A 133,881-nucleotide genomic window follows, 5' to 3' on the forward strand; every position below is an offset into this window, starting at 1 on the left:
ACAGATGCCATTTTGAAGAGTGCGCCTCTCCGCCCCGACCAGTGCGAACTCACTCACATGATGCATGCGAGGTCACACCAGTGGCGATGGAGTGGCATCCCCCGTCCTTGATCCCGGACAAAAGCAGTTTTGATTTTGTCTCAGTATCGGACAGGGGACAAACCACCTGAAAAGAGGACTGTCCGGCTTAAAACTGGACCAAGGGCCTGCCTACTCTAGTCATACCCAAACCAAAGAGATTTCACCTAGCTTGGCACACTGTCCTTTTATCATCTCAGGTGGCAGTAGTGGGATGCAGGAATCACTGGTGAAATCCTCTGGCCTGTGCCAGGCAGGAAGTCAGACTAGATGACCATGAAGCCTGAAGATTTGTTAATGTAAACAGCTACATTCTTGTTTAACTCAAAAAAGGAAGGCAGTTTTTGTTCAAACATCATGGAAAGTTTCAGACTCAGAAGAGAATTTTGAAGGACTTGAAAGTGAAAACAGGGTTACTTTTAAAACTGAATTGCAACCATAACTGGAGCTCTCATGACCCTATAGCTTGTTGAAAAGGGTTTTTTGAGGAAAAATTACCTTATTATTATTATTTGCATTAGACTAGTGCCTAGGAATTCTAATCATAGCCCAGGCTGTCTTGTGCCAGGCACTGTATAAACCCAGAATAAAAGGATGATAAAAAAATATAGAAAGGAGGGGCATGGGTGGGGGCAAAAATAAAAAACTGGACAAAGAAATGGAACTTTTCATTATGTTTTGCATTTTTCCATCAAAAAATAAAAAATCTCTGTAAAAAATTTCAAAATGAAATGAAAACTGTTCATTTTGTTTTTAAAATGTAGCAGAAATTAATTAGGATTTTTCTACTAGCCCTTATAGAAACTATCATATGTAGCTGGAGGGGGCGTTAAACATCTGGATTTCGAACTGCAATACGTAGTCCCTGGTTTACCTGGCTTGGTTCCCTCTATCCACCCTTCTTCACTGGTCTGGTATGTGGATTGTAAAGCTCTTTGGGGCAGGGGCCATCCCATCGCTTTGTATGTTCAAACAGCATCTAGCACTGCAGAGTCCTTGTCCATGCCTGGGTCTCATAAATGCTACCATAACAATAAAACAATCTCACTAGAGATCTCATGAGACTAATATCAGCAAGGATTTGTCTTGCCCCAAATTACTCCTCCCCACACCCTGGGCATTACACAGTATGTTGTCCTCCTGGCTGCCAGGATCCACCCCAGAGGAGGCTGCATTTCAGTGGGGGTGTGATTTGTTCTTGGTCAGGATGAAAGAAGGCTATGTCACGCCAGAGGAAAACCTGGAACCTGCACAAAGTTCCTGGTAAAAACCTGTCATACAGAATGACCAACTGTTTCTCTTGCTCTTACAAGGGCCTGTTATTCCTGCAGCAGCAATGTCATGCATTGTACCCAAATGACCCTGCCCCTCTGCCTAATCAGAGCCCAGCTCTTAGCTAAGTGCTGGGGAGCACAGAGGCCCTAACAGCACTGCCAGGAAAAACAAGGTTCCTTCAGCCAGCCCTAACACGGGCCGCGAAGTTCCAAAAGCTGCCGGAGCTGTGTGAGAGCGGCCAGGCTAGCCAGTGGGGACCAAGCAAACTGCACCACACCCAGGCCAACTGCCAGAGCATGGAGTCCCTCACCATGCCATAATGGTGATGGGCATATTAAGGATACAGACAGGGAGACGTACATAAGAATGGCCATATTGGGTCAGACCAAAGGCCCATCTAGCCCAGTATCCTGTCAGTGGTCAATGTATTAATACAGCTGGTGGAAATCCTTCATGCAGAACATTTTCCCGCCAAAACAATGTGGTTTCCTCAAAACCTGTTTTCACTGGAAAATGTCAATTCTAACAAAAATTGTGCAGTTTCCTGCGGGAAACGTCGAAGGGGAAATTCTCGTTCTGAATCAACCTTTCGAAAGGCAGAAAGAACGTTCCTTTAGTGTCGGCAGCATGCTATTTTCTTTCGGTTTTAGCCTACCTCCTGCCGAAATAAAACGACATTTTATGTCAAAGCGTTAATTGGAAGCAACAAAATGTGTTTCGACTTAAACTATTGTCCCATTTAGGTATTTTTGTAAACTAAAACAAAATGCTATTTTAAGTCAAAGCAAAATGAATGTTTTTGTTTCCTTTCAAAAGGTCAATCCAAATATTTTTTCCCAGCGTTACCAATGGGGGATAAAATATCAGTTTTCTGACCCGTTCTAGATGAGGCAGAAGACTTTCAATAGAGCAAAAGGATTGTCCTAACCGAGGCCTTGAGAGACCAGGGCTTGAATCTCTGCCCTGCCACAGATTTCCTGTGTGACCTTGGACCTCAGGCCCAGACCCTCAAAGGTATTTAGGTGCAAACCCCACATTGAGACCGTTAAGGATCTGGGTCAAGCCTAGGTGATCAGGCTGTTGGACCACACAGAGAGTATGTCAGACAAGGCACCTCCCATCTCAGTGCCTTGTGTGTGGCCACTGCCCCTCAGGATGTGTCCTGTCACCGGACAACCCCACCAGTGGTTGTGGTCCTGGGCACTGCACACGTTTGTGTGGCAGATAAGCTTATTGGGCTCATCCCTCTAATTGTGTGACTGTTATAAGCTCTTAAGGGCAAGAACCATCTTTTGGTTCTGTGTTTGGACGATGCCTAGCACGACAGGGTCTTGATCCATGACTGGGCTCCTAAAGGCTACCGTAATACACTTAAGAAATAGCAATAATAAGGTACAACAGAGCCCTCGTCTATGCCTGGGACCCCTAGAACCTACCATAATACATCTAATAAATTACAATAACAACGTACAGTGTCTCACACAGTTGTGGCCTGGTCCGTGGCTGATATTTCTAGGCGCTACCATAAAACACCTAATAAATAGCAGTAATGCACAGCATCTGGTCCATGACTGGAACTCCTCGACTACTGTAATGCTATTACTGCTAATGATAATAATAAATTGTGACCATTTTGGAATGCTCCTTCATTCACCCTGGTCCAAATCCTGAGTTCCTTACTCAGCTGTAATTCAGTCTTTACTCATTCAGAATTCCCATGGACTTCAATGAGCAAGGGCTTAGTAAACTCTGAATAGGGTTGCCAATTTGGGTTGGACACATACCTGGAGGTTTTATCATGACATAGTCTTTAATTAAAGATTAATCTTTAATTCCTGGAGACTCCGGGACAATCCTGGAGGGCTGGCAACCCTAGTAGGGACGGAGTAAGTGCAAAGTAAAGGCCTCAGGATTTGGCCCAGTAGTTATAACTAGCCTCAGGACTTGGCCCATGGTGAACCATTGTATCTCTGCCAATCCCCTTGCTAGATGAGCTCAGATTCTCAGCAGCCAAAAGCAACGAGTGAATGGAAACGTGAATGTTTCACCACTAAGACAGTACATACTGTTCACAACCTGCTAATCCCCCAAGTCACCTTCCTAACTGCATCCTCAGGGCTTGGCACTTCGGCTCATCTTACCGGCACATTAGCAGAAACGCTTGTCCATGGAGGAACTGCAGAGGCCCGTCAAAGCTTGCTAGTGATGTGTGACACTTATCGATTTGTATAGCCCTACCCATCGTTTTGGAAAAGGAAGTGAGTGAGGTTGGGAAAATCTTAACCATGGCAGACGGAGGCTTTGCCGTGTGATGGAAACAAAGACAGGCCCAACATTAACCAGCAATGCAGGTGGAAAGGGGTGTCCGCCATAATTTCAGGACGCAGGTTGGCTGGTGCATGTGCCTCTCTTTCCTAAAAGAGATCTGCCATTGCTCACACAGCACGTCAACCAGGCTGGGCCTATTCAGCAGCCAGCTGAAGTTAGGCTCCAAACAGAGTTACATCTCAAAGAAGCAAAATCATTCCCAGATCTCCCACCACACACCTTTACAGAATGCAGCACGCTCCTTTGCATCCACCCCACTCAGCAGCCCTCACTTCTCGCCATTTCCTTTGGTGAGAGAGCAGTCCCCATGCTCAGGAGACCATGAAAGCACGACCTTACAGTGTTCCCTCTCATACCACTTCAGCTGTGAGGACTAGCATGGTGGCCAGCCAGTGGGCACTGGCTCCACCCATTGGCTCTGATGGGAAGTAGGCTTTAAGTGCAGTTCCACTCCCAGTCAGTACCCAGCCTGGCCCAGGGAAGCTAATGATCCAACCGGCGGACCAAATTCGGTGATGAATCCTGGTCACGTGCCACCTGAGGCATGTGGCACATATGCTAAGAAGCAGCAGCACCCACCTGCACCTGGGTGCCTGGACCTTGGATTCTTCCTGAAGCTGTCTAGCGTAGAAGGAACACCTAATAGTTAAGGCACCGGACTGGGACTCAGGAGATCCGGGTTCAATGCCAAATTTGGCTGCAGGCTGCTTGCGTGACCGAGTCACTTCACCTCTTCTGTGCTTCAGTTTCCATCTGTAAAACAGGTTGTGATGGGGTGTCCAGCCCCCACATGAAGGTTAAACAAGTGGCGGTGCAGTACTAGGCCAAGGTCATGTTCCTCAGCAGCTGCCTATGGAGGACCACGGAGCTCTGTAGGGACAGCAAGATGGCAGAGAGGCTGCAGCCACAGAGGCAGAGCGCGATCTATGGGGCAAGGATCAGGACTGTAAGGCCTGGCCCAGAGGCCAGGGCCTGACCAGGAGGAACAACTAGACTCAGAGTGGGATAGGAAGCACCCCCCTCAGGTTTAGAAATGGCTGAGACTGAAAGAAAACTGAAGGGAAAACAGGGAAGGGGATCAGCCTTCCCTGGGCTGCTTCCATGAGTAGCAGCCAGAAGGGACTCAGCCTCCGTGGCCTCTCCTCACCTTGGGCCAGGCCCAGACCTGGTGGAGAGGGTGGGTCCGGGTACCCCTATCCTTCCTTCCTCCCACAGCCTACTGAGACACCCTGGAGGGCTTGGGCGGAAGGGGGAAAAGAAACTAACTTGGCCATTGGGCCCCCGAGGCTATCCAGAAAAGCCCATCCCGAGACCCGGAGACTGTTTGGCTGCAGCCTGACCACTATGCCTGCTGGCCCCTGAGCAATGCCCACTTTACAGGGATGATACTTCCTTAAACAGTAGGGTGGTGCGAGGCTCAAACCCAGTAACGAGGTACTCAGATGCTACGGCAAAGGCACATAAGTAGATCAATTTGGTGCATTCACACTGTAGCCCTGAATAAATAAATAAAGCTGAACCAGTTGAGTTATTCTGACTTTTATTTCATTGCTGCTTAGTCCACACAGTCGGTATAAAATCAGAAAAGCAAAGCAAAAAAACCAATAAAAAACAAACAGAATGTCTGGAGTCTTAGCATCAGAAGGCACCGTATATGAATCTACAGTAAAATGCCCATACAATTCATTGCCAGACACACCTCTGAAGCACAGAAAGAGGATTACAGAAGCCGGACTCCAGAGGATGAAGACCTACGGGTTCCATCCAGAGATTTGTTTCTGCTACTCCTGACCATGAGGGAAAAAAAACTGGTTATAAATGCTTTTATTAAACAATAATACTAAGAGCAACTTGTCTAAGTACAAAAGCAGTTATAGACCACTTATATTACATAGAATTATTTATCATTTCTATCTTCTTTGTTTATCTCATAAAATTGTTAACTGAATTTCCAGTGAGTAAGGTTAAATGGCTAGTGATATAAGGAATGGCAAATAGATAGCACCATTTCACATATTTGGTATTTTATTTCATAGATATATATTGTTTTTGATTCTTTCCCATCTGTATCTACACGGCAAGGAAAAAATACATTTCAAGGTCATAGGCTACAGTTCTTGGGTGGTTTGGGTGTGTGGGGATGGGTATGTGAGAGTTTGTTATACACAAGGCCTAACACAGGAAAGTATTGGTGTTCTAAGGGGAAACTTCCAAAAGAAAAAGGGGTTAAGGTACACTTGTTTCAGTAAAATTTCAATGGACCTGGTAGGTAAAAATTTTAAACGTGCCTACGTGACTTAGAAGCCCAAGTTCCCAACTGGGTGTGGTTGGCAAGTTAATGGGACTTGGGCTCCTACATCACTTAGGTGGTTTGAAAATTTGGCTCTGTGCTCCTAAATTCCTGAGGCATGGTATTTATACATGCACTTCAGGTAATAGGATCGTGGCACTTTTAGGAGGAGGCAGATCCTCAGCTGATGTAAATGGACATCGCTCCATTCAAGCCACTGGAGCGACCCTGATTTACGCCATCTGGGGATCTGGTCTGACTTGGGGTTTCTTTGGTGGGTTGCCTCGCGGTGGGAGCTTTCAAAGAGGATTCCATTCGCATTCAGGGTAAAACAAAAACAAGGACCCAAAAAATACTGCACTCTTGTTACACTGTTAGGAGTAATAGTTCTTTAGGCACTTCTTTAGGCTTTAACACATAGCAGATGATCAACAAAAGCAAACAATACTATGTACATATATGTAAAAAGTGTTATAAATAGGTTTTTTAAACCATAGATACTATATACATCTTCAATTAACACAGTAACCCTTGGTGTGTTTCCTTTTGGGGTTTTTTTGGTTGGGTTTTTATTTGGGGGGTGGGGGTTTGGTTAACTTCCCCCCCCCCAAGTTTTGTCGTCTTTTCTTCCCCTGCCTCAATCCCCTCCATGGACATCATGAGTGCCCTTGTCTTGCCCCCCCCAGCCTCATGCTTCATTATTCGCGCTTCCTCAAGATGACGTAGATCACCCCGCTGACGACGGCCAGTGGGAAGGCAACCCAAGCCAGGATGTACGCAAAGCCGAAGGAGGTATCACTTGTGTCAGGCTGCCAGTCCGTGTGTCTCACAGTGAAGATGGCTGCACCACTCATCACGCACAGGCCTAGGGAGAAGAAGTAAATATGGAACAAGCTGCACTGAGGATGCTCTGTGTAATGCAAGAGCTGCCCTTGCTTTCCTGGCCGGTGATGCTGGCAGGGACAATGCTGAACAACACTGATTAAACCCACCCATCCCACCTATAACCATGTGCCACAAACAGAGAAGCCTGATCAAAAATCTGGGTGTATGGGGATGCAGCTGAAAAAAAAGAACCGAAAACCTGCTGTGGTTTAAGAATGTAGGAGTTGATCAGAGCTCTGCATTCATTTAGGATTTTTGGACTGACATAATCAAGCTCGGCAATCACACTCGTGAGACCTGCTCATGGAATCTGATCTATTAAAAGGCAATATCGTTTGTGTAACCTATACTCTTGGGGGTGAACTTTCACTCCCAGGGGTACTCCCACTGAAGTTCACGGGACGAAGTGCTTACCAGGGTGAGTAAGGGCTGCATAATCTAGCTAATGACCCCACCACAGCGTACTGTGCGTGTTCCTCATAGACAGCTCTGCCAATGCGCCTCAATCCCGGTCTGCACCACTTGCCTATTTTACAATTCCTGAGCCTCTCTAGAGGAGAGATCACCCATCATGCCCACTTTTGGGATTTCCTCCAGCCAACTCCTGTTTCATGTGATCCAAGCCATGATTCAAACCCAGGGTCTGCAGGGTGCATGAACCAATGTTCCAGCTACAGAACCAGGCCAGGAGGACACATTTTGTGTCTTGAGGAATTAAAGCTCATAGGAGGGTTAGATACCTCAAATGATTTCAATGGGCCTCAGATTTGATACATGGGGCATTCAATGTTCAGGTCTTTTCTCTGAGCAATATGGCAGGAGCCCAGATTCATTTCCAAATTCTTGTGCCTTGTGTTAGGAGGGAGAGGCACAGAATTTCCCAAGGTCACTCCACACCTGCTGATGCAGTGATGCAGAGAGCCGTTCTGCATTTGAAATCTAAGCGTTCTTTAAAATGGGCCCCTATCCAAGCTTATTTGGTAGAGGTGTGCTCTCAGTCCCCCCTTCTAGTCTCCTCCCCATGCTCTGTGATCAGCTCACAGGTGGGGGCAGGAGAGAGGAACACAGTGTCCAAAGTACATCACTGCCACCCTGGGAAGAGTTTCTAACTGTCATGGGATGAGTACACTGTCTCTATTTCCCAGCTTCCCCAAGCTCAGGGCTGCCAAGGATCAAGCCTGTGAGTCCTGTGTTTATGGTGGGCCAGGCATGACCCCTCAATCACAGCATCGACCAATACTCCAGCGGGGTCGCAAAAAATATCCACATTGGGGGCTGCAAAGTGCTCACACAAAGCCACCACTATCCCCCGCCAAATACAAGGGCTTTTAGTTGATCCCCGCAATTCCATTATCCATTCACGGTGCTATCGAAGCCAACTCTGTTCCAAATCTCTCCACCGGGCATCAGGACCACCTACAGCTAACCGCAGTGCTATTTGAGCTGTTATTTCACTTCACACTGCTCCTTTGTTCACAGAAAGTGCAGAAGTGGGAATATGTTTAATTAATAAGCTGCTGAATGCTGTTTCCATTTTCCAGGCACAGAAGAGAACTCCTACTGCACTGGCCCATGCAAAGAAAGCAAAATGATTGTCTGTTGACTCTGGTGGGATAGAAAACCAGCAAGCGACCATTCCAGAGCCACCTACGGATGGTTAGAAATACTGCAGTCAATTGTCCATTGAAGGAATCTGGTAGAAGTGAAGAGATGACAATGACTGCGTTTCTCTTGGAGATACAGAATTAGTGATTCTGACCCTGGGAATATACTCCGGTGAGTAAATTTCAGGGTAGGGTATCAAGAGAGCTGGGGTATCTTTCCCGTTCTGATGCGTACCTTGTGCAACTCCTTTGGGGTTTGATTTTCAGCCACCTGATGGTGCCGTTCAGTGCACAAAGGCATGTGCATTTGTGTGAATACCGATCTTCCAAGGGGCACTGTGATGTCTTAATTACCTGATGTCTGAAAAGCACTTTGAGATCCTAAGACAGAAGGGCACGTAGAAGTGCAAAGTACTGTAAGGTTATCCTGACCATACCTTGCCCTTGATACCCTATCTTCTGTAGCTCATGGTAGCCTGATGTGGCAACTACTAGGCTAGAACAGCCATGAACTAGGAAGAACTTTAAGTCTAGCCTCCCATTTGGGATAGAGCAGCGTGGGGAAAACTTGAATGCTGGGCTCTAGCCAACGTTCTCTTTTGGGAGCTTCAACACCAACATTCCCCTTGTATGGTCAGAGGAACTGTCCTTCAGAAGAAAGTTTAGCTCGAGTTCCTTGTCTGTTCTCACCGGTCTTAGGGTACCAGGGTTATCTTGCTACTCAGTCTACCATCCCCCTGTTGCACACAAGGTGTTCCAGCATGCAAAGCGGCGTGCAAGCTGTTGCTGGGTGCAATAGCTGCGGTGTTTGCGTGCGCAGCCACCTTTGCCTCTCAGGGCTTTGCAAAATGCCTTGAGATGCATGGAATGCAAAAGTCAGTCAGTAAAACCAGTCTGTATCTGACAGAGCCTAAGCCACAAATTAGCCAAGTGTGCTGACTGCAGTCCTGGGCACTAGGGAACAAAAAAAAGACAAATGAAGTCCGAAGAAGAACAAAAATTATAAAGGGGCTGGAAAGATGGACTTGCAAGTGTTCTTTCAGTCTGCCGACAGCCTGATTCTTCTTACACTTACACTGCATGTGGAATCCATCTAGAAATATTTGCAGCGTGTAGACACCCATGATAGATAGGGAGGAGTTTTTAAGGGTGGCGGAAGGGGGTCCAAATTAGGAATAACAGGGCTGAACTCACATTTAAGAATCTTTAGGCAGACAGTCAGGAAAAGCTTCCTAACAGTGAGATCTAGATGCTGGAATAATCTCCTAAAGGGAGGCTCACTGCATGGGTCCTAGGGAACATGCTCTAGGTGTACCCAGCACTGGCCCAGGCGGAAGGACTAGATATGAACTCATAAGTCTTGTCTATCCCCAATGCCTACAATTCTGTATGTTCCACGAGGCAGAGATACACGAAGGGACTATGAGCTGGGTCACCTCACCAGAAAGCAGCAGCAATGGTGAGAGACGAGCGTCTCCCCGGAGCTGAAAGGCCCTGCATGGATTGGAACCAGCACAGCCGTTTGGGAACATCAGAGCTCCTGCACTTGACAGCCCATTGGCTTCAGCCTCAGCACGGCTGATGAGTCAGGCTCCACAGAGGAGTTTACACTGTGGATCCTGGCCCTGCCAGGGTGACTCACCCAGTCAGTGGGTTGCCCTGGAAGCAGGATCATCTGAACAGACAGTGCCAGGGCTGAACGATGTGTCTGGGAAGAGACATCTCCTCACCTCCCACAGAGGCACTTTGCAGCAGCTCCACCCAGCCGCAATGGAATTTCCATTGCTCAAACTAGCCTTGACAGAGACCTCTAGCAGGAAAGACACAGGCAGGCGATGGCCCGTTCCTGAAGGGATCCTGAATCACGGCTCCTCAGGAGTCAAGCCAGGCCTTTCCAAGGCTATAGAGAGGGAGAAGACTAATATCCACAAAGACTGGATGCCACAGGAATTTGCTCTTTTGGCTTTAAACCCCAGCCCACCTTTTTTGGTGCATGAGAAAATCTGAGAGGAGGGCAAGGGGAGACCAGCCGGCTCCTCTGAGCACGACTGCTCAGCTCTGGACCAGACCGCTCTGAAGGAGCGGAGGACATGGATTCTAGCTGCTGTTTACAAACAGCTATCCTGAAATTCAGGATAATGAGGCCTAACAACTGCCCTGAGCTTCTCCATACAGAAGTAGGGGCACGCACTCAAGCTCTTATTGTATCCATTTCTTTTCAGCCTGTTGCTTCAACAGAGGCAGAGATGCTGACGGAGTTGATTTAGGATGCTGCTGCCAGCATTTAGTTCCAGCCTAGCCAACAGCAAGGGTATGAGGACAGCGGTACCTGTAGTGCTGGGGAAGGACATCCTGTGTTTATCCACAAAACAGGTAAGTGCAGGCAACAGGGGTACAAACACCCCCACCCCACTGCCCGCCCACAAGCTGCCTCAACCCTGGCTTGGGCGAGAGGGGAGTTCAGTCGCTGTGGCCCATTCACTCTTTGTCTTCTTCTGGGACCTCAACAAGGAGCCCATCTGGCTGGATGTGGACTTGTGTCCACTTGGCAGTGGGCTCGGCCAGTTAACCGACACACACACAACCAACCATCCCTTGAAGTCAAGGCTCCCATTCTCTTCAAAGGGCATCAGACCAGGCCCTTCGCCTCCTCCCTAGCTGCTGGTATGTTTGCATGCTGTGAAGAAGGGACTGGAAAAGTTTTTGATCTGGGCTGAGGCCAGGCCTGTGACTCAGAGAGGACATGGATAATTTGGATTACAGGCTCCAGGGTTAGGGTCAGATCCTTGCCTGCACTTACCGCTGCATGCAGGGCTTACTTACAGAGAAGGGGGCTAGCACAGCAGGAAGCCCTCTGGCTGGGGGCGTGAAGGTGAGCTGTGTAGTCTGGCTGGACCCCAGGATCTGGTTCTAACCTCCAGTGGAAAGATACCCTTTTCCTTCTGCATCTTGAACAGTGCTGAGCACATCATCTGCTCACCACCATCATTAACAACAGGCCATATCCCTGTGTGTGTCCCTGGAATCATCAAACCCTTTTTCACCCATGTGCAGAATTTGAAAGTCAGATACCAACAAGAGAACCACATCCAGAAAAACCCTGCCTGCAGAAGTTACAAGCAGGAGAAAACAACTTTTTGGAGCAAACATAGCGCAGGGCATACCACTCAATAAGGAGAGGGATGCCCACTGCGGTCAGAACTATTAGATCGATTCTCAATTGGAGAACTTCATTACTAATGTAGAGTGCGTGGTTAACTATCAATATCCATTTTCTTTACTTGAATCCAGAGCTGTAATGAGTTATTAGACACAGCCTCTTCCAGAGATCATTGCCCAATATAAGCTCACCACCTGCGTGAAGTCTTTCTACACAGGATGTGTAATAGGTTTCATACCATTCTTGCTACGTAGCTTTGTGCTAAACTTTTCCAAGTCCCTTCTTCGCAGCCTGCTCACTTGCCAGCCACTAAGGAGAGAATTCTAAAACTGATTGGGAGCCTTTCCATTAACCTCAGTGACCTCTGGATCACCTCCCAAGGTGCTTTTGGATCAGTGTGTCAAATAAAGCTCTGGCCAGCAAGGTGGCTTCTGCCCTTGAGTCTCATGCTCAGATTGTTCTCCTTTGGGAATATAAATTTCACAAGAGCCTATTTGCATAATTTGGTTCTTTTTGATTTAACTCTTAGAAATCATCTGCATAATTCTATACTAGGCAACCTAACAGACCCCTCTGTGTTTATGGCATCTACGTCTAAACAAGAGCTGTACCTAACTACATTTAAAAGAAACAGGTTTTCAAAGCTGAACTATAGCTAAGACTTAGATGATGCAGCTGGATATGAAAAGCGGCGGTCTAATTTCGTGAGCTGTAGTGGCCCTGGCTGAGACGGAAAGCACTGTGCCCCCCCTTACAGCACACCTATAAAGAACGTCTTCTGGGGAAGAAGTCACATGTCTCACGCTGTCAGTTTAGGAAGCCTGACTCTGTTCAGTATGAAATCTAGGAGATGCAAAGTCCCTGGGGCAGCCTAACTCACTGCAGGCTGTCAGCATCCAGTCTCTCAGCTAAACAAAAGGAAGATGTAGCTACTGGGCCAAACTCATCCCTGCTGTAACAGCACAGAAGTCTATGGAGTTACCCCAGTGTCTCTGCAGACCCTAAAAGGTGAAGAAGAGGGCATTAATTATGTGCCCAGCCTGAAAGGCACAGGGGCTGATTTTCAGAGGGGCTGAGCACGTGTAATTCCCAGCGAATTAATTGGGAGTTAGCACCTATGAGGGCTGGTGCACTTGGGTAGAACCAGGAACCTCTGGGGCTAAAAGCAGAAGCTGCTGCAGCTTGAGCTAAAGCCCTCTAGCAGGGACTATACCAGACTTCTAACCTCCGTGGATCTGGCACAGAGCGGGGACCACGTAACACACACATATCAGTGGACTACAGACCTATACGTCTGAAGGCAGAATTGTGCCCTCCCATTCATGCTCTGTTCTCTTCAGTCACGTAGTGTAGGTGCCAACTCAGAGGCCTTCACATTGCAGCTTCTAGAAAAGCCAATTCCCACTGCCCCAATCCTAATCCCTTGTCAACTAAAACTAACTAATAGCCAAACAGAGCCCTCTTTGTTATTCAAGAGCTTGCTTCTCGTCTGTCATTAGCCCTCATGCCTCCGCCCGAGAGCGTTTTCCCCTTTACGTCCTCCGAGCCATCGCCCATTTATCACTCCCCACTTACCGGCAAGGATCTGGAAGATTCCAGTAATGTAAAACCGTCCACCCTTGGTGAGCGTAAACAGCTGGCAAAAGAATAGGAACAAGGACAACACGCTGAAGATAATGGAGAGGATCATCATAGCTTGGACAGACTGCAGCCACTCTGGGGAAAACGGAGAAACACAGTCAGGGCAACATTAGTTACAGCTGTGATTTCTCTGCATGGATCAGCTGCTGCTCCTACTAAAAAGGCTGATTCTGACGCCATTAAAGTCCACGAACACCTTCCCATGGACTTCATTGTGCTCTGGATCTGGCTCATAGGCTCTTGCTGAGCACATGTAACCTCTTGAAGATCCATGGGAATGACACTACTTGCCTCCGTTCTTGCATAGCAGGGAACAGCCCTTCTCTGCGGCCTTGCAGGATTGGACTGGCGAGATCTTTTTTCATCTCCACCATTTGCCATTCATGGGAGAACATATGTCCTTCCCTTATCAGACCCCAGGTCATCACAAGAAATCCCTGCAGAAGCCAACCCCAGTTACACAAGGAAGAATGGCTCCAGGATTTCTAAGGGCAAGCCGGCTTGGACAAATCATGGTGTGGTCCCAGTGTAGTCACACAAAGCACAGTATGATCTCAGTACTGCTCCTGGGTACCTACCCAAGGGCTGGCATGGGGGGTACAATCTGGTCTCAGGGCTAGCCCTGGGTACAGTCCTACTTAAGTGCTGACATGCAAGGCAACCAGGAGCTCACTCTTTAGCAATTCCTCTTGTCCATATTTGCTCAGCTTTAAGAATGAGATTTTTCAAAGCTGCCTAAAATATCTGGATACCCAATTCCTATTTCCCTAAAGTGAACAGGAATTGGGCATCAGTCCATTAGGCAGCCCTGGAAGTCCCACTTTAAATGGATTATTTTCTTGGTTGCAACCACTTATCTCATTTCATTCTGTTTGGAGCATCTTGTGCTACACACTCAGCAACACCCAGTGGTCCTTCCCATTTGAGGATAAAACAAGGTGTAATGGGTAACACTGGGATCCTGGAACATGCCACCAAATCAGTGGGCAAGGCTGTTCATTTGTAACTTGAGGAACATTCATATTAGTGGGTCCACAGGGACTCAGAGCCTGATCCAAAGCCCACAAGAGTCAACTGAAATATTTTCATTGACTTCAGTAAGCTTTGGACCAGGCCCTGAAGAGAAACACGAAAGCCATTCTGAAACAAGACAGACAATAAGCTGGCCAGCTCCTAGGTGATATAAATAGACAGCTGGTATAAACACTCCCACTTACACCCTTATGGAACTAAGCCCTTAGGAAAGACACTTTATCGTAGCTAAGTTTGAAGACTGGTAAAGAGGAGATTAGTCAGACCAGCCCCTCCATGAGTCACTGCCCAGCTATTTCCATTGTTCGTGGGTGTGTAACTCCCCTTGGAAAGCAAAACAAATGCTACAGCAATGACCCAAAATACTGCAACTAGGGACCATTACAATATCATTGTAATAAACACTGCAGTAGTGGCTTTTTAAATAAAACTTGACATCAAAATTCTTTATTATCCTGAGATCTCAAAGCATTTCAAGTTAATCAATCACGTACAGGAAGCAAGGATCATCATCCTCATTTTATTGAGGCGGAAATTGAAGCACAGAGCAGGGACGTGAGTTGCCCAAAGCCATGTACAGAAAATACGTGGCAGACCCAGGAACATAACCTACGGAGCCAGCTGGTGTGAACAGATGTAGCACCACTGACTTTAATTCACACCAGCTGAAGATCTGGCCAAAGTCTCAAATCCCAAACTTGTGCTCTTCCCTTGCACTATATAATATTGCTCCCACCCTAGGTTTAAAGCCGTGTCCCTGCTTCAGTAAGACAGCCAGCCAGCCATTATTAAATCTGCACCCTGCCTGCTTATTTGTTTAGCCACATGACAACCAATGACTCATCTTCTGTGTCCAGCTGCCTCCACGCTGCTCTAGTAAAGCATTATGCAATGGAAAGAAGCTATTTTAGAACACAAAGGTCAACTGCTGCACTCAGTGACATGGATGTTACTCCCACTGAAGTCCATGGGAGCTGCACCTGTGGAACTGAGAGCAGAACTTCCCCCAAAAATTTAAACACAGACTTCAACCAGAACTCGAATTGTAATACAGGCCTGCATCATGCTATTGGAGACAGCTGTGGAAGAGTCCTACAGAATTTAACAGAAATGATCACTTCACTCTAGACTTTTTTGAAACATCCTATGGAATAAAAGAAAATACTAAAGGACAATGCATACTAATCTGACTTGGTTTAATTCCATACATTTGAGGAATTTTCATGGAGCTGTATTGCATTTCTGTAGTCCTGGTAGTTTCACTCCTTTTGGATTTTTGCCCCACAGGGCTCTTTTAAAGCTTACATATGTCATAAGAGCAGTTGGGTTAGCCCCACGGTCCACACCCAATTCCAATTTCCTTTAAAATTATCCTGCCCCCATAAAGTTCCATACAGTGGGCCAAATTCAGGTCTTGATCACACAAGTGAAATGAAGTCAACGAGAGCTGCTCCTGTGCATGTCAAAGCACAGTTTGCCTCATTATTCTATTGTGCTTCCTATCCCAAAGCGCTGTGCAGAGTTGCTCTGAGCTATTAAAAATAAATAAATACATAAATAAATAAATAAAAAGCTGCTGTATTTTATTCCAGAGGTGGCTGCATCTCAGTGGTGAGCAGGCATCCCATTATATACCCGTTTCTAACAATATTTGCCATCACTTAGGATGCAAGGGTTATCACCACTGTAAGCAAGTAGAGTACCAATGATCACTTTATGTTTTAAATGCCATGCACATGAAACGCTCTCAACATCTAGTCAATCTCAAGTCCTGCCTTAGGTCAACAAAACCACAAACTCTGCACTTTCCTTCAGATCTTTTGCCACTCAACAGCTCCTTGAACATAGCCTTGTTATCAGTGAGATAAGAGCTGTTGAAGTACCGCTAATGTAATCAAATAATAAATCAGGCTATGTCTACGCTTAAAACACTACAGTGGCACGGCTGCAGGGTAGACACTCGCTACAGCGACAGGAGGCATTTTCCCCTCACTGTAGTTAATCCACATCGCCAGAGAGGCGGTGCTAGGTCAACAGAAGAATTTTTCCTTTGATCTAGTGCTGTCTATGCCAGGGGTTAGGACATCTTAACTGCCTTGCTCCGGGAGGGGATTTTTCACACCCCTGAGGGAGACAGCCATGGTGACAGAAGTTTTCAGCACAGATCGGCTCAAATCATTGAACTCAGCCACAGACGACTGGCTATCGGGAGGAGCAATATAGCGACTGCATCTTCAGCGCATCAGCTAACAGCCAGTGCTGTTAGGAAAAATCAGTATGGTTTGTCTGTTCTCAGGGGAACGTCAATGGAGAAGGGGCGGGGAAATCACAGTGATAAGAACAGTAACAATCTTTCTTGTTGTTTTCTCGCTGCCATGTGAGCCTTAAACTATCAAATAAGGAGAGATGGTTCAATACACCAGCTGGCTGATTAAAAGCCTGCTGCATTTCGCTCTTAATATAGGATCTGAGTCAAAGTCCAATGATGATGATGCCAACTGGAGCCTTTCCTGATTTCAGTGGGCTCTGGATCAGGCCCCTAAATCTTTTTCCTTTGGCGGCGATTAGTTTACAAGAGGGCCTTCCAGAGAGCAAAAAGTTCTGCTGAGTTAGAGGGTGAGGACCCCTTGAACTGCATCCCTCTTCTTGGTTCTGCCACCTGAAGGCTTTATACCAAATGTGCACATTCCCATGCTAATAGCAATCCACGTCATAGGGATACACAGGCAGCCACTGAAAGCAGCAAGAATAGCCACTGGTAAGTAACAGCCATGGGGTCTAGCAGACAGTGCTCTTGACTGAGACTCAGGAAGCCTGGGTTCTAGTCTGCGTCTGTACTCAGAACCTGCCGTTTGATGCGGCTCTTGGCCTCCTCTATAAAATGGGCACAAGGACACTTGCCCAAGTTAGTGAACTGCTTTGAAATCAACAGATGAAGGCTAGTATTGTTAATGGAGGCAGGTGCCCAAGTCTCAATGAGTTTCAACTGCCTTAATCTCTTTTGAATATCCCAACCTCCAAGTGCAGAATGCTATTGTCCAATCACTGCCCCCGAATTACATTAACTCTCCTGGTTTAGTATTATAACCTACAGATGGGTCTATTTTTCACTTTATAAATAAAAAATAACTTCCAGTGGAAAGATTTGGGGCTAATGGAATCTACTATCGGCTCCTCAGAATCACGTCATCTCAAACGGTTGTTTGTGGCTTCCACGGTGGATTGAGGGGCTTAATCTGAATTTAGGTAAGCATCTATCCAGCCAAGTGTTTGCATCCTTATTTCCAGGAGCAGATGGAAGGAAATACACTGGAGGTGGGAGGGGAGGGGCAGCAGAGGAGAAGACAGCGCACCTTGTGCCAGGGGTTTTTTAGAGCCCCCTTTCTAACACTAATTAAGCAAATGGCTTTTGGGAAAGGCTGGAATTATTTGAAGGGCTGCCACTGAAATTCTACTTAGGATCTGCAAGCCCATCCACATTCATCCTGCTTCTCACACCCTCACCAGCAATGAAGAGTCTGCATTCAGAAATGTGCAGTTTTGCTGACGACTCGTGCTGTAGTGTAGACTCCAGTTCAGTCTGTCAGAGAAAGGAAGGGTTGTCCTGTGGTTAGGACACTAGTCTTGGACTTGGGAGAGCTGGGTTTGATTCCCTGCTCTGCCACCTGTGAGACCTTAGGTAAGCCATGTTCTGTGCCTCAGTTTCCCCACATATAACATGAGGGTAATAACTCTTCCCTACATGAAACACTGTAGAAGTGTCAGATAGTTCAGTGATGGTCACCACAGAGAGCTATGAGCCCTGCTGGGGTAACAGCAATGAAAGCTTAAAATGAGCAGGTATAATGAGAACACAGCTCTGTGCCATTCACTTAATCATCATTTACAGTTTGGCAGAATGAGCACAGAACAAGTGGGAAAGGCGACCACTCAGGTTTGTGAATGACAACGCAAGGTGCAGGACAAGGGAGAAGCCACCACCCAGGAAGCGGATATGCTGTGAAAAATGGTCATCGTAGTGCCATTTTCCTGACCTTAAATTTAATTCCACAGTAAATTACAAGTGAAAAGAATCTCGAGGTAGATTCGAGCAACCTGCCTGCTTAATCTGCGAAGTATTAAGTTCAGCACATCATGTGAAATGGTGACAGGCACAGAACATACCCATGTGCTGTAGTCTGCAGCTTATAATGATACCGTATTTTGTATGCATGGGGCATCCTTCCTCCTAAAAGATCTCAAAACCCAACCTGTATACAAGTGGCACCCCCAAAATGCAGCCACCTATTGGGAAGAAGGCATCAGCCAAGCACACAGCCATAGCACACAACATGCATACACAAAGCTAAGGGGAAGGGAAATTCCTGACCAAGAATGTTAGGGCAAAACTCTACGGTTTCAGGGCCATGGTCTGGAAAAGGTCAGCAGGGTTCATTAAAAACAAGCCTCTACTTTTTGAGCGAACGGGCTAAGCCGGTTAGTGGGAGAGACACCCCCCACCCCACATACTCTACAAGTGGGTTGCAGAGGCAGGATCTTACTTTTCAAGCAGTGTCTGCTTAAAGAGGATGAAAACCACAACACTGTCAACCTTACAGCAGCTGTAGCCGCTGTAAGGTCCGTAGCATAGACATAGCCTTAGTAATAGCTAGAAAATACACATGAGGGTGGCCATCTGAATGAAAGAATCTTCTTGCAGTTGTTGTAATCTAGGACTCCTACACACGTCCCCTAGCTCAATCCAGATACAGTTCATTCATGCATGGCTGGTTTGTTCGATACCAAACACCCTCTAGCCAAGTGTAGCAGGCAACATCTACACCAGTCACGGGGTGTGACTGCAGTCTGTCGATGTACCCAAGCTAACTTTAATCTTGCTAGCTTCGAGCAATGAAGTCGCAGTATGGGCTTCAGTATGTCTTAGCTGCCTGAGTGATTACCTAGGGTTCCAGGAAGACCGCCACAACCCCTGCAGAAGCCCACATTGGTGCGGCTTCACGGCTATTGGTACCCGTGCTAACGCGATTAAACCCAGCCAGGGACTGTCTACATAAACTGCAATCACACCCCACGATTGCAGTGCAGACGTACCCTAAACCTGTAAAGCAGTCAGAGATTTAGTGGGGTTGCTAATCCGCCTGCATATTTTCCTATGTAAAGGCTGGCACCATAAATATGGTAACTTTCCCTCTGCTTTGTTCCCAACCCCCCACAATCCCTGCAGCAATCAGAGAGGTTTGTGTTAGCCTCCCACTGATGCCTCTCTGAGCAGCCTGTGTAAGGAATCTCAGAGGGATGTTTCAGTGCTGATCCTCAGAATGGCAAGTACCACACTGTTTTGGTTCGTGCCATTCCAATGAGGCGGTCAGGTATAGCATGGTACAAGTGTTCCCGACAGATCTCTGACTCACACTGTGGCTGGACAGACTCCCAGCAATAACAAGTAAAGAGGACACTGGAGAGCAACAGGAGTCTGGAATTAAACAATTCTAAAACTCCACTTCGCAGGCAGGACAGGACTCCTTCTGGAGAGAGGAGAAGAGGGAATTGTTCTCTTTAAATGAAAGAATGAAGAAAATGCAGCCAGGCCCCCTTTCATGTCTGCCTCCTCTCCTTTATGGACTGGTAAATATAAAGGAGCCCAGAGGCACTTTGCAAGATTCCTGACCGATAAGGGTGCTAAGCATTACATGGAGGAGCTTTCCAGTGAGGCTATATCAGCCCATGCAGATGCCTTACTGCCTTTGTGTATTAGGGAGGCAAACATCCCAGGGAGTGCCATTTGAGATCACGGACATTCCTGAACACTACTCACCCATTTCCCTGTGCAGAAGAGCAACACTAACCACGCCCCATGGCCATCCAAGAACACTCGCTTTGTAGCACCTCGTACCAGGAGAGGTGGGGTGGTCCTGCAAGGAGCATGCTGCCCTAGAAGTCGAGGTGGGGTGGTCCTGCAAGGAGCATGCTGCCCTAGAAGTCAGGAGACCTGGATTCTGTTCCCAGCTCTGCAACAACCCACCCCTTTCTGGGCTAAGGTTTCCACTCCCCAGTCTTTGTCTGCCTTGTTTAGAGAGGAAGTTGCACCAGAGTGACCCTCTTATTCCAGCATAGGGGTGGCTTAAACCAAAGTACAGAACTGCAGATCAGAGTTAAATTCCTTCTCTGTGACTCAGTTTCCCCCACTGTAAATGAAAATAATAATTCTGAGATCTGATGCTAAGAGCCAAGTATTACTATTATGCCCCTTCCCAAGCAACATAAGCTAAACTGAAAAGAGTCTCTCTTATACTAGAATCGGAGTGTCCACAGGGTGTGTGCGTGGGGGGCGGTATACTGGTATAACTATCAGTTTATAGGTGTGTGTACAGCACCTAGCACAATGGGGGCACGGCTCTTGGATGAAGTTCTAGGTGTTACTCTACTGCAGATACCACCACCACCACCACTCTGCTGGGGAGACTGGTATGCATACCTAGCAGTGTTCTCCCCAGGACATTTGATCTCTTAAACCCACTATCCACAATGCTGTTTAACAATGATCCCTGCTCTCAGTTTTGTCACGTTTCTTGCAAGAAATGTTTTTGCCTATTGTTGCATTTACTGTTCCATCAGACTAGCCTAGGCTTCTGTTCAATAGGCATTAGCTTAGCTTATGGAAAACGGAACAGAAACCTAAGGAAATCAATCTCATGGACTCAAGTATGTTCCCATGACAATATCTTGTACTTTGCCATCCAAGGATGCAGAAGATGAATGAACTGAGCTTCACAACCCCTCTGTAAGGCAAGATTTCATCGCCATTTTCCATCTGGGGAAACCGAGGCAGCTAAGGCTAATGGTCAGGATTTTCAGAGCAAGTGAGAGATTATTTATGTTGCACCCCACCCCACTCCACCCCAGTCACAGACCAGGCTCTCACTGTCCTAGGTGCTGTAGAAACACAGCAAAACGTAGTCTCACAACTTCCATCAAAACTAATAAGAGTCATGTATCTAAATGCCAAATTGGCTTGGAAAATTCCAGCCAGTATTTTGGGCACCAAAAGATAGTCACCCACAGCCAGATATTTAAAGGCATTTAGGTGCCTAAAGATGCAGATAAGCACCTAGTGGGAATTGGGTACCTAACTATGGACCTCTTAGTTCCCTCCCAGGGCTTCCTCTTTTGCTCCATTTCCTTCCTTCTAGCTGTGGATCATTCTCCCACCTTGTCCTCTTTTCTTTGCCTCATTCTTCCCTCCTCCTTGCCTTTCCCTCCAGTCCACACCGAAAAAGGCCCTTGTCCAGAAGGCTAAAGCTCTAGAAAGCTCCGTAGACTCATATACAAGTGCACTGCATAAACAGGGCTGTGAAAGACACAGCGTGCCTTCCCACTCTGCAAGAAGATGCCATTCTGGGCTTCCAAAAGCAGCAGATCATTGCTACCATGGCTAGCTAGATTGCACCTCCCCCCACCCCCCCGGGGGGGAAAAAACAGCATTTCCCTGCTACTCTTGAGGAATCCTCCCAATTCACGATACACAGTGGCCAGACCTCTGTGGTTTGGATCCACACTAACTCAATCCATTTGGACCCTGAAGGTTGACATCTAGATTTTAAAGTGCCCTGCTGGCACTGGAAAACTGGAGGCATCAAGGAAAAAGCTAAGCATCTTCTCACTGCCAGCTTCATGATGTCTCAACTAGCTTCTCGGCAAATCCCTGGGGTTCAGGCTCGTGAATCTGTGGCTGGGTTTTGGCACATGTGGTATCTCCTGAGAGCAGCCAGGATGGAAATGCAGTGCGCCTTGGGGAGCCCCTGCCAGGCAGAACAACTGAATCCTTAGTGCACAGTGTCAAGGTATGAGGGAGATATTTGTATAATTTCCTCTCTATCACTCACATCATCTCAGCAACAGTAGTCAGGGGAAATCCTGCTGCTGTACAGAGTTGGGAAAAATCTGGTGTAGGGTCTTATGGGAGGCCAGGTTGTCTGCGCCCTCTGTGCACAATGATGGGACGGGGGAAAGCCTTGCAGAAGGATGATCTATAGTTAAGACACTTGACTGAGAATCAGGAGATCTGGGACCTGATTCTGCTCTCAGTTACTCTGGTGATTTGCAGAGAAGCTAGCTGATATGTCCCTTTGACTTCAGTGGAGTTATTTGTGCTTTACTCCAGTGTAAGAGTGGAGAGAAACAAGTCCTTGGGTTCTATTCCCAGCTCTGCCTAGGACCTGCTGGATGACCATGAGCAAGTCACTTAATCTCTCTGTGCATTGTTTTTTGTCATCTGTAACATGGGTATAATGATGCTTCCCTCAACCACTGGAATGGAGCAAGGATAAATTCATTGCTATTTGCAAGGTGCCTGAACACTACAGTGATGAACACCGCAGAAATGCTTACAAATAGAAGTTAAGGTCTTTCATTGCCCTTCGCTCTGCTAAGCATGTCTATTCATGGTCAGACAGGATTCGGCCCTCAAAAGAGATTATGAGAGATATGCTAGCACCACCAGATACTTCTTCCTAACTTGAAGCCAGTATCAAATACAGTCACTGAGCCAGATTCACTACAATGCTCCAATACAAAGCAGCCAAAATCCACTTCAACAAAGTGGTGCAAAGCCACTTCAGGCTACTGGTGAATCTGTCCCAGACATCCCTCACCTGCAGGAAAGTAGTATTACAACAGGACAATGAATTACATTTGTTCTGCAGCACAAAGAAGGACACACAGAAGGTGACATTAGTCACTTCAATCCCAGAAGTCACTGGAACTTGTCTGAAAAGATTATACATGAACTGCAGCACACTGCAATCTGCATTAACGACTAACGGAAGGAATCTTCCGCCACAGAAAACATTCACCCCTGACTTCACCCCAGGAAACTCCCACTGATGTCAAAGACAGGGATGACTAAGACACCCTTGACACTACAAATTTATGTTTTATTTTTAGCATGTCACCAGTATCGTAAGGAACATCATCCAGCTGAAATCTATTGCCCGGATCCGGCAAAGATTTAGGCATGGGATTAGCTTCATGCCTAACCAATTCAAAAAAAAAATTATATATATAAAAAGGAGTTTCTAGCACTACACCCTTCCCCTGAGATTATGTCTACACTGCAGTTGTGGGGCATGACTGCCGCTCATCTAGACATACGGGAGCTAGCTTGAATATAGCTAGCACAGGTTTGGGGGCAACATGGCTGCAGCAGCCCAGGCTTCCATGAACCCGCCTAGAACCCTGGGTAATTACTCAGGCAGCTAGCCTGCTCTGCTCTGGCCTCACTGCTCCAGTACCCAACCTTGCCAGACTAGAGCTAGGTCAGGTATAGCTACACAAGTCACAGATGCACCCAGTGATTGCAGTGTAGACAAACCCACAGTCCCCCCCCAACAATGTTCGTGGTTTTACAATCACATTTTTTCCCCAGATACTTTTTTTTTTTCTTTCCCCTGTTGCTGGGTAAAAGAAACTCCAACAGGGGAAACTAACTAACTCGCGATACAGGGGAATGCTGAAAGACTAATTATTCAGTTAAATTGAAAGAAGAGGGAGAAAGATACCATGGACTTCTAATCTCATACAGTTACAGGAACGGCAGGTGTTCGTAACAAAAGTAGGTAGAAAAACGTCAGACAAGTGTAGCTTTTAAGCTGACAACATTCTTTTGATATTTTCAGTATAGAACATTGTAAAAATTGGACAGAAAAGTAAGATGTTCCTATAGACCACGTAACAAGAGTAAGATTTAATAGCTCAAGCTTTCATGAGCTACAGCTCACTTCATCGATGAAGTGAGCTGTAGCTCACGAAAGCTTATGCTCAAATAAATTGGTTAGTCTCTAAGGCGCCACAAGTACTCCTTTTCTTTTTGCAAATACAGACTAACACGGCTGTTACTCTGAAACCATTTAATAGCTCTACATTCTTGACTTTGCCCGGTGGGAAGCAATTCCAGAGCTATGGTTGCCTAGATGCTAGTAGACACTGGGTGGATTCTAACCTCCGTTAGGCTGGTATTATCCTGGAGGCACTCCATTGACTTCAGTGGGATTACTCCACGATTACAATGGTGTTACCGCCATCAGAATCTGTCTCTTTTTCATAGTGAAAATTCTGATGAGCTTGAATTACTGTAAACTGAGACATTTAAACGTAGCCTGCAAACTGCATGGGACCAGCCTTTGCATGTGATCATTAGTACATCTAGTCTAAAGACAATACGATTCCTGGATTCTATTGTAAGAGTGCTAGGCGTTGCATTGGCAAAACTGACTACAGCCTTGTTAATGTCATTCTGCTGCTGTCTGGCAAAGCTATGAGCAGTGGCGGGGTTGGCTGTCTTCCTGCAGGCTCAGAAAGGTGACACTGCATTAAGTCACATTTGGAAGGCTATCTTTGCAACCTGAAACACTACAAACCTTTCAAATGTCTTAAATAGACACATTTTGCAGAAATTAATGGCGTAGGCCCCACCCTGCCATGGAAAGCATCCACCTCTCCAATGAAACAGATATTTTAAGACTTGGTCCAGCTTTTCCAATCCAGATTTGCACCAGGGTAGCCGAGTAGAATTTTCCTGTATCCCCGTTTCCATGATGCAGCTCTTTTTGCCCATATGTTTGATTTATACTTGCTGCCAATAACAGAATGAGACACTGTGTGACACTTCTCTTTGGGGCAAACCGGTTTAATGCAGTTTTCAGTCATGGGTCAAGAGCAACACCAAAGACAAGTCTGCAAGGAAGATCCCCACACAGAGCAAATAGGACTTTTTAAAGACAATCTGTGGTACTCTCCTGAAATGTCGGTTCACAGACTACATTACACAATACCTCACTGGGAAACTTAGTCAAGGGTCTGCTCTGGTTAAGCTACTACACTCTGGGTCAAATTCTGCTCTCCATTGCATCCATATAACCGGCCTCAGCTCAGATCACTTGCACCCATTAGCAAGAGCATCAGGAGAACCTGGAGAACTCTAGCAGATTAATCTTGAACTGAATTTTCAGCTGGCATTAGAAGGCAGCACTTACATGGATTTCCAGGGACGTGGGCCAATTTACACCAGCTGAGGATCTGCTCCCTCGTGCAAATTAATGAACTAACAGGATAGGAGACTCAATGCCAGCTCTCTGCCTCCATTCATATCCTACACTGGATTTACTCCTAATTTAGAGTAGTGTGAACAAATCAAAATAAGGAGCTTAGGCATTTGCAGCTAGGTGGACAATTCTCCTTCTGGGTATTTACCTTTCCCTGCTACTTGGTCTCTTTTGCTCTGTCACCCTTAAGTAGCTAATTGAAAAGAAAACCTGTATTAATCTGCACTAGGACTATATTTCACAAGATGACATTGAGAATACCTGTTACCTTTTAAACACACTTAGATAAAAACGAAACGAAAAAGATAAAAAGTAGTTCTGAATCACAGAAATGGCAAATCCATTCAATGAGAAGGCTATGAAGCAGTGTGTATTTCTGCATCATGTGTTTCAAAGTAGATATGAATAGTGGAACTCTTATTAAGAATAGCAGATAGGTCAAATTGCAGGGCTCACGGTATTAGAGAACCATAACACAAATGCTATGTTTCTTTCCTGCTTCTCCCGATCCAAAGAAAATCCATCTGAAGCCTCAGTCTTAGGCAAGGGCAAAATTTTCTTTGCCAGTCTAGCGTGGCTTGCTGTCAAGTATTGTGCACCTATTCCACATGCACGGCTTCCACTGCCCTCCCTGCTTTTCATGTGGGGTTTGTGTCACAGCAGTGTGATTAATCACTGCAAATTCATGGAGAGAATTTTCCTCCAAAAGACGACCTCTCCAGCAACTCAGAAGCACTGTCTAGTGGTCAGGGCAGGGGACCTAGGAACTCCAGATTTCTAATCCTGGCTCTGCTGCATGGCTCTGTCTCTCTCAAGGCTTGGCTGCACTGGGGTTTTTAGCCACCAATGTAGGTACATTGCTGTAGCTGCACCATCACGAGCCATCTCCCTGAGTAAATGGTGACTTGCGTTGGCCTGGCTCCCATCTATGCAGATTATAGACTGGACACTCATCAGTGGATGTGGAACACTCACCACAGCAGCAGGAGGGGGCCTAAGAGTTTCTCTGCTTTCCTGGGAATTTAGGGTACTCTGAGCTAGGCCAGTCCCAGCAGCTAGGGACTGCTGGGGCCCAGGGGAGCACTGGACATACCACCTTTCCCCTTCCTCACGCCAGCAGCAGCAGGGAGCCACTATTATAGCTCTAGTCTATGCCACTCAAGGATCGCTCTACAAGGAGGAAGCCTTCCAAGGCTCAATGCAAGGTTGAGGGCCTGGTGTGCCAGTGGACCAATGCAGAGCAGTCAGTCCAGGATCAGAGTCTGTATTGCTGTGAGGTATCCAAGTGTCATGAGAGCCGTCTTCAGAACGGTCAGTGGAACCCATGGGTGGGCGTGTCACAGGTCCTGCTCTGTGCCCAATCCATAGAAGGGTAGGAGTTTCTTACGGGCCTGCAGCAAGTGAGCCTTGGCTCTTTTAGTTCAAGCTTAGCAGCTTATGCTTTTAGCTGTGCAGGTCCCTCTTCCAGTCCCTGATGTATGGACCAATATGGTGGTCATCATATCAGCAAACTGGAAAGTCCCTTTCCTCCCGTGGTGCTTAGTAACCATCTGCTTTGCAGTCTGCAAAGTTCCCATAGGATTATTTTCACAAACCAATCCCTTCAATTACCAAAGGATACCCACAAACCCAAGCAGTGACCAAGCCAGCCAACAAAGTCACAAAGTGGCAATTTGAGGAACAGAAAGAGGAAACAGGAAAAACATGTTATCAAACAATCCTGAAGCCAGTGGGGATGGGAGGGGCAGGGTTGTCCATTTAAAGATTCCATCAAAAAATGTTTGAAAAACATAAAAATTGGAAGGTGGAAAAAATCTGCACATTCTTGTGAAAAATTCTGTTTTTTGCAGGGGGGGGGGGGAGTTTGAAAAGTTTGAAAAATTCTGTCCAGCTCTACTTAAGAGCTTTAAAACTCATAGGGTCAAAAACCTCTGCTGGCATAACTCTAGACTTTACTAGATTTACACGAGTACATAGGTACTGGAACTAGGGGTTCTGCCTGCCTGGCTTGAAGTGTTTTCCATTATATCCAGGGTTTACAGTTTTGTTCAATGGCTCTCAGCCCCCACACTTTACAAATTGTTCCAGCACCCCTGCTAGTTGAGAATCTGACCCATAACCTGTTAAATATACAATTCTGGGATTCAGTGCTGAATTCCTCAGATAAATCTGCTCCAGGAATGCCAAGCAGCTTAAATTAAGCAGCGATTGCAACATTTTTGGCATAATTCTCAGCCTCTTGACAAATGACATTATCTAGCAAGCAAATGCTGCAAACAAAGCAATGAGCCCACAGACATGAAAGCCAAAGGAACGGGGCATCCCACACTGACTGTGATGCTTACTCGTCTCCGAACGTCCTTCCATAGTATTGCAACATGCCTGCCAGACTCGTGTGCTCCGGAAAAAATTCCTGAAGTCATTATTCAGCTTCAACCGGGAGCCAACCCACCAGCTGCTGAAAGTTTACAAGTTCCAAATGAGGGAACTGTGGGCTAGTGGCTTGCACCTAAACACTAGGAATCAGGAGAACTAGGTTCTGTTCCCAGATATTTAACTTCGGGGCTGGTTGTGCCACCCACTGATTTCAAAGGCATGACCTGCATGGCACAGGAGGATGGGCTGAAATGTCAAAGGCTCAGCACCCGCCACTGGGACCGGATCTTCCGGTGAGCTCAGCTCCCATGAAAGCACCTAAACAAAGACTATGTTCTCCAAAGCACCCACCATCTCCTGCTGGGAGACACATAGCTTGGCTTTCAGCGCCCAACATTCTAAGCTCTTCTGAAAATTCCAGCCTCAACCACCACTCGGTGGAAGTTGGACGAATTCAGCTTGTTTGATTTTGAGCAAGTTCCTTAGCCTCTCTTTGCCTCCATTTTCCCCAACTCTAAAATTTATGAAGCTCTGGGATCTATGAACAAACAATTATTATGATGTATTTGTAGCACCTGGACCAGGACCCACTGTGCTAGGTGAGGTACAAACACAGACTCCGCTCTGCAGAGTTTCCAGTCTAAGTATGAGCACTATGCAATTGATGTGGAGCCCAATGAAGTCAATGGCAAAACTCCCATTGGACTTCCAAAGTGCAAGATCAGGCCCTATTTTATTGCTAACAATTATGATAATGTTGCAGGAGGTGGTACATGAGTTTAGCGAAAGAGAGGGGGGAAATCTGGCAAGTGATTACTCTACAATACAGACTTAACTCTTATGGCGGGTTGGGAGAAATCATCTCTACTAAAGGACTAAGTTCTGCCAAATTCTTCAGTAGGAATTTCATATCCACCCCCAAGGGCGGAATTTAGTGCCACATTATTAAATGTTGAGCAGTGTCTTTGACAGAGGCACAGAAAAAAGTTTTCCTAAAGCTTTTTAGGATACTGTGCAACAGGCATGGTGTATGTATTGAAAACATATTTCCATGAGTCTCCCCTGGACTCTTGTGGAACATACTTTGTATTGGCGGTGGGGGAGGGGGGAAATAAGTATACTTTTAGCTAATAGCATAGAAGATGGAAACAATATGCTGAAAAAATTGAAAATATATTGGGGGGAGGGGTTAATGTGATTTATCCCCCCAAGAGAAAGAGCATTTAAAGTCTCTGATTCTCTTGGGGTGGGGGAAGGGGGGAGTTGTCCAGCACCTAGGTTCCTGACCTGAGACCCAGGCTCACTTCCATGCTCCACCACAGACTTCTTGTATGACCCTGGGCAAATCGCTTAGTGTCTCTGTGCTTAGCTTCCCATCTGTACGGTGGAAATAATACCACTGCCCTACCTCAAAAGCGGGATTGGGAGGATGAACACAGTAAAGCTGGTGAGGTGCTCAAAGACAATGGGAATGGGGGCAAGATTAGCTTACCTTATCTAGAAAATAAAAATATCACACAATATTTTCTCTATTGAAAAAACACAACAAAACAGATCAGCCTCAAGCAAAATGGAAAACAACTGCAAGAGAGAGACTGTGAGCTCTCTGGGGCAGGGACTGTCTTTTTGTTCTGTGTTTGCCCAGAAAATGGCACCATGGGCCCCTGGCCCATGACAGGGGATCCTTGGGGCTACCATTCTAAATAGTAATTTAGCTAATGCATAAAGCCCTTATCCTGCAAAGAGATGGATGTTGTCAGACCCCCTTTGCCCTTGCAAAACCCCGCTGGCGTCCCAAGGGTTTTGCATGGCTCCAGCAGCCTGTAGTTCATGGCAGGACCAGAGTCTTCATGTAGGCAAACGGCAGGAGAGGAGCATTCAAATAAGGATGGAAGGTTGAATTTATGTGAATCTTCCTGGCTTGTGTTGGATTTGGGTTACAACTCCTCGAAGTAGTTCAGATTTCATTATTCTGCCGGCTCGCAAGAATGGAGGAGCTGGGCATAAGCAGGAAAAGCACTACTGTACACGCATGCATCCTGCAATCCAAATATCCAACTAGCAGTGGCAGGTCAAATTTTTTACCGGCTGCTCAACTGTGTGCCTCGAATAGTAAAAATAAATCACTTGAAAGGATCTAAAAGGGTTCCACCCTCACTGGTTACAGGTGTGTAATTTATTCTGCTATCACCATCAGCATTCAGGTCTGATCACAAGTAGCTAAAGAGTTCCCCCTTTAAAAAAATACTCTTTCCCAAGGTAAGATTATCTTGTTATTTACTATATTCCCTACACTGCCCTATAGAAAATGTCGAGGATACTGTAAATACTGGGGTCAAGCTATTTAGCTATCTAAAGTAACAGGCATATTTTTATGGATGACAGTTTTTCTCCCTCTCTGCAAAAAAAGGGTGCCCATGTTCAGGGCGCAATTACTGCAGCCCTTATTTTAAGCACATGTACAGCTGTTTTTGAGCATGCATGAGTGAATCTGAACCAGCCTACCTACGTTGCAGATAGCAGTATAAGGCCAATATTGCCAAATGCTGATTCAGGACATAACTATGATAATTTACAGTGATGCAACAGAAGATTCCAGCTGGTTTCCACAGCTGGTCTGACTTGTGGCCACTAGGTGTTGCTGGAAGGCTGTGAAGAAGGTCTAAGCCACTCCACCAACACCTTAGAAATTTGAGCCTCTTCCCGAGATGAGAAACATGCTACTGCTTTAAGTACAGTTAAAATTAGAGGTAGGGTGAGCGCCTGCTTGTATCTCCCAACATGGGGTCTCCACGAGTATTTCACTACCAGCAGACTGGCTAGTTTGGAGTGTTTTAAACCTGATCTCCAGAAAACTCCTACTAGAAAATTACATCAGAGACTCACTTTCCTGCAGGGTAGAGAGTGATAAGAACTTGCTAAGTTACACGAAGGCTTCACTCCCTGCACATACCACCCGCAATGCTCTCCTTTTCCACATAGCAAATGTTCCCCACCAGCCCTGGCATCAGTGTTATGTTCAATCTAGTGGCTCAATCTTAAGATCCTTCCCCCTCCTTGGCATCTCAGGGGCAGCAGGTCACACTGTCACAGACCAGAGATGTGGTTCTACTCTCAATTACACTAGTGTAAATCAGGAGTGATTCCACTGAACTCACTGAGGATATGCTGGGATCAAACTGTTCCGAGAGGAAAGTCAAGGTACAAATTCCTAAAGCTAGCAATGATAGTAATAAAACCCCATACCAATCACTCAACTAAAAAATTGTCCAGATAATTGTACTTAGTTCTTATGTATCACTTTTCATTAGCAGATCTCAAAGCGACTTCTAAAGGATGCCTGGATCATGATCCCATATATATGTCTGGATTGATTCAGCAGAGTTGCTCTAGATTTATACTGAGCCCAGGGAACCATATCATATATATAGGAAGGAGAAACTGAGGCAGAGAGGTGACGTGGCTGGGTACAAGGTCATTCAGCATGCCAATACTAGAATGCAAGTCCCCTGAGCCCCAGTCCAGTGTGCTATCCACTATACCACTCTGCCTCCCCTGCATCACTTGGTAATTTTGTACCCACAATGTACAGAGGCAACTCCTTGGCCTCACACAACGCGGACAAGCCAGCTGATCAAAGCGTGAGGCACTCCGCTACCAAAGCTAGCTTTGGATCAGTGTGCTTTCCATGGGACTTCTACACACCTGAATCTGATCTCATTGACACCACTGTCACCCTGGCTGAAATCAAATGGGGACACTGATGATTTACACTCATGTAAGGCAGAGTAGAACCGGGTCCCTACCTTCTATGCAGACTTTTTGTGCTCTGAAACTCGTAGGTCATAATTCTGAGCCGTTAATTCTTAAAGAAGAGCTCTGCTCCCACTGATTTCAACGGCAGGCTAGTCTGAAAAGTTGATGGCAAGATATGGCTCCCTGTGCTCAGTATAAATCTAGAGCAACTCCGCTGAATGACTCCAGACATACATGAAAGTAAGTAAAATGTGATAGATACAAAAACCCTATTTTGCTCTCTACCCAATATACATGCTACAGAAATAACCACGCATATAAGGATAACTACAACAGCATGGGTTACTGTGGCTCAAGTTTTAATAGAAACTTTGGGAGTGTGACCCAGGCTCCATTCACACAGGCTGATGTAGAGAGTGCTGGACTAGCCCACCCCAGCCAAGGAATGGGAAGCTCTTAAATGCTTAGCTTTCGCAAATCCACTGTGCTCAGGAAACTGCAGAGATGGGAGCATAGGTAGAGAGCAAGCATTGGTGTAACGGAGATGGAGCAGGGAACGTCTGCAATGGTCAACTGTCCTCAAACTCCTTCCACCTCCCTGGGATAAGTGACCATCTGGAGCACTAACTTGCACCATAACTGCAGGGAGTTGGGACCCATCCTGGGAGTAGCAGCTAACCACTGGCAGAGGGGAATGTTGGAGTTCTGTCCTGGTTGCTTAGCAATATGCACAGAGGCAGGTGGTATAAAAAGAAGTGACTGACTACCCCAAGGACCCAGCGGGTGTTTTTCATAGAGCAAAACTGCTCTGCTCTGGCCCTTTAACACTTCATCCCCTTCAGCAAACAAGAGGCATGCCTAGAATAACTAGCGCACACTTGTCCCAGCAGTAGAAAGCCCCACTCCAAGGACTGCCCATGTTTGTTTATCTAGGTATTACCTAGTAAGAGTAATGGTGAGGAGCATATTGCAAAGAGGTCACATGGGGTCATCCCCCACTGCAGCTGAGGGTACTGTCAACATACCACAACTACAGAACGTAGCAAGGCCTGGGGACAGGACCTGACCCATGGCTTCTCCCCAACTAGTAATTCAATGGGCCAAATTCTGCTCTCAGTTACACAGACATAAATTTGGAATGATTCTGCAGATCTTAATGACGTTACTCTGGGCTCACGCTGACATCACAGAGAGCAGGAATCTGATCTACTGACTTCACCATGACTCACATGTGCACATCTGAGCCCAGAACCCGGCCACGTGGGCCTGATCCTTCATTGCACAGCATCTCATGCAGCCATGCACGCCAGTGCGAAGTGGGTATCCTGCCCCACCTAGTCAGCACGGTGTAAATGACTGCACAAAGCTCTGTGCATCAGTGAATTAAGCCCTGGTGTTCTAGTGTGTGATGAGCTGCTGTACAGACAGAGGCCCTGCAAAACAGGTGAGATGTGCCCACTTCAGGTACAAGTAAGGAGCAATCCAGAAGAACCATTAATAGAATGGCAGCCCTTATATGAAATTAGTTAAATTCCTCTCCCTCAGTTCCACCCTGCTCTGTAGCTTTATTTAGGGCCTAATTCTTCCACCTCTATTCAGGTACTGTACTCCAGAAGCTGTACTGAGAAAACTGCCTGAGTAACAATGCTTAAAGAACCTCTGACATGAGGGACAGAACCAAGCCCCTCGATTAATCATGCTTGACTCTGCAGGCTCTGTCTGGTACAAGATTGTTCTGCAATACAGGTCTATTTCTAAAGGTGTGGGGGAGGAGTTAAAGGGATGAAAATCTCCATTGCTGAAGAAACAGACGAGATGTCAGAGCACTCACCGTTCGTGGAGGACGTTACACACTGAAAGGAACTCTGGACCCCTAAAGTGCTGCAGTTCTGCCAAAGGTCTGCCGTACGCCCGTTAACAATGAGCCATTGCTGAAAGAGATGCACAAATCTGTGAGAGGCGGCAGCAAATGCCGGGGGGGAGGCAGAGCAGGGTTACCAAAGTAAAAGATAAGCTTTTGCTCAACTAAATGCGCTTGCAAAGGATCCGACATAATAGCGCATGTTCATTCTTGTTATCTTTTGCATTCTTACAGTTGCTTTGGTTATTTCTGTTTCATGTCTCTATTTCAATGTGTGCACATGCATTACACACACACACACACTTCAATTGAGTTTTGAAAAAAAAAAAAAAACACTCTGCGTTGTTCTTTACCTGATTTAGACTCAGCTGCGTAAAAGAGAAGACTTTTGTGATTCTCTTTAAACATGTACCAAAGCTCTCAAACGCTTCACTTCTCTCTCACATTTTCTTGGCAGCATGGAAAGCTACAGTAACTGTTTCATATGAATCCCAACCAGTTTAGAGATTATTATAGAAGTAGTTTTTTAAGGTCGTAAAAAAAAACAAAGCTCTTTGAAAGCTAGTCTGGAAGTGACTAGCTCTGCATTAAAAAAACAACAACAAAACCCACAAACATGTCTGTCTAGATTGGCCATGTTAATTCTTTCAGAGGCCCTGTATTAATTAAGGTCTGGTATTGGAGGAATGAGGAGCACCCTTTAATTTCAAAAAATCTGTCCCTTAGTTTTATCTACATAGACAAATCTTACACATGGAACTGTGCAATGGATTCTGATCTACTCACATCCCCCATGTTCCCATATGAAGAAGATCGATCACGGGGGCGCGGCGGGGAGATAAAGTTTGTACTTACACTAACGATTGTTGAGACAAAGAGCAGCACCAGAACCGCAACATGCAGCACGATGATCCCCAGCAACAAAAGGAGCATTTTGGCTGAAGTTTTGGAAAGATCTGAAGGGGAAAAAAAGAGACACGCTTTTAAGTGATAGCAAAACCCCTTGCAGTCAGCCCTTGCATTTGTGTCTATGTGGGGTGTGTCCAGCATTTAGGGATAACTAGATCTGAAAGGGCAGCAGGGGTCGCTGCAGCAACAGAGACTAAGCACAGGGGCTCAAGTTTAATGAGGCTCAACAACTTGTATTAAATGCATTTCTTCGCCAGAGCAACATCTCTTTTAGCAAAGAAATGCAGCTATTTGGAGGGGTCGGGGAGATTTTTAAAGCGCTAACTGGGGTTTACAATGCGAAAGGGACAGGCTCCCAGGGTTGGACAAAAATCCCTGGTGTGGCTCTACAGTACTAGAGACAAATGTTGCAAGCCTGAAAAGGACAGAGCCAGCTTTGAGAAATGCCAGACATCGTCCAGCTTGGAAAAGGGCAGCAAACCTATCTAAGAGGGGTTTTCTTTGCCGTGCCCAGAGAAGGGCTGGGAATGTTCTAAAAAATCCAGCAAAAACACCAAGGAACCTTCAACTTCTACATTATTTTCCTTCCACCCTTTCTAACCTTCCACGCTTAAAGTGTTTTATGGTCTAGAGTTTGATGGCTCAGAATACAGGGAGAAATGCAAATTCCATTACATTCCTCAAAATTTCCACTTGGCTCAGCCTGTCTTGGAAGTGTCATTAGCCAAAGATAAAATAAGGGTTTCTTTTTCCTGAAGCAGCATCACAACAATAGGAAAGCCCAGGTTTCCAGCCAAAGATTTTTTATATAAAAACCCGCCACGACTAGTCCCTTGATCAAATATTTTTAGCTCAGAGACTCAGGTAGGGGGAGGGGGCTGGAAACCGTTATTCCACAAAGCCACTATTCTCCACTTCACAGCCAACATTTAGACTCCGTTAAAGTCAGGACCCCCTCGACGAGATCCATGCCCCAACTCCAGCCACTGCGCTTCTCAAATAGCTGAGCAAGGCCAACAGAGCTGGTGAACCAGCTCTGCGGAAAGAAAGGGAAATGACCACGCAGCGCATTGTGTGTGTGTGTGTGTGTGTGTGTACACGTGCGGAGTCTTTCCATAGAGAAACCAACACAGCTACACCCCCACTGCAAGCAACCGTCCGTGCACGCAGCCCATGGAAATCAACCAGGTTACAAAAATACAAAGCGGGTCTCGGGGAGGACAAAAAACCCAGCTAACGTTCTTCAGTGGTCAAACTGTTTCTAATTATAACAAAGTGAGGTCAGGTCTGGAGCAGGTTCATGGAATCCGTATAGGGGAGTGAATCTGCTTTAAAAAAAAAAAAAAAAAGCAACACAACAGAACAAGCTGGGTTTGGCACAGAGATTACTACAGAACAAGAGGGTGAAACTGCAGCGTAACCAAGCAATAGGGGACCCACTGACAGGCAGAATCGCGGATGATGAAGGGGATTTATTTGCAGACAGAGGCAAGACAGCTACTGGGTGGGGGTCATACGCTGCCACACTACTGGGATCGCCTCATCTTCCCCCAAATCCTCCCCTCGCTTCCACGATCGAAAATAACCCGCTCCTGGGCGGTGCGGCTGCTACTTACTTCCCTGCAATCGTCACCCACCAAGCGGCGTCCCAGAGGCTCGACTGGCCCCAAAAGCTCAAACCGAAGCAAAGGAGCAAATCCAGCTGGTGGGTGCGGGTATGCGCCCGTCCCTTTGCCCAGGGCAAACGGAGCCAGGGGGCTGGAGAGAGGGAGGCGAGGAGGGCAAAGCGCGAAGTTATAAAGTTTCTCCTTTAACGAGGAACAACGCCCCGGATTGCGTCTGTGCCGCAGGGTGTGTCCCTGGGTCCGGCAGAGGGAGCCCGGCCAGGCAGCGGAGCCGGCTATAAATAATCCCCCAGGAAAAAAAAAAAAAGCCGCTCGGTCGCCGCAGGGAACTTTTACTCCCGCCCGTTTGGATCACGCCGGACTCGGCACCCCCCGCGCATGTCTCATCGGCCCACGTGGGGAAGAGGCGAGCCCACGGCTTGGGGGAGCCGCATGTCCCCGCAGCACCCCAGAGCGGCCGCACCCTACACGGCGGCGCTGGCGGGGTGGGGTCGGGGACCCCCCCAGTGCAGGACGCCCCGTCCCCAGAGGATCCGCTCGGCGGGCTGCTCCCGGCCCCCTTCGATTCGTGCGCGGAGGGCGGCGAGGCGGCTGCAGCCCTGCCTGGGGGCTGCAGGGGCATCCGTGCCACCGGCCTGGCGCTCCGCTAGCCTCCAACCGAGCCCCCACCCCAGCCTGCGGGCTCCTGGCAGGGCGGCGGCCCTTGCTCTCCGGCGAGGGGCAGGCGGCTGCAGCCGGGGAAAGGCCCGCTCCGCCAGCCCCGGCGGGCACCGTGCGAGTGGCCGCCCCGGGAACGCGAAGGGCGCAGCGTGGCTGGGGAGGGGGGGCGCATGGGGTGAGCCCAGCTCCTCACCCCTCAGATTCCCGCTCCTCACCCCTCAGCGGTTGGGGGGGGAATACACGCCCCCCTGTTCTCCTTAATCCTCTGGGAAACCAAACCATTCACCCTGCTCCTAAAACGCTCCTCCACCCGCGGGATCCCCAAGCGCTTCACAAAGTCCTGAAGAGAGGCGTCAGCCTAATTTAAATGCACCAGACTTTGCTTTTGCTGCCGCTGCTGCTTCGGTCTCTTGCCTTTTTGCTTTCTCCCGCGCTCACCCGCCTGGCTTTCTAATGGTCTTGCTGTGTTAGGCTCATCCAAATACAATCGCGCATGTTTGCCACTCGCTTATTTTCTTGTAAACGCCTGTCTCCAAATTGCATGGCGCTTTGGAGAGGAGTCACAGTGCAGGGAAGAGAAAGGCCAGTAGAAAGCTCCCCCCTCTTTGCTTGTCTGGTGGTGGGGGCTTTGCTGACAGAGCTGGGATTTCACCACCAAAGACTTACCAAGCTCCAAAGCGTGCAGCTCTTCCTGACAATGGTAGCTCCTAGAAAGCCAGCCCAGCGTGCATTAAAGTTCCTCCAGCAGGGGCAGGATCCCAGAGGATGCTAAAAGCCACTCGTGGCGTGGGTCGAGTTGAAAGGGGGATCCCTGACGGATCGGAGTCCTTCTCTGAAACCACAGATCTGGTGCATTCACTGTTTATTCATCCCCCAGTCCAACGCCCAGATATGTCACGGTGGCCTGAGAGAGCACAGCCTCTAGTATTTAAAGAGACAGCTCCTATCCTTATCTCCTCCCCAGAACACAGCCGGCACGCAGGGGCTATTTAGGGGGCGCTGGAGATTAAATGGAAAGGAGTGGCTGAGAGACCTCCATCCCAGTTAAAAGGCTTATTCAAAGCCCTGGATGCTAGAACAATAAATAGCGATCTCCTCCTGGAAGCTGTCATTCAAGGAGTTGGCAAAACAGCTAAATGTTTCCAGGCCTGAAGGGAGAGGGAAGAGGCCAGACAGCGCTGCTCGGGGGTTAGGGTCAGATCTTCAGCTGGTGGAAATTGGTGCAGCTCTATTAATTCTGAGGACTGGCCTATTGGGTATTGTTTGCTTAACAAGGGGCCTTTTCTAACCTCTTTCAGAAGGTGATGTTGTTTTGCTGTTATGTATATTTTTTAAATACCCAGTTGACTATTTTCACTAAAAAAATTAAAACAATGTGGTTCAAAATCACCTGTTGCTGGGTCTGCGGCATGTGTGATCACACAAAATGTTTGGGTAAGTCACAGGATCCGGCGGAGTCCTCCAGGTGGGGTGATGATCACTTACATCCAGATTCCACACCTCTTTTACACACACCCTTCTCAATGGAACCGGATAGTCCTTGAGTCACCCAGTTCCTTTCCTCAGGGTTACTTGAGGCATAAGGACCTCTGTGAAGTGACTAAGGATGTCAGAAGCTGGTCCCAAGTGACAGATTCCCATCTCAGTTACACTGCTGTAAAGTGGACGAAACCCACCAAAGTCAATGGAGTTGGTGCAGAATCTCATGCGATAATAGAGAACACACAGTGGCCCTTAGCAGGGAAGGAATATTATGCTTGCTATCTATCCATCCATCCCCATACATACCTCTCTGTCTATTGCAGATGTGCTTTTAACAAGAGGGAACAATATTCTCTCAACCCACTCCCTTCAGATCAACCGCTTCATCAAACTGAATTACAGGCATCTGCAATCTAGGGGTAGGACTCAAACATTGCTCACTCCTGATAGGCAAAGACAGCTTGTCTATTTCAAAGGCTGCGCAGTTGCTTGGTAACACAAACTCCTACCTACTTGGAGTCAGTGACATGCAAAATAATTGACTTAGAGAAAACAGCAGAGAGCATAGAGTTTTTCTATAGTCCAGGAGGGCACCAGAGGGGGCAGCATTCAAGGGTGCCTTGGTCACTGAGGGTACGTCTACACTGCAATGAAAGAGCTGTGGCATAAGTGTGGCCAGCTTGGGTCAGCTGACTCAGTCTCAGGGGGCTCGGGCTGTGGGGCTAAAAATGGGTCTCAGAGCCCAGACTCCAGCCTGAGCCCAAACGACTACACTGGGATTTTTAGCCCTGGAAGCCCAAGTCAACTGAGCCAGGCTCTGAGACTCAGTGCCACTGTTTTTTTATTGCAGTGTAGATGTACCCTGAGAGGTAGTGATATAGCTGCTCTGGTTACAATTCTTCTGCAGTAATGGCAATTCAAAAATTCCCTCTCGAAAGCAATAAATAAGCAACTCCTACAAGCAGTTTTCAGGGAGTCTTTTCAATACATGTTGCGGGGAGTCTTAGGGGATGCGTCCTGGGTGACAATTCTTAGAGTACAGAGAACTGGGAGCTCCTCTTACATCAGCCCGATCACCTCGTCAGATTTTGGAAGTGTGAATTGTAAGAGGAATAGGCAGCATCAGGTACTCAGAATGGGGCTGATGTGTGGCCATGAAGTCAGTGGGTGGTTTGTTATTGACTCAAATGGTGTTAGGATTTCACCACCCAGCTGCTGCTCATGGTTCCGATAGTAAGTTTAAATGGTAATGTGTATGCATCCAGCAAGGTTTTGCCTGCACAATTTTTTTTATTATTATTATTATTTTTTTTTTTTTTGTGCAGTGGAAGTGAAATTTCTTCAATTTCGGCATCGGGCTTCAAGTGCAAAAGGCCTGTGAAATGCAGCGAGTTTCCACAAAACTCAGGTCGAGATGTTTCAAGTGCCAGAAGGATTTGGTGCCCATCTCCCCTTGATTTTCAAAGAGAGCCGAGTATCCAACTCCCTTAGGCATTTTGAGAATCCCAATCTTCAAGCACCAGCAGAATTCTGTGCCGTGGCTGTGGGGGGCGCTGTTCTGGTTGCAGTTGTCTGTTTCCCTCCCTGTGCGGGCTCTCACAGCAGACCTAAGGACCACTTGCACCCTCAGATGTCCCAGACGCAAGCGCTGGGATCGTGACCCCATCTCTGTGCAGGGATGCCAGGCCAGAGGGAAGGCTCCCCAAGACCTGTCACCCACTTGTGCATCTGTGCGGGGTCAGCCACAATCTCATCCCTGTGAGAGAGCTGAACTCACCTGGAATTACAAATGCTGCCCATCTTTAACCATAGCCCATAGGAGTTAGGGATAGAGGACATGCCTGGTTCTCCCCCCTCCCCCCTCGCTATTACAGGATGTTGCCTACAGTTTGGGCCTAATCTGCCCCCACTCACGTTAAGCAGCACCCACAAAGGTTCCCATTGAATCCAACTGGCCTTCAGGCATAAGTACCACTTAAGCAGGGATGATGGTGGCAGAATGAGGCCCTATATTATCCAGGATGTTGGTCCAGTCCCACCTGAGAGGATTCAGTCCATCCTTCCCACAGCAACTAAGTCCTCAGTCAGACAGAACAGAGCATTTTTTTCCTGATTCTTAATTGTTCCTGTTTCCTTTTAGCCACGCCTCCTAGTAAATACAACACCCCATCAGTCTGCCTCTGTGCGTGACACTAAGCACCAGAGGGGGGATCTGTGATTAAAATCCTCTAGCGAGCGAAGGCATTTGGATTCTCATCAGCGGATGCCTTAAGACAGATTCCTACTGGGGGCCTACTCTCCAGTAGGGGCAGGAAGATGAATGAGCTTTAAAGCCAGAAGGAATCATTATCAAATGTTATCATAGCACCTAGGAGCCCCAGCGATGGACCAGGGCCCCATTGTGTGAGGCACAGCACAAACAGATAGCCTCTGCCCTAAATAGTTTACAGTCTATTCTAACCTCTAGGCTGGTCTAGTGGGTAGAGTATGGGTCTAGGCCTCAGGAGATCTGAATGAGCTCCTGTCTCACCTTGGGCATATCGCTTAAATCTACACTGTGCCTCGGTTCTCTGTCTGTAAAATAGAGCTGCCTCCATATCTCGCAAGGGTTCTGTACGGATAAAATCCATCTAAGATAAGAGAGGGGCTCAATTCATTCTGTGAGAAGGGCCCTAAAAGCACCCAGATGGGTTGACTGTGTGAGCAGAACGCCCGTCCATGTAAATGGGAGAGAATAAACTATTGTTTTCCAGGGATTCTGAAAATGGGGCCAAACCTAGCTTTTTAAGCAAGAGAGAAATATGTGAAACTCCAATAGGAGAGAAGAATAGCTCAAGGGTGAGGAAGCTTTCGCTGCCGAAGAGCCAGGGAGAAGGAAATCAAGAGGATGTGCACAGCAAAGAGCCCATTCCTCAGACATTCCTCCAGCGGAGTTCTGTCTCTTTTTGGAAATGCACTTTAGCCAAACAGACCGGGGCTTTGGAAATATTTATTGAGCATGTGATTTCCCTTATAGCTCTAGGGATTTGATACCAAGCTGCTTCCAAATATTTCAGTCATGTGAATAAGCTTCTAGGAGGGCTATTCTTTATGCCTTCAGCAAACAGAACATGCTTGATAAATGTCTGTTACGATAACATGGAAACTAAACAGAAAGACGAATGCTTCTAAAATGGTGGCACCCAAAGGGCATATGGCATATGTTTGCTCCATAGGTACCAATTAGACAGTTCTGTTTGCCATGAGGATTGGGATCATGTACCAAGATATGTGTAACAGGGTCAACTGCCTCTCAAGTACCCCCTCATGGCCAGGGGTGGCTCTACAGAACTCTGCCTCCATTTCCCCTCCACATAGGCTTCTCTGTGTACACACACCTCTCCTAGAGATCTGGGTTTATTAATGTAAAAGATCAGAACAAAACTCAAAGTCCCCAAAATAGAGTCCCTCAAGTCCCTGCTTTTAGCAGGCTGCTCCCTGCCCTACCTGTCTGCAGTCTTGTTTCTCTGGTGTCTCAAAGTCTGTAGAGCCTTCTGTTCCCTGCAACCTGCAGGAACCTTCTAGCTCTCTGCAACACACTTGTTCAGGTGTGCCTATTTAATAAGTTGTGTTGGCTGGCCCCAGGGCTGTAGCCCTTCTAGGAGCAAGCCACCTTGTTGCAATGTGTAAAAGCAGCTACTTGCAGTCTCTACATACAGTCATTTAGCTTCTGCAGTAAATGAACATGCAGTCCTGAACATTTACATGAAAGCAGAATAGGGTCTAGACTCCAGGCCAGTCTGTTCTAATAGAATCAAAATAACATGCATGTAAAAGAATGAACTGCAGGCTGTGTGTGTGTGTCTGTGGGTGCATATACACGTGGATGTTTGTGAGCGAGACAGAGGGCGTGTAGGGGTGATGTATATGTAAATATACATATGCACTATAACCACATTTTTCAATGCAATCGTACCTATGAAGTCATGGCCAGTGCCTCATCATCATCTAATGTGTGTACATGCCAGAATATTCCTGGTGTGCCTCCTATACCAGTGATGAATTTGACCACTCTACAAGCTATTCCAGTATATTTGAGAAGACAGGACTTTCACTGTATGGCTTTCCATAGATGAGTTTCTTTAACTCCATAGCCTTGCCTTGTCAGCAGAACCTTTGGGAGTTGTTTCCCATTTATACCCCTGCTAACTAAAGCCATACACACCAGGTTTGGAATGTGCTTGTGGAGGGGAAGGGGCAGAAATCTAGACTGAGATCAGCAAGCGTGGAATTCATACAGCATAGGAGAATGGGATATAGATGGAGCAGAGAGACGGAGGTAGGTTGTGGAGCTAACCTTTATCTCTTCTAAAATAACTATATATATATAATTGTTTATTTGTATAAGATACCTATAGGTGGGTCACAGGTACACTCATAATTACATGCACAGAACAATCTTCACATATATACATAGAGTTAACTATACAGGTAAGTGTTTTCAATTAGTTATGTGGGTTCTCAGCCTTGGGTCATGACACCAGCTGAAGTTGAGAACAGGTCCCTAGCCTCAGTTTGCCAGAAGCTGGGAGTGGGCAGCAGGGGATGGCTCACTTGATAATTACCTGTTCTGTTCATTCCCTCTGGGGCACCTGGCCACTATTGGAAGACAGGATACTGGGCTAGATGGACCTTTGTTCTGACCCAGTATGGTGGTTCTTAGGTGTCAGAAGCTCATGACCATCTTCCCTGCCCTCCCCATGTTACGAAACAGGAGCAAGGTTCTAGCTAGATGGGAGGGGACTCATGGGGGTTGGGAGGGAGAGTGAAGAGGTATGTAAAAGGTTGTGAATGCCTGCGTTAGCAGAGCTACTGTTTCTTTTAGTAAAGTATCACTATATGCATCTCGGAACACAAGCAATCAGTGTAACATTGTTCAGATTCCACTGAAGTCAATGACAAAACTCTCCCTTGAGTTCAGTAGGGACAGAATTTCACCTGATATCTCTAAATAGAAAAGCATGTTAGTTGTAGCATGGTTCTATGTGTGGACGCAGATGTTTCAGTGGCATTGTTATTTATGGAGGTGTACAGAAGCGGGAGTTTTAGCTCAGGCCTATTCTTACTTAGGACTGTTTGTTGTACGCTGCAAATAGATATATAGCTGAATGAAACTCACGAGTCCCCTGGCATGTTACGAATCCACACACTGATTTCAGCAACAATTTGGAAGATACAGGAATTTTGTTGCAGCAAAACAGCAATAAAGGCAGACAGGTAATCCTTGGACCCAGGGCAAAGGAAAGGACTCTGATTGGAAGATGGTTATAAAGGTAGTGGAGGCAAGTAAGAAGGACAGAACTTTGGTTGGGAGAAACTTGAAGAATTCAGAAGGTATCATAAAAGAAAAGGCACCCTGGTGTCAGAAGAGACCAGACAGGACAGCTACTTTATGTAGCTTGCTGTGTTCACCACAGACAGTTGCTATTGGGAACTTAATCTTAAGAAATGAGATAAATCTAAGAAACAAAGCTTACTCACCGCTAGATTGTTCTCCAAAGGTGAAGGTCATATCTGTGCACAGCCGCCATGGTGAGACAAATGCACTATTGAAGTCTACATAAACCCTCCAAACAGTTGAATTTCATGCCAAGTATATTCCTCTCAAGAGCCACAAAGCATGAGTCTTGTGGCAGGGTATGTCTTGCCTGCGCTGGGGATCTTCATAGGCCATATCATGTAAAAGAAACAAGACTGAAGTTGAGGAGCATTTGGGATACGGTGACCACAGTATTATGGGATTTTTAGAAGATGGAAAGTGCCAGAGGAAGCAACATGAGTGTTTCTGACTTGCAGAAAGTTGGCTTGGAGAGAATGTGAAATACCCTAAGGAAACAGGGAATTCTACAATGTCTGGGAAATCTGCTTTAGAAAATTGGAAAATATTTGAGATACAAATTAGCGATACTGCAACTGAAATTCCTTCAGTTAAGGCTAAAACAAAGAACCACAGAGTCCAATGTGTATTGAAAGGGTAGGACAGAGAGAAGACATTTACAGCCAGTTAACTGTGACACTGCCATTTAAAATCTCATAAAAGCATTCGACTAATTGGAAAAAGACCAGTCTTTGAGATGATCTAACAGAACGTTTCAAAAATCTGAAAGACTGATAAAGCTGATGAGTGGGGTATGTGTGTGAAAACTCCCACTGACCTCACGGGGGTCAGGATTTTGCCCAAGGAATTTAGGAATAAGTGCTAAAATTTTCAAATGTGGCTATGGTTGCCTCTCTTGCATCCGAGAGTGCTAAAGGAGTTGGCGGATGTGATTGCAGAGTCATTGGCCATTATCTTTGAAAACTCATGGCGATCAGGGGAAGTCCTGGATGACTGGAAAAAGGCTAACGTAGTGCCCATCTTTAAAAAAGGGAAGGAGGAGGATCCTGCGAACTACAGGCCAGTCAGCCTCACCTCAGTCCCTGGAAAAATCATGGAGCAAGTCCTCAAGGAATCAATTCTGAAGCACTTAGAGGAGAGGAAAGTGATGAGGAACAGTCAGCATGGATTCACCAAGGGCAAGTCATGCTTGACTAATCTAATTGCCTTCTATGACGAGACAACTGGTTCTGTGGATGAAGGGAAAGCAGTGGACATGTTGTTCCTTGACTTTAGCAAAGCTTTTGACACTGTTTCCCACAGTATTCTTGCCAGTAAGTTAAAGAAGTATGGGCTGGACGAATGGACTATAAGGTAGACATAAAGCTGGCTAGATTGTCGGGCTCAACGGGTAGTGATCAATGGCTCCATGTTTAGTTGGCAACCGGTATCAAGTGGAGTGCCCCAAAGGTCGGTCCTGGAGCTGGTTTTGTTCAATATCTTCATAAATGATCTGGAGGATGGTGTGGACTGCACCCTCAGCAAGTTTGCAGATGACACTAAACTGGGAGGAGAGGCAGATACGCTGGAGGGTAGGGATAGGATACAGAGGGACCTAGACAAATTGGAGGATTGGGCCAAAAGAAATCTGATGAGATGCAACGAGGACAAGTGCAGAATCCTGCACTTAGGATGGAAGAATCCAATGCACTGCTACAGACTAGGGACCAAATGGCTCGGCAGCAGTTCTGCAGAAAAGGACGTAGGGGTTACAGTGGACGAGAAGCTGGATATGAGTCAACAGTGTGCCCTTGATGCCAAGAAGGCCAATGGCATTTTGGGCTGTATAAGTAGGGGCATTGCCAGCAGATCGAGGGACGTGATCGTTCCCCTCTATTCGACATTGGTGAGGCCTCATCTGGAGTACTGTATCCAGTTTTGGGCCCCACACTACAAGAAGGATGTGGAAAAATTGGAAAGAGACCAGCGGAGGGCAACAAAAACGATTAGGGGACTGGAACACATGAGTTATGAGGAGAGGCTGAGGGAACTGGGGATGTTTAGTCTATAGAAGAGAAGAATGAGGGGGGATTTGATAGCTGCTTTCAACTACCTGAAAGGGGGTTCCAAAGAGGATGGCTCTAGACTGTTCTCAGTGGTAGCAGATGACAGAACAAGGAGTAATGGTCTCAAGTTGCAGTGGGGGAGATTTAGGTTGGATATTAGGAAAAACTTTTTCATTAGGAGAGTGGTGAAATCTCCTTCCTTAGAAGTTTTTAAGGTCAGACTTGACAAAGCCCTGGCTGGGATGATTTAATTGGGGATCGGTCCTGCTTTGAGCAGGGGGTTGGACTAGATGACCTCCTGAGGTCCCTTCCAACCCTGATATTCTATGATTCTATTTTTAGGTGCCCAACTTAAGATACCTTAGAGGGAGGGACCTGATTCTCAGGAGAAGATACTCAGTACTTTCTGAGTATCAGGCTCCATTATAATGTCTTGAGTTGGCACCTACAGATCAGGATAGCAAAAATCACTTGACACTTTTGAAAGTCTGAAGCAAGGCAATGCTGGCAGAACAACTTACTACAAAGGAACATATGGACACAGCATAAAACTGGTTACCAGGGGAGTTCACAGCAGCTAAAAGTCTAAAAGAGGTCAGCATGTCCATAGATTTATTTCTGGATCAGGAGTGGAGTCTGGCGTCTGGTGACACAGCAAGAAGATGGGAGTACAATAAACTGAGAAAGGGCAGGCATGTTAGGCTAGACAGCCTTTTCTGGGTCCTAAGATGCCATGTTCTTAAAAGGAAGGTGCTGTCTCCAACAGACTCAGCCCTGAAGCTCCAAGATACAAATAAAGGGGAGGAAGCCTATTTCTAGTTTGCACGAGACCAAAGTCATGGTGCAAAAGGTCACCAAGGACATTTACTTTCTGTTTTCTGTTGTGAAAGGAGAACCTGCCAAGATGCAGAGGTTATGGGATGGGATTCTGCCACAGGTTAGAGCTCTGGGACCCTGCATGGGGAACAGTGCGGGGCTCACAAGTTACAAACTGACAGGTTTCAGAGTAACAGCCGTGTTAGTCTGTATTCGCAAAAAGAAAAGGAGTACTTGTGGCACCTTAGAGACTAACCAATTTATTTGAGCATGAGCTTTCGTGAGCTACAGCTCACTTCATCGGATGCATACCGTGGAAACTGCAGCAGACTTTATATATACAGAGAGAATATGAACCAATACCTCCTCCCACCCCACTGTCCTGCTGGTAATAGCTTATCTAAAGTGATCATCAGGTTGGGCCATTTCCAGCACAAATCCAGGTTTTCTCACCCTCCACCCCCCCACACAAATTCACTCTCCTGCTGGTGATAGCCCATCCAAAGTGACAACTCTTTACACAATGTGCATGATAATCAAGTTGGGCCATTTCCTGCACAAATCCAGGTTCTCTCACCCCCTCACCCCCCTCCCAAAAACCACACACACAAACTCACTATCCTGCTGGTAATAGCTCATCCAAAGTGACCATTCTCCCTACAATGTGCATGATAATCAAGGTGGGCCATTTCCAGCACAAATCCAGGTTTTCTCACATCCCCCCCACCCCCATACACACACAAACTCACTCTCCTGCTGGTAATAGCTCATCCAAACTGACCACTCTCCAAGTTTAAATCCAAGTTAAACCAGAACATCTGGGGGGGGGGGGGTAGGAAAAAACAAGAGGAAATAGGCTACCTTGCATAATGACTTAGCCACTCCCAGTCTCTATTTAAGCCTAAATTAATAGTATCCAATTTGCAAATGAATTCCAATTCAGCAGTTTCTCGCTGGAGTCTGGATTTGAAGTTTTTTTGTTTTAAGATAGCGACCTTCATGTCTGTGATTGCGTGACCAGAGAGATTGAAGTGTTCTCCGACTGGTTTATGAATGTTATAATTCTTGACATCTGATTTGTGTCCATTTATTCTTTTACGTAGAGACTGTCCAGTTTGACCAATGTACATGGCAGAGGGGCATTGCTGGTACATGATGGCATATATCACATTGGTGGATGTGCAGGTGAACGAGCCTCTGATAGTGTGGCTGATGTTATTAGGCCCTGTAATGGTGTCCGCTGAATAGATATGTGGGCACAATTGGCAACGGGCTTTATTGCAAGGATAAGTTCCTGGGTTAGTGGTTCTGTTGTGTGGTATGTGGTTGTTGGTGAGTATTTGCTTCAACTATCTCCATAGTCTAGAGCAAGCAGTGTTTCTCAACTTTTTGATACCAGGGACCGACTTGCTGCCTTCCTAAACTGTGTCAAGGAGATCTCATGGATGGTCATTGAGAAACATGGGTCTAGAGAACAAAAAACATTGGTGACACTGTCTGCCTTTATCTGTGCTGTTGCCATTGAGAAGGAAACCACTAGAGGACGTTAGCACAGAATGTCCCCCTCCAAAGATGCCCTCATGCAGAGCCAGAAGCTTTGATGTGGAGATCACCCTTACTGGTGATAGACTTTGAGGTCAGAATTTTCAAAGCAATCTAAGTAACTTAGACACACAACTCCCACTGGATTTCAGTGAGATTTGGGTGCCTAACTGCTTTCATCTTCTTTGAAAATCCCCACCTAAATTAATAACCCTGAGCTTTCAAAAATGAATTGCATTACAGAGGTAGGCAATGACAACTGAAGCAATGAGCCATAAGGAGGCATCCACAAGCCACCGTGTGGGAAGACATGTCCACGGTAACTTGAACAGGTTGAATAAATAGAACGAGATGGGGTGATTTTCTGTTCACGCTCAGTTTCTCGTTATAGTCTTAATAATAAGCATAAAAATGCTTCAATAGCACTTAGCTCTGTTCTGATATTTCATCAGGATCACGCAGTTAAAGTGAATAAAATACCTTATGAAGCTACCATTAAGTGAGTTAACACACATAGCACTGCATCCTGTGGATCAGGCACTAGCCTAGGACTTCAGAGATCTGAGTTTAATTCCCTGCTCTGCTCCAGACTCCCTGTATGGCCTTGGGCTAGTCATTTAGGACCAGATTCCCAAAGGTTTTGAGGCTCCTAACTCCCATTACTTTCAAGGTTAGGTGCTCAAATACAGTTGAGGATCTGTGCCTAAGTTTCCCATCTGTAAGGTAGGGATTAGAGCACTTCCCTGCCACACCAGGGAGTTGTGAGGATAGAAACATAAAAGATTGTGAGGTGCCAGATAATATGGTAACAAGGAACTGATAAATACTCCATGTTTAATGATAACATGCTGGAAAGAAAGCCATCCATACATGCTGACCCTCACTAATAACCAGGATGCTCACTGCAAGTTAGTGAATCTTGTAAATTAGCAGGTATGCAAGCAATAAATGCATCACCTAAAGCATTTTGCTCATTTATTTGACATGTTGAATTTTAATCATGTGTGATAAAGCTCGAAAGTACACCAGCAAGTGTTCCGTAGTACACTTTGTAAAAGTACTAGGCTGAAGGATAAGTACTGGGAGACCTCACTACAGCACTCACTATTAAAGCTTTGCAGAGAAGCATGAGAGTCCTGCCTTTTCTGTACAAGTTTTAGTGTGTGCTGGTTAGCAAGACTCTACTGTCTTTGTATTTCATTGCATCTGGCAGATGAAACCTTCATCTGGCTAAGACCTTTATGAAACTATGCACTTCATTGTTTTGTTCTTGACAGCGGAGGAAGGTTACGAGATCTTCTGAGGTTTAAAATTTGAATATTTCCTTCTGTGCCTTATTTCAGACTCTGCCAATTCTTCTACTCTTCTCTAGCATATAAGGGTGAGATACTCAGTTGCAAACTGGAACAATGGGCCCAGATGTGTCCTTGAGACATTTTCCAGAGACTTCAGTCAGAACAAGATTGTGTTCTAAAGATGTGAGTGGATTTACTTCATACGCTGGCGTAAATCAGGAGTGAAAAGAGTTGCACCAAATATAAAGTTGGATTGAGTAAGATCAGGATCAGGCCCAATGAATTCACATTTATCTTTAAAAAATAAAGTATAAGAAATTCAATAAAATATCACAGGGCCAAGTCCAGCCCTCCAAGCCCCACATCCATTGCTCACTTTCACCTGACTCCCCGCTCGCTTACACCTGTGTAACTGTTGATGTTTATGGAATCACTCCTGATTTACATCACTATGGGAAGTGTATCCGGGCTGTTGATTTCAATGGGAGTTGTACCTGCATTGGACCATACTTTTTATCGGATTCCTGATTTTAAGGTAAATGCTGTTATTTTTATTTTATTTTATTTTTGGCATTTTAAAGGAAAACTTGATGCATCATCAGGTGACTTAAAAGCAAATATAATGTCATTATTTCAGATAGAACCTTAGGAAACATTTTCAAAAGCATCTAAGTGATTTAGGAGCCTCAGTACAATTTTCAAAGTGATTTAGGCACATAGGGTTAGATTTTTAAAGGTATTTAGCCCTCAGAAGAGGTAGACAGGTGCCTACTGGGATTGTCAAAAGAACATAGGTGCTTAATACCTACTTAAATAATTGATTTCAATGACAGTTTGGTGCCTAATGTTCTTAGGTGCTTTTGAAAATCTCACTAGGCACCTATCAGCATCTTTAGATGCATAAATGCCTTTGAAAATCTGGTCCTTAGGATCCCAAGTCTCATTGAAAGTCAATGGAAATTGGCTCCTAAGTCACTTAGGACCTTTTGAAAATGTTACCCCTACACTCGTAAAGTGTCTACTATTGTGCATATGATAGCACTCTTTAGAGCTGCAAAGCCTAGGTATCCTCAAGCAGCTATAATTAGGGTATCTCACCTATTTAAGCAGGATTATATAGAATTCTAAACAGGGAAGATAGTTTTGTAAAGTCCAGTTACTCGAGTGGATGAATGGTACACATTAGGAAGGTTCCTAGGATTCACAATAATTTGTAAAAACAACAAGGAGTCCTTGTGGCACCTTATAGACTAACACATTTATTTGGGCATAAGCTTTGGTGGGATACATTTGTTAGTCTCTAAGGTGCCACAAAGACTCCTCGTTGTTTTTACTGATACAGACTAACACAGCTACTGCTCTGAAACCTGTCACAATAATTTGTGTTTATCCTGCTGCATGCCTAAAAATACATCATTGATATCAACACCTAATTACTCTAATTGCAGAGTATTTTTAGTTTTACTTCTGCCTTTTTTTGCCCCACCAGAGAGAAACAAAGGAGAGAGACCCTGCAATTTTAGATTTCTAAAATTACAGGTTGAGACGACAGGAATAATTCCCACTATGGAGTGGAATCTCTCTGAGTGTCAAACAGCACCCTTTCAGATAGTCTCTGCACATTCTATGAATAAGTATAGCCACCAAGGTGGGGAGAGGAGGGGAGAGTCCCCCAAGACACAGTCTAACACAGAAAGTGATAATTTAATTCTTATTAGTGCATCCTTTAATACATGAAAAATATAACCCTATATTATTAAAACACCATAGTGCCACCGAGGAAACCCCCTATATATGAGCTTTCATTAATCAGAGCAGGGGAAGCTTCAGGGCTATATTGGCCTATGCATACCCCACCAACCTAAGAGTGTTGGGGAAGGTCTTACGCATCCCCATGCACTTCTCCTGATCAATGAACAGGGAGTTGGCTTTGACAGCCAGGTCATGCTCCAGATTAGATTTGGTGTGGACCAACATCTGCAAGGTGTCCTCTGCATCCCTCAGCCTCTGCTGAAGGCTCTGAATAGTGTCATCAATTTCATGGACTTCATTAACCAGGCTAGAAGACAACAACAAAAAAACAGAGTTAGTAGATTCTAGGATGGAAATAGTGCTATAACTTAGCTTTTGGTGCCGTTAAATACCATCTTGGTTACATTCTGAATGTATTGCATGCACATGTTTCTGACTTAAGGCTGATCCTGGATCCCATTGAAGACAATGGCAGAATTCCTTTTGCCTTCAGTGGGGGGTCCTTTAACAAACAAACTGCTCTCAAACTCTAGTGACACATGGAAACAACTCACATGACAAACAGCGCCATTTAGAAAAGTGATGGAAAGCTGTGGTTTCCTGTTCTCATTTTCTTTTTCTGGGTTTTTCCTTGCTTACGCACACACCAGATGCAAATGTGTGTGCACGTACGTGCACACACACACACATACATAGTGTAAAGGGTGAAAAACAGCAGAATTTAAAAATTAAAGAAAAGAATATGAATGATGGATGAATAAAGACATTCAGGATGCCAAGAGAACAGTCAGGCGAAATAATTTTAGATACAATGACTAAATAGAGTTTACAGTTGTCTTGCAGATCTTTACATTGACTCACTGCAAAGATGCACTATTGTTAGTTATCTCAGCACACCAGCTGTATTGTAATGTACTGGGTGGCGGGTTGGGATGGTCTAGCGTTTAGGGTGTTAGTCTGGGATTTGGGAGACATCACATTCTATTCCCTGCTCTGTCACAGGCTTACTATGTGATCTTGAGCAAGTTACTTAGTTTCTCTGGGACTCTTTTTTACATCTGTACAATAGAGATAACAGCATTTCTCTAACTCACATTGTCAGGCATTTGGGAGGCTCTTTGGTTAAGTCTAAGCAGCACTATTACATGATGGACCAGACTGAGCATGGTCCTTGCACAGATGGACCGACTAAGGGTGTCTTTGTGCACAGAACTCAGGATGGACTCAGCTCTCCTGTGGTAACTGACCAGAGCAGACACTCACTGGAGTACAGTTATATGGAATACAATGCAGTGTGGGGAGCCCTCGCTGCAGGGGTGGTGCAGCCCTGCCCATATCAGATATCTGATAAAGCCACTGAATCAAGACTGGGGGTGAAATTCTGGACCTAGTGAAGTCAAATGGCAAAACTCCCACTGACTTCATCTGAGGTTGCTATTAGGAACTGGGCTGTGGAAGCCAAAAAGCTTTAGCTGGAATATCAGTGAAAAGAGACAGGCTAGGGAGGAAGTGATAGCCAAACCTCCTGCTGAAAGGACAGATCAGGCCCCAGCAGCGCCTTTGGAGACAGACTCCAAAAGGAGGAAGACCCTAGATGCCCTCCCCAGCTCTCCTCTGGGCACTAGACTCCTTTGTAAGAGGAGGTTTAGTTTTCAAAAAAAAAACAGCCAAAACACTTCCACGCGTAAAATACTATTGAAGGCCCTATCCTGTCAAGTACTGAATGTCTTCAGCTAGTGCTGAAGTCAATGGGAGATAAGGATGTTCTGCATCTTAAAAATAGAAACATGGCCGCTCAAGAATCTTCTTTAGTGTCTCTCTTGTAAGGATGGAAACCATTAATGTTCTCCTTTGGAGGTGCAAAGGTTTGCATGAGGTTAGCACCATGCCACACAAACCCTAGGAAATTAGTTCACGTGCAATTGACTTTACTACTAACGTCAGGTTTCAGGTAAGAACATAAAAATTGAGCTGTATTAACTTCTCTTTGTCATCTTGCAAACCTGTGAATGCTCCAGTGCTCTAACAGCCCTGAACATCAGTGGAATGGCTGGTGGCTTGTAACAACCACTGCATGGAATCATGTTGCCTTAAACGAATCAGTAACCCTGAACTCCTGCCTTACCGTAACTGGGGGGAATCCCGGCACAGCTCCATGTTTGGCCGCCGTGTGCGCTCGTCCAGGCGTGTATGGGCCACCTTTAATGGTGGCCCTTTGTCTCTGATAGCTTTTCGAATGGCTGCTATCGTCATCTCTGTTTGGAAGATTTCTTGTAGTGTCTAAGATTAAACAAAACCAGCATATACAAATGAATGTTGCTATTTAGAGAATAGATTTTTGTGTTTTCTCTTTTCCCCTCAAAATTCTATCACGTAGCAGGAGATCCTAAATTTAACAAGCAGCCAACATTATACCCAATACAACCTCTGTCTTTTACACCACAGCTGGCTGACAGGTTTACGTTTTGATCCATATTCACAAGCAAGGAGAAAGAGAGGGAAATGGCTTGCTGGGAGAATAATATTTACAAAGGTGGCATTGATATTGGGCTCTCTCCAATTCCCACTGACGTCACTGGCTCCCCTACTAATGGCCAGAATGGGAGCAAGATCAGATGCACACAAAACTACAGAACTCCTGCCAACAGGGTGAGGATCTTCTTTTTAAGGCTTATCTTTAGAGAAGGAAGCAGCTTCTAGTTCTGACTGTCCTCAGGGCTGGATTAAGGTTACGAGGGGCCTAAGGCTAATGGGAGGAAATGGCCTAAGTATGAATTACATATTGCAAAAAATTATGAAGTCATCAAACATTTCTTTACATACATATTTACATATTATTTATTTATGTAAAATTAACAAGTTTATTCTACTCTCACGACACCCAATTCTTCAAACAGATACTTCTGAATAAGAGGTAGCATGGAGGGTGAGGGTGCTACACTGTCCTTCTCTTAGGTCTCCTTCCTCCTAGGTAGTGGAGTACTCATCTGCATGAGGATGAGCACTGCAACATGCCCATCCTGCCCACCTCTTCCAACCTTGTGCTTCTACCCTAAGCTCTCCACATGGCACAGTGCAAAGCCAAGCCCTACAGGTGTTTCCCCAAGCTATGGACTCTACACATATCCTATCTTACTCTGACTGCAGACTGGGAGGCAGCCAGCTTTTATTATGTAAAAGAAAACCATTCAGGTGTGAAATCCAGTGAAGTAGAGGAAACAGTGGGAAAATTACATTTTAGGTTGTCTTGTTCTGAAAGCTGCCTCCCAGTGTTGCACTGGCTGAGGACAATGAATTACTGTTTTCACACTGAACCCAAATATTATTTGTGGAATGATACCCAGTTTGTATAGTTAATTGCCAGTGATTCACCACATCAGGCCATTCTGTCCCCAAGCTCTTCCACAATTGGAATCATAGAATAGAATCATAGGACTGGAAGGGACCTCGAGAGGTCATTTACTCCAGTCCCCTGCACTCATGGCAGGACTAAGTATTATCTATTCTAGAATGTGTGATCAGCAGCTCTGACAGGAGGTTTTTTAAACAAGAGTTCTGTGTGCACCAGTCCCCTACATCCGATGAAGAGAGCTGTAGCTCATGAAAGCTTATGCTCAAATAAATTTGTTAGTCTCTAAAGTGCCACCAGTACTCCTTTTCTTTTTGCGGATACAGACTAACACGGCCGCTACTCTGAAGCCCCCTACAGTTTGCATTTGTTTGTTTTAAGCTTTCTGTAAGTAAAAGGTAACACCTAGAAGGGATACAGATCTTTAGATGGTTGCCAGCCCAGTCAGAATACTTAGCACTTCTGTACTATGTTGGCTCTTCAAAATCATGGTACAAACATTAAACAAACATAATCTAAAGTTTGAATGACTAGGAGTTGACAAAACAGAGCTATTCCCTGTTGTGTTCTCTGCCCCCCTGAACAAAAAGACTTCACTGAAAATCAGCATCTTAGAAGAACCGTTAAGGATCTTTTTTCCTTAAAATGCTCAGAGTTTAGGGGAGGAAAGTGAGATTCTGCTTATAGCAGGTGTAAAAAAGCAGAAGGGACCAAAATCTATTCTTGTGAGAAAATCTGTTCTCCCTGAAGTCAATAAGACTCCACAGGTGTCACTGTCAGCAGGAATTGGCCTGTGTTCTCATTCCCGTCTCAAATCACATTCCATACCCAACACTTTCCACTTGGGAAGAAGTTAGTTTGAGTTGGGGCAGAAAAATGAAGACTAACTTCAGGTTTATTTAGCTTTAAGTTTTTGGAATGAAACTCAAAAGAAATCAGATGTGAGGTACTTTTATGATGGATTGAGCTGTTAGAGAATCAGCAAATGGACAGAACCTGCCTTTAGCCTATTCAGCCAGTCTTTCTATCATAGCCTGCTAAGAAGTGGATTTAAAATCCTTGAGGGAGAGGGAGGGAGAAACCCACAACATTGTGTGCTGAGCTCCCTCCAGTGCTTTTGCAACCCCTTAAAAGTACAAAGATGCGTTGGCCTGTGGAACTAGGCTGAGCGTGAGGGAAGAACTTGGTTGCCAGTACAGAAATATACATCAAAGAAAAAAATTGGATTTCTTTGATTTTTAGTACAGTTCAATACAATATTGAACACAGTGCATCATACATCTGAAGCCCCTTGATGGAAGGTACTGTAAAAGTTAAAGTGCTGATATCCAGAATGGGATGTTTTGTTTTGTTTTTCCTACAAATGTGTGGGAATTCATTCCTTATACATGGGAGGGACAATAATTCTGGCTGGACAATGCTAGCTCAAACTACACCCATGGCTGGCACAGGTTCCCGTGGTAACTGGATTTTTAGTGTCCAGTCACCAGTATTAACCAGATACCTGGCAGTGTTCCTGCAGCGTAGGGAGACACAGCAGGCTGCCGGCTGAGCTCCTTCCAAGCCACAGGGGGCTGCTTTGCCTTTCCTGCTGGCAGAGGAGTGCTCCATCAGGGCTACAAGAGCAAGCTCGCTCCTCCTCACCCGGCCTGGCCGCACCCCCTGCCTGACCAGTAGGGTCTAAAGAATAGGAGGGCCTACGGCTATATCCTTATTAGCCTAATGGTTAATCCGGCCCTCCTCCATAGTGGAGATGCCAGCGGAAACTAGGTTTTGGAATACAGCAGTAGGTCTACTGGACTCTGGGTGCCTAAGGCTACTTGTTTCTTGTCCACCAGCAGAAACCAAGAAGGACTATAAAAGGATTCTACTCATAGGCGTAGTTTGGCTTCTATATTTGGGGGGAGGAGGGGCAGAGATCCAGTCAAACTAATGGGGCCGCACGAGGGGGGCAAATTCTGTGCCTGCCTGAGGCTTGCAATTGCGGGGCCAATGCCCACCCTATCCCTACCCCAAACTATGCCCATGGTTCTACTGGAGCCTGCTGGACTTCCACTGGCCTGATTTCAAGAACCATTCCAGGGACAAGGATCGTTCAGATGGAGCATGGCAAAATTATACCTCCCATTGCTAGCTAATCTCCCTGTTTCCCAGTGAGCATTCACCACGAGCGAGAGCAGATGATGTCAGTGGGGGGCAGCTTTGGGTTCCCCTGGGAACGCCATAGGGGTTCTGCCATGAAAGGGTACAAAGGCAGCGCACTGAATCCATGCCAGAGGCCCTAGCCATGGTCACACCCCTGCCAGCACCATCACTTTTGGGGCTGTGCTTGTCCTCTGCGGGCTTCCTGGAAGAAGAGAGACTGTGGTGGCATGATGCTGCCTTAATCTCCCATTCAGGGAACTTTATGCCCCTCGGGGCTCCCAGCCAGGTCTTTGATGGCAGAAGTCAGCACAGACGAGTGGTCCCCAAATGTTTTCAGTGGCGCCCCCACCCCCCCCAAACACACCTGGTCCATGTTCACCTGGAGCCGCGGTCGGGGGCTGGGAGCAGGGCGAGAGCCAGGGCCATGGCTGGGGCTTGGGTCGAGGCGGGGCTGGGGCACTCCTTCCCCACACCCCATGGGGGCTGAACCGAGTCCTTCCACCCCATGAACGTTCTTCTGCAACCCCCTGGGGGGGCTGCACCTCAAAGGGGACCAGTGGCATAGACCCTGAGCTGAATGGAGCCATGGGTATTTGGCCACTATTTAGAAAGTCATCCCTGCTGTAACTCCACTGAAGTCCATCACATCACAAGGATGAATTTAGCTCAGTAGACATAATGCTGCTGTCTCTTGGATCTTAAAATGAAGCATTACTAAGATCTCTTGGTGCTGTCATCTTGTCAACGAAAGTTTTATAAGGAGCCCTCTATACAATTAACATTTAAAATTAGCTTTTGCCATGAAAGTGGAATAGCCAGGCTGAAATATGGTCCCATCAACCATCAGAGTTTAGAGCCTGATCCAGCTTTGATTAAGTTCAGTGGAAGACTCCCATTGACTTTAGTAGCCATTGGATCAGGCCCTTCATGAGCATGTTCCTGGAAATAACTTTCCCACATGATCTACCTGTATCAGACAAGATGTCCCTTTACCCTACTCTCAGTTTATTCTCCACTTGATTCAAAACACCAAAAACATCCTTGGTATTCGAAGAAATTTCTGCTGTGAATGTGAAGCACCAATATTAAAGGCAACCCTTTCAGGGGAAGAAGGGGTTCTATGAAATGTTACAAAGGCATCCAGTTGATGGACCTAAGTACAACAATTAGAAAATTTATGAAGCTGTTGGATTGCTGGCTAACTGGGAGAAACAAACAGGTAATTTTATTAGCTAAAAAAATCACAATGACTTTTTCAGCTTCTCAAGAAATGACAAGTACTAACAAACAATTTAACAAATACACACGAAAATGCTACTTCAGACAAAATAGAATGTTCTTCAGTAGTTCTGGTCAAAAATTTCCAAATTTCAAGTTTTCAATGAAATATTTTGTCAAAATTTTGCATTTCAACAAAAAAAAAAAAGGCAACAAATAAATACATTCAACATTTTTGTGAAATGTTTCCCCCCATTTTTTGACCAGCTCTATTGTGAAGTTAAAAAATCTAATCTGTGGCTCCAATTTATAAGCAACAACCTTGAGGAAAACCTAGAAAGTTCAGATTTAGGTTAGATATTAGGAAAACAGCACTGACTATATAGATAGTTAAGCACTGGAACAGGTTACTAGGGAGGTTGTGGAATCCCTATCATCAGTTTTTTTAAAGAACAGGTTAGACTAACACCTGTCAGGGATGGTGTAGGTTTACTTAATTCTCCCTCAACACAGAGGGGATGGTTTAGATGACTTCTTAAAGTCTCTTCCAGCCCTACTGTTCTACGATTACCTTAGCCAGATGTGTCTGGATCTTATTTTTGGCATCCGCTGTCTCAGAGATGCGATTAGTGAACGCGACGTTCCCTCTGTTGAACTGGTTCCACATCTCATTTGCAGTCACAACCAGCAAGTTTTCAATATCATCCCTCAGTTTGGAGGAGGCAGCTCGTTCACTCTGGGAGCGTAGAATATTATCATCTGTAAACTTGGCCCAGGACTCTGGCACAGAGATCCTTGGAAAAACAAAACCAGAGGCATGCAATAGCATAATGTAGCTGAGGCTGACTACAGGCAACTGCATATCCTATTAGGGAGGAAGTTGGATTAAAAAATTATCCTTGCTGGAATCTGTGATCCTGACTCTGACGCAGAAAAATTAGACTATCCAGATACAGTATATTCAATAACACTGATCATTCAGAAAAATATAAAGTCTGCCATATTCATGAAAACAGCTCTGACATGTTATGCAGACTCCATGTACATAGTCTTAAATGGTGACTTTTGGATCATGTTAAAGATTTTAATAAAACCACGTCTTTCTAAACAGTTTGAGTATGTTCAAGCTTCAGGGGACAAAAGTTATAATTAACTCACTCCAGCCGGTAAGATTTATAGCAACGTCACACTGAATAAATAGTACATGTAGTTCGTCCTAGTCATATCTATTTATTCAGAGTGAAATCCATCCCTGTACAAAGGGCCAGAACAAGGCTGATGCAACCCTTAATCCCAGGTAAGGCCCATTTCAGACATGCCAGCCTGCTGCACATCTCATCCACCTTCTGTGAATTTGATCAGCTTTGGGCTTCATTCATTTTCGTCGTTATTCTGTTGCACATCCAAATTCCTCTGGCCCCAGTAGGGAGGTAATTAATCAACATTTAAAGATTAAAAAAATCTATTCCAGCCCACGAAGTACATGTGTGCAAGTGAACATTAAATGTACTCCTTTAGCCCTCCACCAGCTATGGTACAACCACCCACGTACTGATTTATATCCTCATTCATTCACTGCAGGGCCAAGGTTGACTAATGAAGAGCAGAACTGTATCTCAAGATCAATGCTCTTCCTTTCACTTCGTTCCCATTTTGTTTATATTATGCCCATTACCAGGTCTTCTTTGAGCAGCAATCAAAACCAACAGTCGTTGTCTAAGTGAAGGTTGCAATTCAGATTTAGTGTGCTATAGATCAATGCTGACTTATATAGATATAAAATATATATAAAAATATTTGAAAAATAAATGTGAAGTTTAACAACTACATCACAGACCAATAGCTAATACATGCATGTTAAACCCAACAACGTCACTTTAAATTAAGGCTGAGATTTTTTCAAAGCCGCCCAAGGGATTTGGATGCAGAATCACAATTTTACTTAGTTGAGTTTCTAAATCACTTAGGCAGCTTTGGTATTCTCAGCCTGAGTGTCTCAAATTATGCTTTAGATGAACTTTACTCTTCCTTTCTTCTTCTGTCTGCTGCCTCCGTTCTACCTCTCCCGTGCTCAAACTCGCAATCTCCCTCCTTTATCATACAGGAAGACTTATATCCTGCCCACACTGTAATCTTTTGGTTACAGTACACTCAACAGAGTCATTATACACTTAACAGACTGTACAGTTTCCATTGATTGTTAAAACATGTGCGCTAAAATGACACATGGCTGTGGTCTGTGTGTATTGGGGGAGGGCACGTAGCAGCCCATAATAAAGGGAAAGCTGACCTCTCCTGAGAGAACCATCTCCGTAGTTTCGGCCAAAGGTCTGGATCATGCAGGTAGAACTTTTTCTATCCAGTCCCGTGTCCCAAAGAGCTTGAACATAATTCTCAAGATGTACTTACGTTGCATCAACCCGCTCCACTCCTCTGTAGTAACTGATGCCATCAGAAGTGTTCCTTAGATGGTGACACTTGTCATCGATACGGTGAGCTGTTTGCTTATCACTGAGGTCTTTCTCCAGCTCGTGCTGGGCTGCCCTGTCGGATCTGTAACATCAGAAAAACCATTATTGCAGAGTAAATAAAAATGAGCATAACAGACCACATCTCCAGCTCTGGGCAGTCCCCTTCTGCACTACTCGAACTAGGCAAAGGGGACTTAAAGCTGCTCTAATGGGTCCGAGAGATGATGAGGGGGCAGAGCTGATGTAACAGACGCTAATGGACAAATCCATGGAGTAGCCCTGCAAGTACTTAACACCAGAGGCCAGTTCAATTCCCAGCTAGCCCAAGAACTGGGGAGAAACAGAAGAGCGGTTCAGAGGTACCTTTACTTATCCCATCATCCCACCTGATGTCAAGCACAAGATTGCTAGTATTTACTTAGCATAGGAATATAAATTCAAAAGAAATGGGAAGAGTTTACTATTTCTGAATGACCCGAACAGGAAGAACATGCCTGTGAGAAGGGGATATAATGACACCTTCCACTTTTGTAGCACCTTTCATCTGCTCATCTCTAAGCACCATACAAACATGGATCAATTCAAGCCACAAGAGACCCCTGTGAGCGAGATAAGTGCTATCCCTATCTTCAGGTGAGGAAAATGAGGCATAAGATCACATAGCACCTCAGCGGTAGAGCAAGGAGTAAGAATCAAGTCTCTTGACTCCTAGTAAAGTTCTGTAATCGTTAGATGATGATACTTCCTGTAATAAATGTATGTATGTAATAAATGAAGGAATGATCTGGTAGCTTCAAAATATCCCTGGCCTGTTTCATGTATCCCTTTAGAAGGGCATTTCAGGCCAGATGGTCTAAAGATCACAGCTTCCATTTACGCACCAAAACAAATGGCCAGATTTCCCAGAGAGCTCAGCACTTTGGGTGAATGAGCTCTTTTGGAAACCTTGCCCTAGGTCCACAGCAAATATTTCTTACCCATGGTGGAGTATCTCTCTAAGTGAAGCTACTCTTATTAAAAAACAACACTGCATCATACCCTTTGGGTCTACACCAACTTGTTCAACAATTAGATCAAATTTAAACAAGAGCTGAGCAATTGTTAAGTGTGCGAGACATTTCTCCCCCATAACCTGTATTTTTTGAGGGGGGAGCGGATTTGCTGAGGTATTTACATTAGAAATTAGAATATAATGCTACTAAGAAAAGTTGAGGTGAAACTCTTCCTTACGCAAGCTGGGCTATCGCCTTATCCAGGTGGCGTTTCATCCTCTCCTGACACGACTTGATGACGTCAACTTCCTGGTCAATTGACAAAAATCAAAATTCCATCAATGTCCTTGCTTATGAATTCAGGTAACCCTCATGCTCCTATGTGGCCTCTTTGAACTCAAGGTTTAGACATGCAGCAGTAACCCTGTGCTGTGTGTCTGCTACTCCTTACTTCCCAAGTGAGCATGCAGGAAGTGTGGAAGGAGTAAGCAAAGCCTTGGCTTCATCCCTCCCACACACTGTGCAGTGCAGCTGAGCCAGCACAATAGATGCGCAGTGATGAGGAAGTAACTTTAGTCCTGTTCTTGGCTCTGCCCTGACTTGCGGCGTGAATTTAGGCAGTCACTGCTTGGGCCCAGTAAGAAATTCCTGCCCCGCTGGAGCAAGCTGGGTGCAGGGAGGAGCAATTGCATCCTTGGGCGGCTCCTGGTATGGGGCAGCTATGCACTGCCCCTGATCCAGGTCAGGTTGTTGTTCACAGTCAAGCCCGACATGAAATGTCTTTGTTCACACACAATGAAATACACACTCTGCATGGATATAGCACCTTCCAGCTGAGGATCTTAAAGGACTTTGCAGATGTTCCTTATGCATGTGGATTGTGGCTAGTCTTTATATGATAGGTAAGGTGTGGGAAGGTGCCCCCCCCACATACTTGGGGGGCCTGCATAAGGGCTACTACTAAGTTACCCCCAGTCAGGGGACAATTCACTGATAAGGGGGTAGAAAAGTGCAGAGAGGGGCAGGGAACAGATGGAACCATGGCTCCATCCCCCACTGTGTACAGGCCAATATATTGCACTCCTCATGGGGTATTGCAGTTACCCCCACCAGCATAACTGAGGAACTCTGACCAGTATCAGACTCCTGGTGGGCTTGTCTTCATTACAGTTGTGTTAAAACATGACCATGAGGAGTCAGACTAGCTAATATGATGCTGAGCACAGCTTTGCAGTCAGTGTTGACAAGCTACACTCAGCATCCTGCCCACTAGTCTGGAGTATACCCTAATGAAGGCAAGGCCTAGACAGAATGTCACCCAATGCTTCCCCTTTTAATTTACATGAGTTTACTCAGGCCAACCGTTCATCTGATCACCCTCTACACACTGGGGTTTGAATTTCACATTAGTCCCATGGATTTCCAACCACTGTACCCTACTTGCTGTCTTTGGCAACTGATCTAATTTTCATCATTGTACTTGGGAGCAAGGCATTTATTATGTACCTCCCTACCACATGGCAGGGATGGCTAATTCTACGATGACAGAAGCACGCTCCCATGTTTCCAGCTGAACATGCCACAATGATACACGGCTATTCATAGTTTGAAATCAGAAAGGTATTTTCTTTGAAGTCACAAGCCACTTGGTCACTTGTTCCTCAGTGAATGTCAACTTATATAGGCAAATAATACACAGACATACTCAGGGCTGGCTCCAGCATTTTTGCTGCCCCAAGGGGCAAAAAAACCCAAAAAACTTGCCGCTGAACGGGGAGGCGGAATCCTGCCCTCCGAACACGAAAGCAGAGTGATGGTGCGGCCGCCGACCGAAGAAGAGTTGTGTCCCTGCCACCAAATTGCTGCCGAGTGCGAAACGCATTGTGACAGAGGGGCCACCGAATTCCCGCCGCCGCGGGCGGATTGCCTCCCCAAAGCCTGACGTCCTGCCGCCCCTTTACATTTGCTGCCCCAGGCACCTGCTTGGTTCGCTGGTGCCTGGAGTCGCCCCTGGACATACTGTATCTGGGGAATGCCTTCATCATAAGGAAACAACACATTCTTAACAGAGAGAATCACATTGAAAATGTAACCACTGAATAGCTGTGTCCCCTTATAGTGCATTGGAATTGGGAAGTAGCTCTTTAAATAGTTTGTGACACTTTTAGTGGTGCTCTCTGTGTTTCAGAAGCCGCCAGCACCCTGCCAGAGCAGCAGTGTATGTGTACTGCTAGGCTTTGTATGTTGATGGATGTTTATTAAACATAATTATGTGCACCCCACTGGGTTCCTTTATATTATATTTGTGGTGTAAAAATCAAACGACAACAATTGCAATGAAGGTGGAATCCTAATCCAAAAGTTCAGTGAAATAGGGAGCGATTGCAGAGGCCTCATGAAACTGAAACTGCAGCCTCAGGTACTGCGAGTGAACTGCTCATTGAGAGAATTTTTTTTCACATGAGTCAGGTCCCCAAAAGTCATGAGCTTGTATTAAAAGAAATCGAGATTCAGTTCTTTTTATTATTATCTTCTGGGTTCTGAGGCTTGAGATGCACAGTTGGCTCATGTTTTCCAGCTTCATTACCATGAGGGCTCAGAACTTGTTCTGAAAAACGATGAAATTTTAGATTCAAACCTAATCACCTGCCTCTAGGTGCTGGGTCTTTCAGAAACATAGCAAATATTGTGAGCCTCCTGCAAAATCACAAGAGTTGGCAACAAAGGCCGCTCTTCTCCTTTCACCGAGTTAAAGGCAATTGCATAAGTTAGAAAGAATTTCCATTATTTGTATTGCAGTAGCACCTAGGAGCCCTAGTACAGGACCCCATTGTGCTAGGTGCTGTACAAACACTGAACAACAAGATGGTTCCTGCCCCAAGGGGTTTACAATCTAAGTATAAGCCAGGAGAGACAGACATCTCTCTCTAATATCTTAGGACTGACATGGCTACAACTACACTACATTGGACCTCCTACAGTATGTCATGGTGCAGCTACCTCAAGTGTCTCTCCAGAAGCCGATTACCCACTTTTCCTGTGACAGACAGACCGACCTTCTCTTCTTGCTGGGTCCTGGCCTCCTGTGAGCTTCTTTATTTAATGGACAGTGGGGAACAAATGCGCAAGCTTTCTAAAGAAGTTCCACTTGCAGGTAGAGACCAGCCCTGGAAGATTTCAACCCCAAAGATGAAAGTCTTTGAGTACTAGAGCAAGTGGGTTGCAACAGGAACTAATCTGCAACCTTGACTACAGCAGTTCTTAGTGGAGTACCTTCTACCCTCCTTATCAGACTGATAGTTAGAGTTTCATCTTTATGATGTATTTAGTCTCTGTTCTGTTATCTGAAGGAAAATGTCTTGTATAACTGACTAGGTATGTTAAATGTAATATTATGAGTGGGTGGGGGCCAACATAAAGAAGCCTTGTCATCCAGCCTCATCAGATATCTGAATTAAAATGGTTGGTTAAATGTTTTGGTGACTCAGTGTTAGCGCTGAAGGTGCTCACAAATTGTACAACAGGATGGATGGACGGATAGAGGGGTGTGTAAGAAGAGAGATAGGATAGAGCAAGCCTGATCTAAAGCCTACTGCAGTTGCAGCCAATGTGAGTTGATTGATTTTAGTTAGTATGTTTTATGCTTTGCTTAACAGGTAGTTAGTGCTGCTGGATCAGCCCCTCCCACGATAAAACCTTCAGGAAAGGAGCTGTCCTATGGTCGTTTGTGCTGGAATGCGCCTTGATGCCTGTCCCGAAACCGGGAAGATCCCCAGCACTCTGTGGGAGGTCAGACTATCCACATAGAGGCTCCATTCCTCAAAGCTGGCACTGCACTGCCAGTTGCTCCTTGCCTTGCTAGTACAGCCACATTACCAGAGATTCTCTCTGGAAGTGGCTGGCCCCACACGGCCCCTTAAAGGAGGATCATTATCAAGGAATGGGCCTCAGGCTGAATCCTCTTTCCTTACATCCAGAGGTGAAAGTAAGCTGGCACCGTACGGTATGGCATACCGGCAAGAGCCAGTACACAGCTGACCATACCTGCAGGGGGCAGCTTCCCCAGGCCGGTGATTTAAAAGAGCTCTGGCCCCTGAAATTGCCGCCAGAGCCCCGCTGCTGGAGCCCTGGGGTAGTGGCGGCAGCAGGGAACCCCAGGGCTCCAGCATTGATATAAAGGCCCCGGATATTTAAAGGCCCTGCCTCTTCCGGTTGAGGCACCACCCCTTCTGGTTGAGCCCCGCCCCACTCAGGACCCCGGCCCTGTGTACCGGTAAGTCCCTTAAGTTACTTTCACCCCTTCTTACATCAGCTCTGCACAGAGCTGATGTGTTTCCCAGCCCAGCCCCTGACTGGATCTCCTCCGTGGAGTTGGAGGAAAGGGTAGATGGTGCTGCAGAGGCAGCTGAACCCCACCATTCCATATGGGAAGGCCGATGACTGCATGGAGCGGGTCCCCTCCATGAGTGGATCTTGGGGACAAGATCTGGACCTAGTAAGTATAAGGAGAAATTATGAAGACATTGGTCATGTGTTAAAGTACAACACTGGGTACTGTTGGTCAGCACGGAGCTGTCTTTGCAGTTAAGTGCCCCATTCCCTAGTTAGGCTGTTACAAAAACTTACTGTCAACAGCTGTTTTTCCACATCATCATGGACTAGGTCGATTCCCATCCTCTTCTCTCGATGAAGTAAGCACTCTTGGGCTACCTGTTTGGTAAATAAATATAGCTGTCAACTATAAGATGACCAATAAAGTTACACCAGAGAGCTCTGGAAAAGTTCCAATTGCTTAACGTTCATGCTGTTCAAAGCTAGATGTTTATCACACTGCAATATTCAGTAGTGGCAGTAAATCTTTGCACTTAGAATGGGAATTTTTCCTTTGGAACATATCTTCTCTGGGGTGTCATGAGAAAATGTCATATGTGGAGAAGGGTCATCTTTTAAGACATGCAAGCCATGCCAATACAAAAGTACCTATTTGCCATATGCTGGTGTGTTACTGATAATAAACAGCCAAGCTAAAATATCCAAGTGATCAAAACATAAAGGAGCACATACATCCTTTTTCAGAGTAGCAGCCGTGTTAGTCTGTATTCGCAAAAAGAAAAGGAGGACTTGTGGCACCTTAGAGACTAACCAATTTATTTGAGCATAAGCTTTCGTGAGCTACAGCTCACTTCATCGGATGCATTCAGTGGAAAATACAGTGTAGCACCAGTTGAACTCAGAGATGAATTTAGACTGATCTGAGCCTTGCAATAAAACATGGTAAATTGTGACCTTAATTAGGATTTTTGATGTAGCGCATGAGAAAATATTTAGTTAAGTAAATACTGTTCCTAAGTGCTCAACAGGCATTGGACAGGAAATGTATCAGATGTCAAGGGCTTTGTTTATCTCCAGCTTGGCTAAGGGCCTCTTAATAAAAGACATTCAGCCATAATGGAGCTCAAATGAAACTTAATTAGACATTTGAATGGCTGCAGATGGGGAACTGATAGGCTATAATACATCACAGCATTTATCAATGAAACTGATATTTACCTGGAGGGGACCTTCTGTTTCAGCCAAGGCCCTTTCCAATCGTTTCTTCATGTCTGTAAGAGCATTGGTCTCCCCAATCATCTCATCTATCTCGTGATTGAGCTCTGATTTCCAAAATGCTATATCATTGACCCGTTCTCCCAGATTTTTGGTAGTGTCTGTTTGGGTTTTTCTTGTTTGCTGATCTTTGTCCTGGATCATGCGGGATGTGTCCACTCTTAGCCTCTCTGCGCTGTGCCGGGATGTCTCTGACTCTTTGTAATTGGTCAGGTTGGATCTGTACCAGTCATCAGGGGTATACCTAGTGAAAAGCGCTGTTCTATTGGAAACAAAGGGAAGCATCTTGCTTTGGGTTAGCCCTTGGGAGCTTTTGGAGAAGGGAGCCAAAGTAGGAGTGATGGCTGCTACTTTATAATAAGTGCTAGGTCGCCATGGAAGGCTCAAGCTATGGGTCAAAGAGTAGTGAGGGAAACGGTTCTTATAGCTCGAAGCCATGGTGCTGATAGCTGGTAGGAAGTTAGTTGGTGTTGGTCTTGGGTGGGCATAAGTTGCCGTTAAAGTAGAGCCTACAAGCTCCATGATGGAAAACTGCTATTCGCTTTTACTTCCTGCATAAAACAAACACAAAAAGACAACAGAGAATCATCTCATTTAGCAAAGTCCCACTTAGACGTAACAACACCTCTTCCATAAACACATGCAACTCATAATAAAAACACTAACGTGTACAATAGTTGAGTATCAAAAAGACAGGCCTAAAACTCTCGAAAGCAAAGCCCTATCTCACAGTGCTCCATATATTTGGATACAAGAGGATTGAAATTTCCTAGGCCTGGTCTACAGCAAAAAGTTAGCTTGAACCAGCTACGCCACTCAGGGGTGTGAAAAATCCACCCCCCTGAGTGATGTAGTTAAGCCAACTTAACCCCCAGTGTAGATAGTACTAGGTCAGGAGAAGAATTCTTCCATCAGCCTAGCTATCACCTCTTCAGGAAGTGGATTACCTACACTGATAAGAGAACTGCTTCCACTGGCCTGGGTAGTGTTTACACTGAAGCGCTGCAGCAACACAGCATCTGAAGTGTAGACAAGTATTTAGTTATTGCTCAGTGTCTCTTATTGAATTGAAGCAAAGGCCATATTGTGCCATGACTTTTTAAGCAGAACACCGTACTGAGGAGAATAGAAAGTTCGGTTTAAAAATGATGGCATTACACACTCCCAAATCTTTACTACTGTCCATAATGCAGAGCTAACGGAAGTGCAGAAGCAAGAGCTGTATTTCATTCTACCTCATTTATCATCAATAGGTCCTGATTCTGCAAACCCTTACATATTATTATTGCCCTGGTATCTAGGAGCCGCAGTCATGGGACCAGGACCCGTTGTGCTGGGAGTTGTACAAAACACAGAACAAAAGGACAGTCCCATCCCCAAAAAACTTACAATTTAATTATAAGAGAGGAGACAACTGGAGGATACAGATACAGATTGGGGAGCCAAGGAAACAATGTGTTTTATTTTACTTATCTGAGTAACCCCATTAAAATCAATAGGGCTACTCAGATACTTTAAATTAAGCATGCACCTAAGTGTTTGCAGGATTGGGGCCACAGGGACAAACCCACACATTTGGTTTTCAGTAGAAGCAGTCTTTTCCTCATATCTGCCCAGGGTGTACAGGGCAGAAACTGCACGTAACTCCTAGTTCCAACATCTGCAATAATGAGCAACAATATACCAAGCGGAAAGAACATAAGCTCCACTTTCAGAACCTAAATGCAGTGTTGCTAAGGTGGAGCAAGGTAAGCAAACATCTTTTTTTGACTTGCAAGGAGAGAAAATTTGATGTCAAAGTCACCAACGTAGAATAAATATTCTTGAAAAGAGAAAAAAGAATAATTACCTGAAGGTCAGCCTTTTCACTCTTAACCATTGTTACACTTCAAAAGTCATTTGAATAAACTTTCCCTCACTGTCACCCTGGAGTGAATGACCCCACAAGAGGATTTTCCGGGAGCCGGGGGCGGGGGGGGGGGGAGAGGGGGAATTTTGTTTCAAGTAACTGCATACTGTACTGTGTTTACTATTGTTCTTTTCACTTTGAGGTCATTAGCTAATTGTGTGTCAGTAATACAATACTCATGGCACTCAAAAGGTAAATATTTACTTGTATACAATACCCATAATCCATTCACAAACACACTGAGGGGTATGTTGTGCTGATAGGGAATTCCCTTATGGTTACAAGAGTTGATTGCTGGTTTAAATAAAAGGGATTTTTGGCTGCCCTAGAAAGATAGTAGCAGCTCCTGTAGTTGGAGCAACGGTCTGCAGGCAGATGATGGACAATACCGTCGACAAAGCTACAGTATTCGTAGAAATTCAAGACAGAAAATGTGTTCTCCAAAATTTGTTCCTTACAGTTAAATAAAAACCCTTCACATATTAAACCTGTTCCAATATTCATATTGTACAAACATCAATACGTTTATTTTTTGATGTATTTGTATTGGGTAACTCCTAGGAGCCCTGTAACGGCCCCTTGTGGGAGGTGCTGTGCAAACACGGAACAGACCGACAGTCACTGTCCTAAGGGATTGATAATCTAAGGGTACGTCTTCACTACAGCTGCTACAGAGGCACAGCTACAGTGCTGCAGCTACGCCACTGCAGTGCCGCGGCATAGACACTTCCTACAGCAACAGAAGGCGGCAGCTAGGTTGATGGAAGAATCCTTCTTTTGACCTAGCTGTGTCTACACGGGGGTAGGTCAACCTAACCATGCTGCTCAACATGCACCATTTTTCACAAGCCTGAACAACATGGCTAAGTCAATCTCATTTGTAGGAGTATGCCAGGCCTAAACAGTAAAGGTCCTGATTCAGGAAAGGGTCCCTGCTCAGGAATGGTGCTTAGCCTGAAGCATGCACTGAAGTCCTATTGAAGTCAATGGGACTTAAGCACTTACTTCATGTTAAGCATGTGCTTAAGTGCTTTCCTGAACAGGGATAGATATAAGCACCTGCTGAGGTGTTTTTCTGAGTCAGGACCAAAGAGGAAAAGAGACGTGATGTAGCTGTATTTTCATTCTAATGATCCTGCACTGATACAATGCCTATTATCCACATGGATCCTAAGCCACTGTATAAAGTGAATAGACCTATGTGCAAGCCACACACACACACACACACACACACTACACAGATCTACCCACCAATGAAGTGGAGTCATCTCTAGGGAGTGAAGATTAGTAGCTATTTAACAATGCACCACAATGGAGGGTTTGTCCACATGGGGAAATGACTTTATTCCTTAAAAAGTGGAGTCATACCAGAATAATGTCACTTCTATTTCAGAATAGAGTGTCCAGACAGGGAGTTATACTGGCATAGCTATAGCAGTATAATTGTTCCACTACACCTACGCTGGCCAATTTCCCCATGAGAGAGACTGGTTTATATTTAAAGTTCTAAACCTCTGTGGAGGGAGGGTTTCTTGAGTTTTAGTCACCTCAGCAACAACAGAAGAAAACCTGTTCCTTCCCAGGAGCAAAACCAATAAATCCTGATAATTTATAACTGACATTCCTAGAAGGGACTAGAAAGGAGACACACAACATGCTTGAAGCAGCAGACTAAGAAAAATATAATGTCTTAATATATTTAGCAAATGACAATGCACATCAGAAAAAAAAATATAGAGGAGTGCAGGGGTCAAAATAGGGGCCACTGAGTGCCACAAAATAGATAGCTTACAGACCTGATTCCGATCCAACATACACTATTGTACATCAGGAGTACCACCATTGAATTCACTGGACCAGACCCTCTGCTAGCCCTTTGATTTCAATGGAGCTATGATGATTTTAAACCAGCTGAGGATCTGGCCAAGTGGAATTATGCAGATGTAAAAAGTGTGAGATCAGAATCAGGCAACATGGAAGGAAAGACACATGAAAGTCTAGGCTGCTGCTATACTAACCAATAATAAACATCTATAACTCATCTTTGGGGTGCTCAAACAAATGTTGCTTTAGCAGAGCAAAGTATTATTATTACTAATGAATGATTCCTAATATAAATGATATGGAACATAATACTGCAAATGATCATGCCAACCAATGAAAACTAGTGAGGTCATGGAAGGAGAAAAGGACATTCTCTGAGGCCAGGAAACTATTAAACTTCAGAGTTGGGAACAGAACATTTGGGCTGGAAGAGGAAGGCAAGAAGCCACATGCAGGTCTGGAAACTGCTATAGATCCAGGAAATGCTGTACATGTTTTCAAATGTCTGGAAAGAACGACTAGGTGACCTACTAAGTCTTTTCCATCTGTAGCTTCTATGAGAGTGCTTTGACGTGCTCAGTGAACAGTGCTTGAGAAGTGTGAAGTGTTATTAATAGCAATAATAAATAGCAGGTAACTTAGCAAATGCTAATACAAACCACAGAAAAAGAGAGAGATGAGTAAGAGGAGGTACATGAGATGAGTACGTTCCCTGCATCTGTGAAATGATTAAACTTAAGTGCCCACCCCTTTCGGCTGCCTTGGTGTGTGGATGCTCAACCTAAGACCTCTAGCACCTGATCTCCGGAGATGCTGCTGAGTTGAGATCAACAGAAGCTGTGGGTGCTCAGTATCTCTGAAGATTCAGTACCAAAGTGTCTCAACCTGGAAACCCCAAATTAGCAAAAACTTTTCAAAATGTGGCCCTTTGAGCTGGCTGTTTTGGCAGGGCTAGGATTAAATTCCATGGCCAAATCCCACTAATCAATTATTGCCATTGTGTTGTCCCCCTAATATGGATTCTCCCTGTCCCCACTGCACATATTTAGACCTTGGAAACAAATAGTTTTGGAGTCTGGAGGACAATTTCTATGGCTTTCCTCTCCTAATAAATGCTTGTCCTTCCCCTGCTGACACACACATTTAGAGAGAGGGGAAAGAGATGGTTTGGGGAATGAAGAAAGCTATGTTGCCCTGGCTCCCCTACTAAAAGTAAATTCCTTCCCACATCCCTGTACAACCCACTCCCTAAAACTACTAACCCATCTACCCCCCCCACACACGCACAAAGGTAAATGGCTGCACCCCGTCAGCCCTCCAAACACGTACATGGGGTGCACAGTACTTTCTTGGGTTGGGGGGATGTTTCCCTGGATTCCACTCCCACCATTAGCTTGTCTATAGGACCATAACAGTATCTCCTTGTCCCCCACTTCACACACACAGATTTCGTTCTGGGGAAGGGAGATTTTGGGGGAGTGGCCAATCTAAATTCCCCTGATTCCCTCCCCACTACATTATTGCCTCCCCTTCCCTATCCCCCTTGAAGCTCATGCAGGCTGGGCAGTGACACGGGGGGGTTGGGTTCCTGCCCCCTGTGCTGCCCTGGTGCGTGGTGGGTCCCTTTCTGTTTGTAGGTCCCCAGCAGCCCCTGCCAGGTGCTCCCTCCTCACTGTCTTCCCAAGCCCCCTTGCAGCCACTGGCTAGGGGGGCTCCTGGATGGCAGTGGGAGGTGCAGACACTCACCTGGCTGCTGCTGAAGAGGGAGGGAGCCTTCTGCATCCACAGGCTGCTTGCAGCTCACTCAGTGCTCAGAGCATCTCCCTCCCTCCCTCCCCCAGCTTCTATGCCCACCCCCTTCTTTGTGACACACACCAACCCAGCCCCACCCATTGGCCAAGAGGGGAGGGAGCGCGGAGGGGGGAGCGTTGCTAAGGACTCACAAGATGCTTAGTAACCGAATTCTCTTCAGGAGGCCTGGCTGGCCTGGGGATCTCCTTGAACTTGGGGCTGGGGAGCTAGTGGGAGCACCAGGGAGCATCACTGTACAGCCCTGGCAAGACACCTCGTCCTTCCTTGTTATCAGTGTAGCTAGCATTTGAACAAAACAGTCACAGTTCTTAAAAGCACTCATTAAAAATCCTGCTGAAACCACTTACAAGCAAAACACAGCCACAGCATAACCTTGGGGCAGGTCCTTGCTAACTTCTATTTTTCCATCTTACCTCTGACTTCTGCTCACACCAAAAAGCTCATTTCCCATACTTCACTACACTTAAGCTAACTTCAGGTCAAAGCCTAATTTAATTTCTATTTAACATAGTCTATAGCAGGGGCGGGCAAACTTTTTGGACTAAGGGCCGCATTAGGTTTTGGAAATTATATGGAGGGCTGGTTAGGGAAGGGGGTCGTGGCCCGTGGCCCACCTCCTATCCGTCCCCCCCTCTAGGACTCCTGCCCCATCCAACCCCCCCATTCCTTGATGGCCCCCCCCGGGACCCCTGCCCCAGCCAACCACCCTTGCTCCCTGACCCCCACCCCTAACTGCCCCCCTCCGCCCATCCAACCCCTCCTCTCATTCCTGACTGCCCCCCCCGGGACCCCTGCCCCAGCCAACCACCCCTTCTCCCTGACTGCCCCTGGACCCCTCGCCCCTAACTGACACCTGCCCCTAACTTCCCACCCCCCCCCCCCATCCAACCCCTTCTCTCCTTCCTGACTGCCCCTCCGGGGCCCCTGCCCCATCCACCCCCCCTGCTCCCTGACCATCCCCCACTGCCCCATCCCACCCCCCTCTCATTCCTGACTGCCCCCCACCCGGGGCCCCTGCCCCATCCAACCCCCTGCTCCTTGACCACCCCCCACCACCCCATCCCACCCTTCCTCTCATTCCTGACTGCCCCCTCCAACCACCCCTTCTCCCTGTCCCCTGACTGCCCCCTGCCACTCCATCCAACCTCCCCTCCTTCCTGACTGCCCCCCCCGGGACCCCTGCCCCCATTCAACCATCTGTTCCTGCCCCAACCCTTATCCCCACCCTCACCCTCTGACCACCACCCCCGGACACCCCCCCAGCCCCGCTCTCTGCCCCCTAACCGTGCTGTCTGGAGTGCTGGTGGTGCGACAACCGCGCCGCCCGGCTGGAGCCGGGCCACCCCACCGCCACCACCGCGCAGCACAGAGACCGGGTCAGCGGTGCACCGGCGGCAGAACGAGGTGAGGCTGTCAGGGAGAGGGGACAGCAGGGGAGGGGCCAGGAGCAAGCCTCCCGGGGCAGGAGGGTCCCGCAGGCCGGATGTGGCCCCCGAGCCATAGTTTGCCCACCTCTGGTCTATACGCTACAGCAGGGAGGAGGAATTGGATTTATTTTAGTTTATTGCTTCAGGTAAACTATTTGCACTCTGATGGGGAATGCGGATGAATGTCAGATTAAATGATTGTTTGCAGTGTTGTTGTAGCCATGTTGGTCCCAGGATATTAGAGAGACAAGGAGGGTGATGTAATATCTTTTATTGGACCAACTTCTATTGGTGACAAGCTTTTGAGCTACACAGAGCTCTTCTGCAGGTCTAGGAAAAATATTCAGGCTGTCACAACTAAGTGCAAAGTGGAACAATAACAGCTATGTGGGTGAAACAGGACAAACACTATCCTCTCAAATTAATTCACACCGAAAAATGATAAAATACAAAAACCATCATATCACCTGTGGGTGAACACTTTTCACAAAACAATCACTCCATATCTGTCCTCTAAGTCTTCATCCTGCACAACAGCATCAAAAGACAAGCCTGGGAGCTTAAAATTCTTAACTTTGCTAAAACTAAAATCATGGTCTTAATAAAGACACTGGATATATGGATTATTACCACAATCTACTAACCCCCCCTCTTTTGTTTTGGAGAGGTGTTAACGGGCCACTTCACCTTGAATTGGCTCTGAGAATACGTGTTGACTAGACTACTTATGCTAAACAGTCTGTTCCACCTTGTATTTAGTTGTGACACACCATCTGAGTGTTTTCCCCAGACCTGAAGGAGAGCTCTGTGTAGCCTGAAAACCTGTCTCTCTCACCAACAGAAGTTGGGCCAGTAAAACATATTACTTCACCCACCTTGTCTCTCCATTTAAATGGTTGATTTATTCAGCTCATTTCTTCTTTTTTTCTGTTTTCCAGTTTTCTCTGATTTTGCACATATTGATCACAGCTACACACCCGATGCACATGCATACATCTTTCAAACCTCCACACTCATATAGTCATACATCTATCACACCTTGTGCATGCACGGAGCTTGCCTACACAAGAAATGTACACAAGTGTCGCTTAAGGTGTGATATTAAACCAGTTTAGTCAAGCAGGTGCAAAAGGCTGTGTGGACACTTACTTCAGTTTAAATCAGGCTTATTTCAGTTTAACTGAATTAGGAATCAATTTAGGCTAAATTGAAATAAGAGTGTCTGCATAGAGGTTTGCACCCATTTAACTAAACTAGATTAAAAACCAATTTAATTTAAACTAGTGCGATTTTTGCATGTAGACAAGGGCTTGTTCCACACTACAAAGTTAGGTCCACATAAAGCAGCTTGTGTCAAACTATGTCAGCGTCTACACTACAGCCTTACTCCCTCCAATGTAAGTGTCCTACTACACCAACATAATAACCACCTCCATGAGAGGCATAGGGCTTATGTTAGTGTAGTAAGAGCAGTGGTTCTGAACCTATTTATCATTGTGGGCGGCAGGTTGACAACCACAGTGCCCCCCACCGACTGAAATCACCCTACAGACCCCTATGCCCAATGCTCTGGCCCACCCACAGACCCCTCCACAGAGTGGGGCCAGGAGCAGACTCCAGGTGTGGGTCTGTGGGGCAGCCCCTACACCCCTGATCCCACCACGAGGCAGCCCCCACCCCGGACCCTGCTGGGCGGGGTCAAGCAGCAGGGCAGCAAAGCCCTGAGTCTGGACACTGCAGCGCAGGGCTGGGCAGCACGGCAGGGCAGCCGCAAGCCCGGACCCCACCTTGTGGGGCAGGGCAGCCAGGGCCCTGAACCCTCCTGCGCCAGATAGTGGGGCAGCCCACAGGCCCAGCAGCCTTTAGCACACAGCTGGGCCTTAGCTGTGTGATAGATGGGCCACGTATGGCCCACGGGTTATGTATTGAGTACCACTGCTCTAAGCCCTAGTTCAGCAAGTACTTATGCACTTGTCTGACTTTGAGCACAGGAATAAGCCTAGGGCTGACATGCTTGGAGTTAGGCACTTTCTTAATACCTTGCTGTACTGGGGAGTCTGATCCTGGCTTGGGGTAGCGAGGATTGTGCCTAAATTCTCAGTCTTGCTCCATTTCCATCATGGGGCCCTGTCAACTTAAAAATCACTTCAACATGCATCTCACCTGCTCTTTTTACAAGCATTATAAAAGGCCTTGATACTGCAAACACTGGCATTCTTGTGTAACTAGCTCCATGAGTCAATGTCCCCCTGACTCAGGCATTGCTGGGAGAACAATGGAATTTGTCTCCTCCCCATCTGGAAGAGCATAGTTCCAATGGATTCCACTCTTGTAAACCAGCATAGCTCCATTCCACTCCTTAGAGCTTTGTCAGTGTATATTCTGTGGCCTGCGTTGTACAGGAGGTTGGACTAGACGATCATAGTGGTCCCTTCTGACCTTAAGGTCTATGATTCTATATCAGCTGAGTCTCTGTCTGGCTGTTTCCAGCTATGAGATACTAGATGCATGTAGTCTGGCACCATGCTTCTCTCTTGAAGCCTTTGTTGCATGCAGAACGGGGCTGAGGACCTAGAGGGCAAATCCTCACTCAGCCTTTCTCCAGAAAGCCTCTCTGTAGGGTTTCCCTGCAGTGCCATCAGCAGAGCTCTGGGACCCCAGAGTCGTTTTGGCAGCTTTCCCCCTCCTTGGAGTCTTCTCATGCTCAGGAGACATTGATTGCTACACAGCAAAGAGAAAACTCTCCAGAAATATTAGTCTCTATTGCATTCCTTAGTTACTCAGTGTTTGGTAGCCATTTCTCCAGGAGATGCAGCCATTAGCTCCCTGGAAGCTCGGTTCTTCCACCGCTCCTCTGCTTCCAGGTGACAGCTTGTGCCCCATTTTACAGCTCCCTGCATGACTGTGGGCCTAGCGGAGACTCAAGGCAACAAGGTGACATGCATCCGATGAAGTGAGCTGTAGCTCACGAAAGCTTATGTTCAAATAAATGTTAGTCTCTAAGGTGCCACAAGTACTCCTTTTCTTTTTATTAAAAAAACAGTGAGGGTAATTACTTTGTCCTTGAGTCCCAGTGTGCCTAATACAAAATCACTGCCCCTATGACGATTGCTATTTTCTTTGAAAAGTTTCCATCTTTACCAACAAAAGATCAGTTTTAATCAACAAAACATCAGTTTTGTTGGTAAAGATCCATCTTTACCAACAAAACATCAGTTTTGAATCCCATGCTAAAAGATGATGTGTAAGTTTTGCTTGATAACTTTAAAAATGTTTGCTCTGAGCTTGTGAACCCAGGCAAGGGAATTGCCTCTCTCGCCCATTCAGGCAGGCTATAAAGATTAAACGAGCCATTAAAAAAATCACAATACAAAGGATTGGTGCGTGGCCCTATCGCACCTTGCAAATGCTACATGCAAGGGAGCTCGAGCCGTGGACTGGAAGGCCAAATGTAAAAGGAAGCAGGGTCACATGAAAATGTTTCATCGCTTTGCTATTTGAACAGTCACAGGGCCAGAAACTCTGAAGTGAAGTGAGAGATTCCCCCAGGGTTATCCCTGGGTTTGCCCTGAGTGACGTTTTGAATTGACAGATCACTACAACGCTGTCACTCTTAGAATTTACAACTCATTTGTGTTGCATGCTTGCTTGGACCTATAAATAACTCATTTCTTTTTCCTAGATAATAAACCTGGAGTTAGTTTATTACAGAACTGGCTACGGATGTCGTCTTTGGTGTGAGATCTGGGATACCAATTGATATGGGGTAAGAGGATAACCATGGAAAGTTTTTTTGTTTTGTTTTGTGTGGCAAAAAGTGAGGAATTTCATGAAATTCCTCGTCAAAATGCCACAAAAGTGATGGTGGCTAAAAAATTTCAGCCATGGGACCCATGTGCCCTCCCCCGACTTTATATAAAGAAAAAAACAAAAAGCAAACACACACACACACTAGCCCAAGGCCCAGTGTTTCTTGTCCCTCAATAGATACCAGATGTAACAAGCTCAGTAAAATGATGGTTTGTCTGACTGCCAACTTTGCAAACTCAGCCTGGAATCTCTCAGCGTCTGCAGGCCAAATTCTGCCCTCTGCTACACCTGTACAAGCCATTGTCTTCCAATTATGTCCTGTGTTACATCTTTCCAACACCAATTCTATCCATGAGGTATAACAGAGCAGTATCTAGCCTCCAACTGGAACTTAATTAACAATTAATGGCTGAGAAGTTTGCCACTTGTTACTCTACCAGTGCAGCCAAAGACTGATTTCTGCCCTGGCATAAGCAGACCTCACCCAGCACATGTACAAAAACCTAGTGAGAAGGTCCCACTATTACATATTCATTTTTTAGAATAGAAAAAGACTGAGCCTTGTTATCTATGGCCCTGCAAAATAGTGACAAATGCTACCAAATCAGGCTGCTAGCACCTGACCCCCACCTCTCACAGGTGTCAAAGACAACACAGGGTGAAAGACAGCAGAGCATTAGATCCCAGCAATTTCACTACATCCAGTCCCCATCTGACCTTAAATTCCAAACACAAAAAGCCATAAACTGAAATGCTCTATTAGTGAGACGTTATGGAACTATTCCTCCTCACCCCCCGGATCTCCTTAAATAGGAGGGAACATCAAATCTTCTATATTCCACTTGCTTGAATGGCACTAGTAGCCCTGCCAAATATTTTGCTCAGGTCTCATAGCTACTTATGTGTTTGCAGTATTGTAGGGATGAGAGAGAGATAAGGTGGGTGAGGTAATCTCTTTTATAGGACTAACTTCCGTTGGGGACAGAAGTTTGAGCTTACACAGAACTCTTCTGGTCTGAGAAACGTACTAGGCCTCACAGCTAGATACATAGTAGAACAGATTAACTACTTATGCTAAAACAACCTGTTCCACCTTGTATATAGCGGTGACCCTCCAAGTACTTTTCCTTGACTTGAGAAGAGTTCTGAGTAAGCTCAAAAGCATTTTTCTTTCACCAACAGAAGTTGGTCCAATAAAAGATTACCTCAGCCTCCTTGTCTCTCTCATTCCCTATCTAGCAGTGTGTGTATATGTGAGTTTTTATTTTGCATGAGTGATTGTTTCTCCAGAAATCTGGGTTCCTTGCCAAAGTTCACATTCAAGTAGATTGCTTCATGGCCTCAGATGTCTTTGCAGCTCTGGAATTGTAATCATCTCACTGTATGTATATTACTCCCCCTCCAACCATCTGTTTTCCTGCACGGACAGGAGTGACTTTCAGCTTTAGAGAAATAGGACTTTGCTCTCACTGTAGACAGAAGAGTGGTTCACAGAGGGCCAAATGCTGCAGTTCTTACTCAGGCAAAAGTCACATTCGTTTCAAAGAGGCCTGAGTGAATCCTGAGAACCAGATTGTGCCTTAGTCTTTCTCAAGGCTGAATCCCCACTCTGGCACTTTGAGTACAGAAGGTGGGGCCCGCAAGGATGTTAAAAATTAATACTTGCCACTCCAGGCTTGTATTAAACTACCAAGGTCACAGCTTTTCTCTGACCTCAGCTTGGTAAATGCTACCACCACCCCCCAAATGCAAAAAAACCCCAGACAAAAAAACACCCTTTGACCCAGGAAGGAGCACTTGGGAATTCCTCCCTGTAGGGTACCCTCAAGCCCTTTCACCCCCACCCCCGGGGAAGTGCTGAGAAGAAAAAGGAAATTAGTTGTTGCCAGCAGCTAATCAAACAGCATAGGCACAAACCTCCAAGGACACAACAATCTAAATCCTGTTCTTAAAAAAAAAGGTAAATTTTATTAAAAACAAAAAGAAAATCCACCTGGATTTTAGGCTTTTGGTATATTTTAAAAGAGCAATTCCAAAAATTAAGCACCCAACATAACTTTCTTGGGGATTCAACTTAAAGGTTACAAGTAAACAAAAGCACGGAGGAACCCACAAGCCTTAAAAAAAAAAAAAAAAAAAAAAAAAAAAAAACCTAATCACATCTTTCTAAACATTCCTAATCTACTTAGATATTTGGGTTGTTAGAAGTAGTTCTAGAGTGAGCTGTAGCTCACAAAAGCTTATGCTCAAATAAATTGGTTAGTCTCTGAAGGTGCCACAAGTACTCCTTTTCTTTTTGCGAATACAGATTAACACGGCTGTTACTCTGAAACTAGATATGATTGATGATTTTCATAATTGGTTCAAACTTTACATAGCATTCCTGCTGCCCTGTCTCTTCAGCCCAGAGAGAGCAACCACAGAAACAAAGGGAAAGCTTCCCTCCCAATTTTAAAAAGCTAGCCTTCCCATTGGCTCTGTTGGTCAGGTGTCCTTTTCTTTACGGGGGGGGGACGACGACACTTTTTTAACCCTTTACAGGTAGCTCTTCTCTGCTTGCTTTACCAAGAGGAATTTTACAGCTAACTGGGTGTCCATAAAGGAGAACTACCCCCGCCCACCCTTCATTTTTCACAGTCTTACTTGGCAAAGCAGGGAAATATCCCCATGTTCAACCTACCCAGCTCTTGGATCCAGGTATGGTGTAGAGGACAGCCACTGCTCTTCAGTTGCCCCCCTGCTTACAGCCAGTGGGCAGGGAGTAGACAGAGGGGAGAGGAATGGGCTGAGCCTCGGCTCTCTCCTCCCAGTCACTGGGACAGGCGCAAAGGGGGACATAAGCTGCACCCTTCCTGCCATAACCCCCCTTTTCTCCAAAGCTGCTTCTGGTGCAGCAGGTCCATGCTGCCTGTGACTGAGGCCTCAGTCTAATAGCTGAGGCCTCGTCCACATGAGACGGTTGTACCAGTTTAACTGGATGGGTTTAGAAACTGATTTAGTTACGTCACTGTGACCCATTGTGTGGGCATTTAGCTTCAGTCGGTAAAGCTTGCCCACACACAAACCAGCACCGGAGAGTAGATCTTCAGCAACTACACAGCAAAGGCAGGTCTACACTACCACTTAAGTCATTCTAACTTACATTGCTCCAGGGCGTGAGAAGGAGGACATCCCTCTGAGCAGCGCAACTTCACTACTGTCCTGTCAGCATAGAGCATCTTCACCAGATGTAGTGATATCTTTGACCATGGGATGGTGTTCCAAGAAGAAGGATTGCTAGGCATAGACAGGCTCCACCTAACGAAGAGAGGAAAGAGCATCTTTGCAAGCAGGCTGGCTAATCTCGTGAGGATGGCTTTAAACTAGGTTCACTGGGGGAAGGAGACCAAAGCCCTGAGGTAAGTGGGGAAGTGGGATTCCAGGAGGAAGCCCGAGCAGGAGCGCGCAAGAGGAGAGGACTCCTGCCTCATACTGAGAAAGCAGGACGATCAGTGAGTTATCTTAAGTTCCTATACACAAATGCAAGAAGCCTGGGAAACAAGCAGGGAGAACTGGAAGTCCTGGCACAGTCAAGGAATTATGACGTGATTGGAATAACAGACTTGGTGGGATAATTCACATGACTGGAGTACTATCATGGATGGATATTTACTGTTCAGGAAGGACAGGCAGGGCAGAAAAGGTGGGGGAGTTGCATTGTATGTAAGAGAGCAGTATGACTGCTCAGAGCTCCAGTATGAAACTGCAGAAAAACCCTAGAGTCTCTGAATTAAGTTTAAAAGTGTAAGCAACAAGGGTGATGTCATGGTGGGAGTCTGCTATAGACCACCGGACCAGGGGGATGAAGTGGACGAGGCTTTCTTCTGGCAATGAAAAGAAGTTACTATATCGCAGGCCCTGGTTCTCATGGGGGACTTCAATCACCCCGATAAAAGCCGACTTTGACTCCCTCAGGGAACTGATGGGCAGGATCCCCTGGGAGAATAACATGAAGGGGAAAGGAGTCCAGGAGAGCTGGCTGTATTTTAAAGAATCCTTATTGAAGTTGCAGGAACAAACCATCCCGATGTGTAGAAATAATAGTAAATATGGCAGGTGACCACCTTGGCTTAACAGTGAAATCCTTGCTGATTTTAAACACAAAAAAGAAGCTTACAAGAAGTGGAAGATTGGACAAATGACCAGGGAGGTGTATAAAAATATTGCTCAGGCATGCAGGAAGGCCAAATCACACTTGGAGTTGCAGCTAGCAAGGGATGTTAAGACTAACAAGAAGGGTTTCTTCAGGTATGTTAAAAGAAAAGGAGGACTTGTGGCACCTTAGAGACTAACCAATTTATTAGAGCATAAGCTTTCGTGAGCTACAGCTCACTTCCTCAGATGCATATCGTGGAAACTGCAGCAGGCTTTATGAAGGTCAAGGTAAGTGTGGGCCCCTTACTGAATGAGGGAGGCAACCTAGCTTTTTCCCACATCCTCTGTCACTAATGTACTCAATGCTTTTTTTGCCTGTGTCTTCATGAACAAGATCAGCTCCCAGACTACTGCACTAGGCAGCACAGCATGGGGAGGAGCTGACCAGCCCCCTGTGAAGAAAGAAGTGGTTCAGGACTATTTAGAAAAGCTGGATGAGCACAAGTCCATGGGGCCGGATGCACTGCATCCGAGGGTGCTAAACGAGTTGGCTGATGTGATTGCAGAGCCATTAGCCATTATCTTTGAAAACTCATGGCGATAGGGGGAGCTCCCGGATGACTGGAAAAAGGCTAATGTGGTGCCCATCTTTAAAAAAGGGGAAAAAGGAGGATCCGGGGAACTACAGGCCAGTCAGCCTCACCTCAGACCCTAGAAAAATCATGGAGCAGGTCCTCAAGAAATCAATTCTGAAGCACTTAGAGGAGAGGAAAGTGATGAGGAACAGTCAGCATGGATTCACCAAGGCCAAGTCATGCCTGACTAACCTAATTGCCTTCTATGATGAAATAACTGGGTCTGTGGGTGAGGGGAAAGCAGTGGATGTGTTATTCCTTGACTTTAGCAAAGCTTTTGATACGGTCTCCCACAGTATTCTTGCCAGCAAGTTAAAGAAGTATGGGCTAGATTAATGGACTATAAGGTGGATAAAAAGCTGGCTAGATCATCGGGTAGGGATCAATGGCTCCATGTCTAGTTGGCAGTGGATATCAAGCAGAGTTCCCCAAGGGTCGGTCCTGGGGCCAGTTTTGTTCAATATCTTCATTAACGAGCTGGAGGATGGCTTGGATTGCATCCTCAGAAGGTTTGCAGATGACACTAAACTGGGAGGAGTGGTAGATCCGCTGGAAGGTAGGTATAGGATACAGAGGGACCTAGACAAATTGGAGGATTGGGCCAAAAGAAATCTGATGAGGTTCAACAAGGACAAGGGCAGAATCCTGCACTTAGAATGGAAGAATCCCATGCACTGCTACAGACTAGGGACCGAGCTGCTAGGCAGCAGTTCTGCAGAAAAGGACCTAGGGGTTACAGTAGACGAGAAGCTGGATGACAGTCAACAGTGTGCCCTTGTTGCCAAGAAGGCTAATGGCATTTTGGGCTGTATAAGTAGGAGCATTGCCAGGATCATTCCCCTCTATTCGGCATTGGTGAGGCCTCATCTGGAGTACTGTATCCAGTTTTGGGCCCCACTCTACAAGAAGGATGTGGAAAAATTGGAAAGAGTCCAGCGAAGGGCAACAAAAAATGATTAGGGGACTGGAGCACATGACTTATGAGGAGAGGCTGAGGGAACTGGGATTATTTAGTCTGCAGAAGAGAAGAATGAGGGGGGATTTGATAGCTGCTTTCAACTACCTGAAAGGGGGTTCCAAAGAGGATGGATCTAGACTGTTCTCTGTGGTGGCAGATGACAGAACAAGGAGTAATGGTCTCAAGTTGCAGTGGGGGAAGTTTAGGTTGGATATTAGGAAAAACATTTTCATTAGGAGGGTGGGGAAGCACTGGAATGTGTTGTCTAGGGAGGTGGTAGAATCTCCTTCCTTAGGGGTTTTTAAGGTCAGGCTTGACAAAGCCCTGGCTGGGATGATTTAGTTGGGGATTGGTCCTGCTTTGAGCAGGGGGTTGGACTAGATGACCTCCAGAGGTCCCTTCCAACCCTGATATTCTATGATTCTATGACACAGCTGCACTGATGTACTGCATCTAGGGTAGACCTGCCCTGAGACACCTGGTTAATGTCCAGGATCCACATAAGCCAAGCACTCATTTACACACCAGAATAAAGTGACCAGAGCTGGGTGCTGAGCACTCATGGAAAATATGGCCCCAAAGGAGATGCTTCTAAAGGTGCCGAGTTCTTGAAATCTGGTCCCACGAGGATATCAACTTCAAAAGGTGCTGAGCATCTGCAGGTCCCATTGAACTCAGATGGAGTTGTGGGTGCTCAGCACCTCTGAAAATGAGGAGATTATTAGATAGTTTGCTCTTGGGAACTTAGTAGCATGCAACTGAGGTTTTAACACCCCCCCCCCCACACACACACACCCCAAATGTGACATGAGTAAATCATTTCAAATCCATCCTCTCCCCATGAGTCACGAAACCACAGCCTCTCATTTCTCTCAAAGGCAAGTGTATTGCATTTTCACATAGTTAAGATGCAGTTAACTTTGTGATCACAACATGTGTCAAGAATTGTACTTTTCTTTAAAAAAAAAATGTCCCCATTGACCTTCAGTGGGATTTGTGCTCCTAAATCCTCTGGACACATTTCAAAATTCTCCGAGGACTTTTTTTTTTAAAGCCACTAAATAAATAATTTGAGTAGAAACTATTGCTCATTGTGATATATTTAATACCAATCTGTTACTATGAGAGACTCTTCCCTGTCTGATGCTATTTCGAGACCACAAGTCAAATCTTACCATCAATAAGCTCTACTCTAGTTGGAGTAGAAAATAGAAACAAATTAGTTGAATCAAAGTCTTCTTATAGCTTCTGTAAACTACAACAGGCTTAAAGCAATGAAGTCTGGATCCTGTTCTGGGAATTAGATTATCTGATTGAAGTATCCAGTGTTGCAAGAAAGATGTGCTCGAACTGCATGAAACTGGCAAATGGACTGTTCACAAGAAGTTAATACAATGTAATGCTGTTTTCAAGGGCATAAAGCTAGAGAAACATAAAAATAAGTCACCATTTGGAGTCACATAAATCTGTGGGTGTATAGCCCTATAAAAGGTTTATACTTCAGCATAGAAAGAAATGAGAATATTAACAGAGTAGGTCATTTAAAGCATGAGATTATTATATTGCATATGTGGCTTCATATGGAACCAGACCACTGCAACTGAGTGCTTTTTTTATGCAAAAAGCCATGGCATAAACTAGATTTAGGTTTTATAAGAACTGTAATCATATGAGCAGGGACAGGAGGTATCATTTGACTTAGATTCCAGACCATAAGTATCAGAAATATATGTGCTAAACCATATCATATTTATGGCCTGATCTAAATCCCAATAAAGTCCATAAAATGACTCCAATTGAATTCATTGGCAGCTGGATCAGACCCTTAGAGATCGGTCATCAGAATCACAAAGGGCATGGAGAGCCAAAGGTCCCAACTTTCCAGAGCATGGCACAATGCCATTGGATTGCACCTTAGGGACCCTCTTCATATTAGATATTTCCTACGAAGCTATTGTAGTGAAGTCACAATTGAGCCTGCAACTAGCTTTCCCTTGCAACCCCTTGTCTCCTGGGGTGGAGGTCTGCCAAAGGAGGATTCCAGCAGAACGCACTGGTGAAATGCAACAGTTGGGGGAAGGGAAGTTTCCTGATATTCTCTTGGAAGTCTCCCCCTTAAAGCATTTAAGCACATACTTCACCTTCAGAGCACAAGCAGCCCCATTTACTCCACACAATTGTTGTGCCATAGCCACCACCACCCACCTCCAGTTCCCTTTCACCAGGGAGCACCCTTTTAGGAACACACAGCTTCCAGTCCCCTTCTCAGCCCCAAATTCTTTATTTCACTCTTCATCAGGCTGATAACAAAGCGGGTCAAAAACAAAATTCCAAACCAAACATGGCATCTTTCGACAGTTCCAACTCCACACAGCATCCTGTTTCCTGGGATCCCCTGGCTTACCAGCAGGCCTTCTACCCCCAGGAGCTTCCTGGTTTTGTCTTTTCCCAGGCACTCCTCCCTACAGCATCCTGCTGTCTTTTATTATATTTGAATTACCTGATTCCTCTCAGGTGGGCACACCTTGCAAGCAGGGCTGGCTTAGCCCTAGGTTCTCCAAGGGCAAGCCACCCTGTGACCATGAGCTTCAAGTTAAGCAAATGCTTAAATGCTTTGTTCCAGAGACATGGGATTACTCACTGGATTTGTGTTACACATGCGCTTGAGTGCTTAGGTGGACTGGGGCCTTGATGGCTTCATCAGGCTGCATCTACTTCTCATCAGTTCTGAGCCACATGTGGAAGTAATTAGCATACTCTGAAGACCATCTTGAAGTCTGCCAGTCTTTTGCTAGGTCAGTGTTTATTTTGGAGTTTACTTGATTGCAGTGAATTTTGGCAGAGCAGCCAGGAACTGTTATGTTATGACTGGTTATTGTTAAATCTTTTTCACCTTGGCAGAAGTTTTGGTTGCGGGGGGAGGGGAGGGGTTGTATTCCCCCCCCCCCCCGCCCCCAACACATTCAGGCTACCGGACAACAAAGGATCGTTCTTTCTACATCTCAGCTTTTGTCTCCTCTGCAAACACCCAGAGGTGAGTGGAGTGCCGTCATGGCAAGTACCCACAAAGCACGTCTGGAAAAAAACAAAATAATAAAAGACAACCCTCCGTGGAAGTTGTTTTAAAAAATAAAAGAAAATATCCCTCTTCATTTGTCAGCTTCCATTGCACTGAGTAGCATACACAGGGCAAAGGTGATCTTTCTATAGGAACTTAAACAGCATTCTCAATGGTATTAAACATTAATGACAGAGCGATGACTTTCTCGCTCCACACACGTTCACAGAACCCCCCTTGTCTCTTCACTGGTCCCCTGAAAGAACGTGGCTTGTTGGACATTTTGGGAGCACATTGTTATAAATGCACTGATATTTTTAGTAGAATGTCTCTGTGCATTTTGTGTCATTATTATTTGTATTACAGTAGCACTTAGAGACCTGACCTGACCTGGGATCGGGACCCCCATTGTGCTGAGTGCTGTACAGACATTTAGTGAGAAATGACACCTTCCCTACAGAGCTTACAATCTAAGTAGACAAGACAGCCAAAGGGCAGGAAAGGAAGGAAAGGGAAACTGATCTGCACCAGGTCACACAGCAGCTCAGTGGCAGAACCAGGAACAGAACCCAACTATCTTTTACATACCTCTCTATAAACTAGGGGGCACATGATAACCACTCACTCATGAGTGCACTGCTGGATGGGCTGGGGGGCCATGAGGACACCCCCAAAGAAGGTCTTCACCACCATTAGCTGATTTGCTCCATGGAGGCCCTCCCCCGGAGGCCCTATATCTGGGTGTAACCAAGACCACGAACAATTGAGATATGGTTCTATTTATCTGAACCTCCCAGAATTTTGAAGGTCTTGGATAAATGGCCCATGCTGGCCTGTCCCTAATACACATGCCTGAAACACGTGTAGAGCATATGACTATTATTTATTTTCAAATAGCATCCAATCTCTGCTTGGCACTGAACTTTGCCCCAAGGAGCTTACCAGCTAAAGAGTTATTCATAGAAAAGAGGAGCCAGTCATTCCATGTATTTTTCAGATAACATAGATAAGAGCAAGTTATTGTCTTAACTCCAAGTGTTGCAACATTTAGTAACTGCCTTTGGTAAAGGGATGTAATCTGCACACAAATTGCGTGAAAACCACCCTAATATGTGATGCTAGTAACAACTCCATTTATTAAGTAAAACCTCTATATGCTCTTGTTTACTTTTTGGATTTCATTCAAACTGGATGATAAAAATGGCCTGGCCAATCCCATCTTTTTTCTAGCACACCTGGGCCTGACCCAACCCCTAGTTCTGAAAAGTCCTGACCTTTGGGAAAGTTTGGATCCACATCCAAACTTTGTCACTGGCCTTTTTTGTTGTAATGGGCCAAACCAGAAACCCACATACAAACACAAACACACTTTGGGAAAATTTGGCTGAGTAGAGACAATCTACTCAGCTCATCTTTAATTTTTAGTCAGTTTAATCTTGGAGTTCTCAAGAATGCTCAGCTGTTGTTTGGGTTGTAAAGATTACAAGCAGATGTTTACATTTTTTTTAAAGCCCAAAGTATTTTCATTTAAAGTTAAATTAAATACTTAAAATATTTCTATTCTTATTAGATTTGGTAAAGCATATTGATTTTATTTTTCAAATCTAAATACTGGATCTCAAATGCAGTAGATCCAATCCCCTAATTAAAAATACCTTCCTTCTCTTCTGTCACTGTTAGTTCCTTCATCATATATACATACATCCAAGCTGTGATCAGCCAAAAGATTGTAACATTTCTCTCCAGAATTGTCCTGCCTGACACATCTCTTCAGCACTATCATCAAGATTTCATCACAGAAATATTTTGTGTGGAACTTAATCTCATATTACATGAAATAGTTATCCTCAGTACATTGCGGTCCACTTAACCTCCTAGAATACATGGTGTCTGTTAAAGAAAAATGAAAAACAGAACTGGATCAGCAGCTTTATTCCCTTGCAAGTGACAAGTCTTTGATTTCAAACAGTTTAGCTGGAAGGTGTGTTCTGATTGGCTGCTGAACTGTCTCCAGAGGACTGTTAGTCCTGGCATGCCCTGGAGAGATGAAAGTTTCTACAAAAACTGGCAAGATGACCAAAGTAATTTAGGAAGGTGTTTCGAGCATGTAGCTTGGCAACATAGTATCTTTTGGCTCTGAGCACTCCACACCAAACAGGTTTCTCCTCCAAAAAGAGCTTTCAGGGCCAACTGCTGGCTGGAGTTTGAACCTATGACTGGGATTTTCACAGAAGCTTTGTGCCCAGCTCCCATTTCAATTCAATGACACGAGGGTGCCAAACTCCCTTAGGTTCCCTTGCAAATCCCAGCCTACAGTATACCAGAGACACATCAACCAGAGTGCCAGGCATAAATGCCTCACCCTGGGTCCAGTTCCGGCACAAGGACATGCTGCTCTGCAGATGCCTAGCAGTGGAGCATGAACTATACGTTTTTACACACACGCACCATGTCACAATGGACCTTCGCCCCTGCAAGTGACTCTGGCTACCACCAGGAATAATCCGTTCAGTGGGGAGGGTGGAAACCATAGCTGACCCAGGTGAACAATTAACCTGGCCTAGCCTAGAAGGGGCACTATTGCCTACCAAGCACCCCCTTGCAGTTCAGTTTGGCTCAGCTGGGGCCCTGTCTCAGTTTCCCCTCCTTAAGGAGGTACCAATGAGGTCATTTAAGTAGCCCTGTCAAGAAGAAGCCAACACACTCTACTTTATAGCACCGTATCACCTTTAATAAACCCTTCTGAAAGGGGCACTTGGGCCAGGGTGTAAAGACTCTGGGTTCACAACAAAAGTCCCCAAACAAAAGTCTCTAGGTTCTAGCAGCAGCATCATCTGGGGTAAGGCCTGAGGCTTCCATGTTGCCCAGCGAGCTCAGCAATCCTTTCCCTCTGTACTTCCCACACAGAGAGCTTTTGCTCAGTTCAGGGTCCCTAGGAGCTCCCCTCCCCGGGTACTTCCTTTCTCCTCCAGAGCTCCCTCTCAGCTGAGCTCTCCTCAGCTTTTTACTAGGCCCAGGTGCTCCTTACTTAACTGCCTTCCAGCTACCGAGGCAGTTACATAATCCCCAGGTGGGCCTGGTTGGCTTATTCCCTTCAGTGGAGCCTTTCACAGGTAGGCTGGGCAGCTGACTCCCTTAAGGGCCAGGCCCATGACACTTTGACAGTGTTAATATACCACACGCCGGATTCTATCAGAGACCACAGGGTGCTGGAACCTGCCCAGCATCCCCTGACTCTTTCACTGGTCCCCACTGCTCTTTTCTGCGGCCACTCAGCAGGGACCTGTGCTCTCTGCCCTGTCTCTTTCCAGGTGTGGCCGCACATGGAGGCGGAGCACCATAACATTCGTTCACTGCTTCGATGGAAGGCTGAGACCTCTGTGTACAGGCCTCAGCCAGACTCAGCTGACCGGGGTTTCTTGATACACCATTGTAACAAGCCGTATAATGACACCAAAGCAGGAGATAACCGAAGTTCCTCCAGGGATAGGAGAAATCATCCTCCGGAGTGCAATTATCAACTTGTGCTAACTACACACTTGTGCCTAGCTACTGGCTGAAGGATCAAGTAGTTACTTTAGTCTACAGCAGCCAGGGGCTCCCCTTGCCCACCCTGGTTTATGTGGAAGGCCTGATTCTCAGAACAACTGGTGTCCTTCAAGTGCCCAGGGGCCAGGAGCACAGGCAAGCAGTCTGCATCCCCTGAGCACTATAGAGGACACACAGCACTCCCCGGATCCTAGCATGGGAGGGGGAGGTTTTGGGGGACAGGGTGGGGGAGGAGCAGTGCACCTCTCTCTGTATTCACTAGCCACTTCTACCCTGTGCAGCTCTGAGGAAGCTCAGGCAGGCATGGGGGAACTGCTGTTGCTCTGCAGCTTCTGGGGCAGGATTCCTTTCATAGAATCATAGAATATCAGGGTTGGAAGGGACCCCAGAAGGTCATCTAGTCCAACCCCCTGCTCGAAGCAGGACCAATTCCCAGTTAAATCATCCCAGCCAGGGCTTTGTCAAGCCTGACCTTAAAAACCTCTAAGGAAGGAGATTCTACCACCTCCCTAGGTAACGCATTCCAGTGTTTCACCACTCTCTTAGTGAAAAAGTTTTTCCTAATATCCAATCTAAACCTCCCCCACTGCAACTTGAGAACATCTTTCCCCATCCTTAAGCCCCATGGAGCCCCCACCCCTGCACACAGCCTATGCATGTGGGTGCAGCAACAAAGACTTGCACACTCCCTAAACTCCCCCAGCATTGCAACTCCTATTCCCCATGCAAACTGCCCAGGTAAAGGATGTGGGCTCTAGGCAGCATGGGCAGGCTGCCGGTTAAATGTCACAGCCGACGTTTTGTTGATGTATCCTTAACCGCTGAGCTCGGTGTTCGCCAAGGCGCTCTAATTGTCTCTGTTCACAGCATTACACAGAAGGCCTGCATTGATCCTGCTGCTGAGCCCAGGGTTCACAAGCTGGGACTTGTTCCCTAATCAGAAGTTAACTAACTGTACTCTACAGTACGTGCCTTGAGTGCAGGGCTGGGTTCTGTGCAATCAGAGGCAAATATAGGACTAGGAGCCACTGAAATTGGTTTCTCATGTAACGGGCATTAGAGTTCTTCTTTGCCAATGTTTGGAGCCCGTGAAACCAAATGTCTGATACCACTAGCCAAGAGGGCCTAACGCCCAGCGCACTCTGGACGCGGCTTACGCAAACGGCATTGTGGCGCTTTATGCTTATTGCCTCTGAGCGACTCCAGCAAATGTGCTCAGTTTTCCAACCGCCAGCCCTGCAAACTCACCCTGAGATCTGAGCATCGTGGTTCTTCCTGACTCATGCACACAGGGATAACGATTCTGCAAGCCAAATTCTGCTCTCAGCTATCCCTACACGCAGGGGTAACTGGGTGCAGAATTTGGCCGCGCAATGGGAATATAACTGGCAATTGGGCTGATGGTGCTTGAGCCAGAATACACTCCAGCTCCTGCTTCCTCAGCTGTGTTGGCTCTGCAGGGACAACAGGAATCTTTGATTTCTGCCTAGGAAAGGTAAAAAGAGTGGAGCATGTGTAGGGTGACCAGATGTTCCAATTTTACAGGGACAGTCCCGATTTTTGCATCTTTTTCTCACATAGGCACCTATTATCCCCCTCCCCCCACCTCCTGTCCTGACACTTGCTATTTGGTCAGCCTAAGCATATGTGACCCAGCAGAGATCTCAGGTCTCCCAGTAAATTATAAGAGCTGAGAGGTACACCCAAGAATATTTGCATTTTCCCATTATTTGTTTAGAGATGCGATTTCATAGAATCATAGAATATCAGAGTTGGAAGGGACCTCAGGAGGTCATCTAGTCCAACCCCCTGCTCAAAGCAGGACCAGTCCCCAATTTTTGCCCCAGATCCCTAAATGGCCCCCTCAAGGTTTGAACTCACAACCCTGGGTTTAGCAGGCCAATGCTCAAACCACTGAGCTATCCCTCCCCCCTCTGAGCTATCATGAGGTGCCAGGAGCGACAGTACCTAGTCACTAATAGATCTAGCTCCAGAGAAGAGTAGAAATTGGAAACACCAGAGTACCAGCCCAGGGAATTGAACCCTAAAACCTCCATGCTACTCATCTAAATCCAGTAGTGACCGGAAGTTGCAACAAAGGCTGTGTAGTGACCTAGTGCACAAATCTCCACATTACAATTAGTACCTTTGTTGACAGGCACAGGAGAGGGACCAAACACTGAAGGGGCCACAGAGTTGGACTGATTGATTGGTATTTTCTATTATTTAAATAGCAGCAGCATGTAGAGGCCCCAGCCAGGATAGGAGGGCCCCATTGCTGGGCAAACGCATGGCAAGAGACAGTCTCTGCTCTGGAGAGATTGCAGACTAGACAGACAAGGTGTGGGAGGGGAAACAGAGGCAGAAACAGGGGAAGCAGGAGGTTAGTGGCGCAGCCAAGAATAGAACCCAGTCTGCAGTGCCCTACTCACTAGACAATGCTGCCCTTTATAGCACCTGATTTATCTTCTGACTCATGGAGCCCTCCAGAAAGGCTGCAAGCTCTCTGGGGCAAAGTCCAGTTTTCTGGGAAAGGCCTAGCACACCTGGGCACTATGAGATAATAAATAATGACAGTGGCTAAGATCTTGCCCCCGCAGGTTCACACATGGAGGAGACTCTGCACAGATCTCACCTTCCCAAGTGAAAGGGGCGGGGGCTCGGCTCAATGTGTAATGCCAGTCCACTCCTTGGTAAACTGGGCAAGCAGAGAGGGCTGGAGACTGAGAGAGCCAGGATGGGGACAGACACTAGATTGTGCACACTGTCATCCTTCTAGTCTTGCAGTTCCTAAGGATCCAATGGCACTGCACGACCAGAGAGCTTGGGGACCCACCAGGGATCGGAGCGGATTTTGTGCCACTGCCCCTGGCCTCGCATGGGTCACTGTGAACTTCCAGGCTTGCATTCAGACCCTTGCATCATTATGGAGACCCACTGACGGTCATAGGTCCCCTCCACTGGGGCACACCCAGCTTGTATAATCAGGGCCGTAGAGAGCCATCCTGCAAACCCTTACTCATTTGTGCAGCCTGTGACTGCTCATGTGAGTAAGGGCTACTTGTGTGAGTAACAAGGTTTGCGGCATCAAATCCAAAATCAAACACAAATGATTCACCCATGCAAAGAATAATGCAGCCTTGCACAGCACTGACCGTGACTGCTGGTGTGGTTTTAACGGCAGTGCTTGTTGGCTGTTACACTAGAAAGCAATATAGCTGTGTCATATAAATAAGGGTACTGTAGCTCTTTATACCTACCACTTACAGAGAGGAGAGAAACAGAGGAATATATCTCAGGTGTGGAGTCCCACCCACCCACAGTGTTATTTGGCTGATTTGTTTAAACACACAAGGAAAGTACCCTTGAAAGGAAGAGGCCTGGGGCAGAGTCACTAGTTCAGTTATCTGTAGGTCCCAGGGGAGGGATGGTGGGGACATGCAGCCAAGAAAGCTCCAGAGAAGGTTTTTCACTTACGTGTTTTCAGTGGGAACATCTGGGAGGATAGAGCAACTCGAAACAATCAGCAACGATGCCTTAAAAAGAGACTGTCAGGCTGGCGCAAAGTAAATGTGGATTCAAAGTGATGTGTCTATAAAAACGCACCACAGAATTCTACAGGCATGAGACAAACCTAGTGCTGGGTCCTTGGTTTCTTCATGTCTGCTTTTCAGGAGCCTGGATGCCACTGTGAGAGGCACTGTGGCAATTAGTAAATAATAGTAATAATATGCTTCAGTTTATAATGTTCTTACAGCTCTGCTGGGTCAATCTGTGCAGTCCTTACTCAGACAACACATCTGTTGACTTTAACGAGAGTGAACAAAGCCCTTGTCTAATCTAGACATAGATCTGAACCAGAACCGCAGATCCAAACACCCCTACGCTTTGCTAAAGTGCTGCTTTTGGCACCTTTCCGCAACGTACATGTTATTCCTTCTGCTTTCTTGGCACCAAGTCTTTACATTGCCTCTGTCAGCAGAGAGAAGCAGCCATTTTGAGTTTGGTCCGGTGAAGACAGTCAGCAGAGATACACTTTATGCCGTCTCAAAGAGCCGGCATAAAGTGTATTTTTTTAATAAAAATTGATTTTATTGATTAATAAAGTGATTATTTTTGTTCTTTCTTGTTTTGTTATTCTCTTAAACTAAACTAAACTAAAGGTCAATCAGGTTCTCCCTGAAGAAGTTGTTTGCTCTTGGTGTATGGAAAACATAACAGGGAGCATACCTATCTGGACCACAACTGACTATGTTATACTGTATCAGGGAAAATATGTTTCCGGAGCCTATTGGAGCAGGTAAATTACTGATAAGATCCAGTATCATTGCGTTAATGACCAAAAACCTGGATTCAGACTGAGAAGAAAATCATGAGGGATTTATTCATTGTTGTGTCAGGCTCTCTGAGGTACCACCTGGCATTGTAACAGCAACCCCAATAGCTTCCTTATTGCACTATACCATTTCGGTTCCTGTTTCCTGTGCATGTGCACTCTGCATTTGGGATTTTTATTATACCTTCAGGGTGGTCTGAATGCAAGCAACAGCAGGTGAAATTACCCCATCTCCTGGGGACTACTCCAGAAAGTCAAACCCATGGTATTTTCATGGAGCTGCTTTTCCAATGCACGTTTTGACAGCTAGCTGTGAAAATAATGGAGCGAGCGTTTTATGGCTCTTGCTGGCTTAAGAATTTCCTATGCTGGTTAACAGCCAGAGCATTTTCTGGCTTGATCCTGGCAATATCCCTCTGACCAACTGTGGAAGGATCATTTATACAGTATATCTGAAAATTAGGCCTTTGTGCTCCTATATGGGAGAAAACAGTAGCTGCAACGCATGGAACTTATCTACCTGGCTGGACTGTATTTGCTGATACACACAAGTCATTAATGCTTTTTTGAGTGTTTGAAGTTGTAGATAGGCAAGAGTGTCATTTCCTCTCTTGTCATTAAGAGCTGTTTATTTTTCACCTGTATGCAAACAACCAGGGCAGACAACGGGCCAGATCTGACCTCACATGCCACTCCAGCAGTGCAAGGGAACCGTAGAAACAGCTCAGGATCTGGCCCAACTTTTAAAACAAACCTCTGAGTGGTTTGAAGTTTTCAGCTTGATTGATCTTAACGTTTCCCCGATGGATCGATCCTGCTTTCCAGAGCGTGAATTTCAGCTCCTGAGGGTTTTGCAAAGCTGAATGCAAAAAAAATTGTTTTTCACTCTTTGGTTTGTGCGGCTTTGCTACGCGCACCTTGAGTTTTGCTAGAGTAAGCCCCAAAATATAAAGTGAAACTTGGCCCAAAACAGTGAGTTTTGCCTGGTGGTAGGCCAAAATCGTGCAAACGCACCTGTCCACAGAAATTGTCCCAGTTGTGAAGTTGTGCTATAAAAGCAGGAAACTCGTTTTTCTTCTAACAAGCATTTAATATTTGCTGTTGCAGCGGGACAGATAGAACCACTCTGCTAAGTAATTGGCACCTCTCTGCAGAGTTTTCTAAGGAACAGGAAGTCATACCCTTGGCCCCCAGTCCTGCAGTCTGTTCTGCAAGAGTGCACCCATATACCCATTGGGAGTCTAAGGATACATTTACACAGCCCAGAAAAACAAACGAACGAAACCCCACAGCCGTGAGTCTCAGAGCTCTGTGCAACTGACTTGGGCTCATGCTGTGGGGCTAAAAATAGCAGTGTAGCCATTTGGACTCAGGATGGCACCCAGGCTCCAAGACCCTTCCTCCTTGCCAAGTTTGAGAGCGCAGGCTCCAGCCCGAGCCCGAATGTCTACACAGCTATTTTTCGCCCTGCAGTGGGAACCCAAGTCAGTTGACCGGGGCTCTGAGACTTGCTGCTTGCAGGTCATTTTTGGATGTGAAGACATACCCTTAGGTAACAGAACTGGTGCCAACTCTAGTGATTTTATCATGACTCTCATGATATTTGATGCTTTTTTTAAATCCCCAGCTTCTCGATTCATGCAATTTGGCTAGAATCTCAGCTTTCATTTGTTAAGAGTGCATTTCTAGCAGGGCTGTCGATTAATCGCAGTTAACTAACATGATTAACTCAAAAAAATTAACTGCGATTAAAAAAATTAATTGATATTAATCTCACTTATAACAATAGAATACCAATTGAAATGTATTAAGTATTTTTGGATGTTTTTCCTATGCTTTAACCCATGCAGGGCAGGGGTTTAATAATGACATAGCGATGGATCCTGCAAGGTGCCTAGTGCCTCTGAGCACCCTGGGTTGAGGGAGCTCCTTACTTCGTAAGAATGAAATTCTTGCTGCCGTTGTTTCATCAGAGTGGACTGAAAGAAAGATCAATTTGCCAGTGTCGCCAGCTCTTGCAGTTTTATTGCAAGCATCACAATATTTGAAGTTTTTCTGAAAGTCCCTGCTCCTGGAGTCCTGTGATGGCATGAGAAGCGCAGCTTTCCTTAAAAAGTACATTTCTAGACCTCACAGTTATAAAGAAAAGCTTGAAAATGTAACTCACACACACACACCCTACCCCCTACAGCCTCAAGTACTGGAAAGTAAATTACAAGGTCAAAAAAGTATTTTAAAAAAGGTCATGATTTTTAAACTGATCTCATGCTAGATGGGGAGGGCTCTGAATTACTATAGTGAATTCTTTCCCAGGTGTCTGGCTGGTGGGATTTGCTGATATGTTCATGGTCTAACGGATCACCATATTTGGGGTTGGGAAGCAATATTTCCCCAAGTCAGAGGGGCAGAGACCCTCTGTTTTTGTTAGGTTTCAGAGTAGCAGCCGTGTTAGTCTGTATTCGCAAAAAGAAAAGGAGGCACCTTAGAGACTAACAAATTTATTTGAGCATAAGCTTTCGTGAGCTACAGCGTAAATTTGTTAGTCTCTAAGGTGCCACAAGCACTCCTTTTCTTTTTGTGTTTTTGTTGTCAGTTTTTCGTTTTTGATTTTTGCCTTCCTCCGCAGCGTGGGGCACTGGTCACTTGCAGGTTTAAACTAGAGTAAATGGTGGATTCTCTGTAACTTGAAGTCTTTAAACCATGATTGGAGGACTTCAGTAACTCAGCCAGAGGTTGGGGGTCTATAACAGGAGTGGGTGGGTGAGGTTCTGTGGCCTGAACGTGCAGGAGGTCAGACTAGATGATCAAGATGGTCCCTTCTGGCCTTAAAGTCTATGAGTCTATTCTGGGGTCTGACACACGATTTTTGAACACTTGTGCATAGCCATATTGTAATCTTGGATCCCAGATTCTTTAATAAGCCAGCACAGAGGGCAGCAATGGGGGCAGGTAAGGGATATGGCCCTGTGATCTCCATGTATGAGGATACAGTGACCCTCCCACACCATGCAAGGGGTGACAAGGGGTTGCAGCTGTGGAGCTCTGATCTGTGACCCCCACCCCAGCTCCGGGGGGGAGTGATTTCACCCAGCAGTGAATACTTCTTGCTCAAGAGCACTGCTGTGAATTTAGTCTTGTGATTCAAGCACCTGATTAGGTTTACGCAGGGCTCATTAAACAGTAAAAACGTGTGTCTGACTCCTGGCCACCCCCCAGTTGTGTTGACAGAAGTTACCGTGGAAGCAGGAACACTTGGCTCTGACACAAGATGTGCTCTCAGACCAATTCTGGATGAAAATGATAAAAACCCTCTATATTTTCAAGGGCACAGGAGTTGAATCTGCACTCTTGTCTCACTGGCTTCAGTAGGCATTTGGGGTGCTCCAGGAATGCAGTTCATATACAGTAAGAGAAAAGGATAAGAATATCTCATGGTTATTGCAATGGACACATTTTTGAGTCAAACATCTCTTCCTAAAAGAAGAAAATTGAGTATGTAAAATTACATTTACTCTAGTCTAATGTACAAAGTTAAACCAGACTTCACTGATGTAACTAGCACAGGGGATAAGTAGACAGTGGATTCTTCTGTATACAGTATTTAAACTTTTCTGCCTGGTTTGGATGACTAGTAAATATTTCCTTTTTCATGCCTTAGCTCTGGGATACAGACCAAATTAAGGATAGATACAGGTACGTAGTTAAAATTGCTGGGTGGGAACCAGAATTTCGGTCTTACAGAAAATTCCACAGTTTTCAGCTTTTTTTGCCCCACTCTGAAATCAACTGAAAACAAAAAATTCTGAAATTTCCTGCAAAACAAAATTCTGGAAAAAAAATGTCCTTGATCAAAACATTCCATTTCAACAAAAACAAAACAGTTTTCTCCAATTGAGACCTTTTAAAACTTTTTAAAATAATTTATATAAAAAACAATGCATGGCATTTCAAAAAGTTGTTTCAAAATGGAAAATTGAAACGTCCCATTCCAAAAACATCACAAATATTTTTTAAAAAAATATATGTCAATTCTGACAAAAAATGTTATAGAAAAAAAACACAATTTTGGTAATGTTGAAACATCTGGTTTCAATACTTTCAGACTTTTGACATTATTAAAACACTTAACTTCTTTTTTCCAAAATGAAAAATATTTTGATATAGATGAAAATGACATTTTTGTCGAAAAACTGTTTCAGTGAAAAATTTCTAACTAGCTCTGGTAACATGCTTAATGATAAACCCGCGAGAAGGCAAAGTGAATGGGATGGCTCACAGACTCATCTCTCTCTCCAACAGAAGTTGGTCCATTAAGCGATATTACCTCACCCCGCTCACCTTTTCTCTCAGACTTAAATTTCGGCACTTTCTTAATTATCTTCCCCTGACTCAGGGTCTGATGTGGCCTCATCTCCGACTGACCCACCTGGTTACTCTAATGAAGCTTGAGTATCCTAGCCATAAACCACAAGGGCACAGGGATGACTCACCATATGTGCTGAGGTAAATATTTGCGGTTCCAAGAGGTAATCACACAATATTAACCCTGAGATCCAAGAAACTGCAGCCCTTCATCTAAGGCGTTGTCATTTCCTCTGGCTGCAATCCAAAGGGAACCTTAGACAAACCGGTGTTACATTCCTGACCTGGGCTAGTCTGTTTGCATTTGCTAGGGCGGGGTGGCCAAAACGTGACCCATGATGGAGATGCAGGGGAGGGAACAGCTGTACCACCTATAGAATTGGATTGAGACCAGGGTCTGTATTCTCTTTGCATTGCCCTTTTGATCCAGGTTGAAGGGGGATCTCTTCTTGGCAAGGGTGTGTTTATATGCAGTGTGTGGCAGGGCATTGTGGCAGTATACTTACTCATCTAGGAAGACTCAATGTCACAGGACATGGAAATACAGCTCTCCTTTATCCCTGCCTCAGAACAAAGAGAATGACTTTCATCCTGTCCCAAGGCCTCATCACTTCCTCTCTCTGTGGAAAGTGTCCAATGGTCAGATTAGGAGCCGGCACGCAGCAGGAGTATTGTTTGGGGTGTGCTTTCCTAGTATGAGGGTGGGGTTCAGATAGCAGTGAAAGAGGGGGGAATTGATCCAGATTGGAGTCGTGACTTACCCCACCTCCCCTGTGCAGGAAGTTCTCCTCACTCCCTAGACTACCAGAACCACTCACAAAAGCCCTCAAAACCACTAGTTTTGGGGTATCTTCCTCCTGGCACCTGGCCATTTTCTCATGGGTTAACTCTCCTCTTTCCGCCTGGCAGCACAGACAGTTTGTCTGGGACATTCCCAGGTACATCTCAGCCTGCAGATTTGTGCATGGATTATAATTACAGTTCTGCTCCCCAGCCCTTCCATGTAATCAAGTTAAGATCAACTGTGTGTCGAAACATCGAGGAGTACGTGTTGCACGTTAGAAACTAACAAATTTATTTGGGCATAAGCTTTCGTGGGCTAAAACCCACTTCATTAGGTGCATGGAGTGGAAAATACAGTAGGAAGATACATATAACAGTACATGAAAAGATGGGAGTTGCCTTACCAAGTGGGGAGTCGAGACAATTCAATTAAAGTGGGCTATTAACAACAGGACGAAAAATCACTTTTGTAGTGGTAATCAGGGTGGCTCATTTCAAACAGTTGACAAGAAGGTGTGAGTAACAGTAGGGGGAAATTAGTTTTTAGTTCTTGTAGTGACCCATCCACTCCCAGTCTTTATTCAGGCCTAATTTGATGGTGTCCAGTTTGCAAATTAATTCCAGTTCTGCAGTTTCTCGTTGGAGTCTGTTTTTGAAGTTTTTTTTGTTGAAGAATGGCCACTTTTAAGTCTGTTATTGAGTGTCCAGGGAGGCTGACGTGCTTATGCCCAAATAAATTTGTTGGTCTCTAAGGTGCCACAAGGACTCCTCATTGTTTTTGCTGATTTAGACTAACACGGCTGCCCCTCTGAAACATGTGTGTTGGAAGGGAGGCTGGCAGGCTTCCTGAAGTCTTTACAATGAATCTGGCTGATTTTTCCAGCTGATTTTTAATGAACAGCATCTTAAATCCTAGAATCCAGGAAGGAACTTTGGTCACAGGCCAAACAGAGATGGCTTGGCAACTCCAAGTGTGCAAAGGTCCAGATGACAAAGCAGCCACACCCATGTCCGCAGCTGGAGAGAATGACGGTCCAGTGGTGAGGGTGCAAGTCTGAAATTCTGTCAAACTACGGTTCAATTCCTTGCTTTACTTCATATGTCCTCTGTGACCTTAATAAAGTTACTTAGGGCTTGTCTTCACCTTGCATTTAGCCATGACTCACTGAGGGCCTTTCCCACACCTGAAGCAGAGCTCTATGTAGCTTGCAAACTTGTCTCTTGCACCAACAGAAGTTGGCCCAACAAAAGATACAACCTTACCCAGCTCATCTCTCTAATAGCAGGTCAGTGACAGTGCCCACAATAGAACTCGTGTTTGCTTCCTTCCAGCCCAGCGCCCCCCAGACACTGCCCCACGCTGCTTCTCTACAGCACATGGGCGTTTGCTGGCTTCATTAAATCATGTTTGTAAACCTTAAATGAAAGATGCCACAAGAATACCACTGTTCATCCAGTTGTGAGTCCACTACACTAGATCAAACAACGAACTTCCAGCAGGTTTCAGGGGCGAACGCTCGACTCCCCTATGCCAGCAAATCTGTAATGGCCCATCTTATGCTCCCTGCTGAGCATGAGATAGAAATGATGAGATGGTCTCTAATAATAGGTAAGGCCTCATCTGGAGTACTGTGTCCAGTTTTGGGCCCCACACTACAAGAAGGATGTGGATAAATTGGAGAGAGTCCAGCGAAGGGCAACAAAAATGATTAGGGGTCTGGAACACATGACTTATGAGGAGAGGCTGAGGGAACTGGGATTGTTTAGCCTGCAGAAGAGAAGAATGAGGGGGGATTTGATAGCTGCTTTCAACTACCTGAGAGGTGGTTCCAGAGAGGATGGTTCTAGACTATTCTCAGTGGTAGAAGAAGACAGGACAAGGAGTAATGGTCTCAAGTTGCAGTGGGGGAGGTTTAGGTTGGATATTAGGAAAAACTTTTTCACTAGGAGGGTGGTGAAACACTGGAATGCGTTACCTAGGGAGGTGGTAGAATCTCCTTCCTTAGAAGTTTTTAAGGTCAGGCTCGACAAAGCCCTGGCTGGGATGATTTAACTGGGAATTGGTCCTGCTTTGAGCAGGGGGTTGGACTAGATGACCTCCTGAGGTCCCTTCCAACCCTGATATTCTATGGTTCTATGATTCTATAATAACCTGCATATGTGCTACTGTATACATGGGGAACTATGTCATTTTCATGCCTCTGTTCTGCTGGGAGCCAAGAAGAAACCAAATGCAGAAAGTTCATAACTAGTGAGGGATTTGGGCTCTTCAATGCATCAGGAGGGTGATACTGTGTATGTGAACTGATGTACAATGAGGAAGGGAACTGATGATTGGGACTAGACTATGGACTTATTACTCACAAGAATCCAGAATGGCTGTGTGCATTTCATTCGTTCCTAAGGCAACTAGTGATTAGTAGCTATAGGTTCATAGGTTTTTCCTTTGCTTGCCAAGAAACGCCCCAGAGATGAGAGGGATGGTTAGAGTAGGGCATCTGAGCCTTTAGCGACAAAACCAGACACTGACTCTAGAATTCTAGCTTCCTTGGAATGGGGAGTTATTCACTGGAATTTGGGCATCTGGCAAATATCTCACTTCAGCTCTAAGCTCTAGCTGTCGGTCTAGTGGCTAGGCACTGCACCCCCATGGAGGGGGGGGGGGCAACAGAGTTAGGTTCTAGTCCTGGCTCTGTTATTTATCTATCTGCTGCTTGTTGGGTAAGTCACTTAATAACACCTACATAACACTGTTCATCAGTAGATCCCAAAGTGCTTTAGGAAGAAGATCATTATCCTCATTTATCCCCACGGCTGGAAGCAGCTCCCGTCCCTTCCCTCACGCACAGTGCCGAAAGGCTGCTGCTGGCCACATTCTGGTGTGAACCCTGGCAGAAATCTTGGGGGGAATGACATGTGACCTTGTATGCCCCCACAATGTGTTGTCTCGGGAAGACACAGAACCAGGTACCAGGAGAGGTGGGTCTGTCCTGGAGGCCCAGCCAGACATGGAGGGCAGAGAGTGCCGGGCAGGGAGGGTCAGGTCAGTTGGTCCGTCACCACCCCTGTGTGAGAGCAGTATACAGGCATGTGTGTGTGTCATCTCTCCCTGTGTGTGTGAGGGGGGAGGGGAGGGGTGTGTGTCACCCCTCACTGTGTGAACCCTAAAGGCTTAAAGATAAGAAGATAAATAAAAAAAAATCCAACTACACAATGTTTCTTTTTAACAGAGGCTCAGTCAACTTGATGTTAATTTGAACATTTGTACTGCATAGTTCTGATTGATTGCTGTTGATCTCACTTGAATATGAGTAATTTTACCCGGTGTCCCATATTCCGCATAGGGAAATATGGTCACCCTACACATACCAGTTCCAGAAAGAAGTGCCCATCCCACCATTCAGCAAGGGAATGCTGCTCTTGAGCTATTTTCAGCCCAGCTAGAGGCAGAAAGTGTTGGGAGCCTTATGAGAATGCAGGTTCTTGCAGGGTCTTCTGTGGATTTGGGCAGCTCAGAAGGTTTGACTAAGGCACAGAAAAGCAGCACGGTCAGGGAGGGTGTTATACAAATGAGCGGAGTGGCCATGGCACGGTAATGAATTCAGTTGTGTGGTGGGTTCACTGTCACCATGGCGTTACAGCTTATCATTGCCAACAGGAGCTCCTAATGACATTACTGGGACGAGCATGGGCACAGGAAGTCAGGCAATGGAGATAAGTAAGAAGTTGGCCAGAGACAAATAAACCACCATATCTATAAATAATATTTTGGTTTTAAGCACCACATGGCGGCACTCAGTGAAAGGACCACACCTGCTCCTGGGTATTATTGATCACCATTTTATTTTCATAACACACTGGTGTGCCCAGTGTGTTACAAAAGGAAAGAAGACAATTATTATTGCCTGGAAGCTTCACAAGGGCATCGTAAGAGGCAGTCTAAATAGACAAGACAGACAAATGGTGCAACGGGAGGGGGTGTTGCTTAGGGGCTATAGCACTGGTGTGGGACTCAGGAAAACAGGGTTTTATTTCCAGCTCCTCTGGTGACCTTGTGCAAGTCTCATCATCTCTCTGTGCCTCAATTTCCCCATCTGGAAAATGAGGATAATGATCTTCTTCCTAAAGCACTTTGGGATCTACTGATGAACAGTGTTAAGTGACTTACCCAACCGGCAGCAGATAGACAAATAACAGAGCCAGGACTAGAACCTAGCTCTGTTACCCCCCACCCCGGGGTGCAGTGCCTAGCCACTAGACCACACTGCCTCACTCCCCCCCAAGCTTCTTACAGAGCAATCTGGATGAAGAACATGACAAGGGATTACAACAGATAGGGCCCTCTTCTCCCTCCACAGGATACAGAGAACTCCCTTTGACTTCACGCCCCTAGCTGGGTGGAGGAATAGAGGGGGAAAGTAAGACCGGAGAAAACAAGAGGACAGCGACAACACATTTATGGAGAGAGCATTCTTGTCAGAGAATTCAGATGACTGATTGATTATTAGCAGAGAGGTGGTCAAGCCGTGCAGATCAGATCAAATTTTTCCACCGGTTGTGGCTATTTGGATCTGGGCTTTTGGTTTAGGTGTGTTTTGATGTTCAGCATCAGGCAAGACATAGCACCTGGCTGAAGCTGGTACTGATCAAAAGCCAACAACTGTCTATGACTTGCTGCCTGGAAATCATGGAAGCAAAGCAGTTAACTTGACTGCACGGTGTTTCAAAAAATTGGTTTTGCAGTGATGAGTGAACTTGAAAAGTGTCTAAAGTGTCAGATGCTCACCTGAGCCCCTTCAGTACAGGACCTGGGCTGGGGTCTTTGCCACTGTAGCTTAGCCTCTAGTGAGATTTCCCATGCTCCCTAGCTGAGAGAGGGGTGCATTAGGTCAGGGATATGACTGGATGTATTTCTAAAATACATCCTCTAGGTCAAGCACAAGTTATTAGGCTCAACGCAGGAAATGTGGGGTGAAATTTCCTGGCCTGTGCTAGGCAGGAGGACCTGGTATAAGATCCTAACAGCCCTTTCTGGCGTTGGAATCTGTGCATTCTTAGGTGGTAGTATGGTGCGTCTGCTTCTGAACCAAGGCACACAGAACCTGGGAATACAATTTGAATCTACTTTGGGCCTTGTTTTCAAAAGGGCCTCACCCGGTTTTCATTTTTGTGGCCTGGCAGTCTACTTGGAGGGGAGGCAGTGATGCAAAAAACCTGGGATCTGTTCCCAGCTCTACCACTGGCCTGCTGGGCGACCGTGGGTAAGTCACTGTCCCTCCCTAGGCCTCAGTTTCCCATCTGTAAAATGGGGATAATGATACTGGTCTCCGTAAAGCACTTGGAAATCAATGGGAGTTAGGAACCTAAATACTTCTGAGGATATGGACCTTTGAGATCTACTGATGAAAAGTGCTATATAAGACCTGGTTATTATTTTTACTGTGAGAGCACTTAGACTTCTGACAGCTTGACACCAGGATACAAAGAATAGAGGCCATTTTGCAAAGAAAAAGTGTACCTTTCTTTCTGGCAACAAGATATCAACTATAAACATTTGACACAAATGTAACTTGAACTTTTCTGCACTCCGAGATGTGGTCCAAATTTGCTCTGACCTGTGTTTTATCCAGATAAATTCATCCATCCTCACCAGTAAGTGTTTGACTCTGAGATCAGGAAATCTGCAACCCTGGACTACTGAGGTGGAAATTTCCAAAGCCACCTAAGTGACCCCCAAGGAATGGGATTTGGGTATCCAAATCCTTTATGTGGTTTTGAAATCTTAGCTTAAAATATCCTACCTATTCTTCAGGATGAATTCCATTGAGTAACACTGAGTTCCCGGATAAAAAAAATATACTATCTTAGAAGGTAAGAGGAATTTGAAGCTCCAGGACTCTACTGTGGTCTGTCTGTCTGCCTTCCTTATTTATTTATAAAGGACCTATAATTGTGATATCCAGGCACCAAATTAAAAAAATTAGCTTGCCTAAAAGCAGGCAGGGGTAATGCGGCATTCCAGTAATAGCCCTGGAATACTGACGTGACCTGTCTCTCCCCCAAGAGAGAGTCTTCTTTGTTCCTTGTTCTGGCAGCTCGCCGTCAAGGAAAATGTTAATTTTAAGCCAGTGGCCGAATCTTTGTCTTCTGCGGGCACCAAATGTGGGTGTTGGTTTTCTGCAGGTTACTCCAGCTGTTGAGAAACATTCCTATGCTAATCCTAAGGAAACAGGAAATGGAGAGTGACGCTCTAAATAGGGCTGGGTTTATTTAAGTACAACAGAAGCGCTGTGACATCAAGCTGGCTTGTAACCTTAAAGGAAAACTTTGCCCGTTTAGCTTAGTCCCGTCACTTGAAAGCCAGAAAGCAAGAATGAGAATGAAGCACAAGTGAGGGCCGGAAACTGTACTCTTCTAGGGGAATCAGCCAGAGCGTGCCTGAAGGAGGACTGAGGAAAAAATGGAGCAAGGACCTCAGTGTCTAGCCCATTATTAATTTTAGTTAATTAACACAAACTGGAGCATCCCCCACCGCGCACAGCCTGAGTTGTAACCCTCAAATCTAAATCAATATTCTGTCCCACACCACAAGTCTGGGAATGTTTCAAGCTAAGGTTTCATTATGATCCTTTAGACAGATAAAGACCAGAACAAATTTTAGATTCAGGTCTAGGTAACAAATTCATCCTGAAGTTGCAGCCCCAGCCATGTGTCTCCACCACTCCAGGTGCCTTGTCCCAATAGACATCCCCCCCAGCTCTGGCTCTTGTGCCCTCTGCACTTAAATCAGGCGGCTTCCTCCTCTGAGCTGCTGGGAGTCAGAAGGGGGGTGTCATTGAAAACCCAGGATAAATGGCCTCCCTACTTTCAGGTCCGGTACCTGGCCCTGAAGTAGCCCACAGCAGCCCCAGGGTGCAATTGGATAGTGGCTGGCTGGAGCATGCTCTGTGCGCATGGAATCTTCAAATTTTTTAGCTGCAAAGCTCTAGCAAGTCAATTTCTGAGCATGTGTGAACTGCAATTTTTCAAAGGCTTATAACTTAGCCAAATGTGGGCAGATTTTCATGGGGATAGCTAAAGGCACATCCCTGTCACAAAGACCTGTCTGCTAAATGTCAAGTCCCTGCTCCCCAGCATGGGGTTGCTAGAGCTTTTCAAAGACACACACACACACACACCCTGAATTTAAAGCAGGCAATGTATTTTCCCCTAGCCTTGTTCTCTGAAACAGCTGAATCAGTTTGGTTGAAATTTTAAAAAAACAAAACCAAATAAAACAAACCCCTTGAGTCAGACACCCAGCATGGAAAATTTCAGCCCCAATGCCTGACGTTTGGCCAAGTTATAAGCAACTGAAAGGTCTCCTGAAAAATAGGCGGTGCTCCCAGCCTCATAATAAAATGCTACATGTAATAAAATGGGAAATCTCACTGTTAAAGGCTGCTTCATCCTAGGACTCAGAAAGGTACTTTGGAAGGGCTAATTTTCCCCTCTGGAATGAATCAAGTGTCAGGTATTTAAAAAAAAAAGAGGTGGAGCGGCGGGGCCGGGGAAGTAGAGGTGGCTGCTTCTGGACTTCTGTCAACAAGGTCTTCAGAGAGGTTTAAGAGATGCAAGATGAACACCCTGCAGTCTGATGAGGACACTGGGTATGCTCAGTGTACTTTTTAGGAACAAAGTATAAACTTTTCCAGGCAGCGCACTTCACAGACACTTTGTTTGCCAAGCTGCCTTGCCTCTTTGCTGGTGATGAGTTTGTTTAAACATGGAAACGAACCAATATGTCATCCAGTTCCTCACTCCCCCGCTCTCGGAGAATACGCAGCCTGGGAGATAAGCTAAAGGGGAGAGATTTTTGCAAAATCCCCTTGGTAAAATATCGGCAGCACATCATGTGGCAGAGGCATCTATTGTATTGCAATAGTGCCTCAGAGCCACACTGTTAGATCAGGAGTCCATTGTGCAAGGGGCTGTGCAAACCAAACCAAACCAAACCATAGTCCCTGCCCCAAAGAGAGTGCAGTCTAAGGGCAAGTCAACACGACAAAATTAAGTCAATCTAAGTTACGCTGACATGCAGCCACTGCAGTAATTAAACTGCTTTTGCATGTCTGCACTACGCTTGGTGGCGTGGCAGTTCATAGCCCTGGCACCTCTGGGCTTGCTGAATCAGTTATGAATGTAAAATAATTACTTGTGCCCTGGCACATAATTTCTTGAGCCCCAGCACCTCTTTCATTACAAATTAAACACTGACTACGCTCCTTGGGTCGGCGATGCATGTCCTCACCAGGAGCGCTTGCAGTGTGGGACAGCTTCTGAAAGGCAACAACGGTTGATGTAAGCAACCTAGTGTCTACACTGACACTGCATCAACCTAACTACATCGACCTAAGCGCTACACTTCTCATGGAGGTGGAGTTATTAAGTTGCTGTAACGGGCGAGTTACATTGGTGGGAGCTACATTTTAGTGTAGACACTTCCAGGGTTAGGTTGATGTAAGCTGCCCTATGCTGAATTAACTGTTGTGTAGACTAGGGCTAAGTAAACTGCCTCCTTCAGAAACAAGTTCCTGTCCCGTCCCCCCCACCTCTTTTTTTGCCCAAGGAGTGTTCTTCCTCCACCTGAGCACAGATTCTAGACAAACATAAACTTCCAGCGGTAATTTGAACTCAAGAGCATAATTTCCAGGGTGGGTTCTCCCACTCCACCATGGTCTGTCCAGCCAGGACATGAAATGCTGTGATTTTCCTGTTGTCTTTCCATGGGACATCGCCATTGTATTGTCCGCATCTGCCTTTCAGCATACATAACCCTGTACAAGTAGCAGATACAGTGTTCCCTACTGTCCAGCTGAAATAAGTGTTACATCACTGCCTGTTTAAGAAGCAGCTAGGCCCCAACGTCAAAGTGCTCTGAGACCTTGGGTACAAATACGTCTTCGGGGAGTGACGCATGTGTAAAGAGAAACCAGAATGTGCAGGGCGCTCTCTTGATAATCCCACTGCTTACTGAAGGTGGAAAGAGGTCAGCAGATAGCATCCTGCTTGTGTCATTGCTTGCAATACCAGAGAGAATGCTGCAGGAAAAAATGCATACAGTTTCAGAGTGGCGAGATAAGGTAAGAGAAATAATAATCAAGCATAAATAGCAAGAGCAAGTGCACACAGTAGTTTGGAAAACTTATAATGACACATGTTAACTTGATAGTTAGATCTGGAAGCTATATGAAGGGATAGGGTATCCAGCTTAGATAAGATTGTTACAGTAGATAGACAGAGAAGATACATTAGTGAAGAACTGGTGGGAAATGGATTTCCCATCCCACGAAGCTATTGGAGATTTCCAATGTGCTCCCTTTTTGCATTGGGATGAAACCAAGACCTTCTGAAGTTTTTCTGGGGGGCAGGGTGGGGGGGGGGGGAAGAAAGAGGAAAGAGATCCACCACAGAATAGCCAACAGATTGGTGGCTAAGGTATTCACCTAGTACGTAGGAGAATGGCAAACCAGGGACTTAAATGTGGGTCTCCCACATCCCATGTGTGAGTGCTCTCACTACCAGGCTCCTGGTTGTTCTAGAGTAGCCCTCTCTTTCTCTCTCTGGTTTTGACCAGAAATTTCATCCTGGACCTGAGAAACCTTTCCCCTCGAACCGGGTACATTCCAGTGAAAAGTTTCCATTTCAACCATAAATAAATGCTTCATCAGCAAATTCTCAACCAGCTCTACATTCAAGTGGCAGCAAATACTGCAGCTAGCTTCCCATTATAAATCCTGTTTTCAACCCACCTCCTGAATTTCCCCCGACAGAAATTAGTGTCCTTGAAATCTCACATGCTGTATTTCATGCCAGGATATGTGGAACTCCCCTTGAAGTCAATGGCAATTCACATATTGAGGGCTTGCAGACTCAGTTGCTAATAGAATATTACAAAATATAGACCTAGAGGCAGATCTTCAGCTGAGGATCTATTCCACAGCCATAGGCAAAGGATCCACATTGGAAAGCTATCTATGCTTGAAGACAAGGGGGAAAAAATGAAGAGATGGGGGGTTCTCATGACAGCTCCCTCTGCATCTATGCATGTCAAACAAAGAGCCTTATAAACAGAGCAGAGCAAGAAAGGATAAACCTAAGTCCTTTCCCAGCAAAAGTACATTACAAATGTGTGCAGAGCATATGGTGGAAAACAATGGGAGTTTTCATACGGTGGCTGTGAAGAATCAGCACAGAAGAGCCATGTGGTCGGAAAGAAGCATAAGTAGCTTTTGTCCCAGGAGCAATTAGTGCATTCCATCAAAGCCATCAGCCAAACTCAGAAGCCAAGAGGGCTCCCTTGTAACAGCCTCTGTCAGAAAGCTCCAGCAGAGAATTCCAGCCCAGTGGGAGTTTCTACAGACAGAGTCTAGAAAGCAGGCTGCTACAGTGAGGTGTTCTGGATATTTTTTATGCTGGCAAAAGGATGCTGAGATTATTGTTTATAGCCCAGATCCAGAAAAGCACTTACGCACCTGCTTAGCTGCGAGCACAGGAGGAGACCATTGACTTCAGCAGGAGCACTCACACACTTTAAAGTTAAGCCCATGTTGAAGGGTTTTGTTGGTTCGGAGCTTATCTGCACAGATTCCTTCAACTCCATGGCTCTGGGTCTTCTCTGGGTCGCTCATGGGTAAAATGGGGATAATCATGAGGGGAATGTTGGGAGAATGAATGTTTGCAAAGCACGTTGGGGGCTCAGCAATATAGAAAATATTATAGAAATAACAGTGTTATTCCCATCGGAGTGGAAAATTGTATAACACCTGAACTGTACATAGAAGTGAGTGGACTCTGTTAAAAAGACACATATTTGGCTTCTATTGTATCTAGACCACCTGGGAGAAAACATTTATCTTTCCCAGGGAACTGCAAACACTTTCTAACACTTCATCTGCCCCACCAGATGGGGGTGTGATATTCAGCAATGCCCAGCATTAGCCTAATTCAGTTTCTGCTAAAACCAGCAATTATACCTAGTTCTTACACACTACCTTTCATCCGTAGATCGCAAAGCACTTTACAAAGCAGATCTGTACTGTTATCCCCATTGTGCAGGTGGGGAAACTGAGGCACAGAGCATCTGAGGTGATGTCTTCACAATGAGAAAAGGTGCGTTTTACCTGGAGATAGCTAATTTAAGACAGCTATCTTGATGTAAAATCCTGGTCAAGACAATGCACTGGTAGTTTTTAACTTCAATGAAACTAATCCAGGGAAATCCCAGATGAGGGATATAGAGTTGACCTCGACTGGCTACTCTGAGGTAAAAATTTCTTGTGCCTTGTCTCCACCAGGATTTTACATCAAGACAGCTAATGCAAGGTGAAAAAAGCACAGCTCTTCTTGCAGTGAACACAAAACCTGAGGGATTTGCCCAAGCTCACGTGAAGAGCCTGCGGCTGTCTCCTGAGTATGGTGCTAAGGCTGTCACCACTAGACCACTCTGCTTCACCCGTTTATTGCCTTGGGGCACCAGTGCAGTGCTCTAATTCAACTGCCTTTCCTGCTCCCCTGCCGCTTCTGGGTTAGAGCTGAGCTGCTGCCCCCAACCCAGTTTATCTCATCTCTCCTTTGCTTTTCTAGCGCATTTAATGTGCTGTTTGCCTGTGCTGGTAAGAAGGTAACAACTGAGAAAATAGAGACCGTGCCAACACATTACGGTGACCGCTAAGAAGCAAGAAAAACAATGGCTACTTTGTAGCCAAGATAAATACACCTGTGTGTTTGAGTCTCTGTACAAATCAGTCAGACCTTTATGGATACATTCCCTTCGATAATCTGCTAACGGTGCCCGAGAGTCAGTGGAGATAATGGGTTAGCTTAACATTTCATATGTCACAAACATATTATTTCAACACCTTCTAGACCACTGGCTCATTTCAGACTCTGTGGAGTCCCATACATGCTAATCCCCTTGCCTGTATCATACTGGGAAAATTATTACAGCTGGGCAGTGAATGGTAATTCAGCTGAGCGGTGAATGGCGGTGTTGCAGAGGGTTTCAATATTTTGAATTTTTGTTTTCATTCCCCAATGTTTTGAAGCTTTCCGTGAAACAGAAATCTGGGGAGAAAAAACCATTTAGAAAAATCACAACATTTCCTTTAGATCGTTTTAAAATGACATCCTGCCTGGAGGAGTCTGGAGGTGCTGAGGATCTTCGGAGTTGGTGAGACCTTGGAGTTCCATGGAGGTGAGCAAGCTGCCAGGACAACAGGAAGGTTTCTGAGGTTCCGTCAGTAGATTTCCACTTGCTCCGGTAACAATATAGAATAATTAATTAATTCTTTAATTGAATTTAGTAAGGCTAGCACATCATGCCTGAATGGCACCTTCCATGAGAGGATCTCAAAACAATTTACAAATAGGATGACAAAATACACCCCCACACGCAGGACCAGCACAAGGCCTAGGCAACCTTTAAACCCATAAGGTGTCATTCTGGCCCCGTTGAAGTCAATGGCAACACTGCCACTGGCTTCATAAGGCCTGAACTTAACCTATAAGGCTTAAGAGGTGCATAGCCCTTAAACTGGCACTCTGCACAGGGGTAAATATTTCCTATTAATGAATTAGAAGCCTCAGAACAACTGTGCAAGGCAGCTAAGTATTCTTATGCCCAGCTGCAATTTGCAAATGTGGGGAAGCTCAGAAGCATACCCACACCCTGCTTTTGGATGCTTGAATCAGCATGTAGGGGATTTATATGGGTAAGTGTGAGTTTGAGTATCTAAATATGGAACTGGACCTTCCTCTTAAGACATTTGAAAAGTGGATTTTCCTACTTAAAATTATGGGGTGGGGAGGAAGGAATTAAAACTGAGCTGCTCCTACAGAATGTAATAGAAATGATTATCCTTCTGCAGGTTTTCTGAATTAATACAGAAATATATCCCTTCTACAGGATTATAGAGGGCGATTTAAAAAAAAATCTATGGAAAGATGATTCTTCTGTATGAAATTCCATAGGTTTGTAGAGTCATTTCTATAGAACACTATTAAATCTCTGTAGTGCCCATAGATTTCATCCCTATAAAATTCTCTAGGAGAATCTGCCCCATAAGGGCAGAGCTGGACCCAAAAGCAAATCCTGGACCGCAACTTTCCTGATCCGGAAGGACATTCATATCCAAACTTGGTGTCTCTGGCCTAGTTCTAAAACAGACCAATTCGTGTGTATTTTATAGTGTGACACCAGGAGAGTAGAAATTAGTAGCATGCTCCCAATTCAATGCCCACTGAAGTCAATGGGAGCATTTCCATTGACTTCAATGGGAGTCGGATCAGGCCTTCTCTATTTTCAATAGCTTTTGCTGACCTAGCCCAGATACAGACTTACTCATCTGTGAGCTAGGTGTTCCAAGCCTGTAAAGAAGAGACTCCACTAATAAGCATAGCCTCAGAGCTGTAGGCTTGCATCCAAAACTGCACTCATGCAAAGCAGATCTAATTGCACCATCTATTGTATTTAATTATCTAACTGCCTGTCCTAATTCACTTACATTTCACTTTGCAATCCATCATGAGCCCATTGCACCTGGCACTGCCCCAGCAAGCAGTAACTTGAGTACAGTTAGTATCTGAATTGATGCCGCATCAGGGTGGTTGTAGACGAAGGGAGATGGGTTTGTATAGCTAATTAGCAGAGATTTGTGTTCTAAGCCAAAAGGCCTCATGAGCTGCATCTGAGTGAAACACAGTCTGGGACACAGACAACTTTCAAGAGAGAAAGCCTGTGTGTCTGACATATGTCTGAGTGGACAGCAGGCAAGGAAAGGTCCATTTCAATCTGATCTCTTTGGTGCTCTCTGGAAAATCCAAGGGCTGAGATTTGCTCGCTAATTCTGCCTTTCCCACAAAAAAACAGGGGAGTTGGATTAATGCTGTCAGGGCTTGATCCGAAGTCCATGGAAGTAAACGTGTGTCCTTCCATTTCAGATCAGGCCCCAAATTGCAATCTAAGTCTCTGGTCACCTTGTTTTCTGGCCAGTGGAATGTTGTTCTAAAGGGAGATGGGGTCAGTAGAACCTTCTCAGTCCATTTCCAAAGCGACAGCTAAAATGCCCCAGTACTGGTCTCAGTCCAGTCCAGAATCCAACCTTCCAGTATGGACGATGACCTTTGCTCTCGGCAGCCACACCCCACGTCCTTACACAACGAGAGCTACTCCACCTATCCACAAAAAGAAAAGGAGTATTTGTGGCACCTTAGAGACTAACAAATTTATCTAAGATGCCACAAGTACTCCTTTTCTTTTTGCAGATACAGACTAACACGGCTTCTACTCTGAATCCACCTATCCACACTCTCATGTTTCAGTCTACATTAAAGAGAGGCTAGATAGCACACAAGCGGACAAGGCTGTAGTAACACTAGGTTAGAGTAAGCACAAATCTGCATCTCTGAAATTAATTGGAGCTTGGCAATTAATTTAAATGGGTGTATGATCTGGCCTTTATGTACCACAGTGAAAGACTCCTTAGAAAAACCTTGTTAGACAGACAGGGAGAAGAGGGATAATTTAGTAGGGCCAGTTTTCAATTTTCCATTGAAGGTTTTCGACTAACAAAATTTTCCATGCAGTGTCCAATTTCCACAGAAATGTTTGGCTTTTCATTGAAAAACCCAAACACCTGAAAACCAAAATATTTCAAATTTGGGTATACCATCATAGTGTTTTATGGGAGATGTAGTTTGGCTTCTGTGTGTCCTCATTCTCCCCTATAAGCTTGTCTCCCCTAGCTGGAATACATTTCCCATGATGCAGCATGGACAGAGCTTCCCATGATGCAACTCCCCTCACTATAAGAGGAGACTGTGGTGCATCATGGGAGATGTAGTCTGACCAAGGAGCCCAGGTGGACATTGGTTTCACTGTGCACAAGGCCATACTCAGCCTGGATTCATCCTAATCTCTGCCAGCATAAACCTGAATATAGAATTTCCAGGGAAGAAAGTCCAGCAGGCAAAGGGAAGGGCTGCTGTAGAGGAAACCATCCTTTCCACACATCTGGTGGGCTCCATAAAGCCCCAACAATATCTTAAAACTACTCTCACTGCTTATCCTCCTGTGGGGTGAGTTTCCCTTCTATATGGGGGTCAGGGTGGCTGCAGGGAGCTGTAATATAAAAATCTTTGCACCAGCTGCAGTGAATCTGGCCCATAGCTGAACCAGGTTAATACTTTTTGAGGGCTAGTTGAAATTTTTCCCATCAAAACTTAGTTCCAGAAGAAAATTAGCTTTTGACTCCAAGAACATTTTTGTGGACAGTGTCTTTTTTTTTTTTTTTTAAAGGCAAGCAAGGTTAGAAAATTGAAACCCAAAAAAATAACTGGTTTTATGATAAAAAAAATCAAACACATTTGTTTTTGGCAGTTGCAGCTCCCCTCCCCTCCCCCAGAAAAAAACCAGCAACCCAGGTTTTGCTGAAAAGCTGGAATTTTCAGGAAAAAATACCCATTTTACAACTAGCTGCAATTTTTCCCTTGTTAAAAACAAAGCTCACCATCAAATTATTTATGCCCCAGATACTGCCCTGCAATGCCAGGGTCATCTGAGGGGTCAATCAGTACGAAAGATGGAAACTTCCAGGGTGGGAGCATGTTTGCACAACCTCTCCACTTTGTCATGATAAAACACTGGTTTATTGGGATAACTGAACCGGAGACCAAACTCCAGCCCCTCATGTGCGTCATGCTGCATAAGAAAGCTGGCAATGGCGTATGGACGGGGGTTTGTATCACACTGAGATGGAAAGTGATATCCAAGGTGTGACTGTGAAAGGAAGAAGGTCACATATTGACCTGCAGTCATTCAGCATCTCTCAAGCTCCTGGTTTATTACCTGTGACATTAAGTGAAGACCCACCCAGACGCAACAGTTATAGGAACTGAAGTGGTGATAATTCTGTTTACAGGCCTCAGTTCACCAGAAAAATGCCTAATTGCACAAGGCATTGTTTTGCTATGGGCTAATCCACTAAATGGGTGGAAGAGAGGAATGCACCTGTATTTTATCCCTGATTAAAAAATAAAAGAAAACGGCAGTGGTTAAAATATTGCACTGAGACATAAGTGAGGCAAGGAAAATCTTAGTCAGATGGGCTTTGAGAGAGATTCTCACGAACAGACCAGTTTATAAGGAATCCACTTTGAGAAAAGACATTCACTTGTTCCAACAAGAGAGTTGTCTTCTTTACTTCCATGTCCTAAAGTGAAGTGTAGCGATGCAGCGGGCTGTTAAACAGTTGCTGCATTTACCCCAGAGGTGGTTGTAGTTCAGAGGTGACCGAAGTGTCCTTTGAGTCCCCATATGATGAAAGGTTCTGTATTAATGCAAGGTATTATTTTACTGTATTTTATTATTGCTTATCGGTGGACCAAAGTCCCAAGGGATGTAGCAAAAGCTGAGTAACGGAAGACTTTTTTCTTTCATAGAACGCACACACAAAAATGCATATTTCAGAATAGACTAGGTTTCTTTCTACCAGATACTGTTGTCCCTCTTAAGACAGCATATGCTTTGGGAACCTGTTCACACTAGTAGCAGAACCATGCTATTTGAAAACAAGTGTAAATGAAGGACTCTAAGGCAAGAGTGGGGTGGAGTTTTCTCTGAGAACCATGTTCTAAGCCCATTCAATTTGCCCTCCTCTGCCCTGCATATTAAGAGACAATAGTGACAGAAGATTAAAACCAGACTCCATGGACTTTAGCAGATGACTAGAGAGTACCCTACTACCCAGAAGTCCCTCATTTTATTAAGTTCCTTCTACAACGTCCTATGGTCCACTCTGATAGGCGGAAGACCAATAATTCTGTATGTTCAGCCCTACCCCACATCTCCCTTTATTTATATTTTTAAACCTTTTCCTACCTAAGAATATAAACCAATAAACAACTTGTTATAAAACTCAAATCTTTTCAAATGATTTACATTCATCTCCTTAAATCTCTTTGTGACTCTGCTAATGCTTTTGTTTTGCAATCAACACTGAACTTTTATTCTTACTGAGTTTTTATTTCAGTGTCTTTCTTTTATTTGACTTTAACCTTTCCCTCCTCCTTGGTTTCAGGCTTGGTCTTTCTCTTTTCTTTGAGTTGTTGTTTATCTTTCTTTCTTTGGCTTTGTGCTTAACCTTGGCTGATGTCCTAGAGACGTGTGGTTGTAACCTCCTAAAACAAATTCAGATGTAATCTTCTGTACGTTCGAAAGCATGTCAACCTCAGCAGCTGCACTCCCAATGAGCTCTGGAGATTCACCTGTGATGATGTTAGTCTGTTTGGACAACTGCCACCTACTTGGTGGACATTTCTCCGCTCTGTTTGGCTAGAACACTATAGATCCTTTCTTTTCCCTCATACTGTGTTGGGAATGGGACACCATGTTGTAACACAAGAATGCTGCATTATAACAAGGGCCAGGCAAAATTTTTCAGCTGAAACTTTTATTTGACAAAAAAATACCCAGATTTGGGTATTAACAAATTCATGTCAATTTCACTGAATTGTTTCAGCTGGGGGAGGGGGGAAGAAGGGAGGACCTTAAAAATGAAATTCCACCAAAATTGAAATGCTTTGATTTTTTTTTATTCTAAACAAGTTTTTGTTTCCAAATTTACTTCAGTTTTATTCATAGAAACATTCTTTTAAAGCTCAAAAATATTTTTTCCCTTTTTCTGTCAAAGGATACATTTTATTTGATCCAAAACTAATTATTTTCTCCATGTTTCGGTTTGGCAAACATTTTGACATTTTTTTTTTATTTTCGAACAAAAATGATGGGTTGGGATGAATTTTTCAGAAATTCCACTGAACTGAAAAATCAGCCCTAGATGGGACACCATGTTGTTACACAACAGTGCTGTATGTCTTATAACATCATGTGTTCTTGACAGCATGGGTGGGACCATGTTACAGATCCATGCTACAAGGTAGTTGGATATTGGACACTATAAAAAAAACCATGTACAGTAATAATAATGCTGAAGATGAATACTAATAAAAAATAGTAATTTTAACTCTAATACATAAAGAGGCCACATAGGCCAAGCAGGTTATAAGTTGGCCCTAGGACTTTAGAACTCCTGCTGCTGCTTCTTTCTTGACACTTCCCTATACAAGGTCAGTGACTTTTGTAGCTTCTTCCGGAACTCATGATTGTAGGCTGTCATGCAAATTGATCTCTCTAAGGTCCATTGATATTTGCTCCATATACCGAGTTTTGGTCTCCCCCAGAGCTTAAACTCTCATAGAGTATTTCCTGGAGCCCCCCACATTCCCTCGCAACACGTTATAAAAACTCTGGGGGGGTTGAAAGTATTTACTGGAGCTCTGCTCTGGACAGCTCCAGCTGAATTTAAGCCCTGGTCTCCCTCTTGGTCATCTTCCATCCACAACCAGTGCAAAGGCCATCCTATCTATATAACTCTCAGTTCTCCACTGGACATGTTCCTATGAGCATGTCAATTAGACAAGCTTTAAAGGTCAGCTGTTCACATCCACATCCTGAGTTTGAAATTAGTGTTTCCCTTCTCCGAGGTGAGCTGCCTACTGAGGCTACTGAACCCCCCGTCCCAGCAAGACTTATTTTAAGGCAGCCTGTTTTCACCTCGGCTTTCTCATCATAAGGCCTACACAGCTTTTTGTAGAGGTAGCCATGCCACCAACTACCCCACGATGCTCTGCTGAGAGATGCCACCAGTTGGCTCATGACTGCTTATTGGATATTCACAGCAGTCCCACATTGACAGGACATTCCCCTATCTGCCACCTGGGGGCATACCTGGCGGGAGTTGGTTATTCTTTCACAGAGCCCCAGGGCTTAGAACAGAGGTGGGCAAACTACAGCCCACGGGCCACATCCAGCCTGCCAGACCGTCCTGCCCGGACCCTGAGCTCCAGGCCCGGTAGGCTGTTCCCCCTCCCCCGCAGCCATGCCACCAGCCACCGGTGCTCCAGGCAGCGAGGTAAGGGGGTAGGAACGGGGGGGGGGGGTCAGGGGTGTGGACGGGGTTTGGGCGGTCAGAGGGCAGGGAACAAGGGTTGAATGGGGGCAGGGATCCTAGGGGGGCAGTCAGGAAGGAGAGGAGGGGTTGGATGGGGCAGCAGGGGGTGGTCAGGGGACAGGGAGCAGGGGGGTGGATGGGACAGGGGTCCTGGGGGGGCAGTTAGGGGTGAGGGGTCCACAGGCGGTCAGGGAGAAGGGGTGGTTGGATGGGATGGCAGGGGGCAGTTAGGGGCAGGGGGTCCAGGAGCAGTCATGGGACTGAGAGCCGGGGGGGGGGGTGGATGGGGCAGGGGTCCCCAGGGGCCATCAGGGAACAGGGGGGGTTGGATGGGGCAGGAGTCCCGGGGGGGGCATCTGGGGCAAGAAGCGTGGGGGGGGGGTTGGATAGGGGCCAGGGGCCGGGCCACGCCTAGCTGTTTCGGGAGGCACAGCCTCCCCTAACTGGCCCTCCATCCAGTTGCAGAACCTGTTGAGGCCCTCAGGCCAAAAAATTTGCCCGCCCCTGGCTTAGAACATCTATAAAATTGTTAGAAAAGGGTTTGATCCCATCCACACAGACACCACCAAACTTTGTCATAGAATGGGTGTTATATTACAATATGGTGGCACTACATTATATGTGATGTCAAGGGAGTCGTAGGCTAACTAGCATGGTAAAAGCTATGCCACAGCTTGGCTAGTACATGTCACAGGAAAGAATTCCCTGCTTGCAGTGGTAAGGGGAAATCAAACCAGAGCAGAAGTGTCCATGTGATCATGGCTAGGAGAGGAGATGGGCCACTCACTCAGGTATGAGGTCTGTACAATCAAGAATGGTAGGGAATGTGTCTAATACAAGTTATTGGGCTCAGTGCGATGGTAATGGGGTGAAATTCTCTGGCCTCTCATACAGGAAGTCAGACTAGACAATGGTCTCTTCTAGCCTGAAATGCTGTAAATCAATGGCTGAGCACAGAAGAGGAGATATTCTACATGATGGAGAATGGGTGGGGAGGTGTTTCAGGAGCAGAGCGAGTCAGAAAATGATGAAACATTCTCTCTCTCTCTTTCTCACACACACACACACACACGGAAAAGAATACAAGTTTACCAGGGTTCGGGGTTTTTTTGGAAACTTGGAGATTTTTGACCAGCCTAAAAAGATGATTGAAAAGCAGCAAAACATTTTTTCCACAGCCTTTTGCAAAATAATGCCAAAATGTTCGCAGTTTGAAGGTTTCCAACCAGTGCTGTTTATGAGACTCTCTGTTAAGATGTGGTCCATACTATGAACAGTTTTGATGGCTCCTGAATTAACATATTCTCTTCCTGACAACACAGAGAGATGCTGCATTTCTCACCTGAGAAGCGCTGAGAAATCATCAGGTTTTCCTCATTCTCTACCCTGAAAACATCCTATTAAAGCCTCTTGTGAGAGTGGAGATGTGAAGCCACCAAAAGAGCAGAGCCTGGTGCTTTGCTTGTTCTTAGCCTGCCCCTGTAACCACTGTGCCAGGAGAAAGGGCACTTTTGTGGTTGAAGAGGTCTGAGTTCTGGTCTAGGCGCTGCCACAGACTTGCTTGGGTCAGTGACGTCAGGACAAGATCAGTGCCGATGGCATTGTAAAAACTGAGTAGGGACATCCAGATTTGGTTTCTCCATATGAAATACCTCATGGGACGTTGTGAAGCGGGATTCACAACATCCTGTGGGGGTATTCAGCTCTGTAAGCTGTTTGAGACCTCAGGTGTGGCAAAGTCACAGTGTTATTATTTGCAAAAAGAAAAGGAGTACTTGTGGCACCTTAGAGACTAACAAATTTATTTGAGCATGAGCTTTCGTGAGCTACAGCTCACTTCATCGGATGCATTCAGTGGAATATACATAGAAAACATGAAACAATGGGTGTTACCATATAGACTGTAACAAGAGTGATCAGTTAAGGTGAGCTATTACCAGCAGGAGAGCGTGGGGGGGGAGGAAGTTTTGTAGTGATAATCAAGGTGGGCCATTTCCATCAGTTGACAAGAATGTCTGAGGAACAGACCAACTGCTGGAAATGGCCCACCTTGATTAACACTACAAAAGGTTTTTTCCCCCCCGCCACTCTCCCACTGGTAATAGCTCACCTTAAGTGATCACTCTTGTTACAATCTGTATGGTAACACCCATTGTTTCAAGTTTTCTATGTATATAAATCTCCCCACTGTATTTTCCACTGAATGCATCCGATGAAGCGAGCTGTAGCTCACGAAAGCTTATGCTCAAATAAATTGGTTAGTCTCTAAGGTGCCACAAGTACTCCTTTTCTTTTTGCGAATACAGAAAAACACGGCTGCTACTCTGAAAAGTGTTAATATTCAAACCCATTTGGGAAAAGGACAAAAAAAAAGTCCAAATATTTTCACCAATTTTGTTTCCATTTTGATCTGGTCTCCCCTGAGACACAAAAAGCTCTTAAACCAACCTTGTTAATGGACAGCTGGACAAAGCCCCCATGGTCTCTTAAATGATACATGCCCTGCCCTTGCTGTTTGCTGAATTTGGGCTGCAGTGAATCACAGATTAGGAGTCAAGGTCTTGATCTGGCCCGAGAGATGTTTAAAAATCAGCTACTCCCAAACAAACTGATTACAGCCAGCCTCCCTGCTCCATGTTCTTTAGGCTAGTTATACTTCTTGGCAGTGTAAAGGAATATTCTCCTGGCTGGGAATGGTTGCAAAGCACCAAAGAGCCATTTCATTTGGTTGTTATTGTTCTGATGGGCGCTAACAACCTGTTTGCTTTGCTCAGGTTAATGATCAGGGCCCTGTTGCCTCTTTGGATTGAGGAGTTCAACTTTTAGTACATCTCTGGAAAGGCTTGAATAACAAACAAGAGCCCACACCCACAAGTGACTGCCAAAACAAATGATTGTCTTAGTTAAAGGGACTCCCCACAGGAGACCTGATTTGTGAAAGAAAATCAAAGCCAAGAAGCCTTGAGCATGAAGTTCTAGTCATATGGTAAAAGGGAATCCCATAAAGTAAACCATAAGAAAGGGATAAAAGCATCTTTGGACACTTTTCTTGGTGTACATGTGTGGTTAAAGACACATGCACTCCCCAAATGAGGTCTCCTTGGGTTTCTTCAGGAGTTTTATTGGGAAGGCTGTAATACATTTGATTCTACAATGGACTCTACCATGGAATGAGAGAGACAAAGTGGGGGTGGTGATATCTTTTATTGGACTCTCCCCTAGACACAACCCTTCCACAACCAGCTGAGACCCCAGCTGTCTTCCTCAGTTCCTGCTGTGTGGATTCTCCCCAGCCAAATTTTAGAACCCCTTTATGTCACGCTGGCTCCTTGATTCAGTGTAGAGGGGCCTGAGCAGGAGAGAGAATCTCACATATAGAATTTAGAGAGGGGAAATCCCCAGTTAATCATTCAACCTGCCTCTCTGAAAACACAGGATTGCTCCCTGCAGTTCATTTTCCAGAGTTCGTGCCTTTCCTCCAAAAAAATGGCTTTGCAAAGTACAGCTGTGCTACACAGCAATCACATGCCCCAGAAATAAAATGCAGATGGCTCTGGGGTGGAACGCAGCAGCTGTTTAACCATACACAGCAACCTTCGTTTGGAGCCAGAGGAGAGGGCAGCAGAAAGTTGGCCAGTACAAAAAAGGGAGAGTTAGCATTGGAATTTGGTCAGAAAACTGGGCTTAACAACTCTACTCTTCCAAAAAAGTGTGCTGGAATCTTTAATGGCCACAAGTGGGCAGGACCCGGGTTCTTTATCTCCTCTGAAAGACCATAGCTCTAATAGAATAGCACCCCCTAGCGCCTTGCTGAGGAATTGGTTCAATAAGGAGAGAGAAAAACTGCTGGCTACAGCAGTTCTGGAAGCATCCCAAGTTCTCTCTGGCAATGCCCCCATGCAAGTATTGATCAGGCTCAGCCCTGCCTTTTGCAGACAGCCGAGATCTTCTGAGCTGCCACAGCCCAAGGCAGTTTTTAAAATAAGATAAAAACCATGAGTGGGACACTGGAATTCGTTCCACTGACAACAAAAGGGAAAAACTGGGAATTAAAAAAAAAAAAATTATCTGAAGGTAGCCTGGTCAGAGGGAGCCAAAGCCAAGTCCCTGGAGCATTAAGGGCACTTGTGGTTCAATTTCACAACCCTTTGGCTCTTCTTTCACCAACGCATCATAGGACTATAAGCCTGTTGCTCAGTCAAGACCCCAATGGGTACAGCGTCTGGGGCTGAAACCCAGCATGACGGACAGGAGACAAATGCCTGAGACAGGAAGTGTGAAATGGAGGTGGGATTTCTTTAGCATCAGTGATGTGTTACATGGCCTCAGAATCATTATTCCTCATTTCTGATGCATTGACTGACAACTATCAAATATGAAACCAGACTGGTGGTCTCAATTCTCCCCTGCCCTGCCCTTTGTGTCATCATTTACACCACCGAGGACAGAGTGGGTGCAAAATGCTACCAAATCAGAATCTTCCACTCACTTATTTGCATCCTATGTGCTACCATTGCTTACCAGAGTATTCCAGATGTTGCTATTGTTACCAAGATAGTTGGGTTACCAATATATTCCAGGAGCTATCATTGCTATCAGGGTACGCTGGATGTTACTATTGTTACCAGGGTATTCCAGGTGCTACCAGTATTTCCTGACAATTTAAAGATTCTGTCTGCAAGTATTGCACGTGCTTAAGTTGCCTGAATATCGAGGTACCATCTGTGTTATGTGAATATTTTCAGATGTATGGACTCTGTGCAGGTTCCTCTGTGCTGGAAGAGGCAAGTCAAGAGACACCAGGTCAGCAATTCCCAGGCAGAGGGAGGTATTCACATGTCATGGGAAACACACAAGTATGTGTATGTTAAGAGGATGGTGAAAAATGAGGTCCATTTTAAGGCTTGCTTCCATTCAGGGCACCCCTAGGTAGCAGGGTCCATGCATATCCAGGGCCAGACCGGAGGGTAAGTTACTGCCACAAAATATGTACTGTGGATTTTGTAATATTACCCTTTTCATTAAAAACTGGAGAGGGGAAGAGAGTTCTGTATGTGTCACCACCCTTTACAGCAAGACTCAAGATATGCAGAGCTAGATTTCCCAGATGCAAGCTGAGGTGAAAGATTACAATGCAGCATGTCATTTGTCCTACTCATGGCAGGCAGATAAATCCTAGGCTGCCGGTCATGGGGTTTCACTGCATAGAGCTGTGACAAACAGAGATGCCACAGGCAGGAACAGCCATCGAAAGTGCCAGGGAGGTTAAAGACAGTAAGCACTGTGTGTAACAAAACAGGCCTGTGTCCCCAGTTGTTCTCTGCTCATTCCTTTCTCTGCATGGCGAGCTCCCAGATCTTGGCCATTCTCCCCACCCCACTCCGGAAGGTCACATCTCTAGTGGCACAAGTGGATGACAGTTATGTTCAAACCACACGATCAGCGGGCTGGTATTTTGTGAGGTTCTGACCGAGTGACCGTACTGGCAGGATGCAGCTGCAACAACAGCTGCCAGCAAAGTACAAATTGTGCTCCACAGTCATCCTCAGTAGATCACACTGCAACCACAGAGGGAGCAAAGAGGGTTTGCAATGGCAAAAGGAGAAAATCTGATGCCACAGCACTTCCATTTCCTGCCAGCCCAGGAAGGAGCAAGGGACAGGACCTTGGAATGATGCCGAGGTCTCCCTTCTGGCAAGGCACTAACCACAGGGGAGTTTCAGACTCAAGGAATCCCTCTCACCTCTAGCACAATGGAAGACAGTATGGTGCAGTGGATGGATCACTGCATGGGGACGTGGGAGACTGGGACTCTACTCCTGTCTGGGCCACTCAGGTGCTGTGCAACCTTAAGCAACTTCTTTCACCTTGCCGTGCCTGTTTCCCCTCCCCCATTTCATCCATTTAGGCCATAGGCTCTTTGAGACAGGGGCTCCTTCTTATCAAGCTGAGGTACAGTGCCAACACAATGGGGGCCCGAACTTGCCTGGGCCTCTAGCTGTTCCTGTAATGCCAGTGTGCAGGAATTAAGGATACTGAAGTGTGGCACTTTCACTGCTCTTGGAAGCCGTAACTCAGGTTCCTGTATTCTCCATCAGCAGCTGTAATACACAGAGACACCTCTCCCCCTGGAGGTCATGCTTCCTTCTTAGGTCCCACCACCATCCCTGTTACTGTATCAGCAGCAGATCATTGCCTCTAATCAAATGAGCTCCAAAGCCCACTGGGGATTGCAGAATGCTGATGGGACCAATGGGAGTTCGCAAGGTGGAGGGATTCGAAGGGCTTCATGCTCTCCTCCCCTCCCTCACGGATTCCTTCCTTTAAACCTGCATATGCCCCCCCAGGCTAGGCAAATATCAGCCAACAGTAAGAGGGAAAGACTTTAAAAGTTGTTTGGAAGCTGGTGGGAGAAAACATCTCCTGTAGGCACAGACCTCTTCTGCACAAGGCCAGGCCTCAGGCAGAGCTCTCAGGGGGGTACTGTGGGAAATAGTCACAGAGAAAGGTTGAGGGCCACTAATACATTCTGCCTAAAGATTAGTTTTTAAATGGCGCACACACAGTCACTCTCAAACACCCCCCCCCCCCCACACACACACCCTACCCTAGTCATTCCCTTTGACCCCCACACTGTCACCCTCCTGCAACTCAAACCCACCCCAACGTGTGCATCAAACCCCCTACTTCTCCACCCTGCATTTATGAATGATGTGAAACTCCCTTTTAATGAACTCCAAGAACTTTGGGGGTTGGACTAGATGACCTTCTGGGGTCCCTTCCAACCCTGATATTCTATGAACTAAGCTGTGGTTTCACTGGGTGTCAGGCTTTTTATATTTTCCAGTGAGAATAGACTGATGCTGGGGTGATGCAACCAGAACGTGACGTGTTCAACTCAGCTTCAGTCAGCAGAAAAAATATGTATATTGGATGTGGTCAATCCTACGAGTGAAAACCAGCCATGGACAGGGGCTGGGTTAAGTATTTCCCTGTGGATGGGCCACAAAGATGCAGCCAGCATGACACAGAAGCCAAGCTATGTGCTGTAACGGTGGAGCACTGATGGCAGGTCGTGTTGCAGAAGAGTGCACTTGCCAGGCATATCTCCGGATGGTTGGGCATGGCGTAACAGCTCCTTCCTCTGTAAGGCCCCTGCCGACAGTCCCTCTGGTCCTGCAGTGAACTGCCTCTTCATGCGACCTGGCCCTCCAGCCAGGTCACATTTGAATTTCACCTCTTTTGGAGTAACACAGTCCAACACAATAATAGTCTCAATCCTTACGTCTGATCTTCTGCCTTCAGCCCTGGGGTCCTTATACCCCTCCTCTAAGGGTTTTTCAGCTGTCCATATCCCTTTCTCAGGGGCTTCATTCTACCTTCCCAGCAGCTGGGAGGGGAACCCAGGCCCTTCCTCTCTACAGGGTTCCAGTCCAGGGACCCTGTAATGAGCAACCAAGATCTGCTCCCTCGGACTCCTTGTTACAGCCTTCCTGGACTTCCTCCTACTATCCACAAGCCACCCCTCAGGGCTCCTGCAAGTGGCTCCCTGTACTGGTCCACTCCCTCAGGACCCCCGCATGAGTCCTACCCTTGCTGAACTCCAAAATCACCTTCCACTTGTAGGTTCAGCCTTCCCTGGTGGAGTTGTTTCTTCCCCTGGTCTCGGGTCCTCCACAAAAGCCTTCTTTCTACCTGGCAGGGTTCCCCAGTTCTGCTACAGCCTCTCTACACCCTGAGAGGGGTTGCAAAGTTCCTTTCCCTCTCCTCCTGCTGCCCCCTTCTGCTTCAGACTTCCTGCCTTTATAGCACCACCCAGCTCCTGCCCAGCTGGACTTCTTTAATTAGGCCTGGCCTGCCTTCCAGGTGCCATCAAATGGCCTAACTGGGCTTTCCTCCTCCAATTCACTCTTTCAGAGCAAGGATGGAGTTACACTCCATAACCCATCATCTTTTATTTTAAGGTTATTTAAACCATCCTGGGAACACCTTACTCCCATTGGTGAGCAATTGCTCACTCAGGTAGTCCCCCTTGGTCTACTCCAACCTTGAGTTGATATTTAGCAGCCACTGGGATGACTGTGAGAGTAACTCCTCACCAGTGCAAGTAATGCGCTCACAGTATGGCCCCCATGGTAATATTGTATATTTTAAAGTAGTTGTTCACAGCGTCATTCCTTACATTGGATTAATACAGCGTGTTCATGTTTGCTAAATCAACGTGCATCAATTATGAAGAAAAATAAAGACGGACCCAATCCAAAATATAGGATTACTTCATTCTGGGGAACTTTGGATTTGAAACAAAACTTCCCAGCTTGGGTCCATCTCTGCTTTATCAGGGTTTGCAGTGGAAATCCCGGAGACCTGAGGTCCAGTCCTGCCTGAGTGAAAAAATGAGCTTGGTGGATTTTTATTTGCGCACATCATAAAACGACCACACGGCTGGCAATCTATTCATGAGCAGACCAGGACAGGAATAGCAGGATATGCTGCAGGTCAGGACTGCCATGAATTGGCAGAGCAATGTAAAAGAAACTTGCACAACACCTGCCTGTGCTATGTCTGTCTTATGTCAGCATTCACAGTCATTCCTTTTCATAACTAGTACCTCCATTCACAAAATTAAGAGCCAAAATGTCTTCGCTACTATGACAGGTTTCAGAGTAGCAGCCGTGTTAGTCTGTATTTGCAAAAAGAAAAGGAGTACTTGTGGCACCTTAGAGACTAAGCAATTTATTTGAGCATAAGCTTTCGCGAGCTACAGCTCACTTCATCGGATGCATTCAGTGGAAAATACAGTGAGGAGATTTATATACAGATAGAACATGATAAAATGGGTGTTTATCATGCACACTGTTCGTGCATGGAGCTTTCACCCAGACCACATCACACGATCCATCGTCTACAGCCAAGCTCTCGGACACAACCACATTTGCTCCAACCCCTCAGACAGAGACCAACACCTACAAGATCTCTATCAAGCATTCTTACAACTACAATATCCACCTGCTGAAGTGAAGAAACAGATTGCCAGAGCCAGAAGAGTACCCCGAAGACACCTACTACAGGACAGGCCCAACAAAGAAAATAACAGAACGCCACTAGCCGTCACCTTCAGCCCCCAACTAAAACCTCTCCAACGCATCATCAAGGATCTACAACCCATCCTGAAGGACGACCCATTGCTCTCACAAATCTTACAGACAGCCCCGCAACCTGAAGCAAATACTCACCAGCAACCACACACCAAACAACAGAACCACTAACCCAGGAACCTATCCTTGCAACAAAGCCCGTTGCCAACGGTGCCCACATATCTATTCAGGGGACACCATCATAGGGCCTAATCACATCAGCCACACTATCAGAGGCTCATTCACCTGCACATCTACCAATGTGATATATGCCATCATGTGCCAGCAATGCCCCTCTGCCATGTACATTGGTCAAACTGGACAGTCTCTACGTAAAAGAATAAATGGACACAAATCAGATGTCAAGAATTATAACATTCATAAACCAGTCGGAGAACACTTCAATCTCTCTGGTCACTCGATTTCTGACCTAAAAGTGGCTATTCTTCAACAAAAAGACTTCAGAAACAGACTCCAAGGAGAGACTGCTGAATTGGAATTAATTTGCAAATTGGATACAATTAACTTAGGCTTGAATAGAGACTGGGAGTGGTTGAGTCATTACACTAAGTAAAACTATTTCCCCTTGTTTATCCCGCCCCCTTCCTCAGACGTTCTTGTTGACTGCTGGAAATGGCCCACCTTGATTATCACTACAAAGGGTTTTCTCCCCTCCCAGCCCCACTCTCCTGCTGGTAATAGCTCATCTTAAGTGATCACTCTCCTTACAGTGTGCATGATAAACACCCATTTTTTCATGGTCTGTGTGTATATAAATCTCCTCACTGTATTTTCCACTGAATGCATCCGATGAAGTGAGCTGTAGCTCACGAAAGCTTATGCTCAAATAAATTGGTTAGTCTCTAAGGTGCCACAAGTACTCCTTTTCTTTTAGCTACTATGGTGATGGGCAATAGCAGAAAACCAAATCCAGACAGATGGGGGGGAAAAACAACAGAGTGGATGGCTGATGTTTGGTAGCGATATATTGGATATACCTCTTATGTAGTTGTTAACATGTGTCTGTGTGTTTATATAGGACCCTGAAGGCCTTATTCAATAGGCTTTTCACCTCCATAGGGACTTTAGGATTGGAATGTGTTCCATCAACACTTTCTACTTTCTGACACATCTGTGTTGTGATAGGGCCTTATTCATCACACCGGTTGTTGTATGGTCCACAGAGCCCAAACCAAGGACCTTTCCAGATATGATTCCCGAGTGGCAAGTTGGGAGTTTTGATTTGACTGAAAGATTAAACTGAGATTTATTTTGAGTAATATTTTCAAAAACGCTTAAGTCACTTGGAAGGCTAGGACCCATTTTCAAAAGTGATCTGGGCTCTTAGAAGCTTAAGTCATATTGACTTCCCCGTGTTTACAGAGTGGGTGGGTGGGAGGTGAAAGCGGTCACAGACCTGGCAAAAATATATATATTTTTTAAATTGAGCCAGGTCACCACGGGGTGTACTTTAAGCAATATTTTAGCAAAGTTGCTGCTCCCAGATTATGATAGACCACCACCACCACCACTTTTTTCAGACTGCTGTAAGCACTGTGACTAGCAGTTACACTTAGGCTCCGAAGTGCCTATGTCACTTTTGAAAATGGGATGCAAGTCCCTAAATCACATAGACACTTTTGAAAATGGTATCCCTAGCGTACTATAGAAACATGTAATAACTCCTCCTCTCTTTCTTCCATAACAATCCCTCTAGTTCCCTAGTATATATTGACCTGGTGTCAAAACTACATAGGCTTATGGGCTGAGATTTTCAAAGCTGCTTAAGAGATTTAGACACACAATTCATGTTAATTGGAATTGGGCAACCAAAGTCCTTAGGCAACTATGGAAATATCACCTCGTGGAGAGAGGGCCCTGTTGATTTAAGTGAGGGGGGACAAAAAACTGAGTAAGGGCTTCAGGGGGCTCAGCCCCCTTTCTCTTCCGCTCTGATTATCCGTTCCAAAGTTCACTGCAATGAGACAAGGAAAGGAAACAGGCTATGGTTTCAGCTCTGTGACCTCTGGGTTATGGGCCAGCATGCTCCTCATGCTGCTGTGGCTAATAACTAAGGCTACAATTTACTTATGGGTATTTTAAATGAAATCATGGCCAGGTCACAGGCAATAAACAAGAATTCACAGCCAGTGTCCTGTCCATGACTTATACTAAAAATACCTGTGATTAAATCTTGGGGAGGGGACACTGAGGAAGCATGGGGGGCACTTCTGTGGGGAGCACCCAGGGCCAGTAGCACCAGATGCCAGGGGCCAGCGGACTGCAGCTGCTCCTCCCGGCTGCCCAGGGAACCTCACCTCCCAACATACAAACACCCTGCATCTCATCCCAGCTCAGGCCTGGCAAAGGGAAACAACAGACAGGGGATTTTCCTTCGGACCCAAAACACACATAATCCCAGCTCCAGCTAGGGGGAGCAGCGTTTCAGAATTGTTCTTCATCTGGTTTTGATCTACTCTTTGGCCAAGTACGTAGTGGTGAGTTCACAGAGCATCCCCTTTCAGGCGGGGTGTTCTGAACACTGGCAGTGCAGCTTAAATCTTGGCTATCACTGTGCAATACGTTCCCTTTCACGTGGAGACATCAACCTTAATTTCCTGAGGGGCAGATTCCTAGAGGCCGGAATTTGCCCTCATCCTCCCCTTTGGAAAAGGAACTCTACTGGGGCTGAAGGCAAAGGGGTGGAGCTCTGACCCTTTGCATCTGCTCTAACCCTCTGGATGGAAGGGTGGTTGCTTCTCATCCACACCCTGCATGCTACAGGCCATCAGGAAGCAAAGATTCTCTTCCTCAGCCTGTCCCCAGTGCTCCTCTACATAGCAACATATTGCGAGCCAGCACTGCGTCTTACTCCCCTTGCACATAGGGTGTGGAGGCTACCCACAGCTTTTCCACTCTACCAAGGGCTGTCTGTGCAGATGACCTTTGACCCAGGGCTGGGGCAGCAGGGGGGTGCAGGTGGGGGGGGGGAACTGGTGGAGGGGAAGAGTGGGAACCCAGAGCTGGAGTGGCAGGGGTACGGGTGAGCCCAGGGCTGGGGTGGGGGACAGCCAAAAAATTTTTTGCTTGGGGCAGCAAAAAACCTAGAGCCAGCCCTGCCTGTATCAGGCAAGGTCTGCTACTTTAGAGCTCCAGCTTCTTCCTCTTGTGGCCTGCCTCGAGGCCTTCTTCAGGCCTCAGAGGAACAGTAACAAAGGAAAGGCAGGACACAAAAATAGTCCAAACACATCCCTGGCCTCCCTCCCTTCAGGGACCCCTGACAAACCGTAGCCGGCTCAGTGTCCTGTCATGCAGGGTTCACAGGAACCATCTGTCAGCATCCTCTTCCACAATGCTCCTCCCTGGGAGCTAGTCTGGAGAGGTCTGACCCCCTCCCAGGTCTGGCCCTTGTAAATTTGGCTTCTCCTTAGTCAGTATCCTTCTGCAAGACTAGTATGCAGTGGGACAGGGCTGCCTGAGCCCAACACTGCTCTGAAACCCCTTCCTGCCTGGTGCAGGGTATGTACACCCCATCACAATGGTGCTTACATTCCATTCAAACCAAAATAAAGTAAGAAGATTTCTTAGGAAGAAAACAGAATAATAGGGAAAGAGTGGAGAGTATGGTCATTTAATATGGAAATTACACCTTTTAAATTATACACATTGCCTAGGTACTATGGGGATAGTAACACGACAGAGAGTTTAATAGAGAACTAAAACGAGGTTCAGTCCCACAAAAGACGCAGTTGGATTTCATCTGCAGACAGCTGGATTGCTCCATTCCCAGCTTCTGCAACCAGGAACCCTAGACACCTTAAATTCACCCTGATGAATTCCTCCTCCACTTCTAATGTTTCCACAATGCTCTGTTGTGCTATGAAAACAGGAAAATCCTCCCCTTATCTGATTCCTGCTTGGCTGCTGTTCTAAACCCACATGGAGGGGATCAGTTTCTCTCTGATGAGGATATGGGATTTCTCTCACTGAGCCTTTCCTCTCTGTGTTCTCTAATCTCCTCAAAGTTGCTTTTGGCTTATTAGACACATTTTTCCTCTCACTGAGTTTTAACCCTACATTTTGCATTTCCACCAGGTTCTCCCTACTCCGCCTTCTTCAGCGACGCAAAATCCCTTTACTACTTGAAAGCAAGCAGCAGATCCAACCTACAGGGGGAGGGGGCTTTAGAAATAATTAGGTCTGGATCTCCCATCAGGTCTCTTAACCCTTTGCCCCATCACCCACTCCAGCTCCAACCTAAATTCCCCGAACATTTACTTCTCCCAATCTTGTACCTGTGACTCCACAAGACAGGATCAGAGCAGGATGGAGCCATTTTCATAGGCTTGAATGCAGGCCTGCTGCACTGCCTGTGTCCCTAAGAAAGTCCCTTTATAGTAAAACAAATGGCACCAGTTACAGGGTCAGAAATAGCCATTGCAATTAAGGAGCTTAAACCCCACTCTTGCAATCTGATCCTCTGAGCAGATCTCTGCACCCCTGCAGAGCCTGACTGATTTCAGCAGGACGTCAGGAAGTCACCAGAGCCAGGCTGCAGTAGGAGCAAGGCCTTAATGTTCCAGCACATTTCCCTCAGAGGAGCAAGGGACTATCAGACAGACTGTTAAGTGGAGCAAAAGGGGGCAGGATTTAAAGCCAAACGAAAAGAGGCAGCCGCGCATCCCCTGCTGTACCCTCCTGTAGAGACGTTGAGTTTGCTCATTCATTAATGCTATTGCTGGAGTCCAAGGGCGAAGGGCCCAATTCTGATCACATTTACACTAGTGGGAATCAGGAGAGATGCCACTGAAACCAACAGAATTAACCTGATGTCAATGAAAAAGGCTCTTGTTTCAGAGTAGGTTCATCTCCTGTCTTATTGCGTGTGTTGGCTGCAGAGGACAGGACAGACTGAGTTATAAATGAAAACTCCCCTCCTGCCTCCTTTGAATCCTGATGAACAATCCCTGCCGCCCTGTCTGCTTCAATGGAGGCTGCCTAGCCCACACTGTCTATTCAAATCATCTCCTACAGTCCACCTGCTCATCCAAACTGCATGCGTGCACCTGGGTGGGGTGTGTTTGCAAACAAGGAGAGGTGGAAAGACTGACTCATCCACAGGGGGAAATAATATAAAGAGGATGGGTTATTGATACCAGTGGCAGATGCAGGTCTACTCCATCATTAATACAGCACTTTTCATCCCTAGATCTCAAAACTCATAAGAACATAAGAATGGCCATACTGGGTCAGACCAAAGCTCCATCTAGCCCAGTATCCGGTCTTCCAACAGTGACCAATGCCAGGTGCCCCCAAGGGAATGAACAGAACAGGTAATCACCAAGTGATCCATCCCCGGTCACCCATTTCCAGCTTCTGGCAAACAGAGGCAAGGGACACCATCTCTGCCCATCCTGGCCAATAGCCATTGATGGACTTATCCTCCATGAACTTATCTAGCTCTTTTTTGAACCCTGTTATACTGTTGGCCTTCACAACATCCTCTGGCAAAGATTCCACAGGTTGACTGTGCATTGTGTGAAGAAATACTTCCTTTTGTTTGGTTTTAACCTGCTGCCTATTAATTTCATTTGGTGACCCCTAGTTCTTGTGTTATGAGAAGGAGTAAATAGCACTTCCTTATTTACTTTCTTCACACCAGTCATGATTTTTTAGACCTCAGTCATATCCCCCTTAGTTCTCTCTTTTCCAAGCTGAAAAGTCTCAGCCTGAGTAATCTCTTCTCATACGAAAGCCATTCCATACCCCTAATCAGTAGTGAGCTGGAGCCGGTTTGCACTGGTTCACTAGAACCGGTTGTTAAATTTAGAAGCCCTTTTAGAACCGGTTGTTCCACGAGGGACAACCAGTTCTAAAAGGGCTTCTAAATTTAACAGGCCAAGAGTGGTGCCTTAGGCGCCGACTCCATGGGTGCTCCCCAGGGGAAAGTTTGGTGGGTGCAGAGTACCACCCACAGCTCCCCGCCCCACCCCGGCCCCAGCTCACCTCCGCTTCGCCTCCACCTCCTCCCCTGAACGCACTGCCCTGCCCTGCTTCTCCGCCCCCCCAGGCTTCCCGCTCAGGCCCAGGGAGGTGGAGGTGAGCTGGGGCAGGGGGGCGCGAGGAGGGCCGCCTGCGCCGCAGCAGGTAACCCGGGGGGCATGCAGGGGAACCACTCCCCGCCCCAGCTCACCTCAGCCACCCTCGGCCTGAGCGGGAAGCCGCCACCTGCTTCTCTACCCTCCCCGGCTTCCCGCTGAACAGCTGATTCGCGGGAAGCCGGGGGGTGGGGGTGGGGGGGCACGGAGAAGCAGAGCGGGGTGGTGTGTTCAGGGGAGGAGGAGGAGCGGACGTGATCTGGAGCCAGGCGCAGGGTGGGGAGCTGCCAGTGGGTGCTCTGCACCCACCAAATTTTCCCCGTGGGTGCT

The 133,881-nt window shown here is 45.9% G+C and overlaps 2 protein-coding genes across 5 annotated transcripts; both read right to left on the bottom strand.

Annotated features, from left to right (window-relative positions):
* Positions 1-5,204: 5,204 nt before the first annotated feature.
* PMP22 (peripheral myelin protein 22) lies at positions 5,205-37,512 on the bottom strand. 3 transcript variants are annotated; one of them, XM_084648232.1, is made up of 5 exons: positions 37,246-37,512; positions 34,241-34,341; positions 33,356-33,455; positions 13,196-13,336; positions 5,205-6,836 (listed from the first exon to the last, which is right to left on the bottom strand). In XM_084648232.1, exons 2-5 carry the CDS (start codon positions 34,316-34,318, stop codon positions 6,670-6,672), a joined length of 486 nt encoding a protein of 161 aa, XP_084504358.1. In that variant the 5' UTR covers positions 34,319-34,341; positions 37,246-37,512; the 3' UTR covers positions 5,205-6,669. The 3 variants fall into 3 exon arrangements, with proteins under 3 accessions (XP_084504358.1, XP_084504360.1, XP_084504359.1); XM_084648234.1 differs by lacking the exon at positions 37,246-37,512 and adding an exon at positions 36,994-37,117; XM_084648233.1 differs by lacking the exon at positions 37,246-37,512 and adding an exon at positions 35,911-36,174.
* A 9,860-nt stretch (positions 37,513-47,372) lies between these two features.
* On the bottom strand, positions 47,373-80,919 carry TEKT3 (tektin 3). Of its 2 annotated transcripts, none has more exons than XM_084648219.1 (8): positions 80,595-80,919; positions 66,614-67,221; positions 65,690-65,773; positions 61,302-61,372; positions 60,010-60,153; positions 58,172-58,394; positions 53,014-53,168; positions 47,373-51,195 (listed from the first exon to the last, which is right to left on the bottom strand). In XM_084648219.1, the coding sequence occupies exons 2-8, from the start codon at positions 67,190-67,192 to the stop codon at positions 50,979-50,981; spliced, it is 1,473 nt and encodes a 490-aa protein (XP_084504345.1). In that variant the 5' UTR covers positions 67,193-67,221; positions 80,595-80,919; the 3' UTR covers positions 47,373-50,978. The 2 variants fall into 2 exon arrangements, with proteins under 2 accessions (XP_084504345.1, XP_084504344.1); XM_084648218.1 differs by lacking the exon at positions 80,595-80,919 and adding an exon at positions 72,150-72,234 and having other exon boundaries at positions 47,374-51,195.
* Between the last annotated feature and the right edge of the window lie 52,962 nt (positions 80,920-133,881).

Source organism: Lepidochelys olivacea (assembly GCF_965140295.1).
Source record: "Lepidochelys olivacea isolate rLepOli2 genome assembly, chromosome: 14".
Lineage (NCBI taxonomy): Eukaryota > Metazoa > Chordata > Testudines > Cheloniidae > Lepidochelys > Lepidochelys olivacea.

Bases quoted from the DNA above. Each gene is read 5' to 3' on its own strand.
- PMP22 (XM_084648232.1), bottom strand. From the start codon at position 34,318: ATGCTCCTTTTGTTGCTGGGGATCATCGTGCTGCATGTTGCGGTTCTG. The intron at 13,337-33,355 runs GTGAGTGCTCTG...CGTTTTCCCCAG, and splicing joins TGTAACGTCCTCCACGAACG to AGTGGCTGCAGTCTGTCCAA. The intron at 6,837-13,195 runs GTAAGTGGGGAG...TCTTCTCCCTAG, and splicing joins AATCTTCCAGATCCTTGCCG to GCCTGTGCGTGATGAGTGGT.
- TEKT3 (XM_084648219.1), bottom strand. From the start codon at position 67,192: ATGGAGCTTGTAGGCTCTACTTTAACGGCAACTTATGCCCACCCAAGA. The intron at 58,395-60,009 runs GTAAGTACATCT...TGTTTTTCCAAG, and splicing joins GTGGAGCGGGTTGATGCAAC to GATCTCTGTGCCAGAGTCCT. The intron at 53,169-58,171 runs GTAATCGTAGAA...GTTTAATCTTAG, and splicing joins TCCAGACACATCTGGCTAAG to ACACTACAAGAAATCTTCCA.